This window comes from Pristis pectinata, chromosome 8 (assembly GCF_009764475.1).
Source record: "Pristis pectinata isolate sPriPec2 chromosome 8, sPriPec2.1.pri, whole genome shotgun sequence".
In the NCBI taxonomy this organism is placed as follows: Eukaryota; Metazoa; Chordata; class Chondrichthyes; order Rhinopristiformes; family Pristidae; genus Pristis; species Pristis pectinata.
The window spans coordinates 84,231,843-84,376,021 of NC_067412.1; the positions used below are offsets into that span (position 1 = coordinate 84,231,843).

Here is a 144,179-nt window from a genome sequence, read left to right on the forward strand (position 1 = left end):
GGAGAAAGGGTGAAAAGAGATGTGAGAAATAGAAGAGATGCTGTCAAGGTCTCTATCAACTTTGATAAAGGGGAAACTACAGTTCAGAAAGAAGGACAATATCTCAGACACTTGTGAGGAAGATCTTGTCATCTGAGGAACTGGGAGAATGGAATGGAATTCTTGCTAGATGCAGGATGGGAGATATTATTATCTTTATAGCTGTGGAATCTGTAGGCTTGTAATGGACATTTGTCATTAGCCTATCCCTTGAAATGGAGGTGGAGAGATCCAGAAAGGGAAGAGTCAGAAATGGACCATGTGATAATAAAAATTGGCAGCAACAGTAATGAAACTTTTGAGTTCTGTATGAGTGCACAAAGCAGTACCAATGTAGTCGTCATTACACTAGGAATAGAGTTGAAGGAAGGGGCCCTGAAGTAGTAGAACTTGATACTGAATTTGAAAAAGTTGAAGCCTTCCGAATTCAGTATCAAGTTATACTACTTCAGGTTAAACACTTTCTTTGTCTGTACCAGAAACGGCCATTTCTGCAGCAGATCATCCATCTGTGGAAATGGCTCTACAGCCAGATCTGCTAGGCACGTCTCACAGCCCTGAATTTCACAACTTTGTGCTCCTTCCAACTAAGGTTCTTTGATGTGAAACTAACATTTTTTTCACAGATTCCTCCTGATTGATTGAGTGTTTACAGCATTTTCTCCCTTTAGTAGAACTAAGTGAATTGCTAGGCCATTTAGAAGGTCTGGGGTCACACTTAGAAGAGACCACATAAGATTTAGAGATTTCTTTCCCTAAAACACCATAATGAACTGCATTGTTCACTGGTTTACATGCTCACTTTACTGAATGCTAGCTTTTTGCCTCCAGATTACTCAACTGAATTTAGATTCCCAGTTGTCCTGTTGGGACTTGAATACACATCTGTGTACCTTTAGTCCAGACTTCTCCACTGTGCCACTGCTGTGACGCTAACGTAAGAGCAAGGACATTTACAACTGAGACTAGGAAGTCTTTCTTCATTTAGAGTATCTGGAACCAGCTCATTCTGAAGTGGGAAGCAGGGGGTACCTATAGATAAGTGCTGAAAGGGATGTACCAAAAATTATTATTTGTGTCTGAATCTTGAAGAACAACATCCTTCAGGACTATGGATGTGGTGCGGGAAAGTGGGATTAGGCTGGGTAGCTCTTTTTCAGCTGACATGGACATAATGGGAGCCCAGTGGCCACTACTTTTCTACATAAAATGTGGTGCTATGATTTCTTATTTATAATAGCAACGAAAGCTCAATGTGGAAGAGGGAACAAAGTTTAATCCTGGGAAATATAACATGCATCACAAAAAGTATGTAATTGAGCAGAAGAGTGGAAAATGAAATTTATTTTGACAGCATTGCATGTTGAAAACACTGAGAAAATTGGGGATTTTGGTGAACGTTGCTCTGCATACCTAGTGATTGAGGAGAGGTTAAAAAAGGGCAAATAGAATGTTAAACTCTTGTTTGTGTTTCACTGTTTTGTCTACATGATTAAGTCATGCTGAAACCGTTTAATACTCCAGTCTGTCCACACCTGGAGCATTGTGTCACATTGTGACTGTTGATAGAGACACGAAACTAATCTCTACTGTTCGACCTCTTCAGCAGGTCTGGAACGTTACTTCCTTGTAAAATAACGAGAGACGTTCGAACATTCAGGGGGTTCGGCTGCAAGTTGTTTTCCCCCACAACATTGTTAAGCAAGTAAAGCATTAAAGCCAAACACCAAGAAGTGGTTAGATGTAATAGGGAACCTTCGGTGTTCTGGCCAAATCCCACCTTCTGGCCGGGCTCCTGTGGTTTAGATGGCTGTGAGTTGAATGCAGCCCTGCTGCTGTATCTGCTGGTACCGATGCACAACGCTCCATTTTTTTCATGACCGCTACAATGTGAAGATGGCAACATAATATACGCTCCGGACTCCCGACGTTAGTAATGAAATGATCCAAGTACGTGGTGCAACTGTATTATTGCACCGAACGGTGAATGTATTTTGTGTTCCATATGTTTAAATCGGTTTGCAACCGGCCCAGCCCTCATCCATCTCAGGTCCACAATGCTGGACAGCTCTGGCTGAAACAAAAGGAGGACGTTAGCTTTTTAATTACAGGCGTGTTTTTAATTGTGGTTATGGTTCGCTGTCATCGACCTGTTCGCAGCCCTGCCTGGACACGTGAAAAGGTTAACTCAAGTTTGCAATTTAACAAAGTAAGCGATTGGGAAAGTAAATTAAAATTAGCAAGCGGCGGGCTTCATCTTTCAGTGAATGGACACCGCGAGTGGCGCCCGACCACGGGGATAATGTATCATTGTGGAGAGCGGCGACAGTGCAATCTTTGTTGGTCCTCTGGCGGATTGACGTGCATTCGGCGAATCAGGTGCGCCATGCTCTGCCTGAGCACCAATAGGAGTGGGTGCAGGCGGGACTTCCCATCGCAACCCCTCCTGAAGTTACTGGCCCGGGCTTTCCCCCCCCCCTCCAGCCCCCCCCCCTCCCCGCCGTGGAGTTCAAATGCAACTTTCTTTGTGCGTTTCAGTCACTGTGAAGTTAGTGCGAGCTCTGTTCGCGGTTGCTGTGGTTTCCAAGGGGAGGTTCATTTCCTGCATTCCTGTCATACTCCCAGAATGAGCGAGAGCAGATTAATAATTATTACCAGCTTGATTCCTGAAGGAAGAGGAAGGAACTAGATGGGAGAAAAGGAGAAGGACAAGAAAGAAGTATGACTTAATTCTGTTCTATTAGAAATTCTTGAGAAGTTGTAAGTGGAAACGTTTAAGTTTTAAGGAAAGGGACAGTCTTTTGGTTGGACTTGTTGTGGGCAACATTCCATCCTGTTGAAGGGGCTGGTGGTGGGGGTTGCATTGTGGCCAGAGATTGTTTCAACGTAACAGCAGCGGCGTGCCTGGCAGGATGTGCCTCTACGTGGCGATGTGGCAGGAATAATCGCGGAGTCCCTGCCCGATGCCTTGCAGCGTTGAGAACATCCCGAAGTAGGTAAGTTCTGGATCCGCACGCACCCCGCTGTCAGCCGGGCTGATTGTTTCAAACCGCGCGTCCGAGGCAGCGACCGTGGGCAGCCGCCTGTTCTGCACACCGTGTGTGTCACGCGTTTCCACTCAGTTTGCATCCTCTTAATAACTTTTCCCCCTAGTAACATCGACTTTCTCAAGCTGATTTCCTTCCATTGTTTTTATTCCCGCCCACATAGTGATTGGAATATTTCTGCCCAGCGGTTTACCCCACTAGCTGATTTTGGGGACTACCTGTAATCATCTTGGAAAGTACACAACGAGAGGTGCAGTTTATGCATTCCTTTCCCAACTCGGAATATCCCGTCCTCAGTTAGCAAATGATCTGAATTGCCAATTTGGATTTTAAAAAAATGGAGTGGTGTCTGTGCGTCACCATTTACTTGACCACCTGAAGAACAAATGATGGCAGTGGTGACAAATGATGATTCAATTCCGTACACCTCCTCCCAAAAATAAAATTGACTGGATCTAATCATGGAATTTGTTTTCGCAAAAAAAGTTTGTATAATTTTTCCTAACATAATTTGGTTATCCCTGTATCATGACAAGAGTAACACTGCCACTTGCTTCTTCTGTTGCTCTGGCCTAATTGAAGGTAATCCTGGAATTTGGACTATTCCTCAATTGTACCAGATTTGGTGTGGGGGCGGGGGGGGGAACGTTTTTGCATTATCCACAGTGAGTTTTACACAGGGCTGTCAGCACCAAAGTGTAACAGGAAGTGCATGTTATGCACACAATACTTGGGGAGGAATTTTACCTCCTCTGTGATTCTTCTGCATTTTAAAAAAAACTAGATCTAAATAAAATGCAAGTATCACTTGCAGTTTTTTTTTAAAACTAAAGTTGGTGGAAGAAAATATAGTCCAAAGTTCTCAGGAGGATGCATTCAGTGTCATTCCAACACTTAAATGGCTTTCTGAGGAGAGCACTGTTTTGAGTTACTGTTCTTAATCCACTGAACAAGATATGCTCTCCTTGTTGGTATTCAAATTATTGCATCCTCTTAATACATGAATTGTGAAGTACTTTCCAAGATGATTACAGGTAGTCCCCAAAATCAGCTAGTGGGGTAAACCGCTGGGCAGAAATATTCCAATCACTATGTGGGCGGGAATAAAAACAATGGAAGGAAATCAGCTTGAGAAAGTCGATGTTACTAGGGGGAAAAGTTATTAAGAGGATGCATAAATTGTGTACACATGAATTGTGCACACATGAATTGTGCATTTTGTTTTAGTGTTCCATTTGAATGGGTAAGTAATCAAGGAAGTAGAAGAGTTTGGGGATAGATAGGATCTTTGTGTGAGAGCATTTATAGAGGTCCCACCTGCTTCTGAGTTTCCTAAATTGTCTTGCATCCTGAGCTGGTTTGGCTTTGTCACTGACTAGATGCATGTGATTAAGTTACAATAACAAAGGACTTCAGATTGTTTTTTAAGTAAAGGAAGTGGAATTTAAGTACTTGGTAAAACATGAGATAGATTTCATTCCTTAATGCTTTTCCTAGTAGTAATATATTTAATAAATCTGGGGGAAATTGTAGGTAATTTTGGGAGCATTGCTTGTACTCTAATGCAGTAATGAATGAATACTACGCTGGTGGAGGTACTTAGTTTGGAATTGGTTTATTATCATCACATGTACTGAGGTACAGTTTTTAAAAAAAAAGCTTATCTTGCATTACCGTTCATACAGATCAATTCATTACACAGTGCATTGAGGTGGTACAAGATAAAACAATAACAAAGTGCAGAATAAAGTGTTACAGTTACAGAGAAAGTGCAGGCAGACAATAAGGTGCAAGTTCCCATCCTATAGCTCCAGCATTACCCAAAAGAGATCAACATAATGTAAGAAAGCAGAGCAGCAGCAGGCCTTTTGGCCTCCTGAGCCTGTTACACTGTTTAATAAAATCCTGGCTGATCTGAGTTTTGGCCTCAATTCCATAGGTCAGATCAGCCAAGATTGCACATGCAGAGATGTGCATGGCAGCAAAAGTAGGCCAAGTTGTTAATGTAAGGTGACCATTTAGGAAATGTGATCTTAAGATTGTTAATTGTCAAATGGGAAAGATAAAAAGAAAACGGTTAAAGGTACTTGAGTAAAAAAATAGCAGCTTTAAACAAATGGATGAATGGGTTTTGGGGGTGGGGGGGGAGGGAGGAGGCAGCTGAATACTAATTTTCAAAGAGGAGATTTAATAGGCAGCACAGCTAGTAGAGCCGCAGCCTCACGTTGCCAGAGACTGAGTTCAATTCTGACCTTGGGTGCTGTCAGTGTGGAGTTTGCATGCTCTTTCTGTGACTGCCCGTCTTTCTTCTGGGTGCTCTGGTTTCTTCCCACATCCCAAAGGTGTATGGGTTGGTAGGTTAATTGACCACTGTAAATTGCTCCTTGTGCATAGGTGAGTTTTAGAATCTGGGGGGAGAATAAAAAATGGGATTAATATCGGATTAGTGTAAAATGGGTGGCTGATGGTTTGACGATCGACTCAGTGTGTTGAAGTTTCTGTGCTGTATCTTTCAATGACTCTATAACAGCATGCAAGTTAGACACGTTTCCAATAGAATTAAACGGGTTCAGGAATAATTTTTATGGGTAGAATGATGAAAATGAATTAAGACAAATCCAGGAACATTACACAAGTAAATCAAACAGAATATATAAAACATTGAGATACGAGAGATTACAGATGCTGGAATCTGGAGCAACAGACAGTCTGCTGGAGGAACTCAGCAGGTTGAGCAGCATCTGTTTGGGGGGGGGCGGGGGGGAAGAATTCTTGATGTTTTGGGCTGAAACCCTGAATCAGGTTTCGACCTGAAACGTTGACAATTCCTTCTTCCCCACAGATGCTGCTCGACCCACTGAGTTCATCCAGCAGATTTTGTTGTTGTATGTAAAACATTGGGCAGCAGAAATAAAAGAATAAATATAGAATGTGCATAATAATGTTATTGGCAGATAATTACAGGAAATAGTGAAGAATTTAAGGGGGAAAAAAAACTGAAGAAATAATGCTGCCATTTAGAATGGTGGGGTGTGGAGGTACTTTGAATAATTTGCCTGGGTTTTCAGAAAATGTTCCAGTTATATGACTTAGAAACTAATCTTTTCAACCAAGCATTTATGGCATCTCGTAATTCTCCCACCACATTTACCTTCTCAGTTTCTGTTAATGTGCTCAAGCAGAGATTTTTTTTTGCATTTCCTTAGGATATCCCAGTGGGCTTTAGTGTCAACAGGAGTACTCCAGAATTGTGTGGGTGAGCTGGGCAGCCAGTTTACACACAGTGAGGTCTATAATTGTGAATCAGTCTTTGGAGTGTCTGCCTTTTGGTTGTGTTGGTGAAGGAGTTATGTTGGCATTTAGGCTGGGGGGGGGGTGGGGGGGGGAAAGAAAAAACTGTTTTCTCTTTCACTAGTGCCTTTAAATAGATTTTACAAATGTTTGACACACTGAGAACAAAGGCATATTTGCAGTACTCCCAATGCTGCACTGCAGTAGTCTAGTTTATGTGCTCAGTTGCCCCATGGTGGGGAAGGTGCTTGAGCAAGTAACATTTTAAGAGAGAGGTATTATTAGGAGTGCAACAATACAATTGGAATGTGGAAGCAATTTGACTGAAAACAATAGATTATAAGTAATCGGATAAAGATTCATTGCAATAACCTCCCTGGAGTTGAATTCCAAGGAATGTTTCCCATCAAGACTTGCACAAAACAGCTGTGTGCCAGGCAGCAATGCACTCTGCATGTGAGAGAGGAAGAGGGAAACTGAAGATTGCCCAGGGAGACTATGATGCCATGTATGCCCCATTTCAAAATGGTTCCTAGAAGAGATGTTTAAGACCTTGTTTTGTGTGTTTCCAGAAATCAGGAAGTCTTTTATTGAATTAGATGGGAAAACAACATAATTGGGGGGTACCTAGCCCATTTTTTTTATCTTGATGTTTTTCTGCCATATGAGTTGCAATTCCATCTGCTCACATTATTTCACTATCCCATTAGGCACATGGGAACACCACCATGGATCCCCTCCTAGAATCTCCCACCGCCTCCCAAACACACAATCTGAATTCCTTCATGATAGTTGGTCCAAATCCTGACATTTGCTATCTAACAACTTTGTGGGAGGAACTTCATCAGAAAGACTGCGGTGGTTTAAGAAGGTAGCTCACCACCACCACCACCACCTCAAGTCATTTAGCGATGGGCCACAAATGTTGGCCTTGTCGGTGATGCCCAAATCATGAAAAACACATTTAAAAATAGAATCCCATATCCCAACTTCAGTTCCCCAACTAACCTACCCTTGATTCTTCTGTGTTTCTATAGGCAAACTCTGGCAGTGTACTTCCACAGCCTCCCAGCTCCCAGGAGAGGTTTCTCCTGTTCTAGGTCCTAAATTGATTAAATCTTTTTAAAAAGTTCCCTCATCATTTTTGCTCCCAAATTACTAGAAAAATGTACTATTCTGATTTCTCTATTCTATCTATTCCTAATCCTTGGCACTTCTAGCATTTGATTCCTGTCCCAGTTGTGATGAGAATACCACTAATTAAGAAGAGCAACAAGCAACCTACTGGAGGAACTTGGTGGGTCAAGCAGCATGTGGGGGGGGGGGGGGGGGGGTGGGTTGGGGGAGAGGAATTGTTGATTTTTCAGGTCAAAACCCTGCAACAGAATCAGGTCCTGATGCAGGGTTTCAACCTGGAACATTGACAATTCCCTCCCCCCTCTCCCCCCCCCCCCCCACAGATGCTGCTCAACCCGCTGAGTTCCTCCAGTAGATTGTTTGAAGCTGCAGATTCCAGCAACTGTAGTCTATTGTGTCTCACTAATTAAGAAGAATTTTTCTTCAAGGCATTATTTTCTCATTGTCTGGCAGCATCCCTGTAGAGCCATGCAGTGCACTGTCTATTGAACTATTACCTTCCTCTGTGTAGCCTGAAACTGCTTAGAACACTCCAACTTAAAATAAAGTACTATGTAGGTTTAGAACTTAATATGGACATTTTATAACCTTTCCAATATTCCATGCTAATGGAATTGCTACCTGAGTAACTGGCCTTTGGCCTCCCCTCTGTATATTCATGGCTGATCCACATGATAAAACATTGTAAGGGTATTTAATGTTTTTTGATATGACCCTCTAACTACTTCTGCTCTTGCTTCTATTCAAAGTACAGTCACATTCTACACAAAAGTTAATGCTGCAAATGATACAAAAAGAAAATGTGAGCCATTACTAATTAAGGCAGGAGGCAGTTGCAGTAGAATAGATGATCTTTGTTTGGATTATAGTAGGAGTCGTCATCTTTGTTCTGCTTGTGTTTTGACTAATTTTACATAAATTCTCATATTCGTGTAACTATTTCAAGGTTTCTGTACCTTTGGTTCTATTGGTTTGTCTGCTTTTTGATTTTTCTCCCAAGTTTGCCTTTCCTCCTTGAATTCCATTTCCATTTAAAATCTCAATTTAGCTACTTCAAAGCAGACTTTTCCCACAGCAGCCTCTTTGTTTGCCATTCAGACTGACCAGACAATATTCCTTTCTTGGTCTCTCCTAGTCCAAGTCATGATATCTCACTTGCAGCATTATCATCAGCCATGGTCTTTCAAGGACCTTTTGGCTTCTTCTCCTGGAAATATATATCCTCTGTTCCTCCTGCGTTTGACATTCCATTCTCACAATCTAGGCAGACTGTCAATGGCCTGTTGCAGTCTTGTAAAATATCCTTGTTAATGAGGTGTTGCAGTTGAATTGTTGTAAAGAACTCGCAGTAAAATGTATCATATCTGAGGAGGGAGGTGGTGCATGTGAGAGAAAATAACCATCTTTTGTTTCCTTTTTGATGGTTACATGTTGATCAATTATATCAAAAATAAATCAGCAAAGGCTAATAACGGAAATATATTGATCATTTCTTAAGCACTTTGTAATAGTTATCTTTGACAGCAGTAAATAAAGTAAGACTTGCTCTATTTCCCCCTCCAGTTCTTTTTTTTTCCCTACTATATTTATTCATGCTGTGCACTATTCAGCTTCTTGAATCTTGCTTAAATAGCTGTTCTTCACATTTTAGGCTTCATTGTTAATAGGTTATTCAACTTTAGGGGCACTGCAGCCAAGCATGATTCTGCTTTTTGCTCTAAATCTACAAATGTTCCCATTTTAATGCCAGTTATGTGATGGTGATTGGGAACCGGAGAACTGGCTAATCATTTATATGTCATTGTTTCCCAGTCTGGAGACATTGAAGTTTTATTGTAATAACCATAATGAATGCTGATTGTCATCATACTTGGTGTGGACTTGGGATCAAACTCGGGCCTTATGTCTGTGTGGCTTACTTAGTTCTTTGCTGAAAATCACAATTGTGCTTTTTTTTAAAGAAAATACCATCACATTAATCAATGAACAAATTAATGTAGATGTTGAAAATATAAAGCAGTAAAATGTTTGTATAGCTGGTCAGGTATTATCTGTGAAGAAAGCACACCAGTTGGCATTTTGGTTTGATTTTCTTTCTTGGAATAAACCTGTAATTCTCTCTGTTTGCAGCAACACCTGGCCTTCACTTGACTTCTCACTCCTTGCTCATCATCCTATTTGGCAAGGTCAGTGAGGTGGGAGGTGTTACGGACTCGGTGAATGTCCCTTTAAGATAGAGTAGTAGTGTGTGTGTGTGGCGTGCTTACGTCAACAGAAGATAAAGGACGTAATGATATTGTTGGAGAAGTCAGTCGAAGTCGAAGAGAGAGAGAGAGAGAAGGGAGAGAGACACCAGCCTGCTAGTTTCTCTATCGATGGATGAGAAACAATAACTGTGTCTGTTACTGCAAATCCACGAATGAAAATTGGAAGTAATCCGGTGGAGTTCATTTTGTTGCTGACCTGTAGAAGGAAACAGGTATTTATGTGGACAACCACGATTCGGATGCTTTTCGGGGTGAGGAAGTCACTACCGAGTAAACACTGAAGTGTCGTTTGGGTTCCATCGTGGAGCATTTGGATTTCGTAATTACTCTCTATGTTCTCTCTACTGAAAGAATAGAAACATAGGAACAGGAATGGTTTATTTAGCACCTCAAATATTTTGTGTCATTCATTGAAATTGTGGTTGATCTGAATCTTGGCTTCATCCGTGTCCTTTCATTTTTATGTTGAGAAAAATTTGTCCATCTTAGTTTTAAAATAACCAATTCAGCCATCACCTGCCAATTTTGTCAGGGAGTTGAATACATCAAGCACCCTTTGTGTGAGTAGTGTTTCCTAACCTCATTCTCAGATGATTGCCTGTGACTTTAGGATTGTCTTTTTGCCCTAGACTCCTGTATTAGTGAGAAATGTTTTTCAGTGTGCACCCAAACAGCAGTTTTTAAAATCCTGAAAATCTCAATCAAATCGTGCCTTAAAAAGGGAAAAAATGCTTGGTTAACATACATCTGGCACAGACTCCTACGCTCCCATGTTATGGGTCCCAATCACATTATATCTGAGTGCTGAAGGCTTGACAGAGCTAGTCATTACGTTGTAGTGTGATCACTGCTCTGACCTTTACCTGACAATATGGAAAATTTCCCAGATATGTCTCTTCCACAAAAAAGGGCAAATCAATCCTGCCAATTACTGTCTCATCAAATCTAGTCTTAATCACCAGCAATGTGATGAGTAGAGCAACAGTGCTTTCAAGTATCACTGCATTTGGGTTCTGCCAGATCACTTGGCTCCAGACCTCATTACAGTTTTGGTTCTAATGTATACAGAAGAGTTGATCATCTGCTTTTAAAGCCTCCGAATTTCAGTCTTGATTGCATGTATTTTTGTTTGAGTTTCAAGAGAAATATAGAAAAGAATGTTATCAGTATCATGCTTAGTTAAACCATGTATCAGAACACTCAAGATCTTGCTAAGTTAGCTATTTGAGAATATACAAAAGTTTTTAAAAGGGTCATTGCATCAATCTAGTGAGATTTTACCATTATTGTGACTACTATACTGCATAGATGGTTACTGCTCAGAAAACAGTTCAGCAACTGCCACATCATTGCAGTTAGAAATAGTGTCTCACCCGCATTGGGTTTGAAGCACTTTCAATGTTTTTGTCATGATAGCTTAAGCATGTAAATAACTAAAGGCCCATTCCCACTCAAGCATATGCACCAGGAGGAGAAAAAAAATGGAGATCAGAAAGGCTGTGCAAAATCTGGGTTGGATTCAAAATAGGAATATATGATGGCTTTGTAAATTGCTGGTTTTTGAGTGAGATTTCTAAAACCAAACCACTGGTTTAAGAGAGAGTTCTGTGTAGTGATACTGATGACACTGGAACATGCAGTGTGGTGACCTCTGGTACTTTCTCCACGGAACTTGCAAGCTCTTCCCATGACTGTGGGGCTCCGTTTTCTCCCACATCATCAAAGATGTGTGGGTTGGTAAGTCAATTGGCCCTTTGTGTAAAGGTGAGTGGTAGAATCTGAGGGAGGGGGGTGGGAGGTGTGAGGGGAATGTGGAGAGAATTAAAATAGAATTTGTGTAAATGGGTGCTTAATGGTCGGCACAGTTGGTGAGCTGAAGGGCCTATTTCTGGGCTGTGTGAATCTAGGCAGCTTTGGGGCAAGCCACAATTCCTGGTCCTTTGAATTGTGTTAAGTACTATACAGTTGTTACTGAGTAGCTGGTACTTTGGGCTAATTCATGGCTCTGCTCTTAAAATTAAAGTATCATTATTCAAATGTTACAAACACAAATTATTCTAATCCAATGGAAAATTTCTGGTGACTAGATAAATGCAGAAGGATTTACTTATGGGATGTGGACTTTGCTGGCATTTACTGGTTGAATCTAAATGCTCCTGAAATAAGGAGGCTGTTTGGAACCAGCCACTTTGGTGGGTTTGCAGTTGTACCTTGGCCGGATTGGGCAGGGTTTACAGGTTTCCTTCCTTAATTTACATGAACCAGATGACTTTCATTGACAATCTATTAGTTTCTTGGTTTCTTTTACTGAGACAGCTATATTGTCAAAGAATTACAGCTTCACATTGTTTTGAGGAAGAGGATATGGGATCAAAAAAATGACTTGGTGTGGAGGTTGAAGTCCTAATTCAACATGTAGAGTTAGTAAATAAAACTTTAATTTGGCAGTGTCGAGTCATGAGGTAGTAAACTGTACTAGTGACTCTTTCTCATTTTCCTCAGCTCGGGTTATTTTTCATTGTTGTTGGTATTGTTTTCTTTCTCTGCACACACATCTTTCACAATTTCTGCTCGGGGGGGGGGGGGGAAAATATTCTCCAAAATATTCTGGGCCTTCTGTTAATACCACTTCTGATTTTGTTGCTTGGGTGCACAGAAACTTCATTAAAGGAATTGAGGGGTGGGAATTTATGAATTTTTTTGTCTCAATCACTGTGGAAATGCTAAACATAGATAAGCCCTCAAACAATACATCACTGTGTTGCCAAGCTGGAATAATTTTTGAATGGAAACTCTGTCGTTAGCTGATGGTACGTCTTGTTCACAAATCAAAGATAATTCTCACAGAAAAGGAGAAACTCAATTGTGCCTCCAGGAGTCTTATTGAGGAGTACCACTCCTAGAAAAGATAGCTTTGTTCAGTTGTGAGCTTTGCTTTGGACTGGTTGATATCTTTTTGAGGGTCAATTTCAATTATGTTCAGACAGTCAATGAATGCAGCGAATCAACACGATAAATACCTTCTCATTTATCTTTTAAAACAATGGACATTGACCGTAAATGTAGACAAACCTCACATCAATAATAACCATCTCAAATGCGTCATTCTTTGAATTCAAAAGCCGACATGTCTTGTCGGTCATGGTTTCCGGGAAAGAGAAACAAGGACGTTGTTTCCTGGCCAAAAATAACTTGTCCAGGGTGGAAAATACTAAAGGAAGTGTTAAGAGTGAGGGAGAGAAACTTGCATCTTCCTTGACTTTGTAGAAAAAATTCTATTTTCAAAAATAAATAGTTTCTTAAAAAAAATTGTGAATGAAATTGTTCTTATGTCAAAACACTGCACGTTCTGATATGTTGTTTAAGGTTGAATTGTGTGCTCGTTTGCTCAGTCAGTTATATTTACTGAAGAGGAGACTGTTTTCATCTCCACCCATTTCCTTTCTTTATCACTGCCTCTTTTAGAGCCCAGTTGTTGGAAATGTATTTCATTTACACACAATGTAGTTTAAAATTCCTTTCTCTTAGTCCGCCAACCCCTCCCATTCACATTCCCGACATTGGGCTCCCAATTCTACTCGGAGCTCTGTCATGGAAAGCGATTACCAGGCAGTGGGGAAAAGATTCCAGGATGTGCTTATACCTAGCCTCCTTGGAAAAAGTTGCAACATTTCCACTGATTCCTGGAACCTTTGTCCCAACTTGTGAACTTTTCTTCCTCCAGAGGAGTTTCACATGAATGATCCCAGAAATGAAAGGCTTAATGCATGAGGACCGTTTGATGTCTCTGGGCTTGTACTTGATGGAGTTCAGAAGGATGAGGGAGGATCTCATTGAAGCCTACCGGATACCGAAAGGCCTGGATAGAGTGGGCATGGAAAGAATGTTTCCATCAATAGGAGAGTCTAGGATCTGAGAGCATAGCCTCAGAATAAAGGGGTGTCCCTTTAAAACTGAGATGAGGAGGAATGTCTTCTGCCAGAAGGTAGTGAATCTGTGGAATTTGTTGCCACAGAGGGTTGTGCAGGCCAAGTCATTGGGTGTACTGAAGGCAGAGATTGATAGGTTCTTGATTGGTAAGGGGGTTAAGGGTTACAGGGAGAAGACCGGAGAATGACATTGAAAAAAAATCAGCCATGATTGAATGGTAGGGCAGACTTGATGGGCTGAATGGCCTAATTCTGCTCCTGTATCTTATAATCTTATTACTGCTCAGCATGGAGAATTTGCATTCTGGGTGGTATTGAGAACTTCAAGTCCATGCATTGGTAGCACAGAGAAGCCTTTGTAAGTAACAGAAAGAGTGCATTATCTTTCAAACTATCCACCTACGTCCTATCCAGAGTAGAAATAAGTCATCTTTGATCCTGAGCTGTGGCCTAAGAAGACTGTAGAATTCTGAACATAGATTAATAAGTATTTAATTCTCCACTATTTAATGTAGGCCAGCAGGCATTTATAACATGAAAACAGAAAATGCTGGAAATATTCAGCAGTTCAAGCAGCACCTGTGGAGAGAGAGAGTCATTATTTCAGGCCAATGACTTTTTCATCAAAGCTAAGAGAAAATTGGGAAGCAAACTTGTTTTAAGTTGTAGAGGGGTGAGAACAAAGGGAATGTCTGTGATCGGGTGGAGACCAAGACAATCGGAATGCCACAACTAGTGATGGCACTGGCAGAGAATGGTGAAGGGTTATTACTCACAGCAGATCTGTCTGGTAGCGATGAGATGAATGAAAGCAGACAGGGAGGAGGCTAGGTGTGGCAGCAAGGAAAAGAGGAAAATAAAAAAAAAACTGGAACTCTGAGGTACCGGCTACTGTAGTTGTTGGATATCTGAAAGAAATGAAAATACTACAGGTATTCAGGCCCAGTAGCACCTATGGGAAGAAATCCAGCAGTTTTCAGAATCTGGAGATTTTCAGACATTTGTACGTTGTGAAGTTTTCATAATATTTTTGTAACAGTTTTGTGTATTATTGATCATTCCCCCCCCCCCCCCGAGTATTTGGAAAACTTATTTTAAAATGAAGTGCATAGGATGGAATCTGGATATGAGGCTAATTTTTGGGGCATATTCTGGAGGGTCATTGCCTACTTGGTTTGGGACTGGGCAGTGTGTTTTCTGAGTGATTGTGACATTTCAGTTGATTTCCCCCAGCAATTTTAATCAATATTCATGTTGTCAGCCTGTCTTGATAACTGATGAACCCCTCACACCCATTGTGTTGGGGGGGGGGGGGATCCTGGATATATATGAGTAGGGCTTATCAGATATTGGCCTTCCTGTCAGATTGCACAGAAAAAAGTTAAAAACAGAGTTGAAAACGCTCATTCATTGTTTAAGACAAAAGCTTTTGGGTGAAACTTCTACTATATAGGGAAGGTTAAAAATACAAGGAAGAAATTTTAATTTTAAGTCGCACTAAGTTATTCTTTGTAGGGAATCTTGCTATATTCAACCTTTTAATAATACACATACAAGTTGTACTAATTTGATTTGTGTCTGATCTTAAACATTGCTTTGTATGTAAACTTGCTGTGAAATAACATTAGTGTAATAATTTGGAACTGACATATCAAGAATATACTTGGCTTGCCTTTGAAAAGACAGATAGCAGACTTGTGAAAGACATGAATATTCCGTTTGGATCACTACAGGTTACTGTTTACATGAGCACATTTAGTTTGATAGTCACACATGCAGGCCAATGTACCCTTAAACCTCCACCCCCATCTCCAGCGCCCCCCCCCCCCCCCCCCCGCCCCACTCCTTGCAACTATCATGGCTGTACCTGAAAAAACGTCAGTGGTAGTAGACACACTCATAACAGCCTGCAGTACACAACAAATCTTGTGCCAAGTACACTTTTTATCTTGTCAGAATGGATGCTTTAATTCTTAAAGATTATGTGCATTAGGAAATAGTTTTTTTTCTGTTGAGACTAGTTCCTTGATTCATGCTGGTGTTTCAAAAATGTGTATGCTGATGCAAGGTCTCCTTTTGATTTGGTGCATTATTGTGGTATGGATGACCATAGGAATTGGGGCAGATGTTTTTGCCTTGGGATCTATCCCACGATAGCTAATGCTAGGCACTTGTGAACAGCATACTCTTTTATGGTCTCCCATGGTTCAGAACAGTAATTACAATCCCCTGATCTCTGTCCTCTGTTGCTAAGGTTTTATTCTATGCCTTTATCACCATAAAGTTTGACTTCTGCAAAACTGTCCTCCATAAATTACAATCATTTTGAATGTTTGTCTCCACATCCGCTCAAAGCTTTGCGCTTCAATTACTCTTTTGTCAAGCCTCGTGGGTTCTCTCTTGTTCTTGGAAATTGGTTTCAAGATCTTTAACTTCTTGACCATGAATCCATCAATAATCCTGCCAGTCCATGCATCCCTGCTTGCACTCTCCACTTTTCCAATTCTGCTTCCTACTTTCACTTCATTTTTGGCAGCTGCCCTTAATTTCTTGCTTGTAATAGTCTCTGTTTGCCATTGCTTTCTTGTTTTTAAATATCCTTAAAGATTTTTAATTTCATTCTGGAATTTAACCTGGGTTCAAGAGGTGAAAGAAAAGAACTCGTGCTGGTATTAAAAATTTCAATTCTTAAATTGAAATGGCAATTTAATGCCTGTCCTTTGGGATTCTCATCTGCTTAATTTGGGACTGGACAGTCTGGTTTCTGAGCAAGCTGTCTGGAAATTTAAAAAATGTAAACTAAACCTCAATGTCTGGCTGTTGAAATGGATGTCACTTTTTTGCTCTCTTCTGTCTTAATGTTTAGTATCATTCACTTCTGAACTTGTAAAGGTTTTTTTTGCAGTGTCAGAATCAACAGAAAATGTCATACCTGGAGCCATTATCTCAAGGTCCTGTTCAACACTTGCCCTCAATCCAGTCTGTTTGCAGAGTGTGAACATCCAGTAGAAAAGCTTGTATTTATTACCCATTCCTTTTTTATCATTTAAGATGGTGCTGGGCTGTTGCCTTGAACTATTGCAATGAAAGTACTGCACAGTGCTGCCTCATGGTAAAGTCAGAGTTATTGAGTGGTGGACCAGGCTCAAGGGAGAGCATAGCCTATTCCTGCTCCTATTTCTTTTGTCCCAGGTTTTTAAAATGGTAACAATAAAATGATGGCAATAAATATCCAAGATGGTTTGGTATCTGAAATTTTGAAATTGTCAAAAGGTGCTGGTCTCTTGCTACCTTTTTCTACTTTCCATTTCCACTCCTCCTGAGGACTAGAAATAAAGCCAAAGCTCTGAATGCCTAAAGTGTGAACAAGTAGTATTGAAGTTTTGTGATAAACGCCAGGTTCTTGTGTGTTAATGGAGGGGAAGTAAAAAAAAGTGAGAGAGCATGCGAAACCACTGGCAGCAGACATAAAAAAGGAAATCCAAAAATATATTTCTCGTCATGTGAACAGGGAAAAGGTTGTAAGAAGAAAGATAGGGCCAATTAGATACCAAAGAGAAAATGTCAAGGAGGTGGAGAGTATTACTGAGGTACTTACTGAGCACTTTACATTAGTCTTTACCAAGGCAGATGATGTTGCTGGAGTCTCAGCAACAGAAGATGTGGTTGAGTTTCTATAGAGGTTAAAAAAAGCAATAAAGTAAGCTGTGCTTAAAGTGGATAAATCAACTGGTAAATGGGTGACATCTCTGGTTGCTGAGTGGAGGAAATTACTAAGACCCTGGCTATGCTATCCCAAACATTTATGGGTTTGGGGATGGTGCTTGAGGTTGGCAGAATGACAAATGTTACAACATTGCTTAAAAAAAGGGTCCTTGAGGAAAAAATATGTTGGATGTGTCATATATAGATGTGCGACATAATAGGCTAGTCATCAAGATTAAATCCCATGGAATAAAAGGGGTTGTAGCATCATGTATTGAAAATTGGCTGTGTGATAGAAAATAGATTATTGCAAAAGGTTCCTTTATCTTTTGTCAATAGTACTGAAAATATTCCTTAAAAAGTAAATTTATTAATGATTTAGACTTAATTGTTAAAGCCCTTTGTTCTTTTTAATGGATATAGAATGAATGTGATTGACAAAAATACTGAAAGTGACATGAAGGAGAAATGTTTTTAGTGAGTTAAGATCTGGAATGCACTGCTAGGACGAGTTGTGGAGGCAAATGCAATTCTGGTGTGCGTTTAAAAGGAAAGACTTTGCAGGGCTGTGGGAGAGAGCAGTGGACTGGGATTAGCTGCCTCTTCAATGTTATTCTGAGCACAGGCACATGATTCTGTGCTGCTTCTGCTATAATTCTATGACAATCAATACGTCACAAAATTTGACCCAGAAGGAGGCCATTTGGTCCATTGTGTCCATGGAAGTTGAAGAAGAAACTCTCAGCAAATTTAAACAACATTTGAATCTGCAAGAAACCAGCAAGAAACTGCAGAGAGTTGTGGACACGGCCCAGCGCATCATGGACACCAGCCTCCCCTCCTTGGACTCTGTCTTTACCTCTCGCTGTCTTTGTGAAGCAGCCAGCATAATCAAAGACCCCACCCACCCAGGTCATTCTCTCTTCTCTTCCATCAGGTAGAAGATACGGGAGCCTGAAGGCATGTACCACCAGACTTCAGGACAGCTTCTACCCCACTGTGATAAGACTATTGAATGGTTCCCTTATATGATGAGATGGACTCTGACCTCATGATCTACCTTGTTGTGACCTTGCACTTTATTGCAGTGCACTTCCTCTGTAGCTGTGACACTTTACTAGTTATTGTTTTTACCTGTACTACATCAATGCACTCTGTACTAACCCAACGTAACCGCACTGTGTAATGAATTGACCTGTGTGATCGGTATGCAAGACAAGTTTTTCCACTGTACCTCAGTACAAGTGACAATAGTAAACCAATACCAATCTAAACTCTGCCTTTCTAAATGAAAGCTTATATTGAACCTCAATTGATTCCAAATATTTGCTCACCATTTTGAAGTTAAACTAATAGGGCTGTAGCTACTCGGCTTGTCCTTTCCTCCCTATTTAAGCAACAGTACAACATTAGCAGTTCTCCAATCCTCCTACAGCCAAGGAACTTAAAGATGGTTCGTGGCCGTCGCGTAACGGGAGGAAGTTGTTGCAGCTCTGACCATTTCTACTCGCAGATCTGTTTTGTTCTTGCCTTCCCTGCCTCTGTATGAACTTGTAACGTGCTACATCCCTAACTTTTTCCTGTTCTGATGGATTGCAGTGTTGACTCTGTTTCAGTGGCAGAATCCGGTACTATTATGGAGGTGGGACGAGGCAGTCTCTGGTTTGGCATGAATCTGTGGCCTGAAGCTCATCTTGATGGCTAGGTTGAATTGGTGGCAGGAGGGTGGAGCTTGTACTAGAGAGAGAAGACGATGGCTTGAGAATTTCTTCTCATCCAGTGTGGGGCATCAGATTATTTTGCCAGAGAACTTAACCCAAGCATCAGAAAAGATGTTGGTGTGCTAGAGTTAAGAGTTGTTTGTGTAGATAAACTGCAGACAGCCGTTGGGTCATCCTAGGTTTGAAAATGTATCTAAATTTGGTTCTAATCTAATCTTTGGTTAAATGTGTATATTTTGTGATGTTCCTATGCTTAACAGCAGGTATATTAACTTTGAAAGGAATTACAGGTACTATTGTTTTAAGATTATCTAGGCAATTCAGGTGATCTCATTTCTTTGCTATGCCTTTGATCTTGTGTTGGTGTTATTTACATAGTGCTGAAGTTTACAATAGGGCAGTGAGGGAAGTTGAATGTGCTGAAGTTTTATTTCTTTAATTTATGGTAGTCATAAAAATGTGAAGGATCTTGGTAGTTGGCTCTCTGACCAACATGGAACTAAGTGGCTTTGTTTTCAAAATGCTACTTAACCTAGAGAAACAAGATCAGAAATTGCAGAAGCTTTCCACTGCAGCTGAGGAGGCCATAACGCATGAAACAGGTACAGTACTTGTAACCGCCATACCACCATAATGAACAGCACAACTATATTACTGCACGGTACATTGTTACAAGACTGAGGAGCTATTGTGCAAGACTTTCCATAATTTGATTGAAAATTTAAAAACATGGCTTCACAGTCTTGAAACTGAAGCTTTTGTTGTATGATGTAGATTTTCTTTCATGGACCATTGCCAGGAGTGAGAGAAATTCTGTATGCTTCTTGGCTTTTTACATGAATATAATGGAGAATGTGAACATTCACAAAATCAGCTTTTTCATATCTCTTTGCCGTGTCTAACAGCCTCCAGTTATAAACACATAACTTGCTTTCCCATTATTGCAAGTGTTTGAGGGCAGGCATGGTAGTGTAGCAGTTAGTGTAACGCTTTTACAGCGCCAGTGACCCGGGTTCAATTCCAGCCACCTGTCTGTAAGGAGTTTGTATGTTCTCCCCATGTCTGCGTGGGTTTCCTCCGGGTGCTCTGGTTTCCTCCCACATTCCAAAGATGTATGGGTTAGGAAGTTGTGGGCACGCTATTGCTGGCGCTGGAAGCGTGGCGACACTTGCGGGCTGTTGCCAGAACATTCTCTACGCAAAAAGATGCATTTCACTGTGCGTTTTGATGTACATGTGACTAACAAAGATATCTGATCTTTTATCTTATATTCCTGATTTTTACATTGGATATGAATGGCAATTTTAGATTTAATAAAAAGGCTAATTTGCATTTGCGTAGTGACCTTTATTGACCTCGGCATGTCCTAAAAAGCTGCACAATAATTAATCCTGATGCAGGATTTTGACTCAAATTGTTGACAATTCTTCTCCTCTTCTTTTCCCCCCCCCCCCCACCACAGATGCTGCTCGACCCATTGAGTTCTCCAGCAGATTTTTTTTTGCTCCAGATTCCAGCGTCTGCTGTCTCCTGTGTCAATAATTAAGTATGCTTGAGACATACTCATTATTGTCTTGTGGGAACTACAGTCAATTTACAAATATATCCACATGATAGTGATTCAGATACTCTAATATTGAGTATTAGTTGAATGACAAATACATTCTAGAGAGAACTACCTTGCTATTCAAACTAGTGCCATGGCATACCTTTGCATCCACTGAGGGATGATTTATCTGCTTAATGTATTTATCCAAAAGGTAGCACCCCTTTCAGGCATATCTCTCTCTTTCTCCCTTTTTTTAACGTCCACCAATTTCATGAATCTTTCTATGTATGGGCAGAATGGTATCATTTTACTCTGTGAATGGTGTGAAGTCCCTGGAGTGGAACTTGAAACCTTAATCTTCTTCACAGAAAGAATGCCACCAACTGAGCTATTGAATGACTTATTCAAAAAGGTACACATTTGAGAAGGGAATATTATTACCTGGGAACGTAGGGAATGGGAGTTTGGTAATTTAGTTTTGTGGATTTTAGCGATGAAGAAGCTTAAAAGAAAATTACTGCTACACAATTAGAATGGGTGTGTGCCTGTGAATTTGAATTTTGATCAGAAATTTACCATCAGGGTGAAATATTGAATGAAAGGCAGTGCTGTGATACTTTGAGAAACGATATCCCCAAGCTACTTGTGCATCATTGAGAATGCTTTTATATTTGAGGGTTGCAGGTTATTAATATTTCCTGTCACTTTTGTGTTCTTTGCCTTTGCATCAGTGCACCTTGCAAGTACAATAGCCAGAACTGCATTAAATGCACTATAATCTTTGGATACAAGTTCCCTTCTTACAGCTAGGTAAACAGGAGATCTAGTGTTTGTGCACTAAAATAATCTGGTTTCCATTGGAGCTCAATATTGTTTAAAAGTTCAAACCAAAAGAGTGCCGAGCATTGAAGGCACTGTCCTGAAACAGAAGCAGCATCTCAGTGTAGTGCCTGCTGTCAGAGTAAGGTGTAGTCTAGGAACTTGAGATTGGAAGGGAATTTTGATTAATTACCAAAAATAGGTGTGCATTGTCAAGAGTATTATCTTACTCCATAACCCCTTCTGGCGAAGAATTATGTCTCATCCCCCACAGAAATTCGCAACTTGAATTTTTGGTACTTCCTCAATTTGGGTCGACCTCATTTCATCTCTCTGCAGTGAATACTTGGGTCAGGCAGCATCTTTGGAGCAAGAAATAGTTAATTTTTCATGTCAATAATATTTGATCAGTTCTGTTGCCTGACCTATGTATTTCCAGCATTTTCTATTTTTCTAATATCCAGCATCTACAGTTTTGTGTAATTAATCTGCCTGCACTGCCTATTACCACTTAAACTGAGAAATCAATAAACATGTATTTCTTAATTGTTTCAGTGCTGCTTATGGAGTAACAGAATCTGAAACACGCTCGGGCTCTATGAAGTTGGAAAATGTATATCTGACAATATTGTACCTTTTCCAGTTTTGCTGAGTTTCTAGCAAAAGTTGATAGCAGGCGTATGAAATTTTTATTCGCCTTCACCTGAATGATGAAAATTGGATAATTGTGTTTTGCTTCTGAAGTTGTTGTTTGAGACAATGTGAAATACTGTAGTAGGGAAAATATTGCACTTGTTACATTCAGTGTGGCATTCAATTATATTGATTTGACTTAATATTCCCCATATTTTCTTATGACATGGGAGGCTATTTGGTCTATTGACTCTATGCCATCTCTCATAACATTCTCATTCCCCCATTTGTTTCCTTCCAATGTATTCTCTTGGCTACCAATTTATTTTTATTCTTTATCTCTTTTGAGTACAGCTGTCAGTATGCTAGTAGGTGGTAACACTAATTTGTCATAAGACGTGTGTTTCTCCACTGAATAATCTGTACACCAGAAAATCATACAACATCACTGAATTGTGTACCGTTCTGGATGGCGGGCTATAGGAAGGATGTCATTAAGCTGGAAAGGATGCAGAAAAGATTCACAAAGATGTTACTGGGATCGAGGGGCTTGAGTTATGAGGAGAGACTGGATAGGCTTGGGCTTTCCTTCTCTGGAGCATAGAAGGCTGAAGGGTGACCTTATAAAGGTATATAAAATTGTGAGGAGCATGTATAAGGTGAATGGTCACAGTCTTTTTCCTAAGGTAGGGGAGTCTAAAACAAGAAGGCATAGATTTAAGGTAATGGGAAAAATTTAAAAGGGACCTGTGGGTCAATCTTTCAATACAAGAGGGTGGTGGGTAAGTGGAACGAGTTGCCAGAGGATGTGGTAGCGGCAGGTACAATTATGTTTAAAAGGCATTTAGACAGGTACATGGATAATAAAGGTTTAGAGGCCAAATGTGGGCATTGGGACTAGCCCCGAGCTGTATAACTATCTACGACTCTATAATTCATGATCCTTTAGGTAAAGCTGTGGCATGCATGATCAGCCCTGTTGGGTATTTTACCACTGTTATGGATAATTAGCACTAAGTGATTCATATATAATAAAAGCAAATTGAACTAATTAATAATGAGTTGAACAGTATTTGTCTAATTCACTGAAGATATCCTGTGTACTTCAATAAGCCAATCAGGTTCAAACACCAGTATATTAATTAAGTAGGAAAATTGATAAAAATGCATCATTAGCATTCAAAAGAAAAAGCCAATTTAACATGTAAGGTCTTTAATTTAGAATATTTCAAACTTAATTTAAATGAAAAGAATCAGCCAAATTTTTAACTTTTTTTGTGACATTTTTACTTCTTTATTGAGTTGCTTTCGAGTTCTCTTTAAGGAATTATCTGTGGTACAGTGTAATTGATTTTGAAGATGGTGTCGCACTCCTTGATACCATTACAAGCTATAGTAAAATATAAGATAAGCAGAGCATATAAAAATTCCACCCTTATAGGTGGAACCACATACCACACAGTTTAATCACTGCAAGCCGGATGTTGTTATTGATTCATTTCTTTTCCACGACAACTCAATTACTTTTACTTAGTACCTCATATATGAATTGTGAAATGACAGAAGAGCCTTTCATGTGTCAGCTTGTTGTCGTGGAAGTGATTACATTCTTGCCCAAGTTCCAAGAATATTAGCATTTAAAGGAACACAGTTTTGGTATTGGGAAGATCCTTTTCCATTGCTTTCCTAAAGTTTGAGGGTTATTCTGATGCATGGTTTCTGGGTTGCTAGTATCTTGTTAAGTGGACTTTCTTCCAGACTCAGGAATTGAGCATGAAGACCTGAATCGCTATTGGTTTGTGTTAGACGTTCACAAATGTAATGCTGTTCCAGTTCCCCAAATAGCAATGGAAACCAATCATTGTGATCTGTTTCTGTTCTTTTGTCCAGAGCCAGCAAGATCAATTGAAATGAAGCAAATCCCTCCCTTGATCCTTTGTATCTGGGGAAATATTGAGTAACTCAGACTAATGATTACAGTTGCAGCCTACCTGGTTTGTCTGGTTTATTAACGAGTACAGTTGCAACAGTTACCCACAAAGAAACTGGGGTGGGAATGTAATGTCTTTGTGTAACTTGGGTATGATCTCAGCCAGTCAGAAATTTTGTCTCAAAACTTTATCTGGAATTTGCCACTGAAAGCAATTCTTAAAATTCTACTCTTACTTAAATTCGAAGATATTTTTAATTGTGTACATGTAAAAAAAAATGTAAACAATTCTGAGATCGTGTCAAATGTTTTTTTTATCTCTTTTTCTCTCTCCTGAAGACAAGGCTCGCATTGATGTACATACCTGCAAGACATTCACAGAACACACAAGCTTGAAATGAGAAATTCAGAAGAAGGAGCAAGTGGGACAGTTCTACAGCGTTTGTTACAAGAGCAACTCCGTTATGGCAACCCCACTGAGAATCGCAACCTCCTTGCCTTGCACCAGCAGGCCACAGTAAACGTCATTGCCTTCAACAGCAATGGGTCTGTAATAGCTTCCAATGATGGCGTGACACAAGATGAGCGTCAAATGGTCCCACATTCTGCACGACAGGAACCCCAGGGCCAGGAGCTGCAGGTTGACAACAGTGTCATGGAGAAGCAGCTGCAGACCCGAGCAGCACAGAATACTGAGGAACTCCCAACCTACGAAGAGGCAAAGGTCCAATCACAGTTTTTCAGAGGACAGCAGCATACAGCAGCGGGAACTGCTTTTTTTGTTACTGGAATAAATAACCAGAAGATGAGAACTGAAGGTCGGTCCACAGTCCAAAGGGTGGGAGCCGGAAAGGTTCACCAAGATGATGGGCTAAAAGACTTGAAACAAGGTCATGTTCGCTCTCTGAGTGAACGGCTCATGCAACTCTCTTTAGCGACAAATGGTGTCAAAGCACAGTCTTCCGTTGCAAGTGGTGTGATTTCGTCCCAACAGGCAAATGACTTCTATACAAGTGCTGGCCATGTTTTGCCTCAGACGTCTGTGAAAGGGACGGACCCTCGAGGGCCCCCGCCAGAATATCCATACAAAAATACACCTACGTTAACTGTTACTTCCAAGGCTCAGGATTATGGAAATTGCTACAGTGACTTCCGATTGGGAATGGCATCTGAGGTATTAAAACCAGGCCTAAGTTCACAACATGTCAGGCCAGATGCTCCTGGTATGAGGTACCAGCCACCTCCAGATTATGGTGCTGTCAGGTAAATGAATTACATCTTTAATTCCTATAATAATTTTGTTGCTTCTGAGGTGTGAAGTCTCAGTCAATGGTTTTATGGAGAATTACAAAGAATATGATGTTCAGTATTGGTCAATCAGCCCCTATGTGGCTGTTCTGGCACTTTAAGCTTCACATACATTTCCTCCCACCCTTCTTAATCCAGTTTTATTTGCAAAGCCTTTATTCCCTTCTCCCTTGTGTGTTTAAATACCATTCACATGCAACATTCTCAGAGGTGGGTTCTGAATTTCCTATTGGATTCAATAGTGACCATCTTGTCATCTAACCTTTTGGCTTACTGATGCCCTCTTTTCCACACACCCAACCCCAACACCCCATTCATCTTTGTTTACTCAATCAAACTCTCATAATCTTGACTTGCTTCTATTAGATCACCTATCTGGCCTCTTTCCTAGGGAAAATGCATTGGCCTATGAGTGTAACCTCACCTGGTATTATTGTAAACCATTTTTATTGCCTCTCCACTACTATCACTTCTGTAAAATGGAGACTAGAATTACGTGTATACTCCAAGTGTGGTCTAGCTCAGATTCCATCCAAGTCTTCCTCAATTCAAAGTCAATATTTAGGTTATATTCTAAGATGGTTTGTATTGAAGTATTGTGATGAGTTCTAGTAGCCATTGTCCACATAAATAGTTAAAGAAGTGATTATCAACTGTTTAATGAAATAGGAATATTATAACTGAGCCCAATCTTGTTTTCCCCTGTGCTATATGCAAGCTCAGGACTTGTTGCTTAGCTATTAGTTGTGGGACCTGATGTGCTAGATTTTTCTTTCCATCCCTCCTTTCTCCCTGGTGTAGGGTGGTGAAGTAATCCTGATTTCGGTCTTAAATGAGAAAACTAATTCAATACAGACCCTAGATCAAACCTGGAACCTTATTGGCTTGTGTGGATGTGTACCCTGTAACCTGGTGCCAAGTCCTGGGCTATATAACTCTATTAGACTAAAAGGTATAACATTGAGTGAAGGGAGACAATCCAACAAAATGTATAGATAAGAAGTAAGATCTGGAGAAATGTAAAACTCTTGGAGATTATGGAGTTGAAAGTTGTAGAGATGGAGATGTTTGAGGCAATGGAGATTTGAATGAGGGTGGGAATTTTAATTTGCTAGATTGGTGGACCAGGATCCAAGATAGGTCAGCAAGCATGGTTTGATAGATGAACATGACTTGATGGATTATACTGGTAGAAGTAATCCAAATAAATTTGAGGTTATTGAATGTAGAGGATGGAAGACTAGCAAAATGGATACTAGTGTTTTTCTGGAAAGATCAACTAATATACAAAAACAGCATCTACTATTGCTGTAGGATTGCTGTAGATGGTAAAAACATGGAAATATCCTTTAGCTTTGATATAGCTTCCTTTTAAAACTTTATTCTGTTTTGAAATATTTTGTATTCTCTGTCTGATTTGCTGTAAATCTGTGCTGTATTGCTGAAACTCTGACAGGTCAAAACTTAATTATGCATTTTGTGAGGAATTCTTCTTTTCAATAAACATCTTAAACTACATTTATGAAGGAGCTCCAAAACAATGGGTGTGAGAAACCCTGCCATTTTTTGGTTTAGGCTGCATTCTTCAAGAATAAACCCTCTCAATTATTGCTTGCTTGGATGAGTGAGCATATCAATTAAACTTGGTGCTTTGCTCATATGTATGTGTCTAAAGAGATCTCAAACTGAAACTCTTCACAAAACTCTACCTGCACTTTGCTTCCTTAATTCTTTTCTAGTATTTGGGTATGTATCTTCTGAAAGGTTTTGGCAGATTTTGGTGGCATTGGCAAGCCCAGCATTAATGGACCATGATCAAATGGTGGTGAGCTGTGCCTTCATCTGCAGCAGTCCTTGTGAAGATATTTCCACAGTGCTATTGGGGAGGACATTCCAGGGTTTAGACCTGGGTTTTGTGATAAAATTCCAAGTCAGGATGGTGTGCAATTAGGAGATGAACATATTGATGTATTGTATAAAGTTAGAGTTCACTGAAACATTTGAAAATGGAAGCTTTTTCAAAAGAAGCTGGAAACATGAGGAATTTTCACTTAAAAAAAAACAAGGTTATTTAACTTAATCCAAACCAATTGAGACCATATGAACCTTTGGGATTCCAGTTTGTGCACATTGCTCTGACTAATTTTAAACATGCACATATATTAGAATTCTGTGCAGTTTGTTTTTGGGGCAAGTCCCAAAGGCAAATTGGTCTTGTAACATTGAAAAATTGGGAAATAAAATGGCACCTAAGACTATAACACTGACAGTTTATCAGCACTGGTGGATAACCTATTCCCTTGCGAGCTACCCATGGCCCTCTTGAACTTCTAATTGTGGGCCGAACTTGTGATCTGAATTATTGTTTTTCTCCTTTCCTTCCTGTAGGGAAACACCTGGCCTCCACTTGTTGCCTTCACTGGTTACACAGCTGGGATCAGGAACTCAGATGTAACAACTTTTTGTTGTTCGAAGTACCCTTCAACATCTTCTGTAGCTCTATGCTGCAATAAACCAAGTTCTGATCCAAGAATCAATTATTTTTATAAAAAGTACCATGAATGGGCTGATCTCCTGCATTTAAAATATACAGACTATAGATGTCAGAGAAGTAAAACTGGGAAAATTCTGACTATGATTTGTGCAGTTAAGAATGTGTTGGATTTAACTGCTACAAAACTGCAGTAGTATTGCTAGCATCATCTTGCTTGTTTTTAAAAAAAAACAACTTGAAGAATAAGTGGGCATGGGTATTACTGCTGAAATCAGACAAAGTGGGGTGAAATATCCCTTGTTATATATGAAGCTACAGGGAAGAATTCCAATGTGCACAGAGTTAATGCTGATGGCTAGAAGGGCTGGAACAAAAGTTGTATAATTGACCAATTTAGATGCGTGAAGCTGTTAAACACCTCTAACCAAACTTGGAAAATGCACTTTGTGCTGTAGTAGTTGAAAACCTGATTTGTTTAAAGGACGTGGGCATCTGGCAAAGCCAGCATTTACTGCCTATTCCTAATTGCCCTTGAGCTACCTTATTAAACTTTCTCCTGAAATTCCAACATCCCAGCATTCCAACATTCTTAAGTCAACATGTTTCACTCTGCATAATATCAGGAAATGGCTGAGGATACTAGGTACAGCCGAGACTATGGAACTAGACAACATCTGCAATCCTGAACTAGCTGCAGTTCCAGTACACTTGCAATACTGGCATCCAGACAGCAGTTTGGAAAAATAGGAGGTTTGTTCCGTTCTCAAAAAGCAGGACAAATCAAATACTTCTAACTATCTCCCAATCAATCTACCCTAGATCATCAGCAAAGAGACGGAAGGCATTGTTGAAAGTGCTGTTGAATAGTTGTTCCTCACCAATGGCCTACTCGCCAGTGCACAGTTTTGGTTTCATCTGGATCTCTCCCCTAGATTTCATCATAGTTTTGATCCAAGCAGAGACCAAAGCACTAACTTCCAGAGGTGAGAAGAAAGTAACTGCCCTTAATATCATGGTTTAATTTGACTGAGTTTGGCATTGAAGAGCCCTGGTAAAATGGGCATCAACGGAAAAACACCCTATTGGTTGAATTTGTACTTCGCACAAAGGAAGAGATGTGCTTGTTGGAGGTCAATCTTCCCAGCCAAAGGACATCGCTGTAGAAGTTCCTCGGGGCAGTGTCCTGGGCCCAACTGGTCTTCAGCTGCTTCATCAATGACCTTCCCTCCAGCATATGATCAAAAGTTTAGGATGTTCACTGACGATTGCATTATGTTGAATTCCAAACACGCTCCTCACCAGATGAAGCAGCCCATGCCTACATGCAGTGGGATCTAGACCATACTCGGGCTGATAAGTAACATTCATGCTACAAAGGTGCCAACCTGTGATCATTCCAACAAGAGTCTAAATATTTACTCTTAACATTTAATGGTGTTTTCATCAGTGAGATTCTACCATCAATATCCTGGGGGTCAGCATGGACTAGAAACTCATCCAGAACCCACATGTATTGTGGTTACAAGAGTAGGTTAGAGGCAGGGCATCCAGCAATAAGTAATACCTCTGACACCTAAAACCATTCCACTCTCTACAAGCTAGAATGTAATGGGATATTCCCCACTTGTTTGGATGAGTGCAGCTCCAACAGCTCAATACCATCCAGAACAGAGTAGGTGACTTGATTGGTACCCCATCCATCACCCTAAAATTCATTTGTTTCACCACTAATGTAGAGTGGCTGCAGTGTGTACACTGGTTTTATCAGTTTCTCACCTAGGATATTCCAACAGCACCTCCCAAATCTATGACCTCAACCACCAAAAAGAATGATGTCTTAGGTTGATAGAAATGCAGTCACTTGCATGTTTCCCACAGCTCCTCCCCCCCCCCCCCCCCCCCCCCCCCACCCCCACACTGTACACCTACCTGACATGGAAGTAATCACTGATCCTTCATTGTCGCTGGGTCTACATCTTGGAAGTCCCTATCCATTAACGTTGTGGATGGACTGCAACAGTTCAAGAAGGCGGCTCACGATCACTTGTAGGGAAATTACGAATGAGCAATAAATGTTGGTCATTCCAGCAACACCTGTATATTTAAAAAAAAAAGTGGATGTTTTTGGGTAGGGAGTTACTGGATTTAGGTATAGCAACAACATGCAAAGTCACTTTGTATGACTTAAAAGGGAACCTACGGGTGGTGGTGTTCCCATGTGCCTGCTGCCCTCTGGTAGAGGTTGGAGAAAATGCTGCGTTAACTTTGATCCATTTGCAACAATTCCCGGTTAGCTCCAAATGCCTAACACTTCTAGGTTTCTCACAATTTTAAAAAGTATTCTTTTTTTATTACCCCCCACTCTTTTCTGGATTCCATATTTTTCCTAATTTATATTCCATCTGCTATGTATTCACTCATTTACTCATAGGTCTATATCTTCTTGACAACTCTATATCCTTCCCACAGCTTTATACCATCAACAAACTTGGATATTTTACACCTGGTTACCTCACTGATCTCTGATATGGATTGTGAATAGCTGGAACCATGGCACCAGTCCCTGCCACCTCCCAGTGGAAAAAGTGGCCTGTTTATTCCTGTTATCTTCTGGCCATTAAACCAATCCTCAATCCATACCAGTAAATTATCCCCAATCTCATGTGCTCTACCTGTTGTGTGATAGCTTATCAAAGGTCTTCTGAAAATCCAAATACACCACACCATCTCGTTCCCTTGTCTATTAAGCTGTTTACAATATATTTTTTTTAAAAAGCTCGATTTGTCAAACATGATTTCTCTTTCAAAAGTTCATGCTGTTCCTGCCCAATCCAATGATTATTTTCCAAATGTTTTGTTACCTGACAGTAAATTCTTTACTTCCATTGTCTGGCTAACTTTCTGTGGTATCCTCCTTTTTTAAAAACTGTTGGTTACTTTTGCTACCATCAAATCTGTGGGAACTGTTCTGGAAACAATGGAGTTTTGGAAGGCAAGTGCAGACACAATCTCTAGCCACCGCTTACAAAACATTGGCATGCAGGTCATCAGTTCCTGGGGGTTCACTAGTTTTCAGCTACTGTTGAATACTATTTCTTTGATACTAATGCTAATTTCTTTCGACTTCCCCCTTCCATTAGCCCACTTGTTCTCTCCTACTATCAGATTTTCAGTGTGTTCTTGAGTGAAGACGGACAAACCACTTCTGTTTAATTTTTTTCTGTCATTTCCTTATTCTGGAATATAGTTTCTCCTGCCTCAGTCTGTCAGGGAGCCGTCTTTTTTCCTTTTATCCCTTCGGCTCCTGTCAAAGAGCATAGTTTTCCTCAATAGAACCTTAGATATGTTTTATGTTTCTCATTGGATTACTATCGTTTCTGTTTTCCTATCGCCTTCTAGGTCTGCCTTTATGGAATTTTGAAACTGCCCAACCAATTTGCTTTAGCAATATTATAAGACCTTTCCTTTGTCATACTATCTTTAACTTGTTATTTGCAGTTGGAATTATCTCAGGAGTTCCCTCTCTAAACTTCTGCCTCACCATCTCCTTAAAACCAACCTACCTCATTGACTAAGCTTTTGGTCACACTCTTAATGCTTTAACTTTTGTATAGAGGTCAGTTTTTTGTCTCATTATACTTCTGCAAGGCTGTATCTTGGACTTTGTTTTACATTAAAGCATCTGCATAGATGCAAATGTTGTAGCAGTGAACTTGTTAACAAAAAAACAAATGAGGTTTAAGTTTTGGCTTGAGATTGAGCGGCATACAGTAATTATGTTCCACCATAGGTATGTAGCCAATTGAATCAGTTTATTTATGGGAGATTAGCCATTTAGAGCAAGAGTGGACAAATGAAATTGAGGTGTTGACCTGGCATAATCTAATAAAATGTCAGCTCTAGCTGCAATGGCTGATTTGTTTTTTTTTCTCCTGTTCACTTATGTTTGTGTTGCTATTGCTTTACCATCCCTAACATGTGTCTAATAAGATCTGTTGCTATAATGCTGCCTGTATTCCTGTCCCATTCAGTCATTTATCTCTGAGTCGCTATACTCTAAGGGTTACTCTGCAATGTTTTATGTGACAATTGTACTAAAATGTTGTTCTCATGGGGAAATGAGCTGACATGGGAGGGGTAGTCCACAAGTAAAATATCTTCGGAGGTTTAAAAAAATACAAAGAATCCATGCTAGGAAGAGTCACAGCTCAAAACCCAAATAATTTTTTTTAAGCCTCATCAATACCTGTTTGCCTCAGACTATTCAGCAGGTGCGTTTTTTTTTCTTGGCTGACTCATCTGACCAAGCTAAATGATCTTTTTATTACACTGATCGGAAAAAATGGTCTGACGGTTGCTGGAGGGCTGAGATCATACCATTCAATGGAAAGAAGCAAAGAGTAAATACCTGGTTGTTTGGCTGCAATACACCCATCAGTGGTGCGTGTAAAGCGATAACAAGAGCAGTCAAATTTCATATACTTGTTTTACTTGTCTGCAAATATTTGGGGAATTCCATCACTGTGGCCACCATTTAGCAGTTAACTTGCTCGTACTAACCAAATATGGAAAGCCACAAAAAATTCTGCAGATGCTGGAATCTGGAGCAATACACAAAAAGTGCTGGAGGAACTCAGCAGGTCAGGCAGCATCTATGGAGGGAAATAAACAGTCGATGTTTCGGGTGAAGACCCTTCATCGGGACTGGAAAGGAAGAGGGCAGAAGCCAGAATAAGGTGGTGGGGGGAGGGGGAGAAGCGCACACAGGCAGGTGATAAGCCATTTGATTTGGAGAGTCAGTGGATTTGCAGGCAAATGTGGCTCTTGTATTTGGCAAAGAGCTGAACTCTAGTGCACTTCTAGTTAGGATGAGAATTGGCTTTCCCAACTCTTTTGATGAGCCACTGACAATAGATTGGGTGGAAATGTGTTGCACTGCACAAGATGGAAGACCACCATTTTATAGCTGTTTTCTTCTACTGGGTTTACACCCTTTGTATCTGATATTAGTATTATGCATATTTATTCTTGTATTGACAGGCAAAATCAAGAGGGACAGATATTTCAGCAACTGCAGTTACAGCAGCGAAGTTATCAGCACAGCCCATCATCATCTCAGACATCCATGGGGTCTGTATCGGTGATGCAGCCCCCGGCCTCACCAATGGGTATCCAGCCTCAACAAGGCCCTCCTGCAAACCATTTGCATCAACAGTTCCAGGGAGACCCATTGGCCATTGTCTTGCGAGCTCAGCAGATGGTAGAGATCTTGTCAGAGGAAAATCGTGCCCTTCGACAGGAGCTGGAGGGATACTATGACAAAGTGGCTAAATTGCAGAAGGTAAAAAGGCCTGTTGGGCAGCTTTTACACTGCAGGTAGTATAAACAACATCTATTGTATGAAAAGATCATTCTACAAGGAATTGATGACTGGTAGAATACAAAACTGTTCTTTCATCTTTGGGGCCTTGTCCAAAGATAAGAATAAAGCGTATCATTTACCAGGGTCACCAAAATGAAGTGGTACTTATCCAGTGTACATGTTAGAACCATGAAATTATCCCTCAGTTGGCTCACAATTAATGTGACTTGCTGAAAGGCCATGAGAAATGGAAAATCTAGTAAAGGAGCTTTCTGCAAATGGGGTTGATGCATATCATTAAGAGTAAGGCAGCGATATCAGAGGTGAAAATGCTTATGAAAAGTTTAAATCCTGATCATTGACATATTCATTTTGATTAACACATCAAAATATGTATCACTAATCTAATGTGCAACACAGTTTTGTCTGTAGGTGCACCAAAATGATCAATCCTTCCAAAGTCAATTTGTTAAAGAACCCCTACTGTTTTCTTTTTATCCACTGATTCTGGCACTTGGATGAGCCTTTTGTTTTAATCAAATTTCCAAACCAGGATAATTAGAGATCCATAATGACAGAACCTTTCTCATTGCCAACATGGAGTTTACACAAGGATGTGCCACACTTGCTTTCGTCTAGAGAGCTCTGGTGCGGAGTGATGATAATGGTAAACTCAGTCTTGGGTAAGCATGTATGTGGGGATGCTGAGTTTAACCAGCTAAGTCTGCACAGATGTCAGAATGCAGTTTCTATCTGTTTGTTCAGCTAAGAGCATCTATGTTAACATATTGGTTTACAGATTAGTTGCAGATAACCCTTCTGTTCCTTCAGTTTCAAATAATGTGCTGAGATACCTGGCTATCATCATGCTCTCAGTTACTTTGGAACTGAAAGCTCGTAATCCTGGGCATTATTGACCCTAAGGAGTCTGTAGTTATCTCCCCTCATCCCTTTCTCTCCCAAAAGAGCAGTAATCACTAATTGGTTGCTAGGCAGTTGGTAAGCACATATAAGTTCTTACTGAGCTCCTCGTGTAGCACATTAACCAGTATGAACAATTATTCTACTGTGTTCCTGATTACAGAATGGATGCATATCGCACCTGTCAGAGCCACAATAGTCAGAAGTTTGTGCCTTCAATAATGCCTGCCAACCATTAGGTTCAGTATGACACTGAGCTGTGCATTAAGGCATATAAAGGTGGTGAGTCAGATGTTTTTGCCTACATCTGTTTATAGGGGACAAACGCTTGTTTGAAGAGCGTCGGGAGAACTGGCTTGAACAGAAGAGCTCTGGGCAAATTTTGAGACTTGAGCTAGAGGTGTGGTTGATTGCACAAGTTAATTTTAGAGCAAATGGACGTAAATGCAGAATAAGCATTTGACTCCAACCATAAGAACTAAATTAGATTTCTCAGTTTTCTCAATGTTGGCAAGCGGTCCTGATAGAAAAACAAATTACCCAAGATTAAACTGAGGAAAAAGATAGGGCAAATAAATTGGCAGGTTACTTAAGTCTACTATTTTCATTTGTTTTTGCAGTTGACCTCTGAGCTTGTAATTAGTATGTAGCATGGATGGCTGAAAAAAGGAGGAAGTAATTCCAAAACAAGTTAGAGAGGTTGCTCTAATGCTTGGGGGGGAAAAACCTATTTATTCCTGGGATCTTTTCCAATTCTCTCTGCAATGCACTTTACCCACTTGATTCCCTAGTGGCTGGTGGGTACCCTGGTCAGCTATCAAACAGAGGTCATAAGCTTAGTCAATAAATGCAGCTTTGCTAGTGCCACTCACCTGCCAAAGCATTTTACTTTTAAATGCGCAGTTTTTCAATAAGTAGAATTCCATGGTATCTTCCTCATTTTGTTCATTGCTGTAGCATTGACTGGCACGCCCATTGATTTACAAATGCTTCCTTCTGAGTGCTTGTTTTAAATCCTTTAGGATGGTATCAGCTACTTGTGGGGGGAAAAACAGTACTGTTATGGCGATCAAGTATTTTAATGGAAATAAAGTGCCGGTACATGAATGTAGCTGCAGTGCAGTTTTGGTTCTGGCTGCATGCTCCAGAATGTTCGGGACAAATGCTATGGGTCAAGCAGTGGTCAAGCAGTGGTAAAGCAGTTCATTAGAAACATTTCCCCCTGTTACAGCTGGAAATGGAAATTGAGCGAGTTTCAGAAGCTTATGAGAACCTGGTGAAGTCGTCTTCCAAGAAAGAAAGCTTGGAAAAAGCCATGCGGAACAAGTTAGAAGGAGAAATCCGGAGACTTCATGATTTCAATCGAGATCTAAGAGGTAAGGCATGTCTTGCTGCTTCAGTAAGATTAGACTAAATGGTCGGGGTAGAAAATGTTAGGTCTAGATTTAATAGTAAGCAGCATATGTAAATGAAAGCTTACCATGTATCAATTCACACCTTTCTATCAGAATCTGGTTTATCATCACTGACATATGTCGTGACATTTGTTTTACAGCAGCAGTACAGTGCAAGACATAAAAATTAATGTGTTACCAAAAAATAAATAAATAGTGCAAAAGAGGAATAACAAGGTAATTACATTCTTAAAAAAACATTTGGATCTTTCCTGCCCATTTCCAGGAAAGAAAATGGGAACACTATTTGGCCCTATGCTTCTGGCAATGCTGCTACACAGACCCAGTTTTTTTTTTATTCTGCTTTTGCTTGAGTGAGGGATTGTCCTTGTCCTTCCCTTGGCGACATGGCTCTTCTTTGTGCCTGCCTTTTGCTGGTAAATGGGAAAGGTTGCTGACACTTGTCTCTGAACCACAAAACGATGCAGTAATGGGCAGGGAATGTTAAGACGAGGGTTTGAAAGGGACTTTTCAGGTTTGTGAATGGTCTCTAGTGAAATATTCTTTTATACTGGCTGGTGTATCAGCAGCAAGGACACTTTGGAGGCTGTCACAAATGGATTGAAGGAATAACATGAAAGGTTAGAAATATTTTTACATCATAGTGGATTATTAGATCACATAGTGTTTTGCATTGTGTGGCAAGTGCTATAGACTCTGTGTAGTAATGGGAAGGATAAATATTTGAAAAGGGAAGATTATAAATGAATGCTGGGAAATGGAAACATTGTAGCCCTAACATCACAGGTCTCATGACCTGAATGATACTGTTGTGAAATGGTTATTATGATTTGCATTTTGAAACTGCAATAAAATGGCACTGATGCTGGCGTGCTGGTAGACAAGTTCACTGTTGAAATTCACAGGTTTTAATTTTAGTTCTTTCAGTGATATAATTGCAATCAGTGTAAACAGCACATCATGTTAGTTAGAATCAAATTCATACCATGGCAGGTGCATGTCAGGTAAAGTGGAAAGACCAAGCAGGGGGATGAGGAGGAAGTGAGCAAATATTATTTAAAGTTTTTCCCTAATTATCTTGAAACAAATAAACCTAAAGTGATGTATCAGCTGATCTTTATAGCATCATGGACAGCTGATTGTGCATCATCTTCCACAATTGGCTTTCTTCTCCAAATACTTAAGTGATGTAACTTATGGGGTGATCCATGACAGGGCAATCATGAGTCCAGGACTGGTTTCTTTCATTTCCGTCACAATCATTCCTTTGGCGTCAATCCTTGGAATTCCAGCTCTAGGAAGAAACCTCTCTGCTGGATATTACATTGCTTTATTTTCCAACCTCTTGTGCCAACACTATACTTTTTCTTCTTGTAGTTCAAACTAAATTTTCAAAATAGGGCAAGGTGCTAGACTAGTGACCAGTAAGTTTAATGTAGCTGCCAGGAAATTGTTCTGCACACAATGGTCAACCCAAAAGGAGTAGCTCCAAGTAGAGTAAGTAAAGTATTAATCTGTAGAAACATTTTCTAAAAAAAACAGTGCTATAAAGTAATTAGTATTCAATGGATGGATGATCAAAGATATGCCAAATGGCTTCACATGTTGCTGTTGCATTTTCCTTCCTCACTCTTATTTACTTTCCCCTCTTTTTAAACCTGCCTTGGTCCTGTGTGCTGCTTGCCTTTTTCAATGCATGTGTTTTTTTTCCAGTCTTGTTCTGCTGAGCTATCTCTACTTCTGTTGTGGCTTCCTTTACTCTCAACAGTAACAGATTGTGTATTTATTTAGGTTTCACTATTGTAAAGGGTGCTGAGGCACTTCACAAATGTGAAAACTGATTCCAAGTGGAAGTAGAAGAATTAGGAGTTACCTAAAGCTTGGTCAAAGAGGTAGGTTTGTAGAGATTTCAAAAGATTGCAAAGGAAGGTAGAAAGATTTAGGAGAAATATTCCCATAAATTCTGTTAAAGAAGATGAGAAGGAAGACCACAGAAGCCCAGCTTGTGAGCAGTGGAAAGGTTGGGGGGAGTTGGGTGGGGGTGGGAGATGCTTTTTCTGGCACTTAAAAAATATGAGGAGAGACTAAGGGAGCTAGGGCTTTACCCTTTGGAGAGAAGGAAGATGAGAGGAGACATGATAGAGGTATACAAAATATTAAGAGGAATAGATAGAGTAGACAGCCAGTGCCTCTTTCCCAGGGCACCAATGCTCAATACAAGAGGGCATGGCTTTAAGGTAATGGGTGGGAGGTTCAAGGGGGATATCAAAGGGAGGTTTTTTTTACCCAGAGTGTTTGTGGTTGGGGCACGGAATGTGCTGCCTGGGGCAGTGGTGGAGGCAGGTATATTGGTCAAATTCAAGAGATTGCTAGATAAGCATATGGAGGAATTTAGAATAGAGGGATATGTGGGGGGGAAGGGGTTAGATAGTCTTAGGCGAGGTTTGAAGGTCGGCACAACATTGTGGGCTGAAGGGCCTGTATTGTGCTGTACTTTCTGTGATTCTATGAAGGTTGCTGAGAAGTCAGGGAGGATAAAAATAGCAACATACAGTTCTTATTATGAATGATGATTCTCATTCATTTTCCTCTGTCTCTGCTGTCTTTCTGCACTACCGCTGTAATGTTTTGAATGCATTAAGCCATTTTTGCATTTTAGCTTTCAAAGTGCAACACTTACATTAATGATAGTGCTAGTCTTTAAAATTAGTGCTTTGCTATGCCACATTCACTGTAACGCATGGATGGATAGATTATGTATAATTTTGATTATCACTTAAATAGTACCATACAAATATTGCACAATAAGCATGAGCCAAGAATTGCAAAACTGAACATACTGCAAAGCAGTGAAGTGACTGTGTGCGGGGAGAAAATGGAGTCAAATAGGGAATACGAACAGGATTTCAGATGAGCTCATGGGACTGGTATCCAGTAAAGTAGACAAGTGAAAATGTGTACTAATTCTTCTATTAGCTCATGTAAGTGATCTTGGTTAACCAACATGAGCAATATTGCAAAACAGTACAACTTTAGATTGTTATTTGGTACATAGTGGTGGGACAATAAATTGTTGCTGAAAACAGGGAATTCATGAAAGGGCTGTTAATAATTTTGTGCAATACATGCAGCACTCTTGAAAAATGGATATCAATTTACAAGATTAAATATTAATACAAAATAATGTCTCAACGTCTCTTATTTTAAGTTTGATCTCACTTGAAGCAGTGGGTTATGCTGTAGGCAAATGAATTACATGTAGCTATTTATTGTTGCATGTGCCACCTGAAACTCTTTGCAAGACTTTAGCTTATCACTCACTTTTTAAGTATATAAGTATTCATTAATATGCAATTTGAGACTTGCCATTAATTATTTACATATCGTGCTTCAGTTGTAATTTGAGTGTTTCATGTTTGGTGGCATTTGAATTGACAGCCATTGATTTGGTGTTTCATCAATGGAGGGGCCGTCCTAATAATTCAGTTATAGGAAAACAGCTTTCAAAGTGGTTCTGCTGTAGGTCCTGTTGTAGAAACTACTGTAACAGAATCTACAGTGGTTGGTTTAATATTTAAACATCATCAAATTATGCATATTCTGATGGAAAAGCAACTTTTAAAGCTGTAATGGACAATCCATAATAAGCTCCAAGGCGACCCTCTGTGGGAGTGATTGCAGAGCTGGCTTGAGGAACTGAGTGGCCTACTCTTGCTAATTCATATGTTTGTAAACGTGTTATAAGGAATTGTTGTTTTTGGTGCATGTTGCTTCCATTAGTAGTACTTAGTTTATATATTTATTATTTCAGAAGTTGGTGTCTGGATTGTACAAAGTCAATATAACTATTATTAGCAAGAAAAAGCAGCAACATACATGTAGTGTTCTTCCTGTTGATAGTGGAAATTGGACAGCGGCCACAATGCAATTACTTCCGTTGCTTGAACTAGCTTGCACATTGCAGAAGAAAATGAAGATTTGGAGGAAAAGAGAGACCCAGAAAGAGATGTATTGTAGATAATAGCCCAAGTATTAACTTAAGGACACCATTAAGTCTCCTTATTTGTTTGACTTAACTATAAAGATTTTGATAAACCTTGAGACAGTAGTTTGTAAATGGACATTTCTGTGGCTGGTGAATTGGTGACCATGTCTACCACCAGCAGAGCAAAAGAAGGAGGTAGAAGAATTCTTTTTCTGTGCAATTTGGAATCACGTTTTTTTTTAGCTGGCAGAGACCTAACTGGGTGAGTGGTCTCCTGTGCTTATTTAAATTTTGTAGCAAACTTACCATTTTTTTTTCTCATTTGTTTCTGAGGCCAGATACACCTGAAGTTAAAATCTTGATGTCAGTTCAGTATATTCAAACTATGCATTGTACTAGTGAAGCCATCCTGAAACTTGTATTTGTACTGCTGGTTTGTTATCATTGGCAAAGTAACTGCTTGAACAAGTTTGTTCCCAACTATGCAAAAGCTGGTTTTTGTGACAACTGACACAAACCAGGCTTGCAAATGGAAGCTGAGGTAGGTCATAGATTTTGACTGAAGTTTGGTCACATGCTCATTGCCATCCTTATGGACTATTAAGGGCAATCAAAAAAAATCCCTTGTTTGGACTGACCTTTCCCAAAACTGGTGCAGATGCAGATAAGTGATCATAAATTATAAAGGAAACTGTGTATAGTGATTTATAAATGGGTCTTTATCCATAGCACAGACAGAAGAAGCTGGTTTTGTCAGAATTGCTTCAGAGATGCAGTTTTGTAACATTTACCTGCTGGAAAATGACACTTTCAGAATTCTATTACTCAGTTATTCTTAACATTCAATTGTCTTCGCGACTTGGCTATTTCATTGTCTTGTGTTTTATGAATTGTAGATCGTCTGGAAACTGCTAACAAACAGCTTGCTGTTAAAGAATGTGAAGGTTCCGAAGACAACCGTAAGACTATCGCTCAGCTCATTGGTCAGAGTAAGTAAGCTTTTCTTGTTTGAACTCCAAGAAACAATTAATTCAGTAACCGAAGCTAGTGCTAAAGCCTGGGAACTAATCCACAATCACTTAGCCACTGAAAGGATTCTATACTGACTCTTGCCACTGGCCTTTGAAATTTTGAGTTGGACGTTGTCATTGTAAATCTGCGTACATATGGTAAAGCCTTCTGTTGTTGTTATAATGATTACCTTTGACCCCACTTTTTGGGGCATCGGTCCTGATAGAAAATGCAACCAAAACTTTCCTCGGCTACTGACTTACTGCTTGCCACATTGGATAGTGGAATTTGATGCAATAGCTAATAGTGCTTAATGTTCCAAACTTTGTTTCATGGCTATCACGGACATTTTCTTAAGAATCTAAGAAGCAGTAGGTACTAGTAGGCTTTGAATCTGCTACCACACCAAGATTTTACTGTTCTGGTTTTTGGCCTTAACTCCACTTTCCTCTCTCTTGTGGAAGTAATTTACGTAAATTGTCTTTTGTGTTTTAATTCTCTAATCCTCTGGTTATCCTCAAACTGAGGTTGGGTTTTGGGCTTTCTTGTCGACTTCTGCCATTGGCTAATAAAAGCAGCCTCTAGGAGATGCCAAAGTCTGATCAAGGTTATGACTCTTGTTGATATTTTTGATATTTTATCCTCTGCGGACAGTAGACAGGTGAACAAGGTTCGTATTGAAGTTGCATCCATACCTATCTGTATTATACCTACATGTGTAATGTTATTAGTGGTTATTATGCTGAGTTATTATTTATTGTACCTGTAGCTCTTGGTGATGTTGCCATTTTGTTTTGTGCTTCCCCAATGTAATAAAGTGGCAACCATGAAACTGCCGACTTTGTGCTGATTGTAGAACTGTAGTCTCCATCTGAGATGCCTGTCATACTTTGAGGAAGCTAATAATAATCCAGTAACAGTGGAGTTTCTGTTTGAAAGGTCATCAATTGGTCATCACATAGTGCACAACTATGTGAAATTTTCATGCTGTGCCCAGTTGGACTGTGAAAATTACATATTCTATTCTTCCACTTTGGATTATGTCAGAGCATTCTGTATCATTGAAATACTGTCACTAGTATTAGAAGAAATTATTTGAGCTCGTGAATTCAGTTATTTTAAACAAGCGGCAGTGGAACAAGATTTTCTTCTGTTCGTAGAATGTTTTGTTTATCACTAGACCCAACAGTTAATGTAAATTCTTCAACATGTTCTCCCAATGAGTTCCTGACATTTACTTCTGCACTGAACTCTGGATATTTTAAAAATGTGTATTTTTTGATATATTTTAATCATCATCACTTATAATACACCTGGCATGATCAGCTTCGTTATGTATATGGACTGTACGTTTATTCTTTAGTGAAGTATATTTTCCTGCTCCTCCCTAGAACTATTATATCTAAATCATAAATCTTTGGGAATTTGCACATTCTTTTTATGATCTCATGAGTTTCCCAGATGCTCTGGTTTCTTCCTACAATACCAAAGATGTGCACATTGGTAGATTAAGTGGCTACTCTAAATTATTCCTAGTGTAACTGGGTGATGGGAGATTTGAGGGGGAATTAATGGGCATGTGGAAGAGAATGAATTGCTGGGGAATGTATGGGGGAATGCGACTGATGAGAATGCACTGAGAGCTGGCATGGAATCATTTGGCTGAATGACCTTTTCCTATGTTTTAAGGGAATATGAAACAAAACCATCACCCTCGTGGTATTTTTGCAAAAAGCTTGGCTGTTTATAATCAATAGATAATTGTATATTTTTAACAGTGTTAACTTTGTAAGTCTGAATAATAGTCCCAATTGCAGCTGAGTATCCGTACTCCATTCTGGCCAACATGTCAAGGCATTCCTACAATAATGTGGCTGGCAAGTTTAATCTTTGATTCTCCAAATGCTCTGCACTTTATTCCCAAGAGCACAGTGTCTGGTACGTGTAGTGAGCTTTGATGTCCAACAGGCACCCTGTTCTTTGCTAAAAATGATGTCCTGGATTTTGCCTTGCACAGGAGAGTTATCCAAGTACACAAGTTAGTAAAATGTGTACAGCGAAGTAGGGAGGTGGCAGTGTCAGAATAATTGAAGGCCAGAGAATATTGCAATTTGTGAATTTGTTTTTGTTCTTTATCCAAAAATAAGAGATTTGATTTTGTTTTAAGTTTTCAAGAGATAAGTGTTTATTAAATGAAAAAAGATAATCATGGTGTTGTAAAATACCTGTGTCTCCTGGGACAATCTAGAATGAATCTTGCACATAGAATTAAAATTTCCTTTCCTTTTGATTGTCGCAATAAATGATGGGCTGACATAACAACACAAGCATGTAAGTGCCCATGTCCTACCTTGAGTATTTTGGCTGTTGAGATAGAGAGCAGGCATTCCATGACAAATGAGAGCTGTGTGGAACAGAGTAACTACCCCTTCAGCTGCTTGAGTTTTCTTTTGGCTTACAAATTTAGAAATTGCTCTGTGCATACCAAATAGCTAATCTGTAAGTTTCCCACAGAATTTCCAACAAAGGCTCTTTCTTGAACTATTTTCAAAGTGGAGTTTACACAGTAGGTTTTTATATAAAGATCATAATTTTTGTAGTTGTTAAGTTCTTGTTATTCAAAGAAAATAAAACCCTTGGATTTGTTTGTCTGTCCACTCTATTTCTTTTGGGTGGTCAGACTTTTTGTTAACGCGTTCCTCATAGCCAAACTGTTTACCTGATTAGTTGGTCCCATTTGATTTGTCGTTTAAGTGATTGTTGTGGTTGAATAAATACACAAACCATTCTTCCTTTCTCACCTTTGTCCCGATGTTGTCTCCACCTGTAGGGAGGATGATGTGTCTGAGTCTGTGGCACTAAAGATGGTACCAAAGGTTCTTCATGCATTTCCTATCATGGCGCTTAAATCTAGCATGGTGAACCAATGAGTTATGGTCCTTATATACCACTTGAGTTTCTTCTGTACTGGAACCTCTTCAGTAATTGCGATGTGACAATTTACCTCCCTGTAGTGTAGATATTGCAATTTTTCAAACTCTTATGTATTGAGGCAGTAAGGAAAAAATTGCAATCGATTTCAAGCAACCCTGAATGAAATACTTTCATTACAGAATTGTAATGCTGTGCAGATCCTGAATTTGTGCCTCCGGATGACATTATATGCCAAGCTCTCAGCTTATAAATATGTAATAGGCTTAGAGTTTCCAGTAGTCAACTGCAGATTACCTGGTGAATATACATCCAGAATATTGCAATCTTATAACCAACTAAGTGTAGACATTAAAGTCCATAAATGACCTGGACATTTTTTCCATAGGGCTTCCACATTGGCAGGTTGTGTAGGGATGGAAATGGATCCAAAACGCACAATCCACAAAACAATTATTTAACTTTTTTTTTTAAAGCATAAACATTGAAGAAGAAATACCTCTTGTAGTAACTGGCTGTTTCCTGGTTAAACAATGAATCTAAAATTGATCAATATGTATGTGCTGTGTAAATTCCAGTGATGTCAGTTCAACAGGAAAACTCTTGGGTGTGTCCATGCCAGCACTTGAAAACCAGTTAGACAAGTGAAATATTCAATAAAACCTAAACTGGCCAATAATGAATTCATGCAGTAGATCTCCCCAGGCCTGGGTTTGGGCAATGCAATGCGCTGTTTCTAATCCACAGTAACTGTGGTTTGATGTAACATCTGTCACCTGGAACACCTGGGAAGATGGGTGTATCCTAGGAAGACTGTCAGGCACAGCAGTGTCACAGAATTAAGAGACTTTTTAAGGATAGACGATAGTAAGTTCAATAAGAGTTGTAGGTTATGAGAAATTCCAGGCAGGCTGGGATGATATGTCTGAGACATAGATTGCTGACAATTGCTTAGACAGGGTGGGGTAAAATGGCAAAACAGATTTGATGAATATTCATTTATATTGATACTTCTGGTATTCTCTGTGTGCTGTTTATGCACACAGCAAATTTATCCATCACAGTTTTGTTACAGAGATGAGAAAGGACAAACGTGTTCAAGTTAGAGGAGTCACTACTTGTAGTGTAGCATGTAAAAGAAATGAGAATCATATCAAACCCTTTCTAGATCAAAGCGACTGCTCTCCTGACAGTTTCCCCAATTATTTTAAATTCATGTCCCTTGGCTACCAGTCCTCCTGCCAGTCAAAATGGTTTCACCTTTATTCCATTAAGGTCCTTCCTAATTTTGAAAACGTCTATTAACACCTTATCAGCTTTGCTCCTATGAAAAACAATTCCCACTTCTCTGGTCTTCTCTTTGTATCAGTCTACCAAATGTCGTCTTCACCTTCTACAAAGCAGTTGGATGACACACCAGGGTTTGAATAGGATTGAGTATTTGTAAATAAGATCCTTGATGTCTCAACAGACTTGATATGTAAACTAGAACATAAGGGAATGATCTAGTAGGAAGACAAAATTTGATTTGAGTATGGCACCAAGAAAATCATTTCCTATATTAAACACTTTAAATATGAGCTTGCTTAATTGCAGGGTGGGGGGTGGGGGTGAAAGGGGTTGAGGAAGTGCTGTGGGTGGAGGGTTGAAAATTGTAGCTACGATCCACTTGCAATTGTTTGAGGCTGCATTGTCTTGCATTACTGCCATTTGTTAATCTGCACTTAGTGTTCATAATGTTCAGTACTCTCGCTGTAATCTCCCAGAAATGCAGATAAAGGATTTGTGGTGTTATCGCCCAAAACCCTAACTGCACCCCTCCAAACTAATCTCCACTCCACTCACTATCTTTAGTGGGATACTATCAGGATAGAGCTATAGTTTGCTCATTATTATCTATTTGTATAACAGACAGGCTTCTGCTAATAGTTTGCCCAGTATAACTTGCATCTCCTGTATTTTAATTAAAGGAGTTTTCTGCTTTCTGCTATGAATGATTTCTTTCCCTATCATCTTTTTAGATAAGGAAAATTTGAGAGAAAAGGAAAAGCTAGAAATGGAGCTGTCTGCCCTCCGGGCTACGAACGAGGATCAGAGACGGCACATTGAAATCCGTGATCAGGCTTTGAACAACACCCAAGGCAAAGTGGTCAAGTTGGAAGAGGAGGTAGGATGAGGGATTGGATGCTGTTGTTATCACTTCCACCCCAGTAGAATGTCATCACTTAAAAATGCCTATTGCAATTAATACTAAATAGACTATTTAAATATATTTTTGCTGATACATTTTGTTTTCATTTATAGAATTCAATTTGTGAGCCTTTCCCTATGCATTAATATGATGTCTGGTTTATCACTAAACTAGCAGACCAGGAAGATCCCAGATTTAATCTCTAATTTTAGTCGATCCTTGGGCTGAAGTGGAAGAATCAGTTGGTGTTTTTGCTCTAACAATACCAAGCCATCTCTACCAGAAATTGTGCAGATGGTGGCTGAGGACAATGTCTTGGCCTGACAGGCACACCAGAGTCACAAAGGCAGAATGGCCATTGGGCTGCTTGTTGTTAGCTTCTGGCTCCATGGAATTTCTTGCCCCATCTAAATCGATGCCTTATAGGTGAGCAAATCTGGAGAAGTGGATTGGACGAATGCCCTTTTGGGTATGGACTGGACAATCCAGTGAGGTGACTGACCACCTTTTTTTTTCAGAAATGAAAGTTGGACAATGCACATTAATTTTTAAGTGATTGTATAAAAAAAACCCTACAAGTGCATGCAAGTGTATCTGCTTCACAATCGTACATAAAGAACTGTTTGTGCTTCCAAAGTCAAATCACCTGGTGCAGAACAGCAGAGCTAGGAAGGCTGCTTCCTTGCAGCTCTGTGTTCAGTCCTGGCTTTGGGTGTTGCCTGCATGGAGTTTGCATTCTCCCTGTTTCCACGTGGGTTTCCTCTGGTTATTGTAGTCTCCTCCCACATCCAGAAAGGTATCTGGTTTGGTAGGTTAATTGGCTACTGCAAATTGTCCCCAGTGTGTAAGCAAGTAGTAGAATCTGGTGGAGTTGATAGGAATGTGGGGAGAATAAAATGAGGTTAGTGTAAATAAATGGGCACTTGATTGGTTGGCATGGAGTCCATGCTATATGTCTCTATGATCACCCATCCACTTAACTACAATCTTTTGTTTTGCATATAAAATGCCCTACTGCTACTGGTCACATAATCAAGCAGAGCTGGGGTCCAGAAGATAGGGTTCAGTAATTCCTGCTTTTTGGTGGTACAAGAAGATCCAGGACTTGCTGATGAGAGAGAGAACTGGCATGTTAGCCAACATGTATCACTCAATAGCCACATTAATGTGCCTTTTCTCAGTATTTGCCTTTTTTTATTAGTTCATTCCTCTTTTTTGCTATTTAACTGTTGACATTATCATCCCATGTATTTAGAGAAAGTGACTCATTTGTGAATCTTTCATGACATTCTGTGTCCCCATTGCTAAATAGTTTATGGTCGTTTTTGCTGCTATCGTCTCTCAGTTCCCCAAGCTTCAAGGAAGTATCGCCCTTCCTGACTGTAATTTAATACATTTTGATTTGGTTCTCACTGCAGATATGGAGTTATTGTCTTGTTTGCATCTCTTAACCATAAACTGACTACCAGGTCGAGAAAGTTAGCTCTGGTTAAAATGGAAACAAAATAACATGTAGAATTGTGACCGTAGTAACTGATGATGAAATCCAGTGACTAATATAACAGTAAAATATTCAGTACATCAGGAATGCATTTACAGTGGATAATAGTGCATCCTCTGTATGTTCCCAGAATGTCATGAAATTTAAGCACTGGAAATTTTGTGATTAAAATGTGTAATGAAAAGTCTGTTCTATTTCCCTTTTTGTCAGCAAGATATTTGCTGAATATTTTTGTCCCCCCCACTTTAATTCCAGTCATACACACTACTGGTAATAATAGAAGACATGCATTCATGATGCGTCTGGCATTGCTGGAACTACTGTTAAGTTGCTGTCAAACTGGTAAATGTGGCAGTCATTCTATACATGGTAATGTCTAATAATTTGCTGGTTAATCTGATGGTGATGGTATTCCTTGACAATAGTTACTGCTCAGAACATTGAAAGTTCCTGCTGATCAAGTAGTTTTCATGGAACTTTTTCTTAATGGCTGTCCGAAACTCATGCCCCAACATTTATGGGAAGAAACTCCAAGTTCATGGATACTGAGGTCCCTTTGAATTTAGTGTGGAGGTGCTTTTAGGTGGGGAGCTTCATTTGCAGGAGGCTAGAAGCCTTGATGTTTGGGGACAGTCCCTTCTATCATATTTCAGGGTGTAGTGGAGAACTTCACATATCAGGACAGGAGTTGGAGGAGAGAGAAAGAGGCTGTGATTAGAAGACATTAGACTGAAGGTTTGCTACAGGAGCCGGGGTCACCCTTGTTCTTCTTTGCCCACAAGGCTATCTATGCAGCTCTTAACATCTTGAATCCTGCCATACTTTTTTGATTCTACTGGCAGCTGTTAAATATAAATCTGGCTCCAAATTGTGCTGTGAAAAGTTATTTAAATGTGATAATGATGTCTCTTCAAAGCGGAATACATTCCTGCTTTGTAACTCACCACTGGGGAAAATGCATTTCCCTATTTTTAAGGTTCATCCTTTCCTGCTTGGACAGGCAGATGAGGGAGGCAATGGGACTGAGGGCATTGGATTGAGGAGAAAATGCCAGGTTGAACTTCTTAGAAAGAAGCATATAGGAGAAAATTTAGAACTTCACAAAACACATGTCCTTTACATTTGTGTGTCAGGCCACAGAGCAATGATGAGTGCAGATTTAATTCTATTGTAAGTTCTGTTGTAAGTTATACCAAATAGAAATTAAATCTAGCTTTATGGAACGAGTGCTGTAGATAATCATAGAGCCTAGGCAACATCTGTTGGTTCCAAATGCATGGTTAAGGAGAACATATGCAGTCACAGGGTAAGTGACTAATTGTGCAGGAAACTTAACTCTTTGTGATTGACAATGTCTTGTGATTCTCACTAACACTTCTCTCCTTTTCTGGTTATAGCTAAAGCGGAAGCAGGTGTATGTTGACAAAGTAGAAAGAATGCAGCAGGCTTTGATCCAACTTCAGGCAGCCTGTGAGAAACGGGAACAGCTTGAACACAGACTACGAACCAGGCTTGAAAGGGAACTGGAATCCCTTCGAATGCAGCAGGTACACTGCAACTTCCTACCAGCTCTGTATGTCAGTGCCATTTAAATTCACTGTTTTATGGAATTGCTGTTGAAGTATCAGTGAGGTTTAGATTAACTTTTTTTTCTTCAGTATGTTTGGTATTTGGGGTCCAATCTCTGGTTATTATGCAGCCCATGAAATAACTAGGCTTGAACTAATTGATCAAATGGCCTTTTGTTGTTCCATCTTTTAAACCTTGCGCAATCTGCAGCTACACTTACCCTTTCTGTCATTGCTCAGAGAGAGGAAATGTCATTTAAGTTTCTGCTTGTTGATCACTAGAATCAGTATTATGGAATGTGTTGGTAAAAATACAAAATTCTTTACTTGCCTACCTGACTTTCCTTTCAAATGTATCTCTATCACTTCCTGTGATAACATTCCATATTGTCACTGTTCTGAGTAAAGAATATTCTCCTTTACAGGATTTATTAGTGATTATTTTCTCTCAGGATTATGGAAACACAATAGTTGGAAACCAGATCAGTGGGAGTGCAGAGGTTTTGATTCAACATTTCAGAGATATGAGAGTTCAAGTTCCATTGTGGCAACTGAGGAATTTAAATTTTAATTAAATATCTAGAATTTTTATTTTAAACACTAGAAGCAGCGAAAGTGATTCAGAAAACAAAGCCCATCTAGTTCATTAATGTCCTTTAAAAGAATTCCACAAATATGCCCTGACCAGTATGTGCCTCTGGATCTGGGTGAGGTCAGACCCAGCTAATATCTATACTAATAGTTATTCATTGCACTTCCCTTCCTGACTCAATTGTGAATTATGACTACTTGGAGATATTGCAGAATGGCCTTTAATTCTTTGAGCTGCATTATGGTGTTGGCCATAATTTGTGAGAGGAAGGGAGAAAATTGGAAGAAGCAAAGTAACCCTCAAAATGAAGGGCATTTTAGATCCTGCCATTATAGTGAACTGAAGTACTAATTCTAATCAGCATGGACTATTACTCTTGATCTTGCTCCTGGAAAAGTCTAATGCTAGCGATTAGAACTATTGATGGGAAATGTAATTGTGAGATGTCATTTGATCTTCTTTTCCTCTTGGTCTTGCCTAGCGCCAGGGTACCACCCAGACAGCCAGCACGCCTGAGTATAATGCAACAGCTTTAATGGAGCTGCTACGTGAAAAAGAGGAGAGAATCCTGGCCTTGGAAGCTGACATGACCAAGTGGGAACAGAAGTACCTCGAAGAAAGTGTGATGCGCCAGTTTGCATTAGATGCAGCCGCAACGGTAGCTGCTCAAAGGTACAGATTTTGTTGGAATGGCCTCAAAATCCCTCTTTGGCTCTGAGCTGCACTAGCACTACCACATCCGGTGTGCTCTGAATATCGGGATCCATGTATATGATTATAATTTCATTTCCTTTTTCAAGAATAATTTAAATGCATTAAGACAATGAAGCAGGATCAATTCCACCCCTTCCCTCCTCCACCAGCCCACGCCCCTCCAATTTACTTTGTGACTGCCACATACTGAAAGGAAGAAGAGAGATCCTGGAACAGAAAACAAGTTTGATGCTTAATGACTCAGAGCTGGGGAAGAGAAATCCTGATGGTCTGAGGGCAGATTATTCTTTTCTAATTCCCTAGAAACTGCTGCTGAAATGTCTGGACTTCAGTATAGTTGGTGCAATATGCATTGGTAGGTGATGGGTGGGGTGAAAGAGGAAGGGCAGATAGAGCCAGGTGGGGGAGGGCTGGAGTTTGCAGACGTAGGCAGGTGGTTCATAGCTGAAAGCAGACCTTTTTAAAAAGAAAAGGCAGGTGGAGCCTGGTGTGGGGACGGGAGGGGGAAGACACAGGCTTGAAGGGTGGTAAGCGGGAATGTCAAGGCTACCAGTGGAATCTGATAAGTAAGAAGGGTGATGATTTGAACTATTAGTGGAGAGGTGAAGGGTAGGTAGAACCAGATGGAGGAGGGGAGGACAAAAATGGGTGAAGGGTGGACTCTGGGGGGTGGCGGGGGGGGGGGGGGGTGGTTGGTGCGGGGATGGTTGGTGTTGGTGTAGGGATTCCAGCATCTGCAGTCTCTTGTGTCTCCAGTACTGAACAACAGTTGGGACAAAGAATCTAGGCTGGCAAGATTAAACTATTTGTTACACCTATTATCAGTTAATCTAAAATCCATTTAATGCAGTAGAGGCTTAAAATCAAACTCAATTCAGTAACACAGCAGCTAGTGAATTTGATTGTTTAATCAAATATGAATCTAAATTATATGAATTTAGGAAGAATCAGTTGGGATAATGTTGCTTGTTCTTTTATTGTTAGGGATACTACAGTCCTGGGCCATTCACCAAATGGTAGCTATGAAACATCCTTGGAAGCCCGGATTCAGAAGGAAGAGGAAGAAATCCTAATGGCTAATCGGAGGTGTCTTGACATGGAAAGCAGGTGGGGCAAAATGCAATGGTACCATCATATTAGAATGTGTGACTGTGTTTTGACTTAAAATAAGTATACATACACATATGTTGTGCATATGTTCCTGTATCCTCTCTTCAGATGTTACGTGTCACAAATCACATTGTATGCAATACTGATTAGATTACAACTTTTTACTTGGAAAAGATTTACAAAATTAGAAAGCCTGTGACTTCTCTTTCATTTGTCTCTATGTGACTCTGTCCCAAGAAGAGAATCTTTGTTACTGTTGATGCAGGGAAAGATCCACCATCCACTAGCCTTCCAGTGATCTCCCCGATGTCCCTATCTCCTGTGACGCATCTGGCCCCTGCCAGATGTTGATACTGTAACTTGAAATGTATTTCACCACCCTATTGTCAACTTCCATCCTGCGTACTCAACAAGAAGTTTGCGATTTTTTTAAAACTAAACATCCCAAGTTTTGAGATATTTTAAAGGAGCTTTGCTATGAATTGCTGAATGGACTTTGATGTCTTTTTTTTCTTCTGTGTGTGTGTGTGTATATACTATTAGGATTAAGACCCTTCATGCTCAAATTATTGAGAAGGATGCTATGATCAAAGTCCTCCAACAGAGATCAAGGAGAGAGCAAGTTAAAACGGAACAACCAACTGCATTAAGACCTTCAAAGTCCCTAGTTTCAATTTCCAATGCAACGTCTGGGCCTTCATACCCTACACTGTTGTCCAGTAATCCAATAGTTGAAGAGAAGAAAGAAGACAAGAGCTGGAAGGGCAGTTTAGGTAAACTTGTTTGTTTTAAAAAAAAAATTCCAAAATCTATAATGAACTTCATAATGGTTCAATGTGGGAAAAATGATTCAATGCCACTAATATTTAGCCAAAGGAATAAAGACAGTAATGAGGGATTTATTGGCTGTACAGAATTAATTAAATGTCTGCCAAATAAGTATGTTTCTAAAAGTATTGAATCTTTAACTGAAAGAGAATTGACCAAAAACCGATTTACTTGTTGGTTGTTTATTCTGCATGTGTACCACTGGCAGTGAGTGATAGGACATTAGTTGCTCATGTTTTGTAGGAACTATCAGTCTCGTAGATAACAAGAAAGTTGCACTTTAATTTTGTTTCTTCCCTCTCATTCTTTCAGGTTTTCTGCTAAGCCCAGATAGAAACGAATCGCAGTCCTCCTCCTCTTCCCCTATACTACCATCCACACCAGTTCTGTCAGCACATTCTAAGACAGGAAGCCGGGATAGCAGCACCCAAACAGAAAGGGGTCCTGAGCACAACAAATTGGGCAGTGTATCACCAACACAAGGAAAGCTAGGCAGTAGCAGCCCTGCACAAATGGAAACATCAGGTATTGTGTTTCACGATATATACTGTACCCTAAGTTAGATAAAAATTAATATATGATTAATAAATGTGCTACAACTTGATAATATGAGACAAGCTGAGCTTGCGTAAACCTCTAAAGATTGAACATTTGTTTGTTAACCTTGAGATTTATTCTTATCATGGAGCATAGTTTGGGGGAAAAACCTTGACCTAGATATGAATATGGGTATAAAATATCATATGCCGCCTTTAAAAAATGTATATTTTCTACCCTTGTCGAGAAGGCAATGACTATTCTTCCGATATAGACACAAACAATGATTGTTGATAAACTGTGAATTTGGGAGTGGAGTACTATGGAGACACCTAATAGTACATGCATGGGTTTAGATTCTACAGGGACCAATGAATTGTGATCAGGAGTGAAACTCCTAGTGGGGATCACCAATGAGGTGAAAATCTTTCCAGCCTGCTGGCCGTGAGACTATTTGATGTGATACCTCACCTGCAGATATTTGATGCAGCTCACCAGTAACATAAACAAGCTGGCCATAAAATATTTCATCGAAATGAGCAGAAATTCACTGAAACAACAAAATTACGTAGTGATCAAGAAAAGGCAGTCTGTCTCTCAACTTATTGTTAACTGCAATCAATAAGATAATGAGTAATCACATTAAAACATAACTTTCGCTGTGAAGGTGAAATGGAATCTTGTGTGAAATTTTCGGGTTACTTGTTCACACCAAAGGCAAACAACAAATCTCCAGGATGTCTGTCAAGGACTGCTTTATATACTACTTAAACCTGACTGGTTGCATTCCACAGATGTCATTCTCATTGCTCCAAATAGACTGGAAGCATTATGTTCTCTCGAGTACTTAATTATCTGTGACTCTGCCTTTTAACCTTTTTCATAATAAAGTTGTTTTAGTGAATTTACACTTGACAGAAAACTATTAGGAAGATCAATTCTAAAATCACCAGACCATAAGAGGCCACAAAGTCCATTATAACCTGCGTCAGGCTTTGTGAAAACAATTGGATACCATTTTCTGTTTCTTACCTGTAGCTCTGCAGTATTTATCCCTTGAAGTAATTAGTCAAATCCTTCTTTTGAAAGCCATGTAAGAACCCCCTTCCACCACTCTTTCAAATTGCACGTTTCAGATCAGAACTGCAAAAAGATGCTGTGCCTCCAAGTTGCCTTTGGTGGTTGGTGCTGTTTTTCCTGACAGCCACCTCAAATCTCATCTCTGGTTCTCAACCCTTTTGAAGATTGGCACAATCCCTATTTGATCTGGACCCTTCTGACTTTTGAACACTTCCAGCAAATTTCTACATCCTTTTCTGCCTTAAGGAGAACACTTGCAACTCCTGTCTGTTCATATAACTGAAATCTCCTGTCCCACAAAACATTTAAGGTAATATTTTTCTGAATATTGTGTTCAGGTTCTGGTCACCTCACTATAGGAAGGATGTGGAAGCTTTGGAAAGGGTGCAGTGGAGATTTACCAGGATGCTGCCTGGATTGGAGAGCATGTCTTATGAGGATAGGTTGAGTGACCTAAGGCTTTTCTCCTTGGAGCGAAGAAGGATGAGAGGTGACCTGATAGAGGTGTACAAGATGATAAGAGGCAGAGATTGAGTGAACAGCCAGAGATTTTTTTCCCAGGGTGGAAATGGCTAACATGAGGGGGCATAATTTTAGGGTGCTTAGAGGAAAGTACGGGGGGGGGGGGGATATCAGAGGTAAGTTATTTTTTAAACACAGTGATGGGTGCGTGGAATGCACTGCCAGGGGTACTGGTAGAAACATTTAAGAGACTCTTAGTCACATGGATGATTAGAAAAATGGAGGGGTATGTGGGAGGGGAATGTTTAGATTGGTCTTAGAGCAGGTTCAAAGATTGGCACAACATCATGGGCCGTAAGGCCTGTACTGTGCTGTAATGTTCTAGAAGCGGAATCCAGTTTATTATCACTGACGTATGTTGTGAAATTTGTTGCTTTGCGGCAGCAGTGCAAGACATAAAATTCACCATAAGTCACATAAATAAATATTCCTTTGATTCTTTTATGGCATCCCTTCTGAGGTGCGGTACCCAGAATTGGACAGTTCATTCCAATTATGTTCAAACTTGTATAAAAATTACTTTCTGAAAGTTCAACATGCATCCTTAGCTTTTAGACCTGTATCCCTTTACCTATAAAGTCAGTGATTAGTTTTCCTTTTTAATTGCAGTGATCTCAGTGTGGACTGATGGGGAATGCTACTTTATACTTTCCTCCAGTTCAAAATAAACATTCCCTGCGATTCTTTGCTTTCAGTCTGCATTTCAATTTTGCATCCATTTTTAATCAATGGGCTTTATTTTTCCTGACAGGCCTATTATCTGGTAATTTATCAGATGCCTTTTGCAAGTCCCCATAAACAGCTGACTGCATCACATTCATTTAACCCTCACTGTTGCTTCATTCCAAACCTTGGTCAAATTTGTTCAATTCTGTGCTAGCTTTCATCTACTTATCCATACTTGTCCAGGCGACCATTAATTTTCTTCAGATTAGTGATTCTAACAGTTTCCTCACCAGCAAGGTAAGATTGCTGGGATTATTCTTGCACTCTCTTATTGAGTTTCCACAACTCTCTAGTTTACTGGCAACAGGTCGAGGTAAATAGGAGTTCAAATCTAGTAATTTGTTTATTATTTTTAGTACTCCACTTCATTAAAAACTTATTTAGCATCTCAACTATCTTTTGTACTACAACTTTGGCAGCATTTCCTCCAAAGTGAAGTATGATGCAAAGTATACATTTAGTACCTCCTGTCATGCTCTGCCTCTGTGTAGGTCTCCATTTTGGTCCCTAATTGTCCCAACCTCTTTCCTTGCAGAATCAGATTTATTGTTACCTGACATATGATGTGAAATTTGTTGTTTTACAGATTACTGTGGACATGCCTATTAAAGGTTCTCTCTTGTATTACTTACTATACTTTTCTAGTACATCTTTTGCCCCTTTTTTATTTCCTTTCTCACTTTCCTCTGAACTTTGTTTTCAGCCTGGTTCTCACTCGTATTATCAGCCTGAAATCTGCCATGCTATTTTCTGCTTTTTTTTGTTTTCCAGGGAACTCTAACCTTGGCTGTTCTACCATTCCCCTTCAGGAGAACATATTTTGATTTGTGTCCATATCACTTCCTCATACTAATGTTGCTAAACCAAATTCTAGTAATGAATCTGCAGTGTTTATGTTGTGCTCTTACAGAGTGCTCTAATCCTAAACAGTACATTTGAGAGGAGAGTGCCCTCTTTACCATGTAGACAGGATCATGCTAATACTTGTTCCACCTACCTCATTCCCCAGAACAAAAGCCAGAAAAGGCTTTTTCCTCACTGGTGCAAAACCATACTGATCAAAATTCTCTTAGATACATTTCAGAAACTCATCCCCAAATCCCTAATAATCCCTTATTCCAGATTTATCTCTACAGTGGCATGCAAAAGTTTGGGCACCCCTGGTCAAAATTTCTGTTACTGTGAATAGCTAGGTGAGTTAAAGATGACACATATATTTTAAGCAAGATTACTTTATTTGTTTCATTTACAGTTTCAAAATAACAAAAAAGAAAAAGGGCCCAAAGCAAAAGTTTGGGCACCCTGCATGGTCAGTACTTAGTAACACCCCCTTTGGCAAGTATCACAGCTTGTAAATGCTTTCTGTAGCCAACTAAGAGTCATTCATTTCTTGTTTGGGGGATTTTCACCCATTCTTCCTTGCAAAAGGCTTCTAGTTCTGAGAGATTCTTGGGTCGTCTTGCATGCACTGCTCTTTTGAGGTCTATCCACAGGTTTTCTATGATGTTTAGGTTGGGGGACTGTGAGGGCCAGGGCAAAACCTTCAGCTTGTGCCTCTTGAGATAGTCCATTGTGGATTTTGAGGTGTGTTTAGGATCGTTATCCTGTTGTAGAAGCCATCCTCTTCATCTTCAGCTTTTTTTTTTACAGACTGTGTGATGTTTGCTTCCAGAATTTGCTGGTATTTAATTGTATTCATTCTTCCCTCTACCAGTGAAATGTTCCCCCTGCCACTGGCTGCAACACAAGCCCAAAGCATGATCGATCCACCCCTGTGCTTAACAGTTGGAGAGGTGTTCTTTTCATGAAATTCTGCACCCTTTTTTCTCCAAACATACCTTTGCTCATTGCGGCCAAAAAGTTCTATTTTAACTTCATCAGTCCACAGGACTTGTTTCCAAAATGCATCAGGCTTGTTTAGATATTCCTTTGCAAACTTCTGATGCTGAATTTTGTGATGAGGATGCGGGAAAGGTTTTCTTCTGATGACTCTTCCATGAAGGTCATATTTGTGCAGATGTCGCTGCACAGTAGAACAGTGCACCACCACTCCAGACTCTGCTAAATCTTCCTGAAGGTCTTTTGCAGTCAAATGGGGGTTTTGATTTGCCTTTCTAGCAATCCTACGAGCAGTTGTCTCAAAGTTTTCTTGGTTTTCCAGACCTCAAGTTGACCTCCACAGTTCCTGTTAACTGCCATTTCTTAAGTACGTTTATGAACTGATGAAACAGCTACCTGAAAATGCATCTTCTTATAACCTTCTCTTGCTTCGTGGGCATCATTTATTTTAATTTTCAGAGTGCTAGGCAGCTGCTTAGAGGAGCCCATGGCTGCTGATTGTTGGGACAAGGTTTGAGGAGTCAGGGTATTTATAAAACTTTGAAATTTGCATCACCTGGCCTTTCCTAATGATGACTGTGAACAAGCCATAGCCCTAACAAGCTAATGAAGGTCTGAGACCTCGGTAAAAGTTATCTGAGAGCTCAAATCTCTTGGGGTGCCCAAACTTTTGCATGGTGCTCCTTTCCTTTTTTTCACTCTAAAATTGTACAAAACAAAAATAATACACCAATCTTGCTTAAAACGTTGGAAAGAATGTTTCGTCTTTAACTTTGACTTTTGGAGATCAGTTCATTTTCTACTCGCTTAACTATTCACAGTAACAGAAATTTTGACCAGGGGTGCCCAAACTTTTGCATGCCACAGTATCTCCCAATCCTCTGTCCACTTTGTTTCCCTCTGCCAAATCCTTTTAATCCCTCTTTCCTCCACCTTCCTGAGAACATCGGCCCTGGCTCTATTCAAGTGCAACCCACAAGTTACTCCGTATCTAGTTTCATTTGAACTAGCCCAGTATTGCACAACTATGCTGCGGTTTCGCAGTCAGTCTGTCGTGACACATTTAGTTATATGATTAGTTATTAGAATAATAAAAATTTAATGTGTAGTTCTTAGATAATCACTTAATAATTTTGAATTATTTTTGATCACCTTTAAACTAATATTACTCATCTTCTAATACTAAAACAAAAGTTGTACTGCAATATGACCATAATAATTTGTTGCAAATGGTCCTAAATCTGTGTTCTGAAGTAACTATCAGAGTATTGTATTCATTTAATTTAGAGACGTATTCAAATGTATCCCTTGCTGATCTAATACTAAAGTTGCTAAACCAAAATCTAATAATGAATGTTCTTGTTCCTTTATACAGATAGTGCTCCATTCCTAAGCAGTACAATTGAGAGGAGAGTGCCACCTTCGCCATGTGGACAGGATCTTGCTGATAATGAGATGGTGGAAATCCTGATTTGAAATCCTTCTCATCTAGGATTGAGCAAGGAAACGCTCAGGAGAATCAGAATTGCATGTCTGATCTCTTGGATCATTTAAGGCCAGGGATATGGAGAGAGTATAAAGTGGATCCTGATCCAAACCAGAGGTGCTTTTAAAGTAAAAGCACAGCAGGAAGAAACAAAAAATGGATAAAAGGATGTATATGCTTTATATTCATTTTTTTTAAAGAGTATACAAAACGAGTGAAACTATCCACCTGGCTCTTCAGTATAAACTGTTTCAACAAGTACCAGCACTGCCTCATACATAACATTCCAACTTGAGCGAATGCATTTAAATGGAAGTATTATGTACACAGAGAAATAGAATGGTATTTGATAAGACCTTGGGCAACTATGTATCCAAAAGCCACTCTTTGACCATTGGAGTTCTTATCAAAGAAGAAAAAAACTTTTGAGGAGAAGAAATGGCCACAGCCAAACTTTCAGTCCATTCAAAGCCAGAGAGAATAACCAGTTTCCTTCTGTTTGTATTTGGAAATACTTCTTTCTTAAAAAAAAGTTTAAAGGGAGATATTTTAAACACCCTGGGTTGTGTGTAAAGGCATATGATATTCTTTATTAACAAAGTTAAACCTGTGTTTAGATCTCCTAGTGTGATTTTTTTTTTCATTCACTAAAAATCTATCCTAGTACTAAATTTAAATGGTTCCTGAGTTTCCCTTTAATTTTTTTTGTGTGACTGAAGCCACTGTCTGCCATCAACATGTGGTTCTGTGGCACCTACTTTCTTCCAATATCTCATCAAAATTAATATTCCTGACATATGCACCAAAACATTGATAGAAGGGCTATTGAATTATGAAAGTCCAGCAATTGAATACAGTTAGGTTTGCATTTGGCATCCTTGCATGGACACTTTCTAACAGTGTCATTGATTAACATGCAAGAGCATGAATTGGAGGCTGATTTTGTTTTTCTGCCATAACAGGTGAACACTCTAATTGGGAAAACTCAAAATTTCCTGCCATGCTTCCATAAGATTAGCCAGCTCACTGTAAACAGCTACTTCAGGTTTCAACCAACTTTGAAAGGTCACCTGAACTATGTTACATTCTGGGATACAGTAAACCGATTTAACAATTTAAATAAATGATGGGTCTGAAACAGACTTCCTCATAACACTACAATACTCCTCTCATTCCCCCACACCCTAGATAAAGATGTTCAATGAGAACGTCATTCTGCTTTTTCATTTGCTTTTTAACTAGTATAGGATAGGAATGTGTAAGTAACATTACAACCCTATATTTTTGTATCTAGACAAATGAGGTTCAGAGTTGTATCTCCTGTGCATTATTTACAGGATAACTGTTTTGTAATATCATCCTAGGATTCTGCCAATATTGTCCCATCTTAACACACCTTATAGCTGAGGCAGATTTGTATTCATTACCTATTTCAGGCTGATGGTTAAAGTAGGATTCTAAAATGAATCAGACTTTTTTAACTTGCACGTAAATCATGTAGTGTTCACATTAGTCTACCTGAATCGCAAATTTGGAACTTTGACAGAAAACTATTTATCTTCTGTTCTGTAAAATTGGATCAGAAGAAATGTTATGCACTTAATCCATGTGTATATGAGCATTTTATTATTTCCTTGATATTATAATTGCTCAAAGTTTAAGGGAAAGAACAGTCTATTGAGCTTGATTTTACCAGTACACTACAGGAAAATAATTAAACTTGGGTCAGCTGTTGCTATTGCTCCTATTGTAAATACCAATAATGATAGACCTGTATACATAGTAATAAATTTGGTTTTACAAGCTCAATATTCTGGAAGGGTTAAAACAGTAATTAAACAACTAGATATTTGATCATAAAGAGAAACCTTCATAGCTCCACAAATGAGCTTCATTTAAAATTTTGAGATGGTGCAGATCTTTCCTTAATTTACTGTCTCTTTCCTGTTCAGTTTGTTCACTGCTAAGCTCCCAGTCAGTGACATTTGCAGGCTAGGAGAAAAAATAAGTGATCAATGCTCTGTCCTTTTAATCCTGCTCCTAGGTTTGCTTGGTTGTCTGCCTGAGCAAAAGTGTGGCCCATTTGTCCATTTAGCACCATTTCTGTTGGAATAACTGTATTCACAGGAGGGTGAATTTGCATTCTTCTTATTTAAACTGAATTAGTTCTTAGTTTTCCCAGTTTTCTCATTTGAATTCAACATTTTTGAAAATATTTGACCCACAATCATTATGTACAAAAATATGTATAAAGAATGTAGATCTATCTAATTTTTGCTACCATGGTGACTTAATAACTTTTTAGTACACAAGTCAATTTTTGGTTGCATAGTAATGAAATGAGGCTATATAACAGTTATAGCCCTTAAATGCAGTAGCCCCACAATGATGTATGAGCCCCCTTAAAAGGCCAAAGAATCTGAGGAGGGGGTTACAAAACAGCAATATCTGAGTCCTGGTTCAATGCTGAGCATTAAATCCAGGCAATGCTAAGGAGATTGCAATACAAATCCCTCATGCGGTGCACACTCTAGTATGTAAATGGTATATTTGTCTTACCCACTTTTTTACTTACTGATTTTTAAGTTGATGTAATTTGCTGCACTGATTAGCCTAGTGAGGTGGTGATGTTTGGTATAAAAGTAGTGCCCTCTTATCAGAACCCATTGAAAGAAAATAATTATGGTGGATTATGATGAGCTCCACCATAAATTTAATCATAAATTCAAAACGTTCCATACAATAATGTATAGTTTTTTAAAAACGTAGCATTCTAAACTGATAAATCTCAAATTAAGTGGGATGCTCAGTCTAGAAACTAGTGACCAATGTCAGAAATTAATGGATAAATGGGAGTTGATTAGACCTGAAAAATGTTACCCAGCTAATGTTCTGAAATAATAATCAATGCATCCACATGTTTGAGGCACTAAACCATTTCAATGGGGCAAAGGTATATTATGTACATATATTTAAATGGCTTTGGCTCTAAAGCCCATAACATTGCACTGTACTGGACATCAATATATAGTAATTTCTTCCTCAGATTTGTGAATAATCTAATTCCAAAATATCAAGTCATGGCAGTATATAGCATTTGAAAGGCTGTTTTTCTTATATATACATTTCAAAATTTGCCCCTCTAAGTTGGGGAGGGAGTGGGGGAGTGCGGGGCAGTGCAGGCACAGACATTTTAAAACTAGGAACTGGTAATGATGTCTATCTTCAAGGTTTTGATATGCAAGCATTTGAATATTTGCATTGTGCACTTAACAATTAGGAAATAAGTGGTGCCTTTTTAATTTTTTTTACTCTGTTGTACATAGTCAAAACTATTGTTAGACTTTTAAAGCTGGCTTTTTGCTCTTAAGTTAAAACCAACTATTTTGTACTTTCTTGGTTATTTGTTTATTGTATATTTAATAGAAATGTTTTCTAAATTGTAATCAAATCAGCTGTGTTGTCTTTCTTGCTAATTGTATTTTGGCATAATGCTACCCACATAAACAGCAAAAATCAAAAATGTCAAAACAAAGTAATTTTCCTCATTGTAGGAGTAAAATGGAAAAGGGACTGAATGGCAAACATGTAGTTAAAATCCACTCATTACCACATCCTGTGATGTCTACATGCTTTAATAACTAAGGCATAGATGCAGTACCACAATTGTGCCAGTGTTGTTCAGATGGTTCATGGGCAGCCATGAGGATGCAGACCCCTTGGAAAGATTAAAGCACAGTATATTTGATAAACTGATTCAATTGCTGAACAATGAGTGTGTACACCAATGATCAAATAATTCTCTCATCTTACTAGAAAGAAACATAAGATTGGGTGCCAATTCTCAAGTACCCACTTCTCGCCACCACCCAAGGTGAATTTCGAACCCTTTAATGAATGTAAAGTTTGTTTCAGTAACTATGTTAGTAAATATTCATCAGTCTATTGCTTAAAATGGAAAAAGTACTGCTTTTTAGCTATTCCACCTCAGAAGTGTGTGTTTTAAATGATAAAGGACTTTTCCCAAATCTTGAAATCCTTGGGTGGTCTTTGGCAATGTAAGAAGCACTTTGGATTTCATTGCTTCAGTGATCCAGGGTGCCAAGACAGCTGTGATCAAAACACCAGGCAATGAACCAGCAATTGGGGTCCAACAATCTGAAGGTTTTAGATTGACAGCAGATATGTGATAATCAAGATTCCATGTGCTCTCTGATTTATTATATTCCATAAAGTGTGTTTTTAATCAGAATTGATGATTCAAATTGACACTGACCATGTGATTCCACTGTTAAGTTTCCTTGGAAAATTTAAAATAATGATGTACCATGCTATTGCCAGTAATGCAAAGGCAGAGTAATCTGGCTATTTGAAATATGTTACCCCAGGGACAAGATTGAAATGTGATTGCAATCATCCACCACTCAAACTGGAAAGGAGCAACTGATGCTAGCCAAGATCTAAATGCTGACTTCCTGTCTGCTATTTTAATACTGCAAGGCAGTAATTTTAATAAATTGAGTCATTAATTTGAAACCTTAATTACATGAATGGCAACTGTAATGTTTGACATTAAGTTTGGTATGGGGGGCATAAGCACCCTGCAGTGGTAGGTGTAATTCCCTTCACTGGTTTGCAGCTATGGTTCTGCATGAATAATCAAGGTGATCATGTTTGCATAAAGAAGCAAAGGCTATCACTGGACAACTCTGTGCTTTTAAGTGACAATCTCCAGTAGTATCAGTGGAAGCTTGTTTTTGCTCCCACTATTGCAGTTAATGACAGCTAACAGGAACTGAGGCAGTTTTTCATTTATTATTGATTATGTTCATGTGTATCACAGCCAGGTTGCAATTTATGAGGCAGTGCAGCCTTGCAAGACTTAAAGGCAACTTCAAAAGGTCCAGAAATTGTGGGTCTTGTTGAGATTCTGTTACTCTCACTTTGGATTAATAATGGAATGAATTCCCTGACGAGTTGACAATGCTGCTTGAACAATGCATTACTACTGGACCTCCGATGAATACAAATTACTTTGAATTTTAAACAAAGCCCCCAAAATTTCACAAAGCAGTGGATAATCCAAACATTTCTTGGTTATGCACTGGAGATCCATTGCTGTTGGATTTTCACTTTCGGATAGTGGTATTGGTGGTGGTGTGTGATTGGGGGTCGAAGTTAACTGCACTGCTATTCAAAAACTCCAAATTATTCCATTTGAGTTTTGGTTAAGACCCTTTACCTGGATTTGGCATACTTTTCTGATAGCCGATAATGATCAGTGGAAATGTCTTCAGTCCCCGTTGCAAATGCCACTCGTTAGCCACCAGCCATCCTTTCCTGGCAATCTTCTGAGGCTGAACCAGTCTCCTTGTAACCTCAGTTGCCTTTGACCCCAAAATGGGCTTCAGACTACATACTATATCTGCTCTCCTGATTAAGTTTACCAACTGATACTGCCAGAATGTTGCCCAACTGCTCCATCCCAGCTCATCTGGTGCTGAAACCTTAGTGACATGCACAAATATTTTTTCCATAATTCTACATGACTGCTTGCATACTTTTATTTCATTGTGTCCATATGTGTGTATGTTTTGGCTGTCGCTCTGGATCTTAGCCCAACACTTGCACCTTTCACTAGCTTTACTCTTTTTGAATTTTTGTCCTTCCCAAGACCTTTTTCACACATGCCTCCTGTTACCTCACCACTAGATAATCTATTCTCTGAAATCATAATCCTAACCTCAGTATCCCTAGGCCTCCATATTCTGTTGCCTTTCCACTCTTGTATAGACCTCCTGTCTCCTTTGTCTTTCTTGCATCATATCAATATACTTAATGCTACCTCCTATCACAGGCAACCTAACCACCCAATTCTATGGTCTTGCTGACTTTCCCAAGCATTGTGCCCATGGGGATATAGGTTTATCAATCTCCTTACTGTGCTAACCTATACTGTGTAGACTTTACTTGTGAGTTAGGTATCAGTGCAACCTTGCTATATTTGCTTCCCAAATGTATGCTCACTGGTAGAAAAGACCTTTGGCTTTCATCCATTTCTTGTGAAAGAAATCATTGACAGAGGTCTGGCAAATGAATGATGACATCTTTCCCAATGATGACTCCCTGCCTGGTGGTACTTTCCTGTGTGTGATGTCAGTGTAGTTCTTGCTGTCAAATCACACCTTGATTAGTCTCCCTACTTTGGCACTTTCCTCCTTTTTGGGCATCTTGCCTTGGTTCACCCTTCTGTCTTAAGCTCCATATCCTTGTCCACCCAAGGACCATAAGCACACTCTTTCTGAAATATCCTTGCAGCACAGAAAACTGCCTTCTGCCTACCATGGCCTTGCTCACGATATACCTACACATCTGTACAAATCCTATTTACCAGCTTTTGGTCTGGCAATTCAAGTGCTTGGCTGGATAGTACCTAAATCTTGTGAGTCTCTGCCTCCACCAAAGCAACATGTTCTAGATTCCAATCGCCTTCTGGAATCTGATTCCTGATAAATTTCTTGCCCCTTTCTCTAGACCACTGCCCTCTGATTTTAGGTACCGCTGCCATGGGGAGAAGTTTCTTACTATCTTCCTTATCTATGCCCCTCATAACTGTATTCCTCCTATCAGATTCCTTCTCTGCTCTGGAGAAAACAATCCCAGACATGGTTCTGGTAAATCTCCTCTGTTTACTCTCCAGCACAATCACATCCTTCCTATGGTGTGGCAACCAGGACCACACACAGTACTCCAGCTGTGGCTTAACCAATGTTTGGTAAAGTTGTACCATAACTTCCCTGCTCTTATTTAATATGCCTTGGCTAATTAAGGCAAGTATCCTATTTGTTTTCACTACTTCTTGTGCTGATTTGTACATCGAGGTCCACCTGTTCCTGAATAGTCCCCAAGGCTCGTCCATTCAAGGTATAGGTCCTCTCCTTACTAGACTTCCCAAAATGCATCACCTCCATTATCAAGATTACATTCCATCTGCCATTGCTTTGCCCATCTTACCAACTGATCAACATCATTCTATTGCCTATGACCATCCTCTTCGCTATCTCACCAACTTTTACTGATGAACCATAGAAAGCATCCTATCTGGATGTAGCATAGCTTGGTACGGCAACTGCTCTGCCCAGGACCACAAGAAACTGCAGAGAGTTGTGGACACAGCCCAGCGCATCATGGACACCAGCCTCCCCTCCTTGGACTCTGTCTTTACCTCTCGTTGTCTTGGTGTAGCAGCCAGCATAATCAAAGACCCCACCCACCCGGGACATTCTCTCTTTCCTCTTCCATTGGGTAGAAGATACAGGAGCCTGAGGGCACGTACCACCAGACTTAAGGACAGCTTCTACCCCACTGTGATAAGACTATTGAACGGTTCCCTTATACGATGAGATGGACTATGACCTCATGTCACTTGTTGTGACCTTGCACCTTATTGCACTGCACTTTCTCTGTAGCTGTGACACTTTACTCTGTACTGTTACTGTTTTCACCTGTACTACATCAATGCACTTTGTACTAACTCAATGTGCCTGCACTGTGTAAGGAATTGACCTGTACGATCGGTTTGTAAGACAAGCTTTTCACTGTACCTCGGTACAAGTGACAATAATAATAATAAACCAATACCAATATCAACACCACCACTAATTTTCAAACTTGTTCATCATATCTACTACATTCATATCCAAATTGTTAATGCATACAACAGAGAGTAAGGGGAGTAAGAGTAACACCACTGGCCATAGGCTTCCAATCAGAAAAGCAAACTTCCCCAACCACCTTCTGTCTCCTACTACCAAGCCAGTTTTGGTCCAACTTGCCTTCGATTCCTTGGGCTTTAATGTTTTGGACCAGTCTGCCAGTTGGGATCTTGTCAAAGGCTTTACTGAAGTCCACTGCCCTCATCCATATATCTTGCTACTTCTTTGAAAAATTCAACAATCAGACAAGAACTTCCCCCAAATAAATCAATACATTCAGATTATCTTACCAATATCGATTAATCCTGGCCCTCAGAATATTTTTCAATAATTCTTTAACCACTGACAAACTCACAGGGCTACAGCCATCTGGTACCTCACCTGTGACCAGCGAAGAATTAAAAACCTTTGTCAGGACCTCTGCAATCTCCTCCCTTGCCTCCTATAGCTTCCTGGGATACATCACATCAGGCCTTAGGGAATTATCCACCTTCAAGCTTGTTTAAAACATCTACTACCTCCTTTTAAATGATAACATGTTCTAAAATTTCACCACCCCACTCCCTGAATTCTCCAACCACAGCCTCTTTCTCCTTAATGAATACAGATGAATGGTTTTCATTTAAGACCTCATCTACGCCCTTAGGCTTCATGCACTGATTGCCATTTTGGCCCCTACTGGGACCTATTATTTCCCAGCTTACCCTCTTGCCCCTTAATGTAATTAAAATGCCTCAGAACTTCTTTTAATCTTGTCTGCCAGTGATATTTTGTCCCCTTTGTTCCCCTTTAATTACTTTTCCTATACTTTCTATACTACTGAAGGGCCTCCCCTTCTTAAAATTGTCTATGCCTTCCACATGCTTCCTTTTTTTCACTTTTCCAGCCCTCAATATCCTTTGATATCCAGTGTTCCCTGGACTTGCTCTCCTTACTTTACCCTTACATAGATCCCAAACTTTCATTGTTTCATTTTTGGATGACTCACTTGTCGGACGGGTAGACCTCCTGCAAGTAGCTGCTCCCAGTCAATTTTCACCATGTCCTGTTTTATGATATTGAAAATGGCTTTCCCTCAATTCAGAATTTTAATTTCTGAACCATTCATATCCCTTTCCATAACCATACTGAGACTTGCAGACTTGTGGTCACCATCTCCAAAATGCTGTCCCACTGACTCTTCAACAACTTACCTGGCTACATTCCCTAAGATTAGATCCAGTGCTGCCCCCTCTCTAGTAGAATTATTTGTGTACTAACTTAAAAATCTCTCATGAAAACACTGTTAAAAATTCCACCCCCTATTCTGTTCACACTGAAGTAATCCCAGTTAAAATTGGGGAAGTTGAAATCCCTCACTATTATAACCTCTTGGATCTCACTGTGATTTGTTCACATATCTGCTCCTCCATTTCCTCCTGAATATTAGGAGGCCTGCAGTAGACCCCCAATGAAGTGATTGCCCCCTTTTCATTCCTAAATGTATATATCTTCATTTGAAGAGCTCTTTAGGATACCCTCCCTCGTTACTCCTTAATCTATATTGTAATGCCACCTCCTCTTTTGCATTCCCTTCATGCTTGAGGATTCTATACCCTGCATTTCCCTCAGCCTCTTCACTGAGCAATCTCTGATCTACAATAATTTCAATTATCTTCATTCATCTCTTCTGGCCCCTAAGTTCACTCTTCTCTCCCTTCGACAAACCGAGAAAAAAATCCCTAATCTATGTTCACGGTAACTCCATTGATCTTGTCATCATACATACGACAAGCCTTGCCTCAATCACATTCTTCAGCGGCTCTTCACCATACTTGTCCTTCTCTTCCACAAACCTGTGTCAATTACTGCCCCAGAAATGACTTGCTCCAAATTCACTTAGATTCTTGACTTTTGAATATAGAGATTTAACATCTGGCCTATCTCTAGAATGTTTCTGTATTGGAATTGGTTTATTATTGTCACTTGTACCAAGGTACAGTGAAAAACTGGTCTTGCACTATCCGTATAGATAAGCTATCTTTATTAGTCACATGTGCATCGAAACACAAAGTGAAATGCATCTTTTTGAATAGTTATTTGGGGGCAGCCCACAAGTGTCACCACGCTTCCGGCGCCAACGTAGCATGCCCACAGCTTCCTAACCTGTACGTCTTTGGAATGTGGGAGGAAACCGGAGCACCCGGAGCAAACCCACGCAGACACGGGGAGAACGTACAAACTCTTTACAGACTTTAGCCAGATTTGAACCTGGGTCGCTGGAGCTGTAAAGCATTACGTTAATCGCTACACTACCGTGCACAGTGCATTGAGGTAGTACAGGGTACAAATCATAACAGAATACAGAGTAAAGTGTCACAGCTACAGGGAAGTGCATTGCAGGTAGACAGTAAGGTGCAAGGTCATAACAAGGTAGATTGTGAGGTCAAGAGTCCATCTTATCATATAAGGGAAACATTCAAAAGTCTGATTACAGTGGGATAGAAGCTGTCCTTGATTTAGTTCATTCAAATCCTTGCCTCCACCTTTGACGCTATGGTCCACTGGTGCACAAAGTATGGCCCATGGGTCGCAGGTGGAATGTGAGATTATAGTTTATGGTCTGCCCTCGAATCTCTAATATAGTGACATAGACCATACTGCAATGTTAGAGGTCCTGTGAAGAACCAGAAAATCCTGTTGGTCAGCTTGACTTCCTTCCATACCAATACTGAACCTTTAGCATCCCAAGTTATCTATCAAAAATGCATCTTTATTTTGTGAAACTTGATAAACTTCTACAAAAGTAGACCATACCTTCGAATTAATTAAACTTTCCAACTGCGGCCTTCCATTGTCATGTGATGAGTACTATTGGTGACACTTGGTCGTTATGATTTGCTTCTTTCAATGACCCATTCTCTATTTGTAATATCTGTATCTTGTTTGTAGCCTACGTATAATTAGCAGAAGTCAGCATCTGTTTCTGGAGTGACAAGAAGGTCTCTAGCCTGCCCATTAAAACTCGAAGCACATTTGACTGTTATACATGGATCGGTGCCACTTGTTGGAGCCTCAGCAGTGGTTGCAGCCTAGGAAAACTGCAAGTTTAGTGAGCGAAGAAAGAAAGCATATGTTGGCAAGAAAAGAATCCTTCCACCTTCTCTGCCCATGTTCCCACAGAAGGAAAATTACATTGCTTTTCTGGGCCCTGTCTTTCATATTCTTCTGAGCATAATGATGATGCTGCTGTTGGGAGTTTCCAAGGGCTACGAAAAGGGAATTGTGATGGATAGGGTTGGGTCTTCCACTGAAGTTCATTTTGTTCTATTGGCTACGTGGCTGTCTAACCACAATGCAAATAGTTTCCTGATCAAGGTAAAAGCTTAAAAACTCTAAATCTCCATTTGCCTGCTATGCTGTATACACCATCCCTAATCCAAAATCTTCTCCCCTTCACTTGAAAAGTCTTGATAGTTTTACATGGCATATCCAGGAAGAAGACCTTGGGAAGTTCCTGGATTTTTTTTTCATAAAAATGACCTTCATCTGTTCCTTTGGATCTGCAAGTTTGTATATGCTGTGGTGGGCTCAGGTGTTTGATTTTTGGTTGTTAAGCACTTGAAGCAAATGTGTGCATATTTAGTGGTCCCAGATCCTCTTGTTGGCTTATTTCACCACGTTTAGAAGACAAAACGTATAAATTGACAGGATTAAGGTGATAGTGGGGCTGGGATGGGTCACTGGTTATGTGGAAGGGAAGAGGAACAATATGCACAGTATATAAGGCAAGTGGAGAATAATTGAGAACTTTCATTAATTTAATTTTGGAGATGATAACAGAAAATTCCTATTGTTTTAATAATTAAAGTTTTATTTGTAAGTTAGCAAATATAATAAAATCAATGACAGGATGTTGCTTTGACAGAGGCCTACCACATCGTTATTGAGACCCCATGACAGATAAATCTATAAATGATTTCAAGGAAATCATGCTGTCAAACACATGAATCCAAAAGTGACAATTCTCTAAACTTTATGAAAGAAAAACTTTGATGACTTTCTGTTGTTTGGTGGCAAACTGAACAGAAACTCAGTCTTCAAAAATGTGATTAAAATATTAATATCTAGTTATGCATAATTAAACATGGTTCACATGTGTGCCCTCAAAAATCAATCTGGCCCTCCACCTTAATAGGTCATGCAGAATTTTGTTTACCCTTTTAAAAACCTTCATTCTCTCTCATCCAGTATCGTTCTCATATCTGCTCCATAAGCCCACAAGATGTAGTCTAGAATGGACATGAGGGACACCTGGATTAGCCATTCATAATCAGATTTGGATAGACCACATAAAGCACCATCTAGCTCTTCGCATTCTCAATACTTCAATATCGTTCTGGACTTCATTGAAGCTTTGTTGATCTACTGCAGGTCATCACTTTAACAGCTCCAACAGATGTGAGGAGCTTTTGGTTGACTTTGTCAATAAGATTGTGATCAGCTGTGCCTGCTACATTCCTTTCTCCCCTAACCCACTTCTAATGTTTCCTCAACAGCTCTAACCACAAACTGGCATCTTTCTTTGGTTTCACTGCAAGTTCACCCCTCATATCCTTTCCATAGTTCAAATTATCAATGAGAAATATCTCCTGCTTCCTTGGCCCTCTTCCTACAGATCAAGCTTCCCTTCTGGATCCTCTAATTGTTAACAGTTCTCCCCTTAAAGTGTGATTTCATCATCCCTTCCCCATAAATATGATATTTTCTCATCTCCAATCTTTTTCTCCAAATCCTTGCAATCTAGATTTTATTACTGCTGCAGTGAAATTACACATGATTGTGATATCAGCATCAATGTCAGCCTCTTCCTTGACTTTTGACATTGATTGATCAAAATGTCCCCCTTCAGCATCTCTCCATTGATATCCAGATACGTAATGCTTCATTCATCTTGTGTATGCTAACCTGTCATTGTCAGACAATTACCTACAGTGACCTCTCTTCCCACAAAAACACTGCTGGCTCTATCCTGGATCACCTCCTATTTATCTGCATGTTGCCTTTTAGTATGACCATCCAAAGATATGATCAGTCTCCAGATTTACATTAATGACATATAGCTTTACCTCATAATTCCCTCTTATTTTTAAATGCCTAGTAGCTTCATCTTCTCCCTATCTCTGTAATATCCTCCAGCTCTATAACCACCCACAACCCCACCCTCAGCCCCATTTCCAAAACATCTGTGCCCCTTAAATGTCGGCCACTTGGCCATCCCTAAATTTAGTTGCTCCATCACTGGCAGTCGACAAGACCTTAACCTCTGGAATTCCTCTGTAAACATCCCTGTCTCTCTACTTCTCGGCCCCCCTTCTTCTCAAAACTTCTTTCTTTGACCAAGCTTTTAGCCACCCACCCAAGAGGTGGTGCACTGATTTTTGTTTTGTAATTTTCCTAGGAGCACCTTGCTGTTTTAAAGATGATGTGTACATGAAAGTTATTATATTTAGGAAATTAAGAAAAAACCTGATGGATGGTGCAGGAAGGTGGAGTTATGGCAGATTGCCAGGTTGTTATTGAATGATGGAGCAGCTCACTGACGCGACTGGGCTGTTCCTGCCTTAGATTTATATGTTAATATGCCCAATTGAAATTAAAATGTTCATGATGTTTCTTTGTGGGCTCTAGGGACAGATCATAATTTTAATTATGTTTGATTTGAGCTTCCTACGCTTCCCCTTTTTGCAATATCATTCCCTCCCACTTGCTGCATTCCTGTAGCCAAGCCTTAGCTTCACTCAGGCTGAGATCTTTAAATATCTGTGGTAGGAAAATCCCTCTCATCTCTTCAAATTGCAATGGCCAATAATGTGCAGAACACTTCCTCTGCCTCCGACCACAGTCTCCACCCTCACTTTGGAACAACATCTGTAAGTATGCTGACATTATTTAACACGTTCATCACCTTGCAAGCGTTGTCAGTAACTGGCTAAAACCCACATCCCTTCCAATATTAAATATGTACTCAATGACATTTAGGATCACACAATTAATTATTGCATCTTTCTCTCTCTAGGACCTGGTTCTGAATGCAGCCCAGATTGAGAGGATGGTAGTGTGCACTTTCCCAAAGTGTATGAAGTAAAATTGGCACCCAATAGCCTGACAGTACCTAGTTCTGAGTGCATGAGACAACAGTGCTAAATTTTCCATAATTCACCATTAAAATCTCCTCTCGGGTGGCCAAAAGCATTTTCAGTATGGGAAATGGATTATGTGACTGAGATACAGTAAGGTCAGCTCTTCAGAGTTCTGATAAAAGGCCGTTGACCTGAAATGCTAATTCTGTTCCTGTCTCCGCAGTTCCTGCCTGACCTGTTTTTATTTCTGCTCTTTAGAGGTTTGGACTAAGGCATATTATTGAATAGAATGTTATTCTGCATCTAATCTATTGACATCTAAGCTGGGAGTCCTGACAATTGTAGGTTAATTTTATGAGTTCATGTTCCTGGCATGAAAGGTTACTGCCAAGTTTGCAAATTGGGAATTGTAAAGAACAGAAAATTGAAAGGATGCAATTAAATTCTTACTAGTGTGATCCAGGTAAATATAGAAGTATGAGTTTGTAAAGTTACTGACAAATGGTGCCAAAGTTCAAAGTAAAATTTCTATGCACTGCCATTGTCTACTTTACACAACAAAGCAGACAGTGAGTGTGTTTGCACATTTTACTCTGCCAGGAACATGGACACTCCCGGCCCCCCTCCAATAACTACCTAAAAGAGACGCAAGATTGCAGATATGTACTCAGGCTTTCTTTACTTAAGAACAGGACATATGCCCCTCCAAAAGCAGAAAAAGTTAATTTTCTGCATTTGCCCCATCAGCTCCACTTTTGAATTCAATGCTGTTGACTATATGGCACTGCATTTTATAAGTGGGGTACAATGTGCACAGGTTACTATGTTGTACATTTAGCACAACTGACGAGGGATAAATTTCTACCCTATATTTCAACAGCAACGTTTTATTATCCATGATTGGCGCAGAAGCCATAGTTTTCAGGTTGAGTAAAGTAGAATCTATAGTAATTCAATCTCATAGCGCTACTTTTTTCAAACTTGTGCAATTGAACATCTACTTTACCCAGAGTGAAAATTGCAATGCCCTTTTTCAACCAAAACACATGTGAGGTGCCCTGTGCACCATCCACCCAGCACAACTACTTTGGTGCATGACAATGTCCAGGCCAACATTAGCAGTTGCTCCTCCACTGCTGTTAATTTCCAGATGAGTTGGAACATACTGCGAGACGGCGAGGTTGTTAGACTAGAAGCAATTTGTTTACAGTTTTTTTTCTCTGCTTTGTGAGATGGAAATAGAACATTTGATCTAATTTGCATTCAATGCCTGTAGTCTCAGAAAGGTGACTTCCCCTGATGGGACATTCCCTGTTTCTCACCCCATAATCTCTCACAATCTTATTGGCTAGATGAAAAAAGAATAACTTGCACATATGTAATCTTTCATGACCTTTGCATCTGCCAAGTATAGTACAGCCAATACATGGACGGTAAGATCCCACAAATAAAAATGCTGTGATAACAAACACATAATCTGTTTCTGATTGAGGGATAAATATTTTCCAGAACACCACTAATGACTTCCCTGCTTTTCTTCAGATTGGTGTATAAAATCTTTTACTTTCAACTGAGAGGGTAGACAGTTTAACATCTCATCTGCTTGATGGTATCTTAAACAGCATGGCTCTCCCCTAGGTGCTCACTGGAGTCTGTGCTCAAGTTTCTGGGGAACTTGAACCCACAAACTTCTGAGAGTGCCAACTATAGAGCCGCCACTATCACTGACATGATGCTGCCCACCATTAGGAAAATATTATCAGAAATTTAACTGCAAGGGCTGTTTGCTGCTGAGGAAGAGCAGGACATTGCTATTACGCATTTGAACTTTAAACATTGACAGATTCTGTGATAAGATGCACATGTATTGTTTTGAGAGGAATAGTTGAAAAGTAGAGAATAGAAACTCAGAAGATTGCATTTGAACTTACTGTAACTTGCATGTTATGCTGCTGGATGATGCCCCAGCACAAGAGGTTATTCTAGATTTGGTGGCAAATGTTGTGTAGTTATTGCAATCAGCTCATTTTACAATCTCAAGTTGATCACTGTATTATGATTTACAGTGACCATGGCTTTTCATGTGGTGACTCAGTCTTGGTCAGATGATTTGTAAATAATGACTATTGGATGGATTGAAGATTAAAGTTAGAATGAGTCTTTTATTCAGTTCATACTCCAAACTGTTTTCACCTTCCCTCTGCTGATGGTATCCTTGAGTACAGTTTCCAAGCTGTCTGAAATTTTACTGACTTTAATAGAATCAAATTTTGGACACAAAATAGAATGTGGCTGTTTCATTCATGAGTCTCACACGGTTGTGCCATCAGGTTCTTTGACCATGGAAATCACCACTTCTAGGAAATAGCTCAACTTCTTTCCTCCACTTCTGTACTGGAGCTTCAGAGATAATACAAAACAAAGTGACTCCATCCTACTTGTAATGATGATTTATGTGGGATTTAAAATACCACCACAGGGCAATTGATGCAGGGTTTTGTTGGTATGTTGTTGCCAAGAGGTAATTGTATGTACAGAATATAGGGAAATGCAATCTATATTTAGCCCAGGAGTACCTGCTACAGCAGAACAGTAGATGTTAATTGTACTGGATATGGACTACGGGCTATAAGGCATGGATATAGAATATGGTCCATTCCAACTTGTGCCGAACGTGACTTTGCACTGCTTGTGACTCCCACATTCCTGATATAGCTTCAAGATCTTTATTATTTACATTTGTTGTGGTTATGTGCACCGTTTCCCTAATCTACACTACTTTCTTTTAACTAAACAGCCTAATAGAACAGCTACCTCCTTCCATTTAGTTTATTTGTTGTGAAATTCCTCTTCTCCAAATTTCACCCAGATCATGTGAAATTGTTGTGACGTCTCTGATGGCAGGAGCCTGAAGGGTGAGCTTCATCCTGTGCTCAGCTGACATTAATTTTCATGAATTTTTTAGTGTATGAATCTTTGAGCATGTTTCCATCAGTGGAAGTCGAAGCCAAACCAAAAATTGCTATATCAATTGTGGATGAGATTAACTAACTCAGCACAGACCAGGTTTGAACCTGCAGAGTTCCGAGTCAGCAGTGCTCAGTTAGTGAGCATTTATAACCGAGTGGCTGAGAAATTTCAGCCATCTCCCTCATTCCTTTATACTTGTCTGTGGTTTTAATTTAGAAGCTGCATTCCTTTGGAATCTGCAAGGCATGCATTCCGCATCCCACCAATTATGAGATGTGGTTTTTAATCTGCACATTAAGAATGGCTTCTTTGCAAATTGGAACAAGTTCACCAACTACTTAAAGATGTGAAAAAACTGGAAGCTATACCAGAAAAGAAAATGACTGTCTTGAAATATTTGAATCAGCATAAACAGAGAGAAGTAAAAACAGATTTACCCCGTAATCATTTTGCTCTATTACTCTGTAACACACAAAATATATTGCTGCAAAGCACATCGCATGATATGTAAGAAGTTTTACAGTTCATATTTGGAATGAATTCTATATTTCTAATCTAAACCTGGGAACTCATGAAAAGATCGTGCACCAGGGGAGTTCACCGTGCTCATGGCCCTGTTTATTGGCTGTATTTATCTGATGACTGGGCTCTCAAAACACTCCTGCTTTAATTCCCTCTCCTCCAACCCAGAGCAAAGATAGGGTTCACCTTGGCCTCACCTCCTACCCCACTAATGTTCACATTCAATGGAATGTCTGTAATTTCTGTCACATTCAACATAGCACCAGGATCGGACACATCTCCCCCTCCTTTACCCTCTCAGCATTCCCAATTTCTCCATTCAGTCCACAGGGTGATCCTGAGTTTCCAGTCATCCATCACTCTAATTCTCCTTCCTACTCCCACTTTGACTGCTCTGTCTTTGGTCACTTACTGTGTTACAATGAAGCCCAATATAAGCATCTTAAAACTCAGCAATATAGCCTTCAACAGTCGCAATTAACCAGCTTTCCCAATTCTGCCAAAATGTTATCAACTTGTAAGTTTAACTCTGTTTTTCTCCCTCCATGGATGTTACTTGACCTTCTAACTACTTCTAGCATTTTCTGTTTTGTTTCAGATTTCCATCATCCGCAGCATTTTATATCTCACAGTTCAAGCAATCTTTTATTTTCTATTACTTTCTTCATTTTCATTCATCTTTTTCTGCTTGCATCTCTCCCAGGCAGATCATGAACAATTAATATACCTTCACATCCTCTCTCAGCCAGCACCATCTCTGTCATTCAGTCTCTCTTGGTCTTCAACCTATCATGGACATTCCACTTGTTCTTGCCAGACCTTTTCTCTGCAACTTAAAACATCTTTGGTTTCTGATAGAAGTTTATAAAATTGGGGTAGGCAGTCAGAATCATTTCTCCAGGGTAGAAATGTCAAGTACTAGAGGACATGGCAACCCGGGTTCAATTCCAGCCATTGTCTGTAAGAAGTTTGTACGTTCTCCCTGTGTCTGCGTGGGTTTCCTCTAGGTGCTCCAGTTTCCTCCCAGATTCCGAAGGTGTACAGGTTAAGAGCTGTGGGCATGCTATGTTGGTGCCGGAAGTGTGGCGACATTTGGGGGCTGCCCCCAGCACATTCTCAGTAACACAAAAAGACGCATTTCACTGTGTGTTTCGATATACATGTGACTAATAAATAAACGTCTTAACATCTTAACATGCATTTAAGGTCCGAGGGGGAATGTTTAAGGGAGATGTGTGGAGCAAGTTTTTAACACAGGGAGTGGTAGATGCCTGGAGCGGGCTGCCAGGGGTAGTGGTGGAAGCAGATACAGTAGTGGCTTTTAAGAGCCTTTTAGGTAGACACATGAATATGCAGAGAAAGGAGGGATATGGATCATGTGCAGGTAGGAAAGATTTAGTTTAATTTGGCATCATGTTCAGCACAGACATCATGGGCTGAAGGGCCTTGTTGTACTGTTCTATGTCCCAACTTTCCTTGGTTCTGCTGAAAGACTGATTTTGTTATTTCTCCACAGATGCTGCCTGACTTGGTGAGTATTTCCAGCATTTTGTGTTTTCATTACTGACTTACTTACTTTGAAGTCTGGACAGAAATTTCTGCAGTGGAAAGATTATGTATAGAAGGATATTTTAAAATGTATAAAATACATGCCAATTTCAAAACAAGTAAAAAAAACACTTAGAGCAAGCTTCTTCTTTTGTCCTGAAGTTAATCAATTTCAGGGAGATGGGTTTGTGTCTACCCTCAAATGTGCAGATCAGTTGGGTTAGTGTTTCATCTTCAGCGTGTCTATAGACTGATGGGTGTGAGAACCAACAGAGAAGGGCAGAGGTTCTCACGGCAGGAGAGGACTCTCGTTCTCTCTGCGGGAGAGCTTGTTGAATAACTGAAAGCTTGGACAGAGGGAGATGGTTTGGCAGCCAGCTGCAATTCCTCTTGATTCATCAAAATAAATGCTTAAAGGCACACTGTGATGGTTAATGAAAATAAATCTGAATTTCTGCTGTTCAGTAGTAATTAACAGATGGATGAAATGCTATGGCTTTTATTATTTATTTCCGGAGAATAAATAATTCTCCAGAATTAGTAAGAAGGAGAATTAATTCAGTGAGCTTTCCACATTGAGCTTTATCTGTTCATTTGGGAAACATTGTTTCATTACCACTATCTAAAGACTTATAAAAAACAAGCACTTGTTTCCAAGCTTGTTCTTTGGCACTGAGCATGAATGTAGCATAAACATAATACATTCCCTCATTGCACCCTCATTCTTCAGTTCTGGATTTGATAGGTGTGCCATTTAGATGGTTTTAAGGCAAACAATTTTCCCACACTCCTCCTATTTTCACATAATTGCCCAACACAAACACACACAACATACACAAAATGCTGGAGGAACTCAGCAGGTCAGGCAGCATCTATGAAGGGAAATGAGCAGTCGATGTTTCGGGCCGAGACCCTTCATCGGGGCTTTGAGGTATGTCTACCTTGCAGGAGTTTTTCTCCACTCTTTGACTCTCTTGTTTCTCCAACACAGATTAGGCCATTTGGCCCATTGTTTCCATGACAACTCTTTAAAAGAGCACTGCAATTTGTTCCATTGCCTGGTAAATTTCACCTTTTCAAGTACTCAAACTTGTTTTCTTCTAAAAGTTGTTAATAATTTCAGCTCCCACCATCCTTTCAGCTACTGTACAACTCACTGGGTCACATTTTTCTCATTTCCTCCCTCAGTGTTTTGTCAGTAATCCTAAATCTGCATCCTCTGTTTACTGACTTGTTCCTGTGCTAGAAACTGCTTCACACTATTTACTTCATCAGAATCTGTCATAACTTTGAACACTATTAAATCTGACCTACACAAAGAATAATCCCAGTTTCTCTGGTATTGCCAAATGACTGATATTGAAGCTTGCTTTTCAGCAGTCCTTTTTTTTATATGTCTCCCTAGTTCTTGTTTCAAACTGGAATGTTTTTCTGTACCATGTGGATATGAAGCTTGAGAATACTCTAATACATCTATCGACTTTCTACACACTTGGAATCCAATGTGGTTCATCATATCCATTTCAGCTCTTTACCAGAACAATCCAAACTAATCTCACTGCTTCTTTCTCTCCACTCTCTGTATCTTTCTCAGGCTTCCTGAATGACCTACCTAAGGTCTTTCTTGAGGCATAACAAATTGAAACTTTTTATGACCTGCATTTTGTATCCAATTACTGGGTAGCCTTACCTTGCATATTTTCCAAGACTGGCAACATTATTTGTTCTGCTGTGCCAAACAAATATTCACCATTTCTGTTGCTTCCTTCTGTGCAGTCTCAATAATGCTTTGGAGGGTGAGGGATCTTCAGTGTCATAAAGGAAGGCCCACCTTGTGAAGACACAGCACCACTAAACCATCACTCAGTGCTTGAGCTGTTTATAAGCACTGTTAGGGAGAATCAACCGTAGTCAGAAAGTATAAAGTGTAAGATAGAGTAGCCATTAATTACAAACAATAACCAGCCTTCAGACTGTCTTCAAATGTAATCTAAAAGTAGTAATCAGTTTTGAAATGGCACTGGCAGCTGCATAAACAAAACAGGCTATTGGCTCATATGCTTCAGGTCAAGACCCTTCATCATTCTGTCCTGATGCAGGGTCTCGACCCGAAATGTTGACTATCCCTTTTCCTTCACAGACGCTGCTTGACCAGCACTTCGATTTTTTTCTTCTAATTCTGCAGCACCTTTCACACCTCTTTCAGGACAAAGTACTTTGTAGTTCTATTGAGCTGTAATCTCTTTAGTAATGTAATGAGACTGGAAGCCAATTTGTACACAACAAGCTCACACAGAGTGCATTATGATAATGCTCAGATAATGGATTATTTAAACTGAAATTAGCTTTAGTGAATGTTGACGAGGACACTGGCAAGAATTGCTCTGTTCTTCTTTAAAATGGTGCCATGAGATCTTTTACTAGTGCCCGAGAGACCAGGCAAGATCTCACTTTAGTATTTCATCTGATAATAACACCTTTAACCGTACAGCACTTCCTCAGAACAGAACTGAAATGTCAGCTTAGATTTTTCTGCTCAAGTGCCTGAATAGAACCTAAACCTAGAACATTTTGACTCGGGGGCAAGAATGCTACCAATTGGATCACTGCTGACATTATCTCTTATTTTGTATTTGACACCTTGTTTTATCATGAAGATGAAGGGGAAGAGAAAATATTTCCTATTCAAATACCTCTGATGCATCTCACTGGTCTAAACCTTATAAATAATTCCATGCTTAATTAAAATAACATTTTAGTGAGAGTGTCCACGTCCATGTTTACAATCTGTTTCTATTTAGATTGGTTCCTTGATATGTCAATAAATTAAATAGGCCATTTATTCCACAGGAATTTTCTTAATGGGTCCTAATTATTATACTTGGAATTTGATACCAGAAGCTGGAGATGGAAAATAATCTGATTGTATAACAGTTTGGATTTTAAGGACAACAGTTTCCAGTGAGTTATTATCATTTATCACAAGTTAAATAAAAGAATTTCTCTTGGGAAAAAAAGGACTGAAATATGTGTGACCCTACGAATACTGGCCACATCCCTAGGAAAAGGTCCAGTCTTTCGAAAGTGGTTACTCCTGTGATCTGTTTAACCCCTCCAGTTTTGTTGTATCTTCTCTTAAGGCACTGACTTTAGCTGCAGTTCAGCTTTCAAGGAAACCACATGGCCATTCCAGGTGCACCCAGTCAGAGTGCTGGTAGTATGTCCAACTTTAAGGCATCACAACCGATTCCATTTTCTGTTCAGCCCATAACCAGACATATGAGGCCCAATTTTAACTCACCTGACTAGCAAGAATGAAATTGGGGAGCATTTAAAATGTGGCCCAGTTTCCTGCTCAGTTCCCACTGACTACTAATTCTATTGTTCTTGGGTTGCCGGTGTACACGGCTGCCACTGAACTCCAGGGGTATCTCCTTAGTAAATGTAAATTGGTGTCCCCCAAAATATGTGGGACTCTGATAGACTTTTAACCAGAAGTCTGAGTACATCCCTCACCCGGTAAGACAATAAAGCCCCTGAAAAATGTTAGAAAAATATTTGTCAGTAAAGCAGGATTGTTTCTCTGAAACAATAAACAATCTGCCGGAGGAACTGATGCAGGGTTTCGACCTGAAATGTCGACAACTCACTTCCTTCCACAGATGCTGTTTGACCTGCTGAGTTCCTCCAGCAGATTGTTTGTTGCTCCAGATTCCAGCATCTGCAGTCTCTTGTGTCTCCATTGTTTCTCCGAAACCCAATTGAAAAGTTTGTGCTTCTGCCACTGTGGACTTGTTCTACAGCTATGTCGCTTTGCAATGCATCAACCACCCCAATTGCCACCTCATCCCAAACTTTTCCAGAAATAGTATGTGACTTCCAGGCTGTCAGATATCCATTTCCCCCAGATAGTCATGTGTGTTGAAAATGAAAAGGGATGAACTGTAACTCCTGCAATCTGCAGTGGTTAAATAGCATTCATCTAAACAGCTGCTCCCATAGTAGCTCAGCACTTTATACTTGCAATGGGAAGTTATCTTCCTTTCTCAATTCAGAGATATTTCCAAGTCACTGAAGTCTTGGTAACTCTCGCAACTTACTGGAAACTTCAGGGCAAATCCAATGAATTCCCAGGTAAGTAATAAATAATACAGAAGCAAAACACTGTAGACGTTAGAAGCCAATGCCAGGAAATCTTAGCAAATCAGATGATTTCTGTGGAGAGAGAAACAGAGTTAATGCTTCAGGTTTTTCATCAGGAGTGGAAAAAGTTAACAAGTTTTCAAAGAGAAAGAGGAACAAAGAGGAACAGGTAAACAGGGCAGAATGGAGAAGAGATAAAATGACAAATATTGTGTAAGGTGAAAGGGAATGGGACTAGTAAAGGCAGAAAAGATATGTTTGATAAGATGTAAGTGGAAGCAGCAAAATTATTTTCTGAAGTTCTTGAACTTGGTGTTAGATCCACAAGGCTGTGTGGAACCTAGTCAGAAGATGAAGTGTGTTACATAATCTTAAACTGAGCTCCATTGGAACAGGAGGAGGAGGCTGAGGTCAGAGAGATCTGACTGAGAGTGGGCACAGAACTAAAGTGGTTATTTATCAATTTAGTCTGTGTCCACTCTCACTCAGATCTCTCTGTCCTCAGCTGCCTCCTCCTGTTCCAACGAGGCTCAATTTTAAGATTAAGTAATACATGGTGTTAGAAGACGACATGGAGTGATCGGAACACAGGGATGATATTATTAAAGTATAGATATTTCTGGATCAAGCAATGTAGAACAGAAAGCACAGGGTGAAAAGAATTGTGAGTGAATTCTAATTTATAGAGAATGGAAAATAGGAGAGTGGCCTGGACAACAAACGAATAGTTGAGCCAAAGATAGTTTCAGCAACAGTGTGCAAATGGTGGAATATTGCAGGTGTAATAAGTGACCTTTGTAGTGGAGGGGACATATGCTCATAAACTCTGCCCATGGTTCAATAGGACAATGAGGATATTGGGCTGCTGTTCTTGCACAGTGTTCAATAAAATTATATGGTTTTTAAATTCTGGCTGTGGAATAATAATTCATGGACACTTTAGTTTGACACATTAATTTATTAAGTTTAGGCAGCTTAATGTGACCTTACTAACTTACCAAACATGGGAATTTTTGAAAATTTACTGAAATGTTCATGTGCACAATCACTCATTTTAATTTCAAGCCTTAGTTAAGGTTGGATTGTCTCTTTCCTGAAATACTGGCTGGTTCCTTGATCCACTTCTTAGTTCAGAATACAGTGGAACTGGCCCATTGTAATTGTGTTTTAGCTTTTACGCAGCTGCCCTTTTCAATGCTCAGAGGCCTGAACACACCACTGCTGCAGTGACCGCAGTCATAGACTTGTTGCTAAGGCAACTGCAGTAAGGCTCATGTTACCTCAGAGGATGTAATCACAGGTCACAAGATCAGTTCTATTGTACTGGTTTTGGTTAACTCTTTCCAAACCAGAATCTCTTCCAATCCAGAAAGAAAATGCCTCGATCAAATGAAGGACAAGTGATTTTCTACAACAAATGACTTAGGAGAGGAAGTGGAGGGATGGGTCAGTAAGTTTGCAAAGGACACAAAACTGGTGGTGCTGTGGACAGTGTAGCATGTTGTTGTAGATTACGATGGGATATAGACAGGATGCAGAGTTGGATGGAGAAGTGGCAGATGGAGTTCAATCCGGAAAAGTGTGAAGTGATACACTTTGGAAGATCAAATATGAAGGCAGAGTACAAGGTTAATGGCAGGATTCTCAGCAGTGTGGAGGAACAGAGGAATCTTGGGGTCCAAGTCCATAGATCCAAAGTTACTACGCAAGTTGATAGGGTGGTTAAGAAGGCATATGGTGTGCTGCCTTCATTAGTCAGGGGATTGAGTTCAAGAGCCGCGAGGTAATGTTGCAGCTCTATAAAACTCTGGTGAGACCACACTTAGATCGGTACATGCAGGATTAAGTGATTTTTTTTAAATTGATGTAATAAGCATCAATTACTGCTGAATGACTTCTCTGGAACTGAAATTTTCATTTCATAAGTGTGGAGTTTCATTCTCCCAGAAAGAAGTTAACATTGGAAATATTTTTAAATGTAAATTAAAATTAATTTTTTAATAATGTCAATCTGTTTCTTTTATCTCTCTCACTTAATTGCATCTGTATTTTTCAATCTTTATTCTGTTTTTATACACATTATTTAAATCTAATTATTTTTTCATACTTTACATTTGTTGATTTGGATTCTGTATAGATTCCTCAATCTGATTAATTGAAAATTGATTCTTTCCCTGCCTTCTTACAGGTGACACAACTTCCCAATAGATTTGCACTTTGAAGTTCATCCTGTTCAGAAGCACTAAACCTGTTGTGTAGTAGAGGCTGAAAGTTCTATTCCAGTTCCAAAATTTGGTTCCCTTGAAGGTAACATTTACTACATAGCAAGTTTAGAAACATCAACTGGTGATTAATTTCTAAGCATAGAGAAGAAAAACACCATAAATGTTGGAAATCTGAAATAAAATAGGAATTGCTGGAAATACTCGTTTATTCAGACAGCATCTGTGGAGATTTGACATTTCTGATCAATGACTTCTCAGGACTGGGAAAGGTGTAAAGCAGTGGAGAATGGGAGGAGAGAATAAAAGATAAAAGGATGGAAGCCAAGATGGATTAAATAACAAGGAGACAGTAGTGCATTCAGAATGAATCCCAAGAGAAAAAAAGACATAAAATCTGGTCAAGGAGGTGGGTTTTAAAGAGTTACTTAAAGAAGGAGACAGAGTAGAGGAGCTTTGTGAAGAAATCTTAAGTGTAGGATTTACATTGTGGGGAAAAGTGGGAAGAGCACAAAGGGTCTGCTTATTTGGTGGGGAGGGGTAGCGCAGGGAATGCTGCGTGCAGAAGGATGATATAGAAATGGGGTGGAAAATTAATGCAGCTGCGAACTAATGTAGATTAGCATATTGTGATAAATAATTTGGGTGAATTGAACAATGATGCCACTTCGCTGAAATTCCCAAGTAAAATGTTGGTAAAATCAATTACCAACAGCACTGCGTTAATAAACTTTCAATGATGGGGCATCACTGAGATTGCCATTTGTACTGTGAGTTGTGTTGTCACTACATGCAACTGTACAACAAACTGTGCTGCTTTACTTGCCACTCTTCCTCTAGGTTCAACACTTAAATTTACAAAAAATCCAATCCTTGGTTATTTGATCATGGGTAAGTGTCACAGTTAGTTCAACAATCAACCTATCTACTACCTGAAATCAGCCTACCTTAAGTAAATGTTGGAAATATTCAGCAAGTCAGCCAATACATGTGGGACCTGAAAGGGTTAACATTTCTGGTCAATGAGGAGCTTGAAACAAGTTAACATTTTGGTTCAATAACCATCCATCTGAAGGCTAGCTTGAGGAATCTAAAACAGGAAATGTAGATAAATGTTTGCCTTCCTACTGAGAGAGGCAATTTAGTTCCAGCATTGCAATTGACTTGCACAGGATAGATTCATATTAAATCTGGGACTTTTCTGATCTGCATTTCTCAGTTCCACACCACGTAGTACAGTTAAAGACCGAACAGTTGCCAAGAGGGTAACATTCCTTCGGAACTACCCTGCCGTTGTATCTCAGCAACAGATCCCATACACAGAATGAATAATTGGATTGCATTTGTTTAAAAGATTGGTTAATTGATTCCATGCAAGTGCTTTATTTAAAAGTGCCACTGTATTTTTGAGAGAGCATTTGGCAATTTTTCCCCATACTTTCCCTAAGTACTGTAAAGAGGTCCAAATGAAACTGAAATAACACAGTTCACTGTGAAATTGTAATGCATGTTTCTGGAATAGATTGGTATTGTTGAGTTTTCTTTCTAATCAGAGGAAGGCTGCAAGTGCTTGAGGAGTCCCATCTTATTTTGGGCTCTTCTTGGCCAGGTATAACATAATTGGCAACACAACAAAGTACCCTTTTACTCTGTCTCAACATTGCATGCTAATTGCCAACCTCCCAGAGCAGCCCTGCTGTGCTTCTGCCAAAGTACTCACTTCACACCCCAGCCACCCCTGTGCCCTGGAGGGAACAGGGAAACTTAGAACTGAGTCTGGGCAATTTTATGTTCAGTCTGAATGAGGCAAACGTGTACAAAACTTGTGAAGGAGTGAGGAAAACTTCATACTCTCTGAATTTGGTCTGAACAAAAATCACAGAACAATATGTGAAGTCACCTCTGAAAACCATGTCCATTCAACTGTCATTGAAATCTCACTCTGCTGGAAGTTTTTCACTAAGACTGCTTCTTTTCACTTCCAAGACATGCCCATCTCCACTCCTACCCGTCCTGCTCCATTGTACTAAATCCTAACCCAAGCTTTTATCACATTGAAGCTGGACTTCAATGCTTCCTTGTTTGCCTTTCTGCTCCTACCATTGATAAATTACATCAGTGGCCATTCAAAATTTCCCAGTCTCATCACCTTTGCTCTTTTGACCTCTATGCTCTGGAGAGTTGACATTAAGATTCTCATGCCCTTGCTCTAAGTATAAATCCCTGATTTCCAGCTCTCTGTCCCTTTAGCCTTTACATTTCTTTCCCTCTATCAGTTTACCATTTCTCTCCTTTACCATGCCCTCTGGAGAAACCTCTCTCAATAGCTTTGTTTTACCACCTCTGCCCTGTCTTTAAAAGCTTTTTTAAATTCCCTCGCCTTCCACAGTGTTGATGCATCTTTGTCTTCTTGCTTTTCCACACCCATGCTATTTCCATTCACTTTTTCTTGATTTGCAAGTGTCTAATATGTTCAGTTTCACATAATAAACATGATAGATTTTATGTTGCTGTTTCTGGCTTCTCAGGACTGTTGTCCTCAAAAACAATTTCAATATCTCAGGGGTATTTTGTACAAATGAGATACCAAATACTTAAAAGTTGTTCATTAGATAGTTAACATTTTCAGTGTTTAGACATCTGTATTAGAGAATATAAAATTCAGTTATCCAGTGCCAACCCTATCTTCCTCCTCTCTCTCATGCACAAAAGTAATGAAAAATTTTATTATCAAGCCCTTACATGTTTTATGGGGTGAGGTTGGGGAGTATGTAGTCCCATTCCACTAAATCATTCCAGTGAAATTTATCTTAGGAGTTCTGCAGCTCTGTTAACATTAAACTGACATTTTGTGGTAACAAACTTAGAGCACTGCAAGTCCACAATAAGTAACTGCAGGGAAATTCCATAACTCCCCCATACAGATATTTCTGCTCACTGACAGAAAGCAATTGAAAGCACATGGATCATCTTATTTTGGGCATAACTCGAACCAGCTGTCGTTGAGCTGAAATTGAACATTCCAGAAGCACTGCACCTATACTTTACTGTAAGTATAAACTCTCCACAGATTTAAAATTCGCGTGCATCAACATGGACAAAGGTGATGAAAGGGACAGGGTTTCACCAACAAGTGTGCAAGTCCAATGTTTTTTATTTGTAAATGGAATTGGGGTGTGGGCAATGCATTGGTGGCAAGCAGAGACATGAGATTTCACCCCACCCAATCTGCAGCAATCAACAAGAAAATAAATGAAAGATGGGGTGTTGGATGTGTGCACACATGTTTGTCCCACAAGGTGAGGGAGACGCATGTCTGCCCCTCTAATACGCAACAAATTTAAGCTCTCATCTAAGCTTTCTGAAACAGAATATAGAATGGCAGTACTCCATGTGGTCTTCATTAGTTTCTTAGAAACCTTCCATTTTATCTGATAACCTAAACTCCTTCCAGCCCTCCACAGATTTCAATGACTTCTGATAGCACCAGAGGGAATGAAAATGCCTGAGGCTACTTATTATGCATGGGTTCACCTCAAAGAAAAATACTTTTCTGTGGGAGTTTAACTGCTGCTGCTTTAGATTTTACATGGGACTGCAGAAAACTTTGGTGTAAAAAACATATCACTGATGTGGGCCCCTGTCAGTTGTCACATCCAACGCACAGTAATTTTAATCCAGGTTTTTGACTAACTAGTAATTTTAAGCCAACAATTCAACCATTCAAAGTCTGATTGAATAGTGCTAACATAATTTTAATATAATTTGATTTTTTTATGCTGCGAAACTTGAAATCATTCATTAACGTAATTAAACAAGGTAAATTAAAGAAAGTCATGCATTGATCTTGTGCGTTTCATGCCCCAGTGCTTTATAATCACAGAAGAATTTTCATTTGAAGGGTAGTCACTGTTGCAAGTTCCTACAAAGAGCACTATGAGAATGACCAAATAATCTGCTTTTAGATGGTATTTAGTGAAGGATAAAAACAGGCCAGGAGAGTGGGAAATAATTCTCCTGCTCTTCAAAATGCTGCCTTGAGGTCGTTTATATCCATCGGAGAAAGCAGATGTGATTTATGTTGAACATCCCGTCTGAAGACTGCATCTCCAACAGTGCAGCCCTCTACTTCATTGGAGCGTCAGACTAAAGTTTTGAGCTCAAATTTCTGGAGCGGGACAAATTCTAAACCTTAGCGCTGGCAATTCAACCACAGCTGACATATTAAGAATATTGTGCTAACATCTGAAGTACAATAAGAAATTGAATTAAGCAGCAAAGAACTGAGACATAGACTGCAGATCTTTGAGACATTAGTGGATGAATGAAAGCATGATGTGAGAGTTAGCCTTTCAAAATCAGGTCTGCTATTCCAGAAGCATCTTGAAAAGTGCATCAAACATAATGAGCCAGAACATCCTGAGATTCAGCTGATAAATCTGCAGTCTGCTTCTCAACACAGAAGACAGGAATGAGCTAGAAATCAGATGCTGGTGTCTCCAAAATCTTGCTTTGTTGCACTCTACACTGAATCCGGGACTGCAGTGCAAAGTGCATTTGGCCCCTTAACTTAACGCCAGCCATGACTGGTGTATATATCACAACCCAATCGTCTGAATCGGGTCGGCAACTTTAATGGAAAAGAGAAGTCCGAGTGACTTGTTTTTGTTTTCATTATTTTACTTCATCTTAATGTTTCTAATTAATTTCTAGCAGTGGGCGTTAACAAAGGCATTCCTGGGATGGGGCCTCGGGATCCTTTTCCTGAAGCCTAGTCGCCAGTCACAGACTGCTCTGCCTCATGAGTCTACTGAAGCAGCCAAGCTTTAAGGATAATTGGATCTGGGGGTGGTGGTCGGAGAATGTAAGTAGAGCTGTGGGAATAACGTGGACGAGGGAAAGGTGGCAAATGTGGGTGGCGGGCCTGATAAACACAACCCAGTCTGTTAAAATGCTCCAGAGTATTTCAAGAGAAGAAACAACCCATTACACAAATAAGGATGAAGATGTGCCCATTTGTTTCATCCATTCAAAAAGATCAAATTTCTTCAACTCCAACCTCTAAAGATTTCAGATGTCTTATTACCTGATTTCAACCATGTAGCTGGAGGTTTCATCTTACAAAGCACCTTTGCCAATGTCGCAAGGCACATCAGAGAAGTTCTATTAACGCATGAGAAGAAATGACCCAAAGGTTGGTCCAAGAGGGAGATTTTAAGGAGAAAAGGGCAGTAAAGAGGCAGAGAGGTTTAGGATAGGAATTCTAGAGTGGCACCTTGGCATGTGAAGCCACAGCCACCAATAATATCATTTAAACTGAGGCATGATCAGGACGAAAGGGAGATGTTTTAAGATATTTTGAAGGGTTATGGGACCTGAAGAATGACAGGTACGGGCAGTGGTGAAACCTAGATGGAAATAGATAAGCTGTAGACAGAACACATAGATGGATACCTATCACCTCCCAGCTTCTGTCTCACACCTCCCCCTCTCATTTCTATATACTGGCTACCTTCCCTCTACACTCTCAGTTCTGATGCAGGTTCTTGGCCCTAACACTATCAACCGTGCCTTTGCCTCTACAGATGCTGCTTGACTCACTGAGCTCTTCCAGCAGGTTATTTTTTCGTTGCATGCAAGCATTTGGCTGTTCTCCACCAGAGAGATGCTGCATGTGAGCAGATTGCTTTCATGCACAAGCAGGGAGATGCCACAGGTGGGCAATGTTCTGTCCTGCAGAGACATGTACCACCCCATGCACACTCGTCCTCATCGTCAGCAGAGTTCTGCTTAGATTGTGCAGAGAGCTGACTTCCAGGAGAATAGGGAAGGCACCAGGAACCAGATATCTGCGACTCGGGGTCTGTCAGCCAGGTCACCTCTGGGGCTTGAAGTTGAAATCATCAAAATGGTCTGAGTGCCAGCATTATTGTCTCTCCGGTGACCTGAGAGGTCACCTTATGTACAGGATCAAGACATTGACGTCCCCTCTCACAAGGGCACCATGTTACCTCTCTTGGGCACTGTACCCATCCGTGCCTCACACCCAGCCTTCCCAGATTGTTCCCTTAATTGGCTGGGATCAACAGTCTAAAGCTTCTTCTATATCATCAGGTATGTCTATGCAGACTCAAAGGGAAAGGGAACAGCCTTCCCTCAGTCATATTGTAGCCAGAAAAGGGACACTACAGGGTTGAATCAGGACATGGTAAACCCACTTGTAGGCACTAGGATTAAAACTGAGATCTAAATATTATGATTATTGACTTCTGTATTTTCTGGTTTTTGGTCGTTATGAATGATTCTTTACAAACTAACACTTTTTACACATAGTCTCATTCTTTATTGGTATTGGTATTGGTTTATTATTGTCACTTGTACCGAGGTACAGTGAAAAGCTTGTCTTACAAACCGATCATACAGGTCAATTCATTACACAGTGCAGTTACATTGAGTTAGTACAAAGTACATTGATGTAGTACAGGTAAAAACAGTAACAGTGCAGAGTAAAGTGTCATAGCTACGGAAAAAGTGCAGTGCAATAAGGTGCAAGGTCACAACAAGGTAGATCGTGAGGTCATAGTCCATCTCATTGTATAAGGAAACCGTTGAATAGTCTTATCACAGTAGGGTAGAAGCTGTCCTTAAGTCTGGTGGTGTGTGCCCTCAGGTGCAATGATAATAGATATGGGTGTGGCGGCTGCTGGCATGACTGCAGACTTGGCATGCCACAGCTAGCACGGGTGCTAATGGGATGTCACCACTGAGTATCTTGGCAGCAAAATGCAAGAGAAAACCTTTCCTTTCAGTTTTAACACGCACAGTGAACCTCGGAAGGAGTGGAGCAGCCTGCGGTGGGTTATGAGGTCCGGTTCCCTGACGGCAGATTAAATAGCAATAAAAACAACAAAGTAGCACAATGTTATCTTAATTGTTCTGAGACTGTTTCATGAGACTCACAGGTTGTACCTTTGAGCTCCAATCTGAATCAGTTAGAATAGAAATGGCCATTGTATTGATAGTGATGTCATTAAGTGCATGTCTGATGTTGGAAATTCATCAGTTGCACAAATGTGACTGGCAACAAATGTACGCATTTGCACCTGAAATGATTGCTGACATGAAGTACACTGGGTTAAATTGATCTTTGCAAAGACTTCTGCATGAAAAGTGGTGTGAATCGATCCATTTTCTAGGCTAAGTTACTGTCTAACTGGCAGCCTGTGTAGTTCACCAAGCATATTTCCAATATGTCAGGTGAAAATTTATTCAAACTGTCGATCACTTTGTGTGAAGAAAAATGTCCTGTTCTCAATCTCAAAGAGCCCTTTCATGTTTGAATGCATGCCTCCAGTTCTCCTTCTGTGGTTTACATAAATAATTGCTCAAGGGTTATATTTTCCATATCTTTGTCCATTTCTTTATGATCAGCTCAGTTATCACCTCACCCCACAAGGCTGGAAAATTAATTTTCTCCAGTGTTTTCTCATCGTTCACACTGTGGGGCTAGAAGTTAGTCTTCTGGTTCATTGTGCATTTCCTTCAATCCTTAAAACTCTCTCCTGTTTCTAGGCAACAAGAACTGAATCTGTATTCGAGGAGCATTTACACTTTTGGGCATTATTTCATCTGACTTACATTCTACACTTCTGGCTGGAGTCCAACATCCAATTGGCTTGTTGACTGGCTCTCTATGTTGGTTGGTAATGTTTAAAGCCAAGCCTATTAAAATTTTTATTTTGCTTTCGGCCTCAATTTAATGACTTCAGCTCCATTCCTGAACTATAAATCTTATCTTTTAAACATCTTACCAATTCATTCCATAGTTTATGTACTTAATCTCCCATTCCACAGACCCTCCTGGTTTGAGGTTTTTATCAAACTTGGCCAGTTCACATTGTTTTTCTAAAGGATTTTTACACAAATTAGAAAAAAATAATAGGTTTTGCACCAAGACCCTGAGGTACCCAACTAAGCATTTTGCTCACCACCCCCCCAGTATTAACCACGCTGATAGATTTCTTCTCAAAATTACTCATGTATCCTATTTTTCGAACTTATTATTACTGCTCACAGAATTTACCCTAGACCTCCACAGGTTTGGGACTTGTCCACAATTTCTATGCTAAACAGCCCCCGCCTCTTTACATTGCTTTTTTTTAAGATTCTCAGTCAAGTTTTCAGACAATCATTGACATTACTTCACTATCCATTTTATTTGACCATTATTTTGCAAAGAGGCTTGGGACATCTCTCTACGTCAGAGGTCCTATCTAAATACAAATTATTGCTGTTTGTTGTTACTTGTTTTTACTTGCTTATTGTTGGGATGTGGATATTGCTGGAAATGAAAGCATTTATTGTTGATTCTTTATTTCCCCTTGAGTTGAGAAGCCCACATTGGTTTGTCTCGAGTCACATATAGGTAAGGATAGCTGATTTCATTCCACATGAGTGAACTGGATGGGATTTTTATGATAATCCTGCAGCTTTGTGGTTACCCTTTCTGAGGTTAGCTTTTTCTTTTTAAATTCCAGATTCTTCTTATTTCATTACTTGAATTTAAATTCCTCAGATGCCAAGATGGGATTCAAACTCAGATTTCCGGAACAATAGTTCAGGACTCTGGCTGCTAGTTCTGTAACTTAACCACAATGCCACTGTTCACTACTGATTCAGTTGTGTCCACCTGCTTTTGTAGGAGCAAATGCCACTCATTTTTGTATGTAAGCATACACTCATGTACTGTTAATGCATTGTTTAAAAATAATTCCAACACAGCTTTTGAGTTGTGGAAATGATAGTTTCTCACTGGTTCCCATAGTAACCATTGCAGATCACTGTTAATTGGAAGAATGAAAGTAAGTATTGGCATCATTACTGTTTAGGTTAAATGAAATGTAATACCTTGTGTTAATAAGCAAATTGTAGGCAGGATATTTTAGAATAAGATCATATATCACAAAGACTATTAGAATCATCCAGTTTAGCATTCAAATTCCACCTGATTTCCATGTGCATCTAATGCTCAGCCATGATTGATACATACAAATAAACTGTGGGGATAATTTTCCCCTTCATTTTCTAGCAGAATAGATCTGACACCTGTTATAAAGACAATCTATTTTTCATCTGACAGTTTACTGCTTGAGTGGTGAGGGTGAAAACTAGCCCTCAGCTGTGTCAATGTTTCCCAACGTCTTCCACTGTGTTCACTGGGGGCTGCAGTTCAGAAATATTTCCACACGATGGTGCTCCGAAATTGACAAATAAATTGCTGGATTGGTGTAAACATCTTGACGTTGAATCTTTCACCTCAGAAAAAATGCAAAGGACATCCTTTAATGTTGCTTGGAAATAAACGATTATTAATGGGGGAAATTAGAAATATGATTTGTGCATTTGAATTCTGCTTGAAGAAACAACTGTCCAATATAAGTTTAGTGTATATTTACTGCTTGTGGGACTTCCTATGATAACAGTAATGGATCATCAGCTTAAAAGTATGCTGGCAAATGAACATATATTATTTATGTAAATTCCTTCTTTCTGTTTTGCTGATACTGACTCTTTGCTACCTAATAACAATGCTAATATCCAGTTCTCCTTCCCCATTCCAGCATAGACCATTGCAACAAATACCCAATTTATTTAATGGTTGTGACACAGTTCAAATGATTATAAGGCTGGAGTTGGAGTAATGCAACCAAATCTAAGATATTCAGAAGGACATGAGCAGTATTTTCCCAACAATAGGTATTTCCAAGTACGTTTTGCGATTTAGATTGCCTTATGTGGGATTTATCACGTATTGGCAGGAAATATTTTTATTTGTTTCTGCAAGCTTTATCTCCTGAAGTACCCAATAGCAAGCCACTCATAGTGAATGAGTTTCCTGGGAGGAGAGGGTTGTCCTATCAAGAGAGGCTAGACAGTTTTGGTTTGTATTCCTTGGAGTTTAGAAGAACGAAGGGTGACCTTATTCAAACATTTAAGATCCCAAGGGAGCTTGACAGGGTAGAGTTTGAGATGTTTCCACAGTCGGAGAGTCAGGAACAAGGGGACATAGCTACAAAATAAAGGACCAGTCATTTAAAACTGAGGTGTGTTGAGATTTCATCTCTCAGAGGGGGGTGAATCTCTGGAATTCTCTGCCCCCGAGGGTGGTGGAGGCCAGATCATTTGGTACAGTTAAGGTGACAATAGATAAATATTTGAAAGATTGAGGAATTAAGGGTAATGAGGAACCAGCACAGAAGAGGAGTTGAGGCCAGTATAGATCAGCCATGATCTTATTGTATGGTGGGTCAGGATTGAAAGGCTGAGTGGCCGACTGCTGCTCCTATGTTCTTGTGTTCTGGTGTTCTTGTGAATGCCGATCATTTCTCATGTCATGTCAAGTCAGGCCATTGCTGTACACTGCTCTCCACTCAAGTGCATTCTATACAAAGAGAGACTGGCCGACAGGCAGGAAGAAGAAAACAATTGGACTTTGGCCTGCAGATGCTCCACCAGCCTTAGTAACTTGACTGTTGCCTAGCTGTGGTTATAAAACTCAACATGAGCTATGACTGAATATGAGACTGTGTCGGAATGTATGATAATTCATCGCATAGGTCAAAGACGAAAAGTCAAAGTCGAGTTTATTGTCATATGCACAAGTACGTGTCTGCACAGATGCAGTGAAAAACTTATTTGCAGCAGCATCACAGGAACATAGCGTCATATAGTAGCATTCACAAGAAAAACATAAACACAATTTTCACAAGAACGAAAACAATAAGATCAAAAAAAAACAAAATCCATTTTGGTGCAAAGTGAACAAAGTGGTCATAGTTTTGCTAAACTGTAGTGATCAGGGTTTTGCTGGTTGGTTCAAGAAATGAATGGTTGAAGGGAAGTAGCTGTTCTTGAACCTGGTGTTGTGGGACTTCAGGCTTCTCCTGCCCAATGGTAGCTGTGAGAAGACGGCATGGCCCGGATGGTGGGGATCTTTGATGATGGATGTTGCCTTCTTGAGGCAGTGCCTCCCGTAGATACTACTGATGGTGGGGTGGGATGTGCCCATAAGGTATTGGACAGAGTCCAGTACTCCCTGCAGCTTCCTACGTTTCTGCGTATTTGAATTGCTATACCAGGCCATGACACAACCAGTCAGGATACTTTCAACAGTACATCTGTAGAAGTTTGTTAGAGTGTTCAGTGACAAGCCGAACCTCCTTAACACAATGAGTTACTGGAACAGGCTCCAAAGTGAATTTCTTTTAAAAGGAAATTTAAACTCATCTGGGGAGAACCATGGTACAACAGATGGTGCTGGTGCCTTACAGCTCCAGGGACCCAGGTTTGATCCTGACTTTGGTTGCAGTCTCTGTAGAGTTTACATGTTCCTATTGCGACTGGGTGGTTTCCTCCGGGTGCTTCCGTTTCCTCCCGCAACCTGAAGTCATGCTGGTCGGTAGGTTAATTGACCCTGGTGTAAGTGGGTGGTGGGAGAATCAGAGCGGAGTAGACGGCCATGTGAGAGAGAATATGTTAAAAAAAAGTGGTGGAATGGGAATGCTCTGAGAGCTGGCCTTGACTCCATGGGCTGAATGGCTGCCTATACTGTGAAGAAATATGAGGGATATATGTTCTTTAGATCAAACACGCATGAAATAGGGGAAACCTGTTTCTGCGTTATTAAGCCAGCTTCATTGTAAAAGTGACAGGAAATTAGCATTGACATTGTAGACACTGATGTGAATATGTATGTGATTAGATCTATGATATTTAGCCTGGGTTTTCTGGTTTACACATAGGAACAGTATAATCTACAGAGGACAGCAGAAGGTGGAGTGATTGACTAAAACCTTGACTCAACTAAGCCTAATTTGTGTGTTTTGATGTTGCTATCAATCAAAAGTACTCTGCTTATTCCAGTTCCTCCATCTGTTTTATATATGCAGTATTCTTCTATTTTATTATCTTGAAAGCTCATCTGTAAAAAAATATAAAATCAGCTGATGAGTTAGTGCATGTTTGAAAAGGCTCTAATAGCTTTGTATGATTACTATCTGAAGAGTGAATCATGTTTTCCGTCTGAACTCAAATGACCCAGGTTATATTGACCTAACCATTGACAAATTTAATTGGTGATCCATGATAATTACCCGATCATTAGAGAAGTATGGTTGATACTGTTTAATTAGCAAAGATTCAGCATTTCCAGTTTCCCCACAATTTTGTTCTTTTCTGCTTTTTTTCCCTTTCAGTCTGGTGAGATTCAATACCATAGGTTCTAGCAGGCTCTTACTATCTTGCTCTTGCTTTTATTGTCATGTAATCCTGCAAACTCCAAAAACTGGACTGTGAATTCTCCTCTCCTGCCCCCAAGGACTCAGGGCACAGCCAATGTCAATGATTCAAGCTTACAAATGGTAAGAAAACTGCTTCTCATTTACACATTTGAATTGGATTACAAAACTCAATGCAAAATGATCACATTTGAGGATGATGCCAGATGTAAAGCAGCAGAATCAAGAGTTACAGAATGAGTTGTGCAGGATAAATAAACAGTTCAAACTTTGATAATATTTAATGAGGACAAGTCAAGACTGGTGTATGTAGAAAGGAAAACAAATGCTTGCATACATCATAAATAATGTTGAAATGGTTGATGATAGGGAGCAAAGAGAATAGTTTAAGAAGCACGTCAGCACACCTTGGGTAGTAGGATTCTGAATTAGAAAGACATGCGTTCAAACCGTGTGCCAGACAAACACCTAAAATCCAGGCAGGCAGTACACAGAGAGTGCTGTTGTACTGGTGATGTGTTTTTCAGATGGGATGTTAATTTAAGGCTCTGATTGCCATATGATGAGGAAGCAAAAGATTTTATTGAACTGCTTGAAAGAAAAGTGGGGGGAGGGGAATGTTAATACTGCCATCGGGCCAATATTTATGCTTTAATTGATCTTACCAAGATGGACACTATCACATTACAGTTTGAGCAAATTATCTGCTGTACTTCCAGCCACAGTTACATTCAAACATTCTTCATTGGGGTAATGCATTTTGGGATATCCTTAGTTATGAAAGGTACTTCTTACATAGAAAAATATACAATCTACATGAGAGGTGATGACCAAATATTGCATTACTTTAGTCTGATCACACTTAGTGCCAAGTTGTGCCATCACAAACAAGATAAATCTTCAAGTGCTGAAAATGATTGAATGGAAGAGCCTCTGAGGTAATTCCAGTCTGAAAAGAAATGACTGTGAGTTGATCTTGATGTGAGTTTAAGGTTTTTAAATTAACAGACAGAATGAATCAGATTTATTATTTCATTTAAATTTCAAACGTTAATAAGAAGATGGCCATTGCACTGCACTGATTGAGGATGATTTGCTTTTACTGAAGTTTTATGGGTTCTGAGGTGGCTGATGTGGTCGATGTGCAAACTGCAGACTCTTCCACAGGAAGGACAGGAGGTGCTTGATGGGCTGGGTGGGTGAGTGGTGCACTCCTTCCGCCACTTACGTATGCATCTAATGCATAGACTTGAGGTTCTCAATAACATCCCTTATGCTCCTTCTCCACTTTGATCATGGGCCAGAAATGTCCAAGAGTCAGCAGGGATGTTATATATCTTCAACAAGGCTTTGAGCACATCTTTGAATCATTCCCATGTCAACACGATAATTTCTTCCTATACCAGTGCCTGTTCTGGGGATCTGGTGTTGGACATGTGAAGGAAAAGGCCTTTCCAATGTGGCAGACCAAGTGTCACAAGCTCCTCAGTGGTGAGGATGTTAACCTGGAAGAAGACATTGATGTTGATTTGCCTATTCTTCCAATTAATTTGGGAGGCAGCATTGATGGTGTCTTTCCAGTGCTTTGAGGTGTCTGCTGTAGGTATTCCAGGTCTCAGAAGAATACAGGAGGGCAGGGATCATTGCGACCAGTAGACCATGTTTTTTGCAAGGTCTGAGGTCTTGATCTCCAAAAACCTTTTTCCTCAATCGATCATAGGCTGTGCTGAAGCTTTGAAACTGGTAGTGAATTTTATCATTAATTTCTTGCATCCTCTTGTATAACAATCTGACTCAGGCTCCTTGACGTCACAGGCACTGCTTTGATGCCTTTAACAGCAACTTCCATCTTGCTGTACGAATTAAGCTCTTTTGTCCTTGTTTAGATTGAAATGATGTGGTTTGAAGCCAAGCTTTCCTGGCATAATGCAAAATGAACATCACTGAGTGGGTTATTGGTACATGGCTCTTGATTGCATTGTTGGCAATACCACTCATCTTTTTGATAATGATTGAGAGTTAACTAGCTGAATTGAATTTGTTCTGCTTTTTATGAACAGGATGTTTGTACCCAATTTTCCATATTGTTGAGTTGATGCTGGTGTTGTAGAAATATTGTAGCAGCTTGTCTAGAAATGGTGCTAGTCCAGGAGCACAAGTCTTCAGTACAACAGCCAGGTGGTTATTGGATCTTTTAACTCCTGCACATCAGTATTTATACCCTGATGTCATGTGGAGGGACCATATTTCTGAAGACTGACTTCAGTGCAAAAATCAATCGCTAGCTTAGCACTTCTAACTATAGGTGGTTGCAAATGTTTCATCTTTGACTTTTGCATCAAGTGCTGGCAGCTTCCATTTCATCGAGCCTCCTTCTGTTAATTATTTATTTGTTATTGACTGTGTCGGATTGCAGATCTTCAGTTTGATTCATTGATTCTTTGATTGTGTAATCATTTTACTCTGTCTATTGTAGGCTCCTTCTGCTGTTTAGCACACATGTAGCCTCCCATATTTTAACTTCTTTGGGTTGGTTCTTCAGTTTCAGATATATTGGGTATTATTCTTGGCACAAAAAGGGAAAACACTGGAAACACTCAGTAGGTCAGGCAGTATCTATGGAAAGAAAAACAGAGTTCCTTTCACCTGAACTGGGAAGGAGAGAAAACAGTCTTCAATAGTAGAGAAGACTTTTCTTGGCATGTCTTTTGTACTCAATATTGAACTAGTTTTGGTCCTTAACTTGCTAGCTGTTGTGGTTCAAAGAGCTGTAGATGTAACAGGTTTTTATTCAGCACTAGCAGACCTTCAGGGGAGAATAGGTGGAAGAATCTCCACAGACTCAAAATACATCGTGTTTGTACTTTTTAGGTGCAAAGATAATAATAGTTGGTCAAATGCATTTTAAATAGTTGCATAACATGGTTTACCTTAATATTTTGGGTGCAAACAAATGGTTCCATCAAATTATACGTTTACAGTGGGAACACATACTCAGTGGCAAGACCATCAAACAACTTTGTAAAGACCAAAGGTGATTCATGTCGATATTCTAAATGTTCTTGAGGACAAAGCCCATACATCCAAAATGTCCTCCTTTTAATGCAGTATTGTGAGGGCTGGCTGTTTGAATATACAACCACCCTAAGTACTGACTGACAAAACAAAATGACTATGACCATGTCTGATGTGCTAAATGGCAAAATAGCTGGACTGGAACCTCATTTGATCTCATTTTGAGGTAGGAGACACCGGCCTCCCCTTTATCCATAACACAATGGTGCAAAATAGCTTGAGATGACTGATGTCTGGTTTCAATGCCTAGAACTTCATCTGTTGTTCCTTAGTATTGACAGATGTTACACTTTCCTCTCAGTGTATTCATGGCTGGAATGTCAATGAAATACAATTAGGATAGCCCTATTGTCCATAAGTTTGGCTAATGCATGGGAGAAGGTCTCATGTTCATGTCAGTTTCCAAAGCATATCTCGTAAGTGATCTCCTGGTAGCCTGCTCTCTTCACATACAGTGGTGTTTGTTTATGCAACTGTCCTTGTAATTTCAAAATGGATTACTGCTTGTAAATTACATTTGGAAGGCAGTTTAAAGATTGGTCCTTGCTTGTATTCATGAGATAAAAGGTTACTATATTTATATCCTCTGACCATGGCTTGCTACTCCCTAACGATAGCAATAGTGGAGTGGGGGAATCGCGGGGCCATGAAGTTGCAGATTGTAGTGGAATAAAATTTTGATGCTGATTTTGATCCATGATGCCTCATGGATCCCTGGTTTTGAGCTGGATTTGTTTTGTATCTAAAATAAAAAAAAGAGAGAAAGCTGGGAATATTCAGCAGGTTGGGCATCACCTGTGGAGAGAAACTGAGTGATATTTTGGGTTGATAACCTTTCATCAAATTATTACTGTTTGAAGTCAATTTATTTCAGGCTACTACTTCTAAACCTATATAGGGCTTGAGACTAGTTTAAGAACATGGTTTTCTTATGGTCTTGCTACTTAGCTCCAGCAGTTTTCTGTGGCTCCCAGGTGACAGGATGTCTAACAGATATGTATATCAGTGTCAGTAGTAAACAGGAGCAATACCAGAGCATTTCTGGATGAAAATTCAATGTCAGTCTTCATACTAAGCTCTGTGCATCACTCTACACAGAAATTAATAGAACATTTACTTCAGAAGGAAAATGGAACGTAAAGTTCAAACAAAGATTTATGAGAACATTGCCAGGGCAGAAAGATTTAGTGTCTAGGCTGGGGTTGTTTTGTTTGGAACAAAAGAGATTGAAGAAGATTTAACTGAGGTGCCTAAAATTACAAGAGGCCTAGACTGAGTAAGCAGGGAAGATCTATTTTTCTTTCCAGAGGGCACAGATATAGAAGGTTAATGAGGAGTTGTTTCACTCAGTGAGTACTAGGGAACTGGAACTCATAGCCTTAAAGATTGGTGGAGGTAGAGCAGTCAGGCACACACAGAGTCAGTGTCGCAGTGATACGCCTCTGTTTAATGAAGTTGTGGGGTTTGTTCCTAGTTTGACTGTAAATAAAGAATGCAAGTCATTGGTTGCACTTTACTGGTTCTGTTCCTTCTGGTAAGGCAGAGATGCATGTCATCACATGTGTGAATGATACCAGGAAATTGACAGCTACGTGTGGGTGAATCATGTTTCGAGGTGCCTGGTCCAATTTTCTGATGGGTGAGGGATTTCAGACGGAATTGAATATGAACATATTAAACATGACAAAGGTGATTTCATGTGTGATTTGCATATAAGAACAATGGTATGCATACCAAGTTTTATGTAAAAGTGTCCTTATCGTGTGTGTTCATTAATGTGCACAAAGCTCGCTTTTCTTAGCATGAGATCTCAGTTGGCCTGTCAGGGGTAATGTATACCTATGACAGGCTAACTTAGTAATACCTTGCTGTTTGATGTGCACCAGCTAGTCTGTTGATTTCATCACATTCAAACTTCATGCTGCTTTTCTCTTGCCCCAATTAAATCCGGTTTACCTGTGTAATTTTTTACACTTGCAGTATCAATTTTTAATGGAAGGCACAAGACTTTCTGAAGAGCGTCAAAAGAGACTGCAGACGCTGGAATCTGGAGCAACAAACAACCTGCTGGAGGAACTCAGCGGGTCGAGCAGCATCTGTGGGAGGAAAGGAATTGTCGACATTTTGGGTCGAAACCCTGCACCAGGACTTTCTAAAGAGTCTTGTGTACACCAGCTAAACTGTGGATAGTTTTCATTGTGGTCCAAGACTACTAGGAACTACATTAAGACTGCCCAAATTCAGTTGAGAATTGTGGCTACCACAATTTAGGGATCATTCAGTCTTTCTAGTACATTGGAAGCCAGGTCCCAATGTGAATAGAGTACAGTTTAAACCACTGTTGCACCAGGTTATATTAGGGAGAAACATATCACCATGCATTGAAGAGTTAAGTAGTATTCCCCATGAAGCCAGATTCAGCCCTCATTTCATTTTCTGAAAGTCAATGACTTAACATGTTAAGTGGTCTATCAGTAACGGAGTGTGAGCGGAGAAGTGATGAGTGTTATTAATCTTCTTCTGACACTCTGGTCTCTGAAGAAACATTTAATTTCATTCCAATTTCATGAGGGTTGATGATATTGCTCAATAATAGCATGACACCAACACAGAACACATTTACTGTGGAGCAGGTAGATTGTTAATCAGCCTCACAATTTCACAGGGAATGTTTTCTTTAATATAATAAACATGAATGCACATGTAATACTGATTAGAATTGTAGAATATTGTGTTTGAAAATTAGGTCTATCTACTGGAGATAGATGAAATTAAAATTTCATTTATCACATAACAGTGACCTCAGTTTGGAGCTGGAAAATTAATGATATTTCTATTTCAGGGTGAAACATTCCCAGATCATTCAAAGCTCATGATAGACTGGGTTTATCTTCAATTTTTTAATACCTTGAGACCTAGGTCAGCCAACAAAAGATGGCTTTTATCCCGCCAGTCTTGGCTCAGTTTCAATGGGACTACTTATGAAATATTAGTGTCATCATTCATTCGACCCGGGTGTGTGTTGACCTTAAGCAAACAAAGTATTTACAATTTATTATTTTTATTTACTTGCAAACTCATGAATGAATAACATTAATTGTGCCTGTCAAAAAAAGAAAATTCATAATACCACTAAAAGTGAAGGAAGAAAATAATTTTAATAATGGTATGCTGTAAATTGGATTAATGTAAGTAATCTGGTCTTCATTTTGCAGGTACGTGCATATTTGTTCTGCAGAGGGCAGTGTTGTAACTATTGGTGAAATCTTCTCAGCTCTCACAAAATGGTCACTTACAGCATGGTTTGGTTTTAAAATGGTGAATTTGTATTTTGAATTCTGACTGGTTTAGGTTTCAGGGAATTTCCTCTTTTGTAATTTACTAATTCTAATTGATATGATACTGAGCACAATTGAGAATCAAGTTGATCAGAAGGTTCCAGGTTTGATTCCTGCATTGTGCTTACTTTGTTTTCTTAGCTTGGGAACCACAGGTAGTTTTAGTGTTCCACAGCATTAGGTGGGAAAAAGTAATCCGAAACCCTGCTTACCCTAGCAAATGTGCAAGTGCTGAATTCAGGAGGAGCATGATGTGATCTCTGGACAATTGAACACATACTGGCACATAGTCCACATGGAGATAGCCACAAGGATTAAGTGCTGTCCCTGTCCAAGGAAGGGCCTGGAAGAGCACTATCATCTAAGTTTACTAAACACTGTAAAGAGATTTGGCTTCTACTCTCTCATTCCTTACCGCAGGTGCCGCTGGAAGATGTCAGTGGCAAAATGTGACCTGAGGTAGCGTTGACGGAGCAGAACAAAATGGTAGATTCTATGCAGTACACCAAGCACAGCAGATCCTTAATCAAACAGAAGTTGCTACAGTTACTCAGGGGTCAGGCAATGTTGGCAGAGGGAGTAAATGGTTAATATTTGAGATCAACCTTTCATTCAAAAAGTCTAAAATGTAACAAACAATGTACTGGAGGAACTCAGTGCATCATGCAGGATCTGTGGGAGGAAAGAAATTGTCGAAACCCTGTATCAGGTCTCTGGTCCAGCACATTGATTGTTGCTCCAGATTCCAGCATCTGCAGTCTCTTGTGTCTCCAAAATGTAACTCTGATTTTCAGGATGATGGTAATATGTGCTGACTGAACCACACAAGTAGGCATTTGGAATGACTGCAGGTCTTCTCCGGGTAAAACAGTAATTCAGCGTCTTATCTGAGAGCCCCTGGAGAGAACTCCTGTAAAGGTTGAATGAAATATCTATTCCTGTAGTTAGTCATTTATTTTCACCTTCATATTGATCTGTCAGATGCCTGCTGAAATAAACTACTTTCAATGCTAGTAAAGTGTTTATTAAAAACACTGAATTGTTTGGTCCTAAAATCTGCCCTAATATGTTGGCGCAGCACTGTGATGCAACAGAGTGTGGGTAAAATGGATTGATAGCTGCAATTCAGATACACAACAGTGAATATTACTGATTGATAACTGCACCCCTTACTTGATTTGAGGAAGAGCCTAGAAAAGCAGCAGCACCTAAGATTACGGAGCATTGTGAAAGGATTCACCGACTGTTTTCTCAGTCCATACTACAGAAGGATCACAACTTGTCACTTGAGGAATGTTTGAGGTCAGAGCAAAATGGCAGACTGGTACAATGGCTTGTAATTGTGAACAGCATAATGGCATAATACACAAGTAATGTATTTCAGGTGGCTTAATGAGGCAATGATTGCATGTAAAGGTACTCAGTAAAAGAATTACCTACTGTTTTCTCAGTCCTTACTACAGATACATTGGTCACAAATTGTCATGTTAACCTTTAGAGGTTAACTAATAAAGATGTTGTGCAGAACTAATTAATCTAATGATGCCTAATTACACTAGTCCCTCTGCCTGCATGGACATGGTCCATATACCTCCATTCTCTTCATATTCATACTCTGAAACACCTCTGTCATATCTGCCTCCACCACCACACCTGGCAGTATATTTCAGGCACCCACCACTCTCTGTGTAAAAAAACTTGCCCTGCATGTCTCCTTTGAACTTTCCCCCTCTCACCTTAAATGCATGCTTTCTAGTATTAGACATTTTGACCCTGGGAAAAAGACATTGGCTACCTACTCTATCTATACCTCTCATAATTTTATAAACTTCTATCAAGTCTCCCCTCAGCCTCCACTGCTCCAGGGTAAACAACCCTAGTTTGTCCAACCTCTCCTCACAGCACATGCCCTATAATCCAGGCAGCATCCTGGTAAACCTCTTCTGCACCCTCTCCAAAGGCTCTACATCCTTCCAATAATGGGGTGACCAGAACTGAATGCAATACGCCAGGTGTGGCCTAACTAGTGTTTTATAAAGCTGCAACATAACTTCCTGACTCTTGACTCATAAAGGCAAGCATGCCATATACCTTCTTTACCACCCTATCAACTTGTGCAGTCACTTCCAGGGAGTTATGGACTTGGACCCCTAGATCCCTCTGTACATCAATGCTGTTAAAGGTCCTGCCATTAACTGTGTACTTTTCCTTTGCATTTGATCTCCCGAAGTGCAAAACCTCACACTTGCCCAGATTAAGCTCCATATGCCATTTCTCCACATGTTTCTGCAGCTGATCTATATCTCACCGTATCATTTGGCAATCTTCTACACCATCCACAACACCACCAGTCTTTGTGTCATCTGCGAGCTTACTAACCCACCCATTCATTTTTTCATCCAAGTCATTTATGTATATAACAAACGACAGAGGTCCCAGTATGGATCCTTGTGGAATGGACCTGCAACCAGAATAAGACCCATCGACTACTACCCTCTGTCCTCTATGAACAAGCCAATTCTGAATCCAAACGGCCAAGTCACCATGCATCTTAATCTTCTGGATGAGCCTACCATGAGAAACCTTGTTGAATGACTTACTAAAATCCATGCAGACAACATCCACTGATCTACCTTCATTGATCACCTTGAAAAGCTCAATCAAGTTAGTAAGACATGACCTGCCCCACACAAAGCAATGCTAACTGTCCCTAATTAGGCCATGCTTCTTCAAATGCTCATAAATCTTATCCCTAAGAATCCTCTCCAATACTTTCCTTATCATAAACGTGAGACTTGCCGGTCTATAATTTCCAGGATTATCCCTACTTCCTTTCTTGACCAAAGGAACAACATTAGCTACCTTCCAGTCCTCTGGATCCTTGCCCATAGCTAGAGAGGATAAAAAGATCTTGCTCAAGGCCTCAGCCATGTCTTACCTCTCAATAACATGATATATATCTCATCAGGCCCTGGGGACATCCACATTAATGTTCTTTAAGAGACCCAACACCACCTCTTTCTTTATCTCAAAATGCTCTAACATATTAGTACACTCCACACTGATCTCACAGTCCTTCACATGCTTCTCCTTGAGGAATACCAATGCAAAGAACTCATTTAGGACCTCACCCGCATTCTCCACCTCCAAGCACATGTTCCCTCCTTTATCCCTGAATGGTCCTACCCTCTTCCTAGTTATTGTCTTGTTCTTGATGTATGTATAGAATGTCGTGGGATTCTCCTTAATCCTACTTGCCAAGGACTTTTCATGGACCATCCTGGCTCTCTTATTCCCTTCTTGAGTTCATTTCTGGCTTCTTTACATTGCTCAAGGGCCATGTTTGATTTTAGCTTCCTAAACCTTATATACATTTCCTTTCTCTTCTTGACAAAATTCACAAGCTCTCTTGTCATCTAAGGTTCCTTTACCTTTCCATCCTTGTCCTTCCTACTTACTGGACCATACTGGTCCTGTATTCTGTGCAGTTGTCGAAGATTGTTTAAAGAGGTAGGCTTTAAGTGTTCCTTCCAGGCTGGACAGAAAGACCGAGCACCAGAGAGGCTTGTGGAGAGAATGACAAAACTGAAGACAAAGCTGAAGGGTAGTGATTAGCATTGTGGATGAACATGTGACTAGCATTGGAGGAGGACACTGATCTCAAAGGATTGCAGGGCTAGATGAAATTGTCTATACCTCTCGCTGCCTTGGTGAAGCAGCCAGCATAATCAAAGGCCCCACCCACTTGGGTCATTCTCTCTTCTCCCCTCTCCCATCAGGCAGAAGATACAGGAGCCTGAGGGCACATACCACCAGGCTCAAGGACAGCTTCTATCCCACTGTGATAAGACTATTGAACGATTCCCTTATAGATGAGATGGACTCTTGACCTCACAATCTGCCTAGTTATGACCTTGCACCTTATTGTCTACCTGCAATGCACTTCCCTGTAGCTGTGGCACTTTACTCTGTATTCTTTTATTGTTTTTACGCTGTACTACCTCAATGCACTCTGGACTACCTCAGTACACTGTGTAATGAATTGATCTGTATGAATGATATGTGAAAGACAAGTTTTTCACTGTACCTCGGTACAAGTGACAATAATAAACCAATATCAATACCAATTACAGGGATCGAGAAGGGAAAGTTCATGAATGGATTTTAAAGCAATGATGAAAATTTTGAAGTTGATTTATTGTCAGATGGGAAGCTGGTTTAGCTCAGTGTAGACCAGAGGTGAGTGAGTGGAGCCTGGAGCATAATAGACTATGGGTAGTCAACTCTAGTTTATGCAGAGTGAAAGATGGGTGGTGGGTCAAGAGAGCAATGGAATTGTCAAGTCTGAAGGTTATAGAAACATGGATGAAGGTTTCAGTAGAAATGAGCTGGGGTGGGGAGGAAGGACAAAGGTGGTAGTGGGCAGCCTTGTCAGTGGGGTGGTAAGTGCTTCTTCTGGAGTCAAATGCAGCAACATGATTGCAAATGGTCTGGCTCAGTTTCAGACAGGGAGACGGATGGGATTAGTGGCTGGGGAATAGAGTTTGTGATAGGGATCTGAGGACGATGGCTGCAGTCTTCTCAATATTTATTTGGAGAAGAAATCTGCTCATCAGTAAAGATGTTGGACAAATAGTGGAACTGTAGAATGGTCAAGAGAGGTGGTGTGAGATGGTGACAGTTTTTCATGAATATATTTATGGAACCTGGCATGTTATCTAACTGAGAAAGATCAGATAACTCTCCATGATTCTTTGATAAGAACTCTAAAGAACCATCTCATGATCAGGTATCACTTCCAGGACGACCTCTAATCAGAACTGGTAACCCCAATGGAGGAGTTGATTTTCACAGTCTATATCGATCCTGAACATTCCCAATTCTATATCTATCGTGCCTTCTAGAGATGTCATTTTCAATCAAATTTCCATGATTCCACTTTAAAATTGGCACCTATTAAATTGTTATCAAAAAATATATTACTGCATTATTGGATTTTTTTGACAAGCTAGCCAAGACCTTTAAGTGATATTTCTGGTATTTGCAAACTACAATGTATAGTCACTGATAATCACTGAAAGTTAACATACAGATTTGGCAATCAATTAGGAAGGCAAGCAGTACTTTGTCCTTTATTGCAAGAGCACGTAACTACAAGAGTAAAGATTTCTCACTGAAGTTATATTGGGCTGTGGTGAAATTGCATCCAGAGTATTGTATACAGGCCTGGTTTACCTACTTAAAGAAAAATATTCTTGTGATAGAGGGAGGGTAATGAGGGTTCACCAGATTGATTACTCTGAGGGATTGTCCGATGGGGAGAGTTAGATTTTGGAAGAATGAGGGGTGGGTTGGTGATTAGAAGAGTGAGAGATGATCGCATTGAAGCATACAGAATTCTTACAGGGCTTGAAAGGATAAATGCAGGGATGTTGTTTCCACTGGCTGGGTTGTCCAGAGCCAGGGGATACTGTCTCAGAATAACATGTCATTGGATGTCCAGGTAGAAAGAAGTGGTGGGGCAGAGTAACCTTGGACAATGGTTCTAGCATCTAAGATGTGGCAGCAGCTGAGTAGAAGGAAGGGACTCTTGAATCCACATTAGGCTCAAGTAGTAAATGTGGAAGAACTGTGCCAAAATGGAAAATGTTTGATTGTCTGTTAGAGCAAAGCCATCAATATAACAGACCTTTTTGAGCAAGGAGAAGAGAATACTCAATTAATTTTAAAATAAAAAATGCTATATGGAGGTGAGATTGAAGGATGTGAGATTCCTAAGTTGTAACTACTGGATGGATTTGGTATATTATATGATACTGTATCTGCAGCTGCATTCTGAATGAGTTAGATTTAAGACGTAGTTTGAAAGGTTGCTGATTAGGATGCTGAAGTTATCACAACTTCATTTGGGAAGAGTGGAAAGTTTGGGTTTGGACTCTGTCATTTTGCAACATTGACTCAAATCTCTTGAGTAGAGCTTTTCTGTTTGTTTTCTCTTTAAGAAAATAATTTGTCTTTTGCTATAATAATCCCAACAAAGATGTGTGAAGTTTGAAGTTTACACATCAATGATCTTCTAGATACTATTTGTTTGCAGATGACATGATGGTATTGTTGACAGTGAGGACAGTCTTGGTTAAAGAACAATATTGATCATCTGGTAAATTGGGCAGAACAATCGTACATGGAATAAGTTCGAAGTGATGCATTTTGGGAGGTCTAACAAGAGTAAGACACACATCTTTGGTCTACAAGTCCATAATTCCTGAAAGTGGTGAAGAAGGTATACAGGATGCTGGCCTTCATTAGTCGCGGCAAAGAATGTAAGACCATGGAGGTCACAGTATGAATTTATAGGACTGCAGTTAGACCACTGCTGGAGTATTGTGTGCAGTTCTGGTCGCCACACTATAGCAGCAGCACTGGGAGGGTGCAGAGGAGATTCACCAGGATGTTGCCTGGGATGGAACTGTTTAGTTATGAAGTGAGTCTGATTAGGCTGCATTTGTTTTCCTTGGAGCAGAGGAAGCTGAGAGGGGACCTGGTAGATGTATTCAAAAGTATGAGTGGCATAGATAGGGTGGATTGTGAAAAACCTTTTTCCACGGAGTCATCTAAAACCAGAAGGCATGATTTTAAGGTAAGGAGTACAAGGGTAAGAGCATATCTGATGAAAAACTTTTTCACCTGGAGGGTGGTTGCAATATGCCTGAGAAGATGTTGGAGGTACTTACTCTCATAACCTTCACAGAGGACCTGGATGAGCATTTGATCGAATAGAAGGCTACCAAATGCTGGTAAGTGGGATTAATATCGATGAGTACCCAATGGTTGGCATGGACATGATTAGTCAAAGGCCCTGTTTCTGTGCTGTGTAACTCCGTGACTCATATCAACACTGGTTACATTTTCAGTGGTTAGATTGCGTAGAAATCAGAAAGCAAGGTGTCCCACAGAAAGTAGGTGATGAAGGTTGCAACAAAGAAAACGATGAAGACCAAGTCAACTAGATATCAGAGCTACATTATTTTTCCATCTGTCAGGAAACCAGGGTATGCCAAACCATAGTGAGCAAGATAGAAAAAGTTTATTTGCATTTATATAGGATCTGTCACATCTTTTTCTGGATGTCTCAAAGTGTTTATATCCAAGTAATTACTTTTGAAATGGCATCACTAATATAGGCCTTAAAACAATTTTTTTATATATGTGATTAAGTTTCATTGAAAACTTTCCAGGAATTCAATCACAGTCCTCTCTGGATATGATATGTACACACAAAACCGTTTGGGGCATTTAAGTGATGTCAATTGGTGTGCAATGCATGATTAAAGTTACTTTTGCTATTTTGTACCATTTGTACATGGTATATGATTGCCTGAGCAGGCCTTAGTTGGACAGTGAAGGCCGATCTCTACTTTTCCTAAAGAACCTGAGTTCTTTTTCCTTTAAATTGATATTTTAATTTTTTACTGGGTTCCTGAGAAAACTGTTCACGAGTTGCAATGGCCATTGTCACATTACCATTGGAGTATATGCTGTTTATGTCCACGCCCTGCCTTTAAATTGCAAATTTGCTCCAAGATCACCCCAGAAGGCTAGCCTGTGGTTCCCATTGGGAACAGTGCTATTAAAGCTCCCATTATGGTGAGCGATTGTGGAGGAAATGTGCCATTGCACATGCAACATTAAATTTACCACGTGATTTGCACACACAAAGTTTGCATGGTGCTTTACATGTTGTGTACATTACAACATTGCTCTTACTGAGGCCTCACGTTTTCACATGCTGAAGAGTTTCTGAGCCAATCTGTTTAAGTAATACTGTCCAAGGAAAAATATTGGCCAAAGGAAATTAACTTGAAACAACTCACATGCTCTTTTTCATTTAACATCGCTTTTGACAGCCAGCCCCTCTAACAGTGCAGCGTCACTCAGTAGTGGATTAGCGACCTAGATTTTTGTATTCTGTTTTCTGGAGTGAGACATCTGGACTGAGGCATGAGGTATATTAATTAAACCATAGCTGTTCTGTGTTTACTGTAGCAACAAAGGCAAAAGCAAGCCTTCAACAAACTTCTCATGACAGTACTTATGACATGCAACAGAAAATCCCCTCCACTGTACTTCAAGTCTAGTAATGCACAGTGCTTTTAGGAAATTAGCGCAAATCTTACAGCAGTTCTATGCCGAACAAAAATTTTGTCTTCACCACATTTGTTTTTAACATCAATGTTGAGAAGCTTATCCACCAGGATTGTCATTGCACATCTCAATACTCTTTTCCACCCACATTATTTTAACAGGCACCAACCCTGTTTTGCTGAGTTTAAAAGAAATGCTGAAAAGCACAAGTCACTTATCTTGATGGAAGAGACTAAAGTACAGATCTCAAGACTAAAGCAACCCATCACATCTAGTCTGCTTTGGGCAGTTTTTGGCATCCACAAGGAGCTCAGATCAGTTTTCATTCTCTGTTCTTTTCTTCAAAAAAATGCAGAAAACATTGTTCAGGCTGCACCTAGACTATCCCATAGAGTTCTGGTCACCACACTACTGGAAGGATGTGGTGTCTGTAGAAAGAGTGCAGAAGAGATTCACCAGGTTGTTGCCTGGAATGGAAGACTTCACTTATAAAGAGAGATTGGATAGGCTGGGTTTATTCCCACTGGGACATAGGAAGGTAAAAGATGACGTTATTGAGGTTTATAAAATTATGAGTGGCATAGATAGGATAGATAGTCAGAGTCCTTTTTCTTGGGTTGTGGAGTCTAAAACTAGAGTGCATAGGTGTAAGTTGAGAGGGGAGAAATTTAAAGGAGATTTTATGGGTAGGTTTTTCACTCAGAGGGTGGTGGTTATATAGAACGAGCTGCCAGAGGAAGTAGTAGAAACAGATACAATTATGGCATTTAAAAGGCATTTGGACGGGTACTTGTGTAGGAAAGGAGGAAAGGGATATGGGTCTAATGCGGGCAAATGAGAATAATATAAGTAAGCATCACAGTCGGGAAGGATGAATTGGGCCGAAGGGCCCACTTCTGTGCTGTATGACTGTAGTATGAAAGGCCAGGGGTCAGATGACAGTGACAACACTACTGACCCCCATGGTCGGATGATAGCATTGCCTATCAGGTCGGAAGCTATACCACTGTCAATCAGGGGTCTGGCTCCGCCCCATTAGGTAAACACCTTTGTCTTGCTGCACCACTCAGACTGGTCTGTGCGAGCACCTTTGTTCCTGGCCACATCTACTATTGGCCCGTTTAAAACACCTTTGTCCTTGCTGGGCTACCCAGCCCCCCAGCAGCATAAAAGTGCTGCATGTTTGGTTTTTCTTTCTCTTTTTCTGTGTCCGAGGATGTTGAGGTAAGCTGTGCACTACTCCAGGGCAGTTAGTTAAGGACTCCCGAGACCAAAGAGCCAATGTTTGTGCAGAATCAGGGTGTCCAAACATTGTATAGTTTATTCCTTGATCATTTGTACCCAGTTATTGTGTGTGTGTGTGTGTGTGTGTGTGTGTGTGTGTGTGTGTGTGTGTGTGTGTGTGTGTGTGTGTGTGTGAACCTCACCCTCTGTCGCGATTTCCCTCCACATTCATGATCTCCTGCTTGAGAGTGTGTGAGTGTGCATCTGTTCCCATTCATTCTGTCCTGCGTTTGTTTTTGTTAATAAACCATTTTTAAATTACAAAGACTGTGTGTCCAAACCTTTATCTTTAAGATACCAAAAGAACCTTTCTCACAACATATGACCCTATGACTCTAAGAACCCTACATGTGCCTGTTATATAATATGCCATATAGTACTGTAACATTATTCTGCCATCTCTCTCTGGCTCATATTCTATGGTAGTAGCAGGCTGAACCAACTATTGGGAAACCACTGAATTATATTCCTGCCTCTATAATGTACACTGCTGCAGGCATCTTTCTACAAGCCTCGGGGGCCTAACAGTCATCTCATAGCCTTGGCTAGAGGTGGTGACCCATGTTTCTTAGAAACCCAATCACAGATTGTCCCAAACAGCTGTAGACCCCTTGCATCTCTAAGATGTATGAATTATGTGGAGTCCCCTGTAAATTGCATACATATTTGGAGGGAACCACAGATATTCTGAATATTGAAGAAGAAACTATTCTTTTGTTGCAGTTATGAGACAAATAGGGTAATGTTCCAATTATATTTGTATTATCTGCTTGTGTGAATAAGAAAACCCAATTATGGTGACTAACATCAGAGAAATACTTGCTGCATTTTATAAGAAGCTTTATTGCAAGGGTTTAGTGATGCCATCTATAAGGGCATCATAATTATTCCAGTGTGCAACTTCTAAAGTAAATCATTTTGACCTCTAAATCCTCGCAATCGGTGTTCAACTCTTTGGATTCAAATGCAAAATAACTTCATAGAGATCTGGTAAAGGACTGAATGCCACATACTGATCTTTCGTTGGGATCCAATGCTGTATGAATTTTGCATTTCACTTGATTAGCATTACGAGTGAAACCAAATATCACTTTCCCACAGTTTGCCAGGATTAATTGCAGAATGTGCACCCAAGCTGGTCTCAGCAGTCTTCAAAAGAGTTCAAGTGTTAGATCTGTAAATGCCAAGCTACAAAGCTGGAAGCCTAATTGACCTTCTCACTTTGATGACATTTGCAATGTGCATTACAGAGATGGTTAACGTTAAAAAGTACACCATTGGGGATTAAAGTCTCATTAAAACTTATTTATTCTTCGAGTTGTAAATGCAATTTAGTATAGGACTTACCTAATCACAGATTTATTTTCTAAACAAGATTTTTACTCAAATGCATAGTTTTTGTTTAATAAATACATCATTATTTAATGATGGATTTAGATACCTGCAAGATGCACAAGATAAAATATAGACAAAATGTTAAGAGATTATTCATTATTCCAAATGGCAAATGTTGTCACATATGAGATAGATATTGAGAAATTATTCATTAGCAGTGCAATCTGAGTCACACAAAGAGTAATCAATATTTGACTTCAGTGGAGGCAATAATCCTGGGAGCATTTATGAAACAGTTCATTAAAGTGATGGGTATCATTGTCAGCTACTTCTGGATAGATTTTCCAAGAGGCATCAAATGATCATCCTCGTTCACAACAACCCAATGATTTTTAGAAAAGAATTCAATTCTAAGTTTATAATTGAGAATCTATGAAACAATTTAGTTCCAAAATACAGAAAATGTTTATTTTCATTGTTGCATTCATAAATGCTATGCTTAGCAATTTGAAAAGTGATGTATATTAACTTCTTACTGAAATATGTCTCATGGTACGGTCACAAAAGCTCCTTACAAAATTCCCTCAAAAATGAAAAAAACTGCAGATGTGAGACATCTAAAGACAACAGAAACTGCTGGAAATACACAGCAGGTCAGACAGCATCTGTGGAGAAAGAAAAACATTTAGCATTTCATGTTGAAGACCCTTCAACAGAAAGTTCTGTTGTGATAAAAGAATATCAAACTGAAACGTTAACTGTTTACTCAGCATAGATGCTGCCCGGCTTGTTGAGTATTTCCAGCATTTTTTGATTCTATTACAAATTTTGCTGTTGTTATTTAATAAATATAATTTGCTCAATAATTACAAGAACAGGCTATGCAGATTCCAGCCTCATTGCAACTCAATGAGTTACAGAGTCATGGAGTTATACAGCATGGAAACAGGCCCTTCAGTCCAACTCGTCCATGCTGACCAAGGAGCCTACCTGAGCTCGTCCTGTTTTCTTGCATTTGGTCCATATGCCTCAAAACCTTTCCTATCTATGTACCTGCCCAAATGTCTTATAAATGTAGTAATTGTACCTGTTTCTACCACTTCCTCTGGCAGCTCGTCCATATACTCACCACCCTCTGTGTGAAAAAATTGTCCCTCAGATTAGCGTAATGCTATTACAGCGCCAGCGACCCGGGTTCAATTCCAGCCATGCCTGTAAGGAGTTTGTACGTTCTCCCCGTGTCTGCATGCGTTTCCTCCGGGTGCTCCGGTTTCCTCCCACATTCCAATGACGTACGGGTTATTGTGGGCATGTTATGTTGGCGCCGGAATCATGGCGACAATTGTGGGCTGTCCACCGCCCCCCCCCCTCCCCCCAGAATACTCTACACAAAAAGATGCAGTTCACTGTGTGTTTTGATGTACATGTGACTAAGAAAGATACATTACTTAGCTTTAAACCTTTCCCCTTTCAATTTAAACCTATGCCCTCTAGTTTTAGACTCCTCTACCCTGGAAAAAAACACTGTGACTATCCACCTTATCTATGCCCCCCATGATTTTATAAACCTCTAGCCTCAGCCCTCAGCCTCCTTCACTCCAGGGAAAACAGTCCCTGCCTATCCAGTCTCTTCTTATAACTCAAGCCCTCCAGTTCCGGCAATGTCCTTGTGAACCATTATGAAATTACTAGGAAGTGCTGACAAATACCCTTTTGTAAAAGGTCATATAACTTAGTATGCTATAAAAACTGACCACGTTAATGTAACATTCCCAGTGTATTTTACATTGATGAGAGTTCATGAATATCCAAAATTGTCACTAATTTGGGTGAATTTTCCTTGACTGTATTTGTATAGACTCCCAGCCAGTGCAGCCTCTGTTTACATATCGAAGACACAAGGGATTGCAGATGCCAGAATCAGGAGCAAAAGAAAAACAAACTGCAGCACCTCTGTGAATATCTGACATGTGCTTTGTACTATTTAAAAGTTTTTAGATTTTATGTAAGAATTTTGTGGTTGTTAAAATAAAAGTAATGTATTCCAATTTCAGTCACTAGGTCACTTATCGGGTCTTTAAAGGTAGAATGGAATACCTCATTCTCTGTCCCATGCTCAGAAGAGCACTCTTATTGAATCAACAGTATATTTTGTCCATCACTAAGCTCATCCCTGGGTACTCCAGTGAAAAATCAATAATCAGTGCTTAATATGTTGGACACTTATTCTCAAGAGTTCACATTTGTTTTTGACCATCAAAAGTGACATGGTATTCCTGGAATAGCTCTTGCAATATCACCTATCAAACTCAAATCCTTCAAGCTGCCATTGCCCATTACTTGTCCATTTTCATCCAGAAATGTTGAACAGTATAATTGCACTAATTTAAATCGTATAAGCTTTTTGCCAGCATCTGGCCATGTTGCTTAATACAGTGGTCACAGGAGCAAATCAGAGGCTGTGTATTCTGTAATGAGTGACTCACATTCTGACTCCCCAAAGCTTTTCCATGATCTGCAAGGGACAAGTCGAGATTATGAGGGAATGCTATGCACTTCTCTGGATGAATGTGACTTCAACAACAATAAAGAATCTCAACATTTGCATGGCAAGGCAGCCCATTTGATTGGCAGCCATTCACCACCCTAAATATCCGTTCCTTTCACCAATGGTGCACCATGGTCACAGTATGTCCCACATACAATATACACTGCAGTTATTTGCATCAGCTGCTGAAACAGCATCTCCCAAGTTCACAACCCCTAGCATGGAAATGGACAATGACAGTTGGCACATGGAAAGACAATCACCTCTACGTTTCCCTCAAAGTCACACACCATACTGACTTGGTAATGTATTGCCATTCCTTCATCATTGCTGCATCTAAGTCCTGGATCCCAACACCCAGCCCAGAAATCTGGTGAATCTTTGCTGCATTGCCTACAATAACGAGTATATTCTTCTATAGGTAGGAAGATCAGATTAGTTCACATTATTCCATACGTAGTCTCACTAGGGCTGTATATAACATTAGGATGACATTTTATTCAAATCAGGCCAATATATTGTTTGTCTTCCTAGTTACTTCCCTTACCTGCACATTAACTTTCATTCGTGTACAAGGACATCCAGTTCCCTCTGAACATCAATGCCTTTCAAACTCTCACCATTTGACTCTGCTCTTCTATATTTGGATGTGTTCAGTGTTCTACATTCCATCTGCCATGTACTTGCCCATTCACTTCATCTGTTTTTGTCCCCCTGAAGCCTTTTTGCATCTTCCTCACAACTCACACTGTCAACCAGCTTCGTAACTTCAGCAAACATGAATATATTACATTTGATTCCCTTCATCTAAGCACCGACATTTGCAGTACTCTGCTGCTTACCGTCTCCCAACCTGAAAATAACTGGTTTATTCCTTACTTTCTGTTTTCTTTCCAGTAATTAATATTCTGACCATGCCAATATATTACCTCCAATTCCATGTGCTTTAATTTTATTTAATAACTGTTCATGTGGCATGTTATTGAAGGCCTCCTACAAGTCCAAGCACAGTACATCCTTCTTGTCTATTCCGCTAGTTACAACCTCAAAAATCTCAAACAGGTTCTTAAGTATGACTTCCCTTTCATAAGGCCACATTGACTCGGACCAATTTTATTGTTATTACCATTTCTTTCATTGTAGATTCTAGTAATAGGGACAACTGCCCTCCCAATCTTCAAAATGGTCCCATGAGGTTTTGTACATTCACCTGAGAGCACAGAGAGACTTAACACAACACCTGAAAAACAACACCTCTAACACTGCACGGGAGTATCAACCAATTGTGCTCTAGTCTCTGGAGTTGGCTTGTACCTATGCCCTCTAATGGGGAGCCAAGAATGTTACTGAACCATGGAGAATAACAGAATAAGTATAAAGGACAACACACACCTCAGCAGGTGAAACTGAATTATATGTTACTTTGCTTATTCCAATGAGCAATTTTTCATTAAGGATCTGGGAAATAAGAATGTGTTCATCACAGCACAGTAACAGGGTATAAGTGGGATACCTTGTTCCAGATCTTAGCAGCATTCCTGTTAGGATGCACTGACACAGGGCCAGGCTAGGAGCCGGTGGGGGAATGTTGGCAGGCAATTATCATAGGAAAGGAATGTCACCTTCAGTACTGCTCTTATGGACTACAGTAAGTGGGTCCAAAGTTGCAGTGACAAAGGTTTCATTGCAGGTTTCTGATTCATCCTTTCCCCACAGGTGGTGCATGACTAGGACAGGTAAAGAAGCATAAAGTTGGATTATGAGCAGTAATTATACAGATCTGTACCAGGCTGCCTTATGTTGAGCAAGAAGTCAAAAGCAATTACTGGATATCAAAATGGTTTAGTCCAAGGAAGCAAATGAATTAAAACTTTCAACAGAAAAAAACACAGCTTCATTCGGGCAAGCACAGTGGTTCTTACAGCATAGATTTTAGCCTGATGTAGTCTGGTTCTTCCTCTCAGTTGTAGTGGATTTGCAGAATAATTTACCCAAAATGGTGAAACCGGTGCAAAAGAAGGCAGAATTTTAAAGAGAAATTTTATTAAGCATAAATCAAGTTTCTGTGGTGTTTTGGTGCTACTTTGGAAACCATTTTGTTTGCATTCCTCTGAGGAGGACTGTAGAAGTTTAGACACAGGAACACCAATAATTGTATTTTATAAGCTTTTAAAATTTGTGTTAAATAAGACAAATACTATGGGTACACCAATATTACTAATAAATGGTTCTGTGTAGATTTTTAAGTTTATGATCTGTCATTAAAAATATTGGTTACTTACAAGTGGTGAACCAAATGCTCTCATTTGAAATTTTTTTTGTTATAACTCTTTTTCAGCTGTATTAATCAAGCTGCACCAGGTTACTGACTTAAGAGCATCAGAGAATATTTTTTAAGGCAACATTAAAAAAAATGTTCAAAAGCACTGCCCAGCTACACTGACAGATGTTACATATGCAAATATGTTTGAGAGGAAACTCAAAGGAGAACAATTCTTCTTTAAATGGGAGCAATTTGGGGTTTAATTTGTGGCCAGATGGCTGATTACCCCAAAGCAGAAACTTTACCCGAAGGATTGTAGAGCTCTGATCATTTAATTAAATTTTTTGCTCTATCAAAAATGTAATAGAGGCAATTAGATGGCCCACTTGCTGACATAAAGAGGTTTATGCTGTCATTTACCTTCCTAAAACTTAATGAACTGGTTGAACAGACTGGTAATTATTTTCAAATTTACCATGGCTGTTGCTTGGCTAGTTTTATGCACTTCTCTTCTGAGGATACTTATGCACCATATTAATGCTCTGCATCCTGGCCAATACATTCAGCTGACCACGTATGAGTCCATACAAGGATTTTTAGCAGATTATTGCTGTGGGGAATGGGGATTGGAAATAATTTAGAAGCTAAATAGTCTCCTCAATCTGCCAAAGACCATGAAGTTTTTAGCAACCATCACAAAGCAATTGAGAGTAAAAATATAAGTAACTGCTCCCTCCTCCTCATGCTGGAAAACCTGAATTTAAGTGCAACCATCCCAAAACCACAATCATTGAGACCTGCAAACTGTACACAAACTCCAGGTTAGGCTGTTATGGCTCAATACCTCATGCAACATTTATTGGTATTGGTATTGGTTTATTATTGTCACTTGTACCGAGGTACAATGAAAAGCTTGTCTTACAAACTGATGGTACAGGTCAATTCATTACACAGTGCAGTTACATTGAGTTAGTACGGAGTGCACTGATGTAGTACAGGTAAAAAACAATAACAGTACAGAGTAAAGTATCACAGCTACAGAGAAAGTGCAGTGCAATAAAGTGCAAGGCCACAACAAGGCAGATCATGAGGTCATAGTCCATCTCATTGTATAAGGGAACCATTCAATAGTCTTATCACAGTGGGGTAGAAGCTGTCCAAGTCTGGTAGTACGTGCCCTCAGGCTCCTGTATCTTCTACCCGATGGAAGAGGTGAGAAGAGAGAATGACCTGGGTGGGGGTGGGGTCTTTGATTATGCTGGCTGCTTCACCAAGACAACGAGAGGTAAAGACAGAGTCCAAGGAGGGGAGGCTGGTGTCCGTGATGCGCTGGGCTGTGTCCACAACTCTCTGCAGCTTCTTGTGGTCCTGGGCAGAGCAGTTGCCGTACCAAGCCGTGATACATCCAGATAGGATGCTTCCTATGGTGCATCTGTAAAAGTTGGTGATAGTCAAAGGGGACAAACCAAATTTCTTTAGCCTCCTGAGGAAGTAGAGGCGCTGGTGAGCTTTCTTGGCTGTGTCATCTATGTGATTTGACCAGGAAAGGCTGTTGGTCATGTTCACTCCCAGGAACTTGAAGCTCTCAGCCCTCTTGACCTCAGCACCATTGATGTAGACAGGTGCATGTACACTGCCCCCTTTCCTGAAGTCATTGACCAGCTCTTTTGTTTTTTTGACATTGAGGGAAAGGTTGTTGTCATGACACCATTCCACTAAGCTCTCTCTCTCCTTCCTGTACTCCGACTCATCGCTGTTTGAGATACGCCTACAACGGTGGTATCATCTGCAAACTTGTAGATGGAGTTAGAGGAGAATCTGGCCACACAGTCATGAGTGTATAGTGAGTATAGTAGAGGGCTGAGGACGCAGCCTTGTGGGGCACCAATGTTGAGAATAACCATGCTGGAGGTATTGCTGCCTATCCTCACTGATTGCGGTCTGTTTGTTAGAAAGTCAAGGATCCAGTTACAGAGGGAGGTGTTGAGTCCTAGGTCTCGGAGTTTGGTGACAAGCTTGCTTGGGATTATTGTATTGAAGGCAGAGCTGTAGTCAATAAACAATAGTCTAACGTATGTGTCTTTACTATCCAGATGCTCCAGAGCTGAGTGTAGGGCCAGGGAGATGGCATCCACTGGAGACCTGTTTTGCCGATAGGCAAATTGCCATGGGTCCAGGTTGTCTGGTAGGCGTGCCTTGACCAACCTCTCAAAGCACTTCATGATGGTGGATGTCAGAGCCACTGGTTGGTAGTCATTGAGGCATGTTACCTTGCTTTTCTTTGGTACCGGGATGATATTGGTCTTCTTAAAACAGGTGAGATTGAAGCAGGGAAAGGTTGAATATGTCCACAAATACTTCTTCCAGCTGATCAGCATAAGGTCTGAGCACACGGCCCAGGACACCTTCTGGGCCAGGTGCCTTCCTAATGTTCACTCTCCGGAAGACTGATCTTATGTCCTCCACTGTGATCACAGGTTCAGTGGCATTGGTGGCTGTCAGGGTGGGTGGTGACAATCCACTTCCCTTTTGTTCAAAACGCACATAGAATGCGTTAAGTTCATCAGGAAGGGATGCGCTGTTGTTTGCCATGCAGCCTGACTTCGTCTTGTAGCCTGTTATGGCATGTAAGCCCTGCCATAACTGGCAGCTGGTCAGGGACTCTATTTTGAGTTGGTATTGCCTCTTGGCATCCATGATAGCTTTCCAAAGGCCATACCTCGATCTCTTGTACAGATCAGGATCACCAGATTTGTGTGAAGCAGTCCTCTCCTTCAGTAGGGAGTGGATCTCCTGGTTCAACCATGGTTTCCTGTTTGGGAACATCCGTATTGTCTTCCTTGGTACACAGTCCTCCACACACTTGCTGATAAAGTCCGTGATGGTGGTGACATACTCATCAAGGCTGGCAGCTGAGTCTTTGAACATGGACCAGTCCACTGTCTCAAAGCAGTCACGTAGGAGCTCATCTGCTTCCTCAGACCAGCACTGCACGACTCTCCATATCGGATCTTCCCGCTTCAGTTTCTGTTTGTATGCAGGGAGAAGGAGCAGAGCCTGGTGGTCTGATTTCCCAAAGTGAGGACGAGGGGTGGCTCGGAAGGCATCTTTGATGGTTGTACAGCAGTGGTCAAGGGTGTTGGTGCCCCTGGTGGAGCAGGAGATGTGCTGATAGTATTTTGGTAACACACTCAAATGATTAGGAGAGCTCGCCATATTCATTGTTAAAAGAAGACAAACTAGTCCATAATCTCCCTAACCTTGGCAGGATATCCACTTCACAAACAGCCTGCCTTTGATCTAACGTCCTGATAGCTGAATAGGATAATTCTGTATCTGGCATTTTCGTCATGGAATAAAGAGGTAAAGTAGGCTGATAAGTGTAGTGTACCTGCAAGAAGCTTATGTTTCTTTTACACCTGGATGGGATATTGTCCATGATGTGCTAGTGATTTCTCAAAAGAAATGATCTACAAACACCAATTCAAATTGTAGAATTTTACTCTAAGAATTATATATTGTTGTAAAGTTGATAAAATGAATGGATTTCTTCTATCATTATGAAGAGCTAATATTTGTAAAAAGGTTTGACTAATATTTGATTATTTCAAGGCACAGTAATGGATTATGTAAACAAGATCCAAGTGCGTTATCATATTCCTTAAACGTGGTCTTATTGTGACATAGCCCACCACCTCTTCCCTTATATTTTAAAGGATATGAAGATGAAGAATGTTCTTACCCATTGAACCCTAGCATTTGGAGACGTTCATTGTCATCAGTTAATACAGAGTAAAGAGGTAAAAAAAAGGAATAATTCAGCTCTTTAAAGTGTTGATAAGGAAGATTTTGTACACGAGTATATTTTTTGATTTGGACAAAGTGTAAAGCTAAAGCAGATAGGTTTAAGTTACAGGCCTTTAGTGAGTCAAGTGATTGAAGATTTTTTTTTCCATTTATAAGTCAGTAGAAGACCCTCTACAACAAAGGCATCTGAGATTGAGTCAATCAGCTTAAAAAAACTGGTTCAATATCTTGATTGGAATATTGGTGGGAAAACTATGATGATTGTCATTTTTTGGAGTAACATAAGGAGTAGGGGACATCTATTAAATACTGGCCCAAATTCTGTCTTTGTAACGACAATGAAATTAGTGATGTTCACCTCCATTACTCTGTCAAGATGATAGCGACTTGTCAGTTTGATGCAGGAGTCCCAAAGTTGCCATCAACAACTCAACAGGACTCTGTAGGCTGATCTGATGATATTTCTGATGTTGAAATTCAAATGGAGATAAATGAGGCAGCATGGACTTGAACTAATAATCTTGAATAGGAAAATTGTCTGAAGATGTTGCATTAGATCTGGAGGTGCAAGGTTTTGTCACACTTGAAGAGATTTTAATGGAAGTGGCTAGCTCTGGGAGAACGACATAGCAATGTAATAGCTTGTTATTTTTTAAAAAATTCTTTACAAATGCTTTTGCATGACTTATTAACTTAAGAATTTATGTTTAAAAGCACTTAAAATGTTTCCCTTGGCTTGTTAATTTTAAAAAAGGCCTTTATAAATACTTCAAAAATATTTTCTAATGTCTTGCTAATATAGGTCGATTAAACCCTTTCCCATTGCTTATCTATTTAAATAGACATTTTAAAATTTAATTTTAAACACACCTCTCCAATGGCTTGCTAATTGTGTTTGTTTATGTCTGTAGAAGTTTCTAAAGTTTTAAAAGATTTTTTTAAAGGCTTCTAAAAGTTTTTACATGTTTCTGAGGACATTTAAAAGCTACTCACTTATTTTGGCAGTTTAGCCTGAGTCAGTGTAGTGTCTTAACTTCCTATCAGATTTTCTCATTATTTGGACAGTTGCAATCTTGATTTCCTTTGTGATGCCACATTTATGGACACCACAGAAACATCTTGCAATGTTTTTTTTCAACAGGAGAATTGCTGAAGACAAATGAATAATTTTGATCAAGGTCAAAGATGAGTTCACTGATTACTGCTGATGTGAAGTCCGGGCCATTGGTCTGCAGCAGACAGTTGATTAAGCTGATGACTCAATGAGTATCTTGGAGTCTTGCTTCATCATCAATGAGATGCAGACTTTTCCTCACGAGATAAAATGGATAATGTGCAGTCCATGATGTACAAGTTGCATATGTTTCTTTGAAGGGATGGCTTAGGTGGATGAATAGACTTCCATTACATAATGTAATTGATAATAGCAACAGAACATCTTCAAAAGGCTTTGGGATGAGTAGGTTTATTACCACTCACAAATTAACCGAATAATGTTACTTTCAAAGCTTGGTGCCAATTTGTGCAGTGTTATAAACAGTTGTATGTTATTGGGGGTATTGATGGAATGACTACCATCTCCCATATTGTGGCACAACACTGGCCGTAATTTGATTTTAGTTTATCTCTTACTAGAGATAGATTGAAACAAAGCATGAAATAGGAATTTTATAAATCTCATTACTAAATTGGAAGGGGCTTGCCACAGAGTGAGGATAATGTGAATTATTGCAGCAGAGTGGTATGTGTTTTATTCTTTTTTTACTCTTGTTGTTCCCTTCATCTGAAGGCTTAATATTGAACTAAGGAATTTATTTAGTTTTCTATCTGTAAGTTTGCTCCTTTTCTCTCTCTTGTTTTGTACATATTGACTCTTCCACTAAAGGATTGTAATTGAAATAGCTGTGAACAAAACACAGCATACAAATCAATATAAATGTTTGAAAAGATTACTCCTACAGCATTGTCTTGTCAGGGTATATAACATCAATATAAAAGATAGAAAAGATAAGATCTTGGTACAAGCAGACAAAAGATAACAGTGCCAAGACAAAATAGGGTGTGCTACAATTAAAAACGGAAGTGCATTAATAAAGGGAAGAATGCATTAATAGTTAAAGACATTTAAAAAAAACATCAATGGTCATTACCCATGTAATTGTAATGTCCTTCAGATATTTTCTCTTTTAGTTCAGATTTCAAAATTTCATTTTTTTTTCATCTCAACAATAGTTGTGAAATGATGCAGGGCCTTAGGAATTTCCCGCATGGCGAACTCTAGATTTTTCAAATCAGGCACAGAACTCTCAATGCATTAGGAACCTGCAGAAAGTATGTTTTCTTATCATCAGCTTACTATTTCCAGAGTTTGATATAAACAAGGAGAAAGAGAACAGGGAAATGCCAAGTTCTCAATTTCAACACTCAGGTGGTCACAGTTCAGCTTTCCAAAATTATTTTACTTTGGTCACATTGCTGCGTCTGCTTGTTCCACAAATGATTCTTGAATTTATTTTTCTACTACTGTGTCTGGGGGTCTTTCCCAAATGTTCAGCACTTGCTGCTAAACTTAAATTTGCATAATAGAACAACTTATCCATATTACCTTAGATACCTACCTCCATAAGAGCACCTGATGGATATCTGCTTTCTAGGTCCACGAGCATTACCAGTCATTCCTCGTAATTCAGGCTTCTTTCTCGAAGGGGGCATATTTGTGTTCTTCTTGTACTAATTCTAACTCTTAAATGTGCTCTTTTATAAACTAGTAGTTCAGAAATAGGCAAAAAAGTCAAGCTGTGACTTGTGCAATGTAGGGCAGGGTCACAACTTTTGACATGTATCCTACTGTATTGGATATGCAGCTCAATAATAGATTCACATAAAAAGGGTAAAATACTGTGGATGCGGGAAGTATGAAATGAAAACTAAGTACTGAAAATACTCAACAGTTCTGACAGCATCTGTGGAGACAGAACCTGAATCACTGTTTCAGATCAATGACCCTTCACCTGAACTTTGAGTGTTCCTCTGCATTGGGCATTGAATCTATGAAAATTCATAGGACTCTTTCGAGCTCATCTTTAGTAGCTTTTAGCATTACTCATGGAGTACTTATTTCAGTTATTTTTCCTTCATTTGCACTGTACTTCCGACTTGCCTCCATTGAATGTTATCTATTCTTTGACCCAATCATATTTTGAATTGGTTGGAGGCTGAAGGATGGTGAAAAATCTAATTAATCAGAGTAAACTGACAGATCCTGTTGCATCTCCACAGGCAAATTGTTCAAACAGAGGAGCAATTTTTGTGCCATTTGCCTCATTGGCACAGCCACTTATGTACGTAGGTAAATTCTGGGAGAGGTGAGGACAGAAAGGAGAACAAGTGGAGCTGGGGGAGATTGTGGATTGACAGAAACTCTCACTGAACCTATGAATACGGAAGAAAATAGCCCTGCTCAGCAGGTGAAAATCACTTCATTTACATATAAATGGGGTACAAGCCCATAGCCAAATTTCTGCTTTTCAGACATTCGTAGGGCTTTGGATATTGATCTCTGAAATTGGGCTGTATGCTATCTTGTCTATGCAATTTTAGACTGTTATATACATAACACTGTTTCTTCTTGCTGCACTTTACATTGCAACTACCCCTCTTCCCAACTCAAGCTGCTGAACTCTTCCTGAACCTTAGTCCGTGCTGCTTTGTAACCATGTGAAAAGAAAGGATTAACCTTTCTTCTTTTCTTAAATAGAAGTATTTGTCCTCTCCCCATCTCCTCTGCCCAGTGACCACACACAGGTTAGGAATTTCTAGGAACAGAACCCTCTTGTGGAAATTTTTCATTCAAGTTTGGGTTCTTTTTTCATTTGTTAGGTTTTAGATGAACTAGACAATGTTTTCAGTTCATCTACAATTTATTATTTGGTCAAATATCAGTAAAAGCAAAGAAAACTTTACAAATCCTAAAGTACATACTGTTATTAAAAACGGAGCCCTGCACTGCACCAATCCCACATCAAGTAATTATGACTCAGTATTTGCTACCTGAAAGGGTGGTGAAAGCAAATTCAATCCTGAACTGGATACAGGCTGTTCCCAGGTAAAGAACAGGTTCCATTTTTACAGACGTCCATAAGTCAATTTTGTCCATAAGTCAGAAAATACACAAAAGTCACTCGATATGGTAACCATATCTCCACAATATTGTAACAAATGACATCAAAAGCACATAAGACTGGTAGGAAAGGACAATTACTAAACGTGGAGAGAGTGCTCGTTCTACCCTTCGTGGGAACGAATGTATGTACATATGTCAGACTTTTGAATTTAATAATATTATGGGAGTTTGTTTGTATGTATGGGTGTCCATAAGTCGGGTGTTTGTAACCTGGGGATGGACTGTATGTGTGAAGAAGACAAAAGAAGTCAGCAAGACTACAGAGAAAGAGCTGGGGGGATAGGATATATAATACTGGATTGTTCTTACAAAAGGCAAACATAAGTCCCCTGAACCAAATAGCATCATTCTGGGCTGTACTGATTCTATCATTCTAACAAATGGTTGACATTTATTTATGCCTGAATCAGGCTTGCTGCCCCAAATTATGCTGCCTTCTGGTTGTAGTCCAGCACATGATCCCATTTCAGGTTCAGTGAAGTAGAACTTATCAGTCTACCAGAAGCAGTTAAACAGAGTGCCATCTTACTGCTTCTTTTTCTGGATTAGCATTTCTAGGACACTTGACTGAAAATCATCAGCTTCAAATCAGTCCCAGAAAATCAACTAAGACTCCTCTTTCTCAACATCTTGAATATAACCAACTTTTCTAGATCTCCAGCTGGTCGAGATCTGGGTATTGGAAATTTGGAATTGTAATCTGCTTTGTATCTGTTGTTGTCATAGCATGAAATACAGCCCGTCGGCAATCTTTTTTTTAATGATTTAAGTAAAACTTTTGTGTAAGTATTTTTTAAAGTTGTTGCCCATGTGCAAATTGGCTGATGCATTTCCTATGTTCCCACTATGCCTGCCCTCAAATGCACTTCACTAATTATAAGATGCTTTGGGACATCCTGAAGTTATAAAAAGCACATTTTAAATGCAAATCTTTTCTTACTTCTTAGCGCAATGACACACTAACCAAGATGTTGCCTTAATGGTGTTATTTGTGCCTTCATTGGTGAATGTCTTGAATGTTTTAACAGTTAATCCAGTTAGTTCTTCCTTTATAAAGTGACTTTAATCAAAAAAAACTCAAGATTACTGCAAGTGTTCCTGATTAGGAGCAAATGTGAATAAATTTGATCTAAATCATCTGATCACATCAAACTGATTTGCAATTAAGCAAAAATAATATGTACAAGAAATTAAACATGCAATTCTGACTTAACACATTTAAAATTGCCTCAGATGCAATAGGCAGAATAGCATTTTAAATATTTGGCAATAAACTTACCATGTGCTGTAAATAAGAAATTTTGATTAAAATGGCATTTCCTACAAACATAGCGTTATTGCACCATAACAAATACAAGTTGGGATAAATAGTTGGAAAATCCAAAGTAACTGCTTGCTTGTATTTGGGAGAGGTTATGTAGCAAAATGAGTAAAAGAATTGATTTTCTGATTCTTAATTGGGCATTGCATTGCCAAACTTTAAATGAGATAATTTAGTATCACCTAAATAAAATATTTAATTGATAGATGATAAACTTAATTGTTAAGTGTAGTTTAAATGTGGAAATTTGGAGTTTCAATTGTGTAATATTGTGAATTATAGATGAAAGATGATAATAACCATTTCCAGGCATTTCATAGCACTCCAGAAATTCAACCCAGCACCCCACGGCATGAGACACCCTTGTGCACCTGACGTTTCACCCATGGATAATGTAATCATCCACAAAATGTTTCTTTTGGTAAAGTTTAGCCAAGGTTATCCTATGAGTGATGATCTCACTCCAGGGACAGTCATGCTTCAGTCACGCAACACTGGATTGGGGTCCCTGTAGGGGAAGTTCATTTCATCCTTCTGGGCACCCCTATCCACATGACACCAAATCACATGTCCCACGTGAGACCCAGACCTGACCCTCCAAATCCCAAGCCCCAACCTAGTGAACTCTGAAGCCCATGATGGAGGCCACCAAATCCAACCCATTCTCTGCAGGCCACCCACTACACTCCTGACTTCCTGTGAAATGAGTCCCAGATCCTTGACCTTCAAACCTTGGCCCTAATCTTTGTAACAAAAATGTATCCCTCTCTCAGCTGATTATTTTCCTCGGTGATCTGATGCTCAACTTCTAGCTGCTGGCCCTCTTTCCCACAGACCCAGCCTCCTACCCAGATGGTGCATTTTCCATTGAGAAAAGCACCTCCAGCAATACTGACACTTGCAGTGAGGGCCCACAGCCAAATACCCCACTACATTGCACATGTGGTGCAGCCAATTAAACCTGTGAGAATTTCTTAGCTGGATACTAATTCAAGAGTGAATTTCATTGACTTTCATGCCCTCTGGTGGATGTGAAGGGATACTTTGTATTTTACTGAGATTACACAGGAAGGAGAAAAATACACAGCTGTTCTCATGGCATCCTTCATACCTCATGTTGTGCATTGCTAGTGCAGAACTTTGAAGTGCAGGTACTTTCAAAATGTAGGAAAAGCAGCATTCAGTTTCCAAAACAGCAACATAATGACCATGGCAAAGACTGAGAATGAATTGGCCATGACACTAGGGCACTCCTCTACTCCTCTTTGAAATAATGTCAGCAAATTGGTAACTGATCAAAATAGATTTTCCATTTTTATATTTTGTAAAACTTCTTACTTATACCGGTATTGTTCTTCACCATTTGTATTGCTAACTTAAGGAGGTACACTTTCAATGAAAAGCATCCAAAATTGCCCTAACGCTAAGATTTGTGGCGTTAAAAAATACATTGCTGGAAATTACTGGACAAACTTAACAAAAATCTGCCCTTTATTCAAAGAGGATGGAGCAAAAGTGGTAGGAAAATGATGTATAGAACTTTAATCTCCAGTTCCAGGCACAGCACCTCAGGAAGCATATATTGGACTTGCAGCAGATACAGAACAAGACCCAAGATTTGGTAGGGTGAAGCTTGAAGGATACATTGCATGAGTGCAGAATATTGATAGGGTGACAGATTTATGTTTAAAATGAAAAACTTATTTGAACAGGTTTGTAGAAGGAGAGAATTTTTCTATGAGCTACCTTTAGTCATATTCTCCACTGACTTCAGAAGGTGAGTATGCAGAGGTGAGTACAACCTGTGGCCAGTATGTACTTAGCACTGGTGGCCAAAGGCAATTTCCCCTCTGAGAAATCATTTTCCCTAGTGGGGAAATCCAGCACAGAGGGTAGTGGAATTCAGGAATTCTCTCCCTCAAATGGAGTAGGTTGCTGGATGGAACTGGAATTGGTTTATTATTGTCACGTACCGAGGTACAGTGAAAAATTTGTCTTGCATACTGTTCATACAGATCAATTCATTACACAGTGCATTGAGGTTGTACGAGGTAAAACAATACAGAATGCAAAGTAAAGTGTCACAGCTACAGAGAAAGTGCAGTGCAGGTAGACAATAAGGTGCAAGGTCATAACAAGGTAGAGTGTGAGGTCAAGAGTCCATCTTATCATACAAGGGAAACATTCAATAGTCTTATAACAATGGGATAGAAGCTGTCCTTGAGCCTGGTGGTATATGCCCTCAGGCTCCTGTATCTTCTGCCTGATGGGAGAGGGGAGAAGAGAAAATATCTTCAGTGGGTGGGGTCTTTGATTATGTTGGCTGCTTTACCGAGGCAGCGAGAAATATAGACAGAGTCTATGGAGGGGAGGCTGGTTTCTGTGATGTGCTGAGCTGTGTCCACAACTCTCTGCAGTTTCTTGCAGTCCTGGGAAGAGCAGTTGCCATACCAAGCCATGATGCATCCAAATAGGATGCTTTCTGTGGTGCATCAATAAAAGTTGGTGAATGTCAAGGGGGACATGCCAAATTTCTTTAGCCTTCTGAGGAAGTAGAGATGCTGGTGAGCTTCCTTGGCCATGGCGTCTATGCGGTTGGACCAGGACAGGCTATTGGTGATGTTCACTCCCAGGAACTTGAAGCTCTCAACCCTCTCGACCTCGGTACCTTGATGTAGACAGGTGCACATACACCTCCCCCCTTGCTGAAGTCAATGACCAGCTCTTTTGTTTTGCTAACATTGAGAGAAAGGTTGTTGTCATGGCACCATGTCATTAGGCTCTCTATCATCTTCCTGAACTCCGACTCATCGTTATTTGAGAAATGGCCCACTACGGTGGTATCATCTGCAAACTTGTAATGGAGTTAGAGCAGAATCTGGCCACACAGTCATGAATGTATAGGGAGTAGAGTAGAGGGCTGAGGATGCAGCCTTGTGGGGCACCAGTGTTGAGAATAATCGTGCCGGAGGTATTGCTGCCTATCCTTACTAATTGAAGTCTGTTGGTCAGGAAGACAAGGATCCAGTTGCAGAGGAAGGTGTTGAGTCCCAGGTCTCGGAGTTTGGTGATGAGTTTGCTTGGAATTATTGTATTGAAGGCAGAGCTGTAGTCAATAAACAATAGTCTAACATAGGTGTCTTTGCTGTCTAGATGCTCCAGAGATGAGTGTAGGGCCAGGGAGATGGCATCTGCTGTAGACCTGTTTTGGCAGTTGGCGAATTGCAGTGGGTCAAGGTTGTCTGGGAGGCTGGAGTTGATGCGTGCCATGACCAGCCTCTCAAAGCACATCATGATGGTGGATGTCAGAGCCACTGGTCAACATCTCTAAGCCAATTCTTTCAATCAACTGAGTATAGCCTGCACTGTAGCAATCTCCCACACCGTCCTCAATAAGTATCCTTTGGGATGTGAATGACCACAGGCAATGTATGAAAGAAGAGGAAGTTCTGCAAAGTTTCTACCAGGTCTCAACAGAATTGGAAGAAAAGCCTGGAGTGTTAACTGATGTGACAACTGAGATGATTCAACCTTTATCAATTACAGTCTACAGCTAATGTTCATGAGTAAAAAGGACTAAAATCATAATGTTCTGTGGGGTATTTGTTCATTTACACTTTTGCTTAAGATTTTTTTAACTGCCTATAATTTTGTAGTAATAGATACAGATGTGGAAAAAGGCCATCATTACAAATGGATAATTTACACATCAAGGGAAAACTATCCAGTGCCCAATAATGACCTCCCCAGGTAGACCCAGATCCGGGACCCTTCCATGCTCCTGCAGAACCAGCCATGAAAACACAAGTCCAACATCTTGACAAAACACTGGGATATGACAAACATTAAGTCGGGATGCTTGGTTCCACAAATTTGACATGGTCATTGGCATAAAGAAGCACAAAGTTCAATCACATGACATCTTTCTAAAGACCGGTGCAAACAGTAAAGCATTTGACAACGTGGAAGGCTTTTGCTGTCGTAGCTCAAAAGGTACATGCTCAATAAAGCTTGGCAAAGAACCGGGAGGCACACAAAGCCTCACTCACCTTTGGTAAAGTCACTGCACTTTTGGAACGATATGTTACACTTGTTTCAGTCAAATAACAAATGTCCAATAAATCATGAAAATGAAAAGGGTCCCTATAGTATACAAATACTGCATTATTAATAAAATAATACTAAAGCAACTCAGCTGCTATTAATTTATCTGTTGTATGAAGATTTTTCTGTGTCAGGGAGTTCCTTTTTGGCAAGCACCTTTAATTAGGACCACATATTTGGCTGGTAACACCTCTGGGCCATGCATTAATTTATGTTTGCTCCTGGAGCACTGAGATGAACAGATTTTGTGGTGGTTGACAACTTAAATTACATCACAAGGAACTCTGCAGAAAGTAAGAAGCAAAATCAGCAGTTGAATCAAATGAAAAGAACAGTGGCCAATTACCAAAAGAAAACAGGATTGGAGGGGGCTTGTAAAGAGAATGGAGGAATACCTCACAAAGAACATAAGATGTCTTCACTCCAGAGACCAGCAAGGTGGGTCCATTTAAGTGCATTGAAGATTTCATGCTTAGTACAAGACAATCAATTAAAAATACAAAGTATCACCAGGGAGTTCCTTGGAAATTAACTAATTTGGTCATTCTAAACGCAATAAACTGTCAGTGACATACTGGCCATGTGGCTAAGTAGGAAAATCTGTGAAGGATATTCCTGTCGTTCCAAACTATTACCTTTAGTTGCCAAATGGCCAAATGGTCAAAATAAATGAGTGAAAGAAAAATTTAAACAATAGTTTTCTGTAATGTTGCAATTTTTAGTAAAAAACTGTATTACAATTAATCAGTAAGAAAACAAATGGTAATAACTCTACTTTCATATGAGGCAGTAATCTGAGACTAAATTATTATATATGGACTTTGTTCTGAGCAGATTTTTCATGTACATCCATTCAAAATTTACACTGCAGTCACTTTGAGTAATGCAACACATATTCTTCCAACCCGCCCTCAAATTCACTTGGTTCACCTCTTACACCTCTCTCTCCTTTCTTGATCTCCCTGTCTCCATCTCCAGAGACAGATTATCTACTGATATCTTTTACAAACCCACTAACTCCCACAGTTACCTTGACTACACCTCTTCCCACCCTATCACTTGCAAGGATGCTATTCCTTTCTCTCAGTTCCTCTGTCTCTGTTGCATCTGTTGTCATGATGAGGCTTTCCATTCCAGGACATCCGAGATGTCCTCATTTTTTCAGAAAATGGGGTTTCCCCTCCACTGCTGTCGATGCAGCCCTCACCTGCATCTCCTCCATTTCCCATACATCTGCCCTCACCTCATTCCCCTACCTCCCGACATAACAGGGACAGGGTTCCCCTTGTCCTCACCTACCACCCCAGGAGCCTCCGCATCCAACATGTCATTCTCTGCAACTTCCGCCATCTCCAACGGGATCCCACCACCAGGCACATCTTCCCCTCCCCTCCCCTCTCTGGTTTCCACAGGGATCGCCCTAGCCGCGACTCCCTTGTCCGCTCATCCCCCCGACCAATCCCCCTCCAGAAACCTATTCCTGCATCTGTGCTAAGCGTTACACCTGCCCCTACACCTCCTCCCTCACCACTCTTCAGGGCCCTGAACAGTCCTTCCAGCTGAGGCAGCACTGCACATGTGAATCCATTGGCGTCATTTATTGCATCCGGTGCTCCCGGTGTGGCCTCCTCTACATCGGTGAGACCGACGGGGGACTGGTTCGTTGACCACCTTTGTTCCATCTGCCATAACAGCCAGGATCTCCTGGTGGCCAGCCATTTTGATTCCACTTCTCATTCCTACATTGACAGGTCTGTCCACAGCCTCCTCTACTGCCAGGTTGAGGGCAGACGCAGATTAGAGGAACAACACCTCATATTCTGTCTTGGTAGTCTCCAACCTGATGGCATCAACATCGATTTCTCTAACTTCTGGTAACCCCTCCCCTCTGTCTCTCCCCCTCCCCTTTGTTTTCCCTTTATCCCTCTGGCCGCTTTAGCACTTCTCTTTCCCCTCCCCCACCATCATGACCTGCCCATAACCTACATCTTCCTCCCTCTTGTTCCCCAGCTCCTTCCCTTTATTCCATGGTCTACTGTCCTCTCCTATCAGATTCTGTCTTCTTCAAGCCCTTTGCCTCTTCCACCTATCACCTCCCAGCTTCTCACATCATTCCCACTTTACCCCCCCTCCCCCACCTACCTACCTACCTTCCTCCTCTTAACTGGATTCACCTATCACCTGCCAGCTTGTGCTCCTCCCCCTCCCCCCATCCTTTTATTCTGGCTTCTGCCCTCTTTCTTTCCAGTCCCGATGAAGGGTCTCGGCCTGAAACGTTGACTGTTCATTTCCCTCCATAGATGCTGCCTGACCTGCTGAGTTCCTCCAGCATTTTGTGTGTGTTGCTGCAGATCTGCAGTCTCTCTTGTATTTCCACTTTGAATAATGCATTAAGTTACTGAGGAGCACTATTGTCAATAATTGATGGTGTAATTTTTTTCTAATTCTATTTCCTATGAATGCAGGAAGAGGGAGACATTTTGGCCTGGGCTTTCAGGGAAAATGTTGCCAAAGTTGTAGTAGTTTGTAAACAATTCCCTGCATAATAGACGGGAACTTAAACACTTCAAGCATGCACATGTAAATATGGGAATCACGTTGCAGATGTTAGTAATTTGCCACTGGATAGCAGACTGAGGCCTGATGCTGATCTTCTCAAAGAATTTAGAAAAAGAGTGTCCCTACCACATACATTGGGAAATCTGCCAGTTAGGGGTGGCCCAGGGAATACTACATCATTCATCTGAATGGAGGGAAATGGTTGAGAGGGAATAAGTATTTGTTAAGCTAGTTTTTTAAAGGTGTTTTAAAGTGAGGGTTTTAAGTGCTTTTGGTGTTTCAATATTTTAAAGTCTTATTTAGATTTTAATAGCTTTTGGTGGTTTTGGATATTTTTGAAATATACAAAAATTTCAACTATTGACATTTGTGACTTATTCTGATGTCATTGTCATTAATGCTTGTGGCAAGGCCTCCTATGGACTTCATAACTGATTGTTCCTTTTAGGCCCATTGACCTTCTCTTGCCTGGGGTCTTGATGTAAAGGATTGGGTGGGCTTCTCCTTGATAAATCCTGTGGGAAGATTGTGCCAGGTAAATATTTTTATCAAGGTCAGAGATGAACTTAGACAATACACTGTCTCACATCCTGCCCTATTACCTCTCAAAGGCCTATTGGCCTCCACATTAGGCTGTGGAGAAGTTGTTTTAGGTGCTGTGAGTGCTGAATCTGTTCCAAAATGACATGTGAGTGCTGGAGGCCATTTGGGTGAAACCACTAGGCCTTGGTCAGTTAATGCTCACTGGAATTATACAGAGTAGGTGATTGTGATGTGCAACACATCAATTAACTGTGCAGTCTAACCATGCACTAAGCAATAAGGGCAACCACAGCAGTGTTATTTAAAGGGATCAACAACTTATATCCATTGCATCATTTTTACTGGCCTTTGGTTTCTATAGTCCCTGTGAAAAGCAGGGTCACAAATGATGCTGCAGCAAACACTAAGTTCTAAAAATAACTGATGTTTGCTGCCCCACTCGTTTCTCCCTGCCACCTCTCCGACTCTAGCCACTGTCCCTTGCCGACTCTCCCTGAGGCCCTCAAACTCTCTATGAAGCTGCCAACTCTCACTGCAGCTCCACTTCCCACCTAACTCTTGGTGGGATTGGGACAGGAGAAGGAGTGAGAGGAGGGGAGGTGTATATCCTTATGGAATCAGTCACATGCTGCAAGAGTAACTGCAACTCCAGAACAGAGTGAGGTCTGCATTGCCAATGGCCGTCAAGGTAATTGTGACCAGGAACATAATGGCATATAGTACTACAGCATGGATACAGGCCCTTCGGCCCAACCAGTCCGTGCTGAACATGTTTTCCACCAAGCTAGTCCCAAATTCCTGTGTTCGGCCCATATCCCTCTAAGCCCCACCCTTCCATGTACCTATCCAAGTGCTTCTTAGAGTCATAGTCATAGAGTCATAGAGTCATACAGCATGGAAACAGACCCTTCGGCCCCACTGGTCCATGCTGACCAAGATGCTCCATCCAAGCCAGTCCCATTTGCCAGCATTTGGCCCATAACCTTCTAAACCTTTCCTATCCATGTACCTGTCCAACCGTCTTTCAAATATTGTTATTGTACCTGCCTCAACCCCTTTCTCTGGCAGCTCATTCCACATATGTACCACCGTCTGTGTAAAAAAGTTGCCCCTCAAGTTGCTATTGAATCTCTCCCCTCTCACCTTAAACCTGTGCCCTCTGGTTCTTGATTCCCCAACTCTGGGGGAAAAAAAGACTTCTTAACTGATACTATTGTACCTGCCTCAACCACTTCCTCTGGCAGCTCATTCCATATACTCACCACTCTCTGTGTGAAAATGTTGCCCCTCGGGTCCCCTTTAAATCTTTCCCCTTTCACCCTAAACCTGTGCCCCCTGGTTTTGGACTTACCTTCCCTGGGGAAAAGACTATTAACATCCATCTTATCGTATGCCTGTCATAATTTTAAACATTTCTTTTAGGTCTCCCCTCATTCTCCTACATTCCAAGGAATAAAGACCTAGCTTGACCAACCTCTCCCTATAACTCAAGCCCCCTAGTCCGGGCAACATCCTCTTAAATATTTTCTGCACTCTTTCCAGTTTAACCACATATTTCTTATAACAGGGTGACCAAAACTGTACACAGTACTCCAAGTGTGGCCTCACCAATGACTTATAGAACTGCAACATAATGTCTCAACTCCTATACTCAATGCTCTGCAACAGTTATGCATTGCCCTCCTTTCATAGAACATACAACATAGAACAGTACAGCACAGTATGGGCCCTTCAGCCCACAATGTTTTGCCGACCTATATAAACCTTCTCCACAATCAATCTAACCTTTCCCTCCTCCACAGCCCATAACCCTCCATTTTTTTAACATCCATGTGCCTATCTAAGAGTCTCTTAAATATCTCTATTGTATCAGCCTCTACCACCACCCCTGGCAGTGCATTCCAGGCACCCACCACTCTCTGTACAAAAAAACCCTCTGACATCTCCCCTAAACTTTCCTCCACTCACCTTAAACAGATGTCCTCTGGTATTGGCCATTGCCACCCTGGAAGAAAGGTGCTGACTGTCTACTCTATCTATGCCTCTCATAATCTTATACGCCTCGATCAAGTGGCCTCTCATCCTGTGTCGTTCCAAAGAGGAAAGCCCTAGCTCCCTCAAACTTTACTCATAAGACATGTTCTCTAATCCAGGCAGCATCCTGGTAAATCTCCACTGCACCATCTCTAAATCTTCCACATCCTTCCTATAAAGAGGTGACCAGAACTGAACACAATACTCTAAGTGTGGTCTAACCAGAGTTTTATAGAGCTGCAACATTACCTTGTGGCTCTTGAACTCAATCCCCCAACTAATGAAGGCCAGCACACCATATGCCTTTTTAGCCACCGTATCAACTTGCGCAGCAGCTTTCAGGGATCTATGGACTTGGACCACAAGATTCCTATGTTCCTCCACACTGCTAAGAATTCTGCTATTAACCTTGTACTCTGTCTTCAAGTTCAATCTTCCAGTGCAAGAGACAATCTTGACAGAAACAGATAATACACAAAATGGCTTAACTGTTAAGGCAGAACTGACACTACATGATGCACTTAGAGATTTATATGCCTGCTACAAGTATATTTTGAAGAACTCATGTTAGAGCTAATGTAATCCAGAAATGGTACTTACATTTGCTAATAAGGACACTGAAAAACTTATGAATAAATCGACACAGTGAGATAACTTTACCTTCCTTGTGATTTTGGAACTAAAATCAATCTAAGTGAAGTCACATCCAGTTGTTCTCCATCATGTTCATTCACTGGCCCAGTGAGATGCAAATCATAGTTAATTGGTAATATCCACTCTAAGTTTTTGGGTTCATAAATAACTGGTATATATAGTGTTTATAAATGGGCAATTAATTTTGATTGAAGCAGGTGGAGATAAGATACTATCAAGGCCTACTGAAGATAAGCACTTTCCAAAAGGAAGTTCCCCTGGTTTGATTTCTGTGCAAAATGCAAGATTATCCAGAGGGATGCTGGAAGGATCCTTTTTGTGAAGCCAGTACCAACTCTGCCTTCATGGTCACTGTCTGTTTAGTGTAACTTGGTAACTGTATGACTGTTTTGTAGTCTTATCCCTGCTGTCTAACTCGTGTTAAAATCATGTATGAATGTTTAATAAATCCTCACCAATATGATTGGGGTCCTAAATATTTGATTTAAAACTTTGGGCATTTTGTGTAAGGTGTGAGAAGTGTGTGGGTGGATCAAGTACTAAATATGTGAAGGTGATGTGAAATTATAAATCATAGGCACCAATTCTAACCAATGAAGATCCTGGTAAATGAATGGGGTTGGTGAATTGAGCAGTGTGCAAGGCCAATGCTGCAGCCAATGGGGAAGAAAGCATCCAAAGATCCATTCATTGACCTTAAACACTTCTGTGAAGTCAATGAACTTTCCTGTAACACTGAATTTGGGTCACTGGGGGCATTAAATTATGCACACCACGTTTTGAGTTGCCTGATTTGCAATTTCATTGCAAAATAAAATATAATTCAGAATCAGAACCTTCATGTGAGTTGCACAAACTCCATAACTTTTGTTCTAGGTTCTAAGGTGTAAAATTTCCCATGACATGCCCAATAGCGATGCTTTTTCTTGACTTAAAGGGAACCTGTTTGAACAGATCTCAGGTCCCTATACTGGCAACCTGATTTGGGTACCTCTCTTTTAAAGCTGGTATTTAACTGCTATCCCTACCAAGTTTCCACCTTTACCAATCTCCAAATCCTTGCCTAACCTATCTCAATCTAAAGATTACCAATTCCTACCTCCATTAACTGATCCCATACTCTGCAATTATTAATTCCTTCCTAACCACTGACTCCCCCACACCAATCCCATACTAACTACCAATCCTAAGTTCCCATCTACCATTCTTTCAACTAGCAACCTTATTCCACACTGATTCCTGGAACTCCCAATTCCTCTGTCATGATCAACCCCAGACACCTTACCCCTTGCCCTGAATTCACTTGATTTCCTTCATGACTTCCACAGTGGCAGATTGCATGAAGGAAAGACCTGAAAGGTGTGCAGGGATTGTTCAATCAAATATATCACCTTGGCCATCATATTGCATTTCATTTCCTGCTGATTGGCCTTCAAACAAATGTTTCTATAACCAACTGTGAACTGTCTGACCAATATGCTCATAATCTTTCCAATCAGTTCTGAGACAGTTACCCTTTAACATGCTCCAGAAGTTCTCTGAAAGTTGTATTAGGCAATTGATTGCTCAAAAGAAGGTTATTACAATCTTAGAAGGTACGTGTGAAAGGACTGTATTGTAGAAAGACTAAACATCCCTCTTGATTATCGTTCACCTCCAGGTTGAGAGACATTTTAAGAGCCATACACCTTTACAAGCCATATTCCAGCTAAAAGCTATGGTATTACTGGACTCATCTGCTGTACACAAAAGGAAAGCTTTTTGTAGATAAATGCAACAAAGCAGCTCTTCCTCATCTGAGATGGGATGATGAATTCATGACTTAAAGAGACAATATCCACATTTATTTATTTACACTTGAAGATGAGATAGCTTCTCTCCACTGGAGATATTTTAAGCTGCTTTCAGGCAGCAGCATGGAGGTTACGTTCCTGGGTGAGTATCCAAATATTGGGAATATTGATCTGGAGACATGACTTCAGTTGGCATCACCATAACTGGTAAATTTAAACTCAAGTTGACTAAATAAATCTCTAATAATAAAAAACTAAAATCAATATTGGTGATAATGGCTTGTCTAGATTTTTGTAAAAGATTCACAAAAACTTCAGAACCACCAATGTGGTTGACACTTAACTGCCCTCTGGAAAAGCCATTATGTTCAATGGGCAATTAAGGATGGGGAATAAATACTGATCTTGCCAGTGATGGTCTGTGAACAAATTGACTAAATGTCATTCTGGCCAAGCTCTGAGTTAATCAGGAGTAAAACTCAAAGATAGAAAGAGTGGCACAGGCAGTAAAGTGTGACTTCATATATGGTAATATCCAGCCAGCCCAAAAACACAGTAAGCTGATAGGTTGCCTTTGTGGTACAATATCATACTGTGTTACCAATTCTGAAGGCAGGAATATTAAATGCTGTTTTTCATCTCTTTTTATTTTTTAATTCACCACCATGAGAGTTCATAATCCAGAGGTAAATTAGAATCAATGTGATTTCAGATCCAATCACTAAAGCACATGACTCAACATTTGTCTCCATTCTGACATGATTTCTAAAATAAGTCTCCATTGTTTTCTCAACAAATCATTTCTAGACATTTATTCCTGTTATTTCTTCACCCGTTATAACACCCGGGGTGTAATGTGAATCCAATACTTAAAAAGGACAGAAAGCAGCTAACAATAGCCAATTTTACATTTTCAGCATTGGCAGTGTTTTGATTTTCAATCAATGATAAGTTTGTCAGTTTACCATAAGCAGTGTGACAGCTGCTGGAATCTTCCACCATGGAGAGAATGAGCACCGGGAAAACATGCAAACTGACCAACGAGGGACAAAGTGGCTCTGTAAAGGGTTTTCAGCCCTTGGGCAAACGGAGAAAAAGTTGTTGTTTGGTTGCTAGAACTAAACACAGCCAGCATTTTGGCTGCTGGTTGTATTCACCTTTGCACATTCAGATCCATTGAACTCACTGGAAATAAATGTGTACAGGTGAACACAGCCAGTAGCCAAAACTTGAGCGCACATTTAACATTAGTGAACAATTACAAACTTGTGTCCTGGAGAGTTGGTTGGGGGGGGGGGGGGTGTGAGGGAGGGAGGGAGGGGGACTGATGGTGGTAACAAGCAGATACTCTGGTTGAATCTGACAAGTGGTCTTACATAATGATCTGCACTGGGGACCTAACAACCTAACTTTTCATTACCAAATCAATTTATTTTACTGTACTTTTCCACCATGGCTGAGTGGACAACAGTTCCTTCAGTGCAGATTAACATTCCAAGTCTTTACGAGAGAACAGTGCTTTAACAGACAACATTGCCCATTTCTTTTTCTTAATTTTTGTGTATTTCACAATCCCATACTTTCAACAGAAGCTGAATCTCAATAAACATAAAGAATGTTGAGCTCCTGACAGTTTATAGATCATTTTTTAGTGATAATAACATAAAAGTAGGTCATGTTTGCTCAGATTTCTGGTGATAAATGTTTTAATAATAGAAATAAAACATTCACAATGCTATATTAATTTTTAATTGTGGTTGCCTGAAACAATGTCCCTGAAAGTGTGTTAGATTGGATCAAACCTATCATTAAATATTAATTAATGTGCTACTTTAAGTTCACCTCCATTTGTATTTGTTTATAGTCAAATGGAAATGAGAAATAAAATAACATTCTCATTGCAATGTTATCCCATGAATTTAAAATTCATCGGTTGTTGTGACATAAGTTAATAGAAATGCTTTGTTGTTTTACAACTGATTTTACTAGTTGACGGGAAACTAAATTTTACATTTTAGAAGTAAAATCAATGTCTTCCCGTTCAGTTGCTTTTGACTGTGTTCCCCAATTTGAGCCATTAATGTGTGTAGAAGCCCATGGAGGCATTCCTTTTTGGAGAGATTTTACACTCACAAGGCTGAGGGACATTAAACCAATTCTTGTATTTCAGTATTAATTACTCACAGTCCAGGTATAGTTGGAGTTAGATGGGAAAAAAAGTTTCCTGTATTAGACATACGACTATGCTTCAAAAAGGACTTCATTTACGACATAGCACTATGGGTTGGAAGGCACTAAATAAATGCAAGTCTCTTAAGTCTTTAGTGGTAACTTCATAAAACCATCGCCTACCACCAAAACAGTCAACTCTCAATTATCAGCTAAGTGATCAAAATTGTTCCTGACAGTGCTATCAAGCAGTGCTTACTTTAAGTGGAACAAAGAGTTGAATTCCAGAAGTGCAGTGATAGTGACTGCCCTTGACATCAAGGAACCATTGACCAAACGTAGCACCAAGGAGCCTTGGTAGAACTAAAGTCAATGGGCATCAGGGAGAAAACATTGCAAAGGTTGGAGTCATAGCTCAGACAAAGGAAAATGGTTGTGGTTGTTTGAGGGCAATGATCCTAACCCCAGGATGTTGCTTCAGGAATTCCTCAGGAAAGTGTCCTGGGCCTAACCACCTTCAGCTGCTTCATCAATGACAATGACAGTAGGGATGTTCACAGATGATTGCAAAATGTTCAATTCCATTTGCACTCCTCAGCAAACAAAGCAGCCATATCTTTGTGTGGCAATACCTAGACGACAAACAGATCAGGGCTGATAAATCGCAGGTATCATTCACATCTCAAAAGTGCTGGGGAATGAAGACTTCCAACAAGAGAGGGTATAATCTTCTTCACTAGTATTCAGTGGCATTAACATCACTGAGTCCCCCAACATTAATATCCTGGGGGTTACCATTGACCAGAAGTTCAACTGCACCTGCCGCATAAATATTATGCCTACAGGACACTTTATTATCTGTGGCGATTGACTCACCTTCTGACACCCAAAGACCTTTCAAACATTTATAAGGCACAATCATGAACAAGGTGAAATACTCTCCATTTGCTTGAATGAGTGCAGGACCAACAACACCTAAGAAGCTTGACAGCATTCATTCCCTCCACCACTGGCACTCAGTAGCTGCAATATGTGACATCTATAATGTACTTTACAATTACTCACCTAGGCTATTCTGATAGCATTATCCAAACCCTTGACTTCTATCACCAAGAAGGACAAGGACTTCAAATGCATGGAAATGTCTCCACTCAGCCTACTTACGTTTCTAATGGACTGAAACTGAAATATTGCTGGCTGTATAAGATTTCAACCCAGTGATTAAATAAATGATGATCAACTAACATGTTTTATCCTGTGATGAACTATCCTTACTTGATTTGAGAAATTGTATTGTCTTAACATAGTGGTTAGATACCTTCTCTTATGAGCTTTACATACTGCTAGTAATCCATTGCTGTATGTCTTCTGGTGACTGATCAAGTCAGCACTTCCTGACTACAGTCTCTGTCTCGGGGGTCAATCCTCTTATGTCTTCTGGTGACTGCAGTGCCTCGTAGAGGCTATTCTTTTAAGGCCAAACTCTGCCATTGCCATGATAAGCTGTCTCACAGTTTCTCCTATGTTCTCCAGCTAAAATTTACATGGCCTTGGTTTTTGCTTTAGCCACAGGCTGCATATCTTGCATATCAAGTGTCTGGACCATCTGTCCTTGATGGCCTCTGGAGACTCAGAATGACACCTGGGGAAATGAGAATTCTGCTACTGATCCTGGGTTCTCTGATTCCGGTGGATGGAGGATTCCCGAGATGGTCGTTCCGCAGGATCACTACTCAGGGAAGAGCCCAGGCTGGTTAAAAGGTTGGGTCAGAGTTTACAGCAGTGAGGCTCAGTTAAGATCTCTTCAAAGGGACCCTTGGTTGGACACAGAACCCAAACTCCCTTAGACAACTTCCCATGGTCACTCAGATCATGTTGTAGCCCTGCATCCTCATGGAGTCTGGCAGTGGAGCACCAGCTTCCTGGAGTTTCCCGGCAGCTGGGTGACAGGTCCCCCTGTTGACCTGCTCCAGACTGGACCTGGAGCAGTTTTGTTTCGGTGGAGGAGCAACTCCCAGGGAGCTGGACATATTTCAGGGCACTCACTGTTCATGAGTAAATTCATAAATCAATGTTATTTTTGACTCAAGTGCTTAAGTTGTGTTTAATTTTATAAGTATCTTGTAATTATTTAGCTTTTGTTTGACTAATTTTAACTTTATTTTTAAGTGTGAAATCATGTTTAATTTTGCTATAATGATTAAGGCACGGTAGTACAGCGGTTAGCATAATGCTATTACAGTGCCAGTGACCCGGGTTCAATTCCAGCCACCGTCTATAAGGAGTTTTGTACATTCTCCCTGTGACTGCGTGGGTTTCCTCCAGATGCTCTGATTTCCTCCCACATTCCAAAGACGTATGGGTTAGGAAGTTGTGGGCATGCTATGTTGGCGCCAGAAGCGTGGCGACACTTGCGGGCTGCCCCCAGAATATTCTGCGCAAAGATGCATTTCACTGTGTGTTTCGATGTACGTGACTAATAAAGACATCTTATCGTATCTTATCTTATGGAAGAACTCCGCTCCAACTATTTCACCTTTATCAATGTTGTGCTAACTTTAGTACAGTTCAATAGACCACAGAACTACAAGTAATGTGAGTGAATACGTTGGGTGATCTACCTGCCTGCCTGTACACAATGGAGACACAAGAGACTGCAGGTGCTGGAGTTCTGATGAAGGGTCCCGACCTGAAACATCAACTGTCCATTTCTCTCCATAGATGCTGCCTGACCTGTTGAGTTCTTCCAGCTTTTTAGGTGTTGCTGCCTGTACACAATCATTTTTACTACCTCCCTCCCTCCCTCCCTCCCTCCTTTGATTGTATTAGGCAGTTAGTACTAGAAAGTGGCACTGAGGTATAAGATCAGGCATTTGCTGAATGTAGAACAGATATGAGAGGCTGAATGGCCTACACCAGTTTCTTTTGCTTATCTTTTATATTGGATAGGGTGTTTTATCTGATTCAATTCTAATTTTCTATAGAAAAGAGAGAATTGTTTTCTGATGCCATTTCTGTTCTATCTTCTAAAGTCTTTTAATGAAGTGCTTTGAACAGCATCTGCTTATTATGAGATAGTGGATTTTAGTGATAAAATATCAATGAGCCACAAAGCATAAGGCTCGAGACATTTCTGTCAGTGCCTTCAAATGATTTTCAATCCCCATTATGACAGATACCAACTGTGTCTGAAAAAAAATGTCAAAATAACCTCTACTTTGTGAAAACCTTCCTTTATCTATTCTCCAATGCTTGATAAAAATTACTTTCTTCCTTCAGTGCAATTAAAGAATGATTT

The 144,179-nt window shown here is 40.0% G+C and overlaps 1 protein-coding gene across 3 annotated transcripts; it reads left to right on the plus strand.

The window, feature by feature from the left end:
* The first annotated feature begins 2,573 nt into the window (after positions 1–2,573).
* Positions 2,574–62,152, plus strand: amot (angiomotin). Of its 3 annotated transcripts, none has more exons than XM_052022135.1 (12): positions 2,574–3,035; positions 24,407–25,330; positions 32,910–33,210; positions 35,384–35,528; positions 40,449–40,541; positions 45,516–45,661; positions 48,584–48,733; positions 49,828–50,018; positions 51,045–51,167; positions 51,714–51,943; positions 52,311–52,523; positions 58,078–62,152. In XM_052022135.1, the coding sequence occupies exons 2-12, from the start codon at positions 24,465–24,467 to the stop codon at positions 58,176–58,178; spliced, it is 2,559 nt and encodes an 852-aa protein (XP_051878095.1). In that variant the 5' UTR covers positions 2,574–3,035; positions 24,407–24,464; the 3' UTR covers positions 58,179–62,152. The 3 variants fall into 3 exon arrangements, with proteins under 3 accessions (XP_051878095.1, XP_051878096.1, XP_051878097.1); XM_052022136.1 differs by having other exon boundaries at positions 2,574–3,031; XM_052022137.1 differs by having other exon boundaries at positions 2,574–2,758.
* The last annotated feature ends 82,027 nt before the right edge of the window (positions 62,153–144,179 follow it).

What these genes read in the sequence shown, in the direction of transcription:
- amot (XM_052022135.1), top strand. Translation starts at nt 24,465, where the DNA reads ATGAGAAATTCAGAAGAAGGAGCAAGTGGGACAGTTCTACAGCGTTTG. An exon ending in TTTCAATCGAGATCTAAGAG is followed by an intron (nt 35,529 to 40,448) that starts GTAAGGCATGTC and finishes TATGAATTGTAG; the next exon opens with ATCGTCTGGAAACTGCTAAC. An exon ending in GCAACGGTAGCTGCTCAAAG is followed by an intron (nt 50,019 to 51,044) that starts GTACAGATTTTG and finishes TTTTATTGTTAG; the next exon opens with GGATACTACAGTCCTGGGCC.